General features: G+C 47.7%; 1 protein-coding gene across 1 annotated transcript; it reads left to right on the top strand.

Moving 5' to 3' along the window:
- The first annotated feature begins 40057 nt into the window (after window positions 1–40057).
- ABCC3 (ATP binding cassette subfamily C member 3) lies at window positions 40058–120740 on the top strand. Its single transcript, XM_073660273.1, has 31 exons — window positions 40058–40363; window positions 82792–82968; window positions 83044–83169; window positions 89543–89680; window positions 89769–89891; window positions 89964–90025; window positions 90766–90894; window positions 91233–91451; window positions 91548–91725; window positions 97585–97746; window positions 97866–97958; window positions 105934–106137; window positions 106224–106370; window positions 106588–106675; window positions 106788–106854; window positions 106958–107084; window positions 107221–107397; window positions 107475–107642; window positions 109366–109549; window positions 114210–114315; window positions 114390–114540; window positions 114619–114826; window positions 114905–115215; window positions 117480–117679; window positions 118298–118424; window positions 118501–118602; window positions 118764–118910; window positions 118987–119145; window positions 119710–119876; window positions 120038–120232; window positions 120405–120740. The coding sequence occupies exons 1-31, from the start codon at window positions 40316–40318 to the stop codon at window positions 120514–120516; spliced, it is 4602 nt and encodes a 1533-aa protein (XP_073516374.1). The 5' UTR covers window positions 40058–40315; the 3' UTR covers window positions 120517–120740.
- Window positions 120741–136045: the final 15305 nt, after the last annotated feature.

Consider the following 136045-nt stretch of genomic DNA (forward strand, 5'->3'; position numbering starts at 1 on the left):
CAGTACCACTCCTCCTGTCCTGTATATATACACTGCACAGTACCACTCCTCCTGTCCTGTATATATACACTGCACAGTACCACTCCTCCTGTATATATACACTGCACAGTACCACTCCTCCTGTCCTGTATATATAGACTGCACAGTACCACTCCTCCTGTCCTGTATATATACACTGCACAGTACCACTCCTCCTGTCCTGTATATATACACTGCACAGTGCCACTCCTCCTGTCCTGTATATATACACTGCACAGTACCACTCCTCCTGTCCTGTATATATACACTGCACAGTACCACTCCTCCTGTCCTGTATATATACACTGCACAGTACCACTCCTCCTGTCCTGTATATATACACTGCACAGTACCACTCCTCCTGTATATATACACTGCACAGTACCACTCCTCCTGTATATATACACTGCACAGTACCACTCCTCCTGTCCTGTATATATAGACTGCACAGTACCACTCCTCCTGTCCTGTATATATACACTGCACAGTACCACTCCTCCTGTCCTGTATATATACACTGCACAGTACCACTCCTCCTGTCCTGTATATATACACTGCACAGTACCACTCCTCCTGTCCTGTATATATACACTGCACAGTACCACTCCTCCTGTCCTGTATATATACACTGCACAATACCACTCCTCCTGTCCTGTATATATACACTGCACAGTACCACTCCACCTGTCCTGTATACACACACTGCACAGTACCACTCCTCCTGTATATATACACTGCACAGTACCACTCCTCCTGTCCTGTATATATACACTGCACAGTACCACTCCTCCTGTCCTGTATATATACACTGCACAGTACCACTCCACCTGTCCTGTATACACACACTGCACAGTACCACTCCTCCTGTATATATACACTGCACAGCACCACTCCTCCTGTCCTGTATATATACACTGCACAGTACCACTCCTCCTGTCCTGTATATATACACTGCACAGTACCACTCCTCCTGTCCTGTATATATACACTGTACAGTACCACTCCTCCTGTATATATACACTGCACAGTACCACTCCTCCTGTATATATACACTGCACAGTACCACTCCTCCTGTATATATACACTGCACAGTACCACTCCTCCTGTCCTGTATATATACACTGCACAGTACCACTCCTCCTGTATATATACACTGCACAGTACCACTCCTCCTGTATATATATACACTGCACAGTACCACTCCTCCTGTATATATATATACACTGCACAGTACCACTCCTCCTGTATATATACACTGCACAGTACCACTCCTCCTGTCCTGTATATATACACTGCACAGTACCACTCCTCCTGTATATATACACTGCACAGTACCACTCCTCCTGTATATATACACTGCACAGTACCACTCCTCCTGTATATATACACTGCACAGTACCACTCCTCCTGTATATATACACTGCACAGTACCACTCCTCCTGTATATATACACTGCACAGTACCACTCCTCCTGTATATATACACTGCACAGTACCACTCCTCCTGTCCTGTATATATACACTGCACAGTACCACTCCTCCTGTATATATACACTGCACAGTACCACTCCTCCTGCATATATACACTGCACAGTACCACTCCTCCGGTATATATACACTGCACAGTACAGCTCCTCCTGTCCTGTATATATACACTGCACAGTACCACTCCTCCTGTCCTGTATATATACACTGCACAGTACCACTCCTCCTGTCCTGTATATATACACTGCACAGTACCACTCCTCCTGTATATATACACTGCACAGTACCACTCCTCCTGTCCTGTATATATACACTGCACAGTACCACTCCTCCTGTATATATACACTGCACAGTACCACTCCTCCTGTCCTGTATATATACACTGCACAGTACCACTCCTCCTGTCCTGTATATATACACTGCACAGTACCACTCCTCCTGTCCTGTATATATACACTGCACAGTACCACTCCTCCTGTCCTGTATATATACACTGCACAGTACCACTCCTCCTGTCCTGTATATATACACTGCACAGTACCACTCCTCCTGTATATATACACTGCACAGTACCACTCCTCCTGTCCTGTATATATACACTGCACAGTACCACTCCTCCTGTCCTGTATATATACACTGCACAGTACCACTCCTCCTGTCCTGTATATATACACTGCACAGTACCACTCCTCCTGTCCTGTATATATACACTGCACAGTACCACTCCACTCCTCCTGTATATATACACTGCACAGTACCACTCCTCCTGTCCTGTATATATACACTGCACAGTACCACTCCTCCTGTCCTGTATATATACACTGCACAGTACCACTCCTCCTGTCCTGTATATATACACTGCACAGTACCACTCCTCCTGTATATATACACTGCACAGTACCACTCCTCCTGTATATATACACTGCACAGTACCACTCCTCCTGTCCTGTATATATACACTGCACAGTACCACTCCTCCTGTCCTGTATATATACACTGCACAGTACCACTCCTCCTGTCCTGTATATATACACTGCACAGTACCACTCCTCCTGTCCTGTATATATACACTGCACAGTACCACTCCTCCTGTATATATACACTGCACAGTACCACTCCTCCTGTATATATACACTGCACAGTACCACTCCTCCTGTCCTGTATATATACACTGCACAGTACCACTCCTCCTGTCCTGTATATATACACTGCACAGTACCACTCCTCCTGTCCTGTATATATACACTGCACAGTACCACTCCTCCTGTATATATACACTGCACAGTACCACTCCTCCTGTATATATACACTGCACAGTACCACTCCTCCTGTATATATACACTGCACAGTACCTCTCCTCCTGTATATATACACTGCACAGTACCACTCCTCCTGTATATATACAGTACATGACAGAACAATAATACATTACAGGACACCGAACATAAGAACAAAACAAGACGACAAATCACAGAAAATAGAAACAAAATAAATCACCGCAGGAATATATATATATATATACAGGAAATAACTATTATAAAACCTATAAAACCCCCGGCCCAGCTTCATTCATACTACTATATACAATCCCACACAACGCTCACACTGTCCTATATACACATAAAACACCGTCCTATATACAAGATTATATACAATAAAACACTAAACCTAATATAACGTATATACAACCGGGAACTAACACTAACCTACTGGTCCCACTGCCTGACCTTAGTCACCCCCTTACCGCACCTCATTCACACCACAGAAAAACAAAAATAACAATATACACAATAGTGACATGAACAATTTTTTTTTTTTTTTTTTGTAATTTTTAATATATATACATAAAACACAGACCTACACTAACTATCCCGCCACCCCTGATCTAGCTCTGGCCACAAAGTTCAGGATTACTCCGAGCTAGGATCAGGCCCCAAAGTTTTTCCCCAGGCGGGGCCTGGACCAGGCCAGATCAGTCCTCTTATCACCGCCGATGAAAACCCCCCCAAATCCCCCACCCAACCTAACTAAAACCCCCTATTATACATTATATACAATATATACAGAACACAACCTACACACTCACCATCCAAGGCTCAAGTTCGATGCCGGCAAACCTTCTATTCAGGAGACAGAAATGCAAAACAAAAATCTAGGGTGGAAAGACATCAGCCCACCACCAGGATATAGGAGTACTACCGGACTAAGGCACCCTGAAGGAAAAGCCCCTCCAGAGACGGGCCGCCCTCCGGGCACCCAGTCTTTCATACTCCAGAGAACGTACCTTCACCAGGTCACCTAGGATGTTCCTACAGACTTCATCTACATGGAGGATTTTACTCTGCGTCGAGGCTAAAACTCGTGCGTTCCACGTGAAATACCTCACCACTGCGCTGACTATGAATAAAGTGTCTCGGTCCCTTCTCCCAAGGTCTCCGAACGCTCCATAGGCCCACCCGGCGTAGGACAGAGTAGCCAGCCGCGGCCAACCAATGGAAGCCCCCACCCTGTTGTACACCTCTGTATTAAAGGGACAATGAAGCAGGAAGTGCTCCATGCTTTCCAGCACGTTAGCACAAGCCTCACGGGGGCAATTCCTGTCCTCGGAGCTCCTGTACTTCAAATTGTCCCTCACATACAGCTTACCATGGAAGCAGCGCCAAGTCAAGTCCCAGTACTTCTCGGGGATCCTGGTAGAATTTAACAAACTCAACCCAACCTCCAGATCCCGACTTGGGCAGTCTTTGAGGGCCAATGGACTCTGAAAATGAGAAAGCAAGACCCTCATATCGAGGAGTTTCCTCGGGAGGGACCTCACCTCCCACATTCCCAGACCCCACCGGCGGATCATTTTCAGAACCGGGGTAACATAAGCCGGGAGATGCCCGTGTGGTGTGCGAAGATCCTTCAATCTTCCCCCTGTCTCCCATTCCTGGAAGAAAGGCTGAAACCATCCCTTGCAGGAGAATACCCACGGAGGAGCCCTCTCTTTCCAGAGGTTTGCCACGTTCACCTTCAAGAAAGTGTTCACTAGGAACACCACGGGGTTCACCATATTCAAACCCCCTAGTCTCCTCGTGCGGTAAGTGACCTCCCGCTTGACTAGGTTCAGTCTGTTCCCCCATAACATCTGGAAGAACAGACTGTAGACCCGTGTCCAGAGAGGCTCTGGCAAGACACAGACGCTGCCCAGGTAGATTAGCAAGGGGAGCAGGAAAGCTTTGCACAGGCCAACCCTTTCCCTCAGGGTCAAAGACCAACCCCTCCATTGGTCCACTCTTTGGGCGACACCTTTGATTCTGCCTTCCCAGTTTTTCGTGGGGTAATCACCCTGGCCGAATTCGATGCCCAGGACTTTGGCATGTTCTTGGGGTTCGGGGAGGGTGTCCGGAAGATCAAACCCGGGATCTCCGCCTCCCAGCCAGAGACTCTCACACTTATCCTGGCTGACCTTGGACCCGGATGCCTCCGAGTAGCGCTCCACTTCTGACATCACCGCTGCTGCCTCCTCTTGCGAAGAAACAAAGACGGTGACATCGTCCGCGTAGGCCACCACCCTCAGGATAGTCTCCGGCGCCGCCCCGCCCATCCGCACCCCCGCCAACGGTCTACAATCGATCCTTCTGAGGAAGGGATCGATCGCAAACGCGTAAAGCAAAGGGCTAAGAGGACAGCCCTGACGGACACCGGATCCTACCCCAAAAGGTCGTCCAATCCACCCATTCACCAGAGGGAAAGTCTCAGCCCCTGCATACAAGGTCTTAAGCCAGTCCACAAACCCTCCAGGCAGACCATACCTCAAAAGAGTGGACCAGAGGTACTCGTGGTTAACCCGATCAAAGGCTTTTGCCTGATCCAGGGTCAGCAAGAACCCCTTCCAGAGGCCCGCCCTGCCTTGCTCCACGGCCTCTCGGACACCTAGAACAGCACTAAAAGTGCTACGGCCAGGAACGCAACAGTGCTGAACCTCCGAAAGGAGCCGGGGTGCAAACTTCACCAGCCTGTTGAAAAGTATCTTAGCCAAAATCTTCCTGTCCACATTGAGAAGTGCTATGGGACGCCAGTTCTCAATGCGTGACGGATCCTTACCCTTTGACAAAATGATCAAAGCTGACCTCCTTAATGATCTCGGCAGAGTGCCCGAGGAGAGACACTCGTTAAACACCTGAGTCAAGAGGGGGACCAAAGAGTCCCTAAAGGTCCTAAAGAACTCGGATGTTAAGCCATCCGGACCTGGCGACTTTTTGGGCCTAAGCCCATCGATCGCCAGTCTCACTTCCTCTTCTTTGATCGCTTCTGCCAAATCGCCCAGCGAGAGGTCAGCCCCTGGCTCAGGAACAGATTCAGCCAGGAAAGCCGACATCCCGTCACGATCAAGCTCCCTCCTTCCCAAGAGGTGCGAGTAGTAGGAACTGACAACCTCCAAGATCCCTGATCTGGACCTTCTCAGGGACCCCGTACTGTCCACCAGCCCCGTCACTATCTTACTATTCACTGACATCTTACAGTTTCTGTAAGGGTCGGGCGAGCAGTACTTCCCGTAGTCCCTCTCGAAAACCAAAGATGCGTGCCTATCGTACTGACACCTCTTCAGCAAGGACTTCACTCTGGAGATCTCCTCGCGGCTACCTCCAGTCGAGACAAGATGCTCGAGTTTCCTCCTCAGGCTCTGATACAGGCGATCCCTGATCAGGCTTCTGAGGTTCGAGAGCTGCCGGAAGAATCTCGCCACCCGATGTCTGAACATCTCCCACCACTCCGACTTAGTGTTACTTAGGCCCAGCAATGGTACCTGGCTCTGAAAGAATTCCTCAAAAGACCGTCTTACAGCTTCTTCCTCAAGGAGTGATGAATTCAGCTTCCAATAGCCTCTTCCCATCCGAGGAGTCTCTGTAACGTTGAGAGAAAACATAATCAAACAGTGATCGGAGAACTCCACCTCCACAACCGACAACGGCGAAGAGACGGCCTCCTCCTTCAAATAAAACCTATCTAGCCTAGACCTGCACTGACTACCTCTAAAAAAGGTGAATCCCGTGTCGCCCGGGTTGTGCCGGATGTGGACATCCACCAGGCGAGCCTCACTCACTATCCTGTTTAACGCGACGCAGTCATAAGCCAGCCGGTCTCCGGAACCTCCTCTATCACAGGATCTCGTGACATTGTTGAAATCCCCTCCGAAGACCACCTGCCGACTCGAAAATAAAAAAGGTTTGATCTTCAGGAAGAGACATTTGCGATCCCACTTAGACTGGGAACCATAGATGTTAATGAGCCGAAGCTCTTGTCCCCCCATGGAGACATCTAGGATCAAGCATCTCCCCATTTCTAATTCGATCACTCGTCTGCATTCAACCGCTGCGGTCTTAAAAAGGACCGCCACCCCGCTATACGGCTCGGCCGCAAGAGACCAGTAGGAGGGCCCATGCCTCCACTCCCGCCTTGCTTTATGCAAGGTTGATATATCGGTCAACCTGGTCTCCTGCAAAAACAAAATGTCGGCGTCAAGTTGGCCGAGAAAATGAAAGGCCGTGTACCTTGCCGCATCTGACTTTATGCTGCAAACATTAATAGTTGCCAGCGTCAACGGGGTGGGTGCCGCCATCATGATTGATTGAATTAGATAGCCTTTTTCTTCCCACCACTGACAGTCCCAACCTCTTCCTCTGATAATGACGGGTTTTTAGTGCGCTTAAGACAAACAGATTCATCCATTCTCTCCTTACATAGATTCTTGCCCTCGTCTGGTGGTCCTGGGTTAGTCATCCCCCCAGAGGGCTTTGTATTTGCCCCCCGAGAGGAAGACCCAGCCATCTCCTGAGCCCCAACCACCTTGTCCGCAACCTCCGGCCCCGGGTCCCCACTTCCCCCCTCCAGAGGGAGGTCCTGGAGAGCCCCGAACCGGTTGGAGAGATCCACCAGAGGGGGGGCGGCTGAACCCTCCAATGGCGCTTGGATCATGGCCAGAGAGTCAGAGGGGTCGCACTCCAAAGAGGCAGCTCGAGACCTGGTCCCCCTCCTACCTCTGGCCGTTTTCCTGTTACCCTTTTTCTTTTTCTGTGACCACTCCCCCTCTCCCTCATCTAGACTGTCACCAGAAGAGGGTTCCTGGGAAGACGTGGCGTCCTCTCGCTCTTCCCTTTCAAGTCTCTTGACTTCCTCGCTCAATTCACTGTCTTTAGGATCCTCAGCTGCAAGTGAAGTACCTGGGTCAGAGTTTAGGGACATTACTCCCTGCCCCCTGTCCCCACGGCGCTTCTCCTGCCGCCTGATGGTGGATGGCGGCAGCTTGCTCCTCACCGGATCCCTGCCTCCCCCGCCCCTACTGGTCCCTTCACCGGCAAGATTAGTCCCGGCTTGCGCCTGTCCCACACTCGCCGCTTTCAGGACCGCATTGGCGAAGGAACGCGGACAGCGACTGAACGGGTGACCGAGGTTACCACACAAGTTACACCTAATCCTGCGACAGGCAGCAGCAAGATGACCGAGGTCCCCACACAGTGCGCATTTCTGGGTGGTACACTGCGCACTGAAGTGTGTGGGGCTACCGCACCTGTGACAGACCTTAGGCTGCCCCCGGTAGAAAATCAAGATCCTATCCCTCCCCAAAAAGGTTGAGGAGGGGATATGGGTAACAGTGTTTCCCGAAACCTTCAATCTCACCATGAAGGTCCAGGCCCCTGACCAGATACCATGGTCATCCAGATTCTTTTCGGGAATATTGGTGACCTCTCCGTATCTACTCACCCAGGTGGTAATGTCCATACAGGAAAGCGACTCGTTACCAGTCAGAACGGTCACTTTCCTGACTGAATCTTGGCGAGTTATTGCCAGGGGAAAGAGACCATGCCATTCGGGGCGACTCCGAGCCAGCTCATGGCGAGACCAGAAAAGCTCAAGGCCCTCCGGTCTCACGAAGCTGACATCGAAGTAGGAGGTCCCGTAGGGATGGATCAAGGCAAAGATGTCATATGCCGCAAAGCCCATCCCCAGCAGGAGCTCAACCACCTTCGACCTATCAGGACAGGCATCCTTGCTTACCCACTGGAGACGGACCACGTTCCTACGGTTACTCCTCTGCCCCGTTGTCGGCAGAGACCAGACAGTCTCTGCCCCTCTATCTTGGAAGGCTGAAAGACCATGTCTCTCTATCCAGAAAGACAGATCAACCTCCCTCCCCTCTACAGTGATGGAGCTCTCCCGTCTCCTCAGGGCGTCCAGGAGCTGCTGTTGCAAGTCACCATCCCCAGGGCCACCAGACGAGGGCGCACTACTACCCCCAGCACTGACAGCTCCTGAATAGCTTTGGGCTGAAGCCCCCGCCAATGCTGGGGGGGCAGCGGGACCAACGCCTACTTCCCCCCCACCAACACCAGTGCTGCTCCCACCATTCACTCCAGTACTATTCACACCATTCGCAGGACCATTACTCCCACCATTCATTACACCACTACCCCCAACATTTGCTACACCACAACTCCCACCATTCCCACAACTCCCAGCATTCATTCCACCACTACCCCCACCATTTGCTGCATCATCATTCACTGTACCACTACTTCCACCATTCCTACTACTCTCACCATCTGCTCCACCATTACTCCCATCATCTGCTCCACCATTACTCCCATCATTCATTGCACCACTACTTCCATTCCCTTTACTTGTAACCCCATTACCTCTGCTGTTCTCTGCACCTTCCACAGTCACCTCCATTCCTTCCTCCCTTGTGTCTGGTGTCTCTGCACTCACACCTGCTGGGCCGGGGGAGGGGAGCACTCCCAGAGACTCCTTTCCCTGCAGCACCACACCCGTTTCCCTTTGGTTGCTGCTGGCTTTCTGCAGGTCGTCTCCTGGAGCGCCCCGCCCCCCTACTGCAGCATTTTGGCCCTTGTTCTGGCCAGACTGTTTTCTCGGCACCTCTGCCCGCCTTGCACCCACAGACTTTGGGGTCTTAGTGTCCTTTTTGGGCGCTGGGGCACACTGCCCCCCTGTCGCAGCAGTGTGCCCAGTGTTCTTTGCAGATGTGTTTTTCACATCCTTCCCTGCCCCCCCGGCCCCGGTGATAACCGGCTTAGCCGCAGAGGGCAGGGTGGGAAACTCCACAGAACTTCCTATGTCCGGCGCTGTGAGTACCTCCACAGCCTCGCCCCCTGCACTGTTCCCCGCACAGATGGCAGCATCGCCGGACGTCCTTCTCCTCTCCCCACCTTGCCTCTGCCTCGAGCCCACTGCAGAGCCCGTGCCTTTAGGTTTGGTGGGATTTAAACAGAAGGTGGCAGGCGCAACATCAGACATTGGTACATACTTATAACTCACCACCTCCTGTGCGGCTCCTCCGGTCTTCCTCTTCCTCCTCTTGGTCTCCTCCACTGGTTTGTCCTCACTGAAGGAAAACCGCGTCAGGTCCACTGGAGACTCCAGCAGTCGGATCTCCCTCAGCCGTCCCCCTTCCTCCTCCTCCCCCGACACTCCAGCCTCTGCTGTCGGAGTCCTCTGCCCTGCAGGGAGACCACTTGAGCTCCGGCTCTGCCCCTCACTGGCTCCAGCAACTGAGACTCCAGTCACCTCTTCATCCTCCTCCTCCTCTTCACTAAGGACGCCGGCTGGCGGTTGTCCTGAGGTGTTTAACCCCTTCATTTCTGAGAACCGCCACTGGTTCTTAAACCTCTCCAGGAAGGGACCTGCGCTTTTCTCAATCCCCTCCCGGAGGAGCACTAACCTGACCACCTCGTCTCTGAGGGCTTTAAACCTCTGGGAGGTCGCGGGTCTTTCCTTGTTGGACGCCCGGGTGTTCAGGACCCGGGCCTCCCTCAGCTCCTCTTTCAGCTGGGTTAGTGCTTTGCCGGCGTCCTCGGACTATCGCAACGTGGCGACCACTCGGGAGGAGAAGGAACTTGTGGACTCGCTGGAGCTCATCTCCCCCCAGGATCTTCCTGGGCTCTTGTTCCTGGGGCCTGGGGTGCCCCGGTCTCCCTCTCTGGGCGGGCGGTGAACAGTCTCGGGGTTGGAGCAGGTAGATGTGCTCTTCCTCACCCTTCCCGATCTCCTCACTCCCTCCTGGGCCGGTTGTTGAGGCTCCTTCTCCCCCACCGGCATAGACCGGGGGATAGGAGGCTGGGAAGCCATGCCGGCCTCCCAGTAAGCCTGCCTCTCCCTGGGGAGAAGAGAGGCAGACGACGACCCTCCTCCTGGAAGTGCTTGAGCTCAGGAGGCAGGTGCTACTCTCAGCGCCACTCCTCCTGTCCTGTGTGTATACACTGCACAGTACCACTCCTCCTGTATATATACACTGCACAGTACCACTCCTCCTGTATATATACACTGCACAGTACCACTCCTCCTGTCCTGTATATATACACTGCATAGTACCACTCCTCCTGTCCTGTATATATACACTGCACAGTACCACTCCTCCTGTCCTGTATATATACACTGCACAGTACCACTCCTCCTGTATATATACACTGCACAGTACCACTCCTCCTGTCCTGTATATGTACACTGCCCAGTACCACTCCTCCTGTCCTGTATATATACACTGCATAGTACCACTCCTCCTGTCCTGTATATGTACACTGCCCAGTACCACTCCTCCTGTCCTGTATATATACACTGCATAGTACCACTCCTCCTGTCCTGTATATATACACTGCACAGTACCACTCCTCCTGTCCTGTGTATATATACACTGCACAGTACCACTCCTCCTGTATATATACACTGCACAGTACCACTCCTCCTGTCCTGTATATATACACTGCACAGTACCACTCCTCCTGTCCTGTATATATACACTGCACAGCACCACTCCTCCTGTATATATACACTGCACAGTACCACTCCTCCTGTATATATACACTGCACAGTACCACTCCTCCTGTCCTGTATATATACACTGCACAGTACCACTCCTCCTGTCCTGTATATATACACTGCCCAGTACCACTCCTCCTGTCCTGTATATATACACTACATAGTACCACTCCTCCTGTCCTGTATATATACACTGCACAGTACCACTCCTCCTGTCCTGTATATATACACTGCACAGCACCACTCCTCCTGTCCTGTATATATACACTGCACAGTACCACTCCTCCTGTCCTGTATACACACACTGCACAGTACCACTCCTCCGGTATATATACACTGCCCAGTACCACTCCTCCTGTCCTGTATATATACACTGCATAGTACCACTCCTCCTGTCCTGTATATATACACTGCACAGTACCACTCCTCCTGTCCTGTATATATACACTGCACAGTACCGCTCCTCCTGTCCTGTATATATACACTGCACAGTACCACTCCTCCTGTCCTGTATATATACACTGCACAGTACCACTCCTCCTGTCCTGTATATATACACTGCACAGTACCACTCCTCCTGTCCTGTATATATACACTGCACAGTACCACTCCTCCTGTCCTGTATATATACACTGCACAGTACCGCTCCTCCTGTATATATACACTGCACAGTACCACTCCTCCTGTATATATACACTGCACAGTACCACTCCTCCTGTCCTGTATATATACACTGCACAGTACCACTCCTCCTGTATATATACACTGCACAGTACCACTCCTCCTGTATATATACACTGCACAGTACCACTCCTCCTGTCCTGTATATATACACTGCACAGCACCACTCCTCCTGTCCTGTATATATACACTGCACAGTACCACTCCTCCTGTATATATACACTGCACAGTACCACTCCTCCTGTCCTGTTTATATACACTGCACAGTACCACTCCTCCTGTCCTGTATATATACACTGTACAGTACCACTCCTCCTGTCCTGTATATATACACTGCACAGTACCACTCCTCCTGTATATATACACTGCACAGTACCACTCCTCCTGTATATATACACTGCACAGTACCACTCCTCCTGTCCTGTATATATACACTGCACAGTACCACTCCTCCTGTCCTGTATATATACACTGCACAGTACCACTCCTCCTGTCCTGTATATATACACTGCACAGTACCACTCCTCCTGTATATATACACTGCACAGTACCACTCCTCCTGTCCTGTATATATACACTGCACAGTACCACTCCTCCTGTCCTGTATATATACACTGCACAGTACCACTCCTCCTGTCCTGTATATATACACTGCACAGTACCACTCCTCCTGTCCTGTATATATACACTGCACAGTACCACTCCTCCTGTCCTGTATATATACACTGCACAGTACCACTCCTCCTGTCCTGTATATATACACTGCACAGTACCACTCCTCCTGTCCTGTATATATACACTGCACAGTACCACTCCTCCTGTCCTGTATATATACACTGCACAGTACCACTCCTCCTGTCCTGTATATACACTGCACAGTACCACTCCTCCTGTCCTGTATATATACACTGCACAGTACCACTCCTCCTGTCCTGTATATATACACTGCACAGTACCACTCCTCCTGTATATATACACTGCACAGTACCACTCCTCCTGTCCTGTATATATACACTGCACAGTACCACTCCTCCTGTCCTGTATATATACACTGCACAGTACCACTCCTCCTGTCCTGTATATATACACTGTACAGTACCACTCCTCCTGTCCTGTATATATACACTGCACAGTACCACTCCTCCTGTCCTGTATATATACACTGCACAGTACCACTCCTCCTGTCCTGTATATATACACTGCACAGTACCACTCCTCCTGTCCTGTATATATACACTGCACAGTACCACTCCTCCTGTCCTGTATATATACACTGTACAGTACCACTCCTCCTGTCCTGTATATATACACTGCACAGTACCACTCCTCCTGTCCTGTATATATACACTGCACAGTACCACTCCTCCTGTCCTGTATATATACACTGCACAGTACCACTCCTCCTGTCCTGTATATATACACTGCACAGTACCACTCCTCCTGTATATATACACTGCACAGTACCACTCCTCCTGTCCTGTATATATACACTGCATAGTACCACTCCTCCTGTCCTGTATATATACACTGCACAGTAACACTCCTCCTGTCCTGTATATATACACTGCACAGTACCACTCCTCCTGTATATATACACTGCACAGTACCACTCCTCCTGTCCTGTATATGTACACTGCCCAGTACCACTCCTCCTGTCCTGTATATATACACTGCATAGTACCACTCCTCCTGTCCTGTATATATACACTGCACAGTCCACTCCTCCTGTCCTGTATATATACACTGCACAGTACCACTCCTCCTGTCCTGTATATATACACTGCACAGTACCACTCCTCCTGTCCTGTATATATACACTGCACAGTACCACTCCTCCTGTCCTGTATATGTACACTGCCCAGTACCACTCCTCCTGTCCTGTATATATACACTGCATAGTACCACTCCTCCTGTCCTGTATATATACACTGCACAGTACCACTCCTCCTGTCCTGTGTATATATACACTGCACAGTACCACTCCTCCTGTATATATACACTGCACAGTACCACTCCTCCTGTCCTGTATATATACACTGCACAGTACCACTCCTCCTGTCCTGTATATATACACTGCACAGCACCACTCCTCCTGTATATATACACTGCACAGTACCACTCCTCCTGTATATATACACTGCACAGTACCACTCCTCCTGTCCTGTATATATACACTGCACAGTACCACTCCTCCTGTCCTGTATATATACACTGCCCAGTACCACTCCTCCTGTCCTGTATATATACACTACATAGTACCACTCCTCCTGTCCTGTATATATACACTGCACAGTACCACTCCTCCTGTCCTGTATATATACACTGCACAGCACCACTCCTCCTGTCCTGTATATATACACTGCACAGTACCACTCCTCCTGTCCTGTATACACACACTGCACAGTACCACTCCTCCGGTATATATACACTGCCCAGTACCACTCCTCCTGTCCTGTATATATACACTGCATAGTACCACTCCTCCTGTCCTGTATATATACACTGCACAGTACCACTCCTCCTGTCCTGTATATATACACTGCACAGTACCGCTCCTCCTGTCCTGTATATATACACTGCACAGTACCACTCCTCCTGTCCTGTATATATACACTGCACAGTACCACTCCTCCTGTCCTGTATATATACACTGCACAGTACCACTCCTCCTGTCCTGTATAAATGCCACCAAGGTCGACATCTGCAAGGAGTTTGTATGTTCTCCCTGCATTTGGTGGGTTTCCTCCAGCTTCTTCCCACTCTCCAAACTCCTATTGATAGGGAATTTAGACTATGATCCCCAATTATGGTGCTATACAGCCATAATTAATAGTTCATTCTCTTACTCGATTTATGCTTAATGGGATGTAGAAAATATCATTCTGACAATGCAAGTTTCAGTTTTATTTTTGTGCCACTAGCTGAACTTCTCACTGTTACCTTCCTAACCACATGAGGATGTGAAAAGAGCAACCAGAGAACTGGCAAGAAAAGGTCAGGAACAAGTCACCAAAAAATATGGTAGAGGGGAAATCAGTAATATACTATTAGCATTACAGCAGTTATATTCTTGTACATAGGAGCAGTATTATAGTAGTTATATTCTTGTACATAGGAGCAGTATTATAGTAGTTATATTCTTGTACATGGGAGCAGTATTATAATAGTTATATTCTTGTTCATAGGAGCAGTATTATAGTAGTTATATTCTTGTACATAGGGGGCAGTATTATAGTAGTTATATTCTTGTACATAGGGGGCAGTATTATAGTAGTTATATTCTTGTATATAGGAGCAGTATTATAGTAGTTATATTCTTGTACATAAGGGGGCAGTATTATAGTAGTTATATTCTTGTACATAGGGGCAGTATTATAGTAGTTATATTCTTGTACATAGGGGGCAGTATTATAGTAGTTATATTCTTGTACATAGGGGGCAGTATTATAGTAGTTATATTCTTGTACATAGGGGCAGTATTATAGTAGTTATATTCTTGTACATAGGAGCAGTATTATAGTAGTTATATTCTTGTACATAGGAGCAGTATTATAGTAGTTATATTCTTGTACATAAGGGGGCAGTATTATAGTAGTTATATTCTTGTACATAGGGGCAGTATTATAGTAGTTATATTCTTGTACATAGGGGGCAGTATTATAGTAGTTATATTCTTGTACATAGGGGCAGTATTATAGTAGTTATATTCTTGTACATAGGGGCAGTATTATAGTAGTTATATTCTTGTACATAGGAGCAGTATTATAGTAATTATATTCTTGTACATAAGAGCAGTATTATAGTAGTTATATTCTTGTACATAAGGGGGCAGTATTATAGTAGTTATATTCTTGTACATAGGGGGCAGTATTATAGTAGTTATATTCTTGTACATAGGGGGCAGTATTATAGTAGTTATATTCTTGTTCATAGGGAACAGTATTATAGTAGTTATATTCTTGTACATAGGAGCAGTATTATAGTAGTTATATTCTTGTACATAGGGGACAGTATTATAGTAGTTTTATTCTTGTACATAGGGGCAGTATTATAGTAGTTATATTCTTGTACATAGGAGCAGTATTATAGCAGTTATATTCTTGTACATAGGGGGCAGTATTATAGTAGTTATATTCTTGTACATAGGGGGCAGTATTATAGTAGTTATATTCTTGTACATAGGGGCAGTATTATAGTAGTTATATTCTTGTACATAGGAGCAGTATTATAGTAGTTATATTCTTGTACATAGGAGCAGTATTATAGTAGTTATATTCTTGTACATAAGGGGGCAGTATTATAGTAGTTATATTCTTGTACATAGGGGCAGTATTATAGTAGTTATATTCTTGTACATAGGGGGCAGTATTATAGTAGTTATATTCTTGTACATAGGGAACAGTATTATAGTAGTTATATTCTTGTACATAGGAGCAGTATTATAGTAGTTATATTCTTGTACATAGGGGACAGTATTATAGTAGTTTTATTCTTGTACATAGGGGGCAGTATTATAGTAGGTATATTCTTGTACATAGGGGCAGTATTATAGTAGTTATATTCTTGTACATAGGAGCAGTATTATAGTAGTTATATTCTTGTACATAGGGGCAGTATTATAGTAGTTATATTCTTGTACATAGGGGCAGTATTATAGTAGTTATATTCTTGTACATAGGAGCAGTATTATAGTAATTATATTCTTGTACATAAGAGCAGTATTATAGTAGTTATATTCTTGTACATAAGGGGGCAGTATTATAGTAGTTATATTCTTGTACATAGGGGGCAGTATTATAGTAGTTATATTCTTGTACATAGGGGGCAGTATTATAGTTATATTCTTGTTCATAGGGAACAGTATTATAGTAGTTACATTCTTGTACATAGGAGCAGTATTATAGTAGTTATATTCTTGTACATAGGGGACAGTATTATAGTAGTTTTATTCTTGTACATAGGGGGCAGTATTATAGTAGTTATATTCTTGTACATAGGGGGCAGTATTATAGTAGTTATATTCTTGTACATAGTGGGCAGTATTATAGTAGTTATATTCTTGTACATAGGAGCAGTATTATAGTAGTTATATTCTTGTACATAGGGGACAGTATTATAGTACTTTTATTCTTGTACATAGGGGGCAGTATTATAGTGCTTATATTCTTGTACATAGGGGGCAGTATTATAGTAGTTATATTCTTGTACATAGTGGGCAGTATTATAGTAGTTATATTCTTGTTCATAGGGGCAGTATTATAGTAGTTATATTCTTGTACATAGGGGCAGTATTATAGTAGTTATATTCTTGTACATAGTGGGCAGTATTATAGTAGTTATATTCTTGTTCATAGGGGACAGTATTATAGTAGTTATATTCTTGTACATAGGGGCAGTATTATAGTAGTTATATTCTTGTACATAGGGGGCAGTATTATAGTAGTTATATTCTAGTACATAGGGGACAGTATTATAGTAGTTATATTCTCGTACATAGGAGCAGTATTATAGTAGTTATATTCTTGTACATAGGGGCAGTATTATAGTAGTTATATTCTTGTACATAGGAGCAGTATTATAGTAGTTATATTCTTGTACATTGGAGCAGTATTATAGTAGTTATATTCTTGTACATTGGGGCAGTATTATAGTAGTTATATTCTTGTACATAGGGGCAGTATTATAGTAGTTGTATTCTTGTACATAGGGGCAGTATTATAGTAGTTATATTCTTGTACATAGGGGCAGTATTATAGTAGTTATATTCTTGTACATAGGGGGCAGTATTATAGTAGTTATATTCTTGTACATAGGGGCAGTATTATAGTAGTTATATTCTTGTACATAGGGGCAGTATTATAGTAGTTATATTCTTGTACATAGGGGCAGTATTATAGTAGTTATATTCTTGTACATAGGAGCAGTATTATAGTAGTTATATTCTTGTACATAGGGGCAGTATTATAGTAGCTATATTCTTGTACATAGGAGCAGTATTATAGTAGTTATATTCTTGTACATAGGGGGCAGTATTATAGTAGTTATATTCTTGTACATAGGGGCAGTATTATAGTAGTTATATTCTTGTACATAGGGGGCAGTATTATAGTAGTTATATTCTTGTACATAGGGGCAGTATTATAGTAGTTATATTCTTGTACATAGGGGCAGTATTATAGTAGTTATATTCTTGTACATAGGGGCAGTATTATAGTAGTTATATTCTTGTACATAGGGGGCAGTATTATAGTAGTTATATTCTTGTACATAGGGGGCAGTATTATAGTAGTTATATTCTTGTACATAGGGGACAGTATTATAGTAGTTATATTCTTGTACATAGGGGCAGTATTATAGTAGTTATATTCTTGTACATAGGGGGCAGTATTATAGTAGTTATACTCTTGTACATAGGGGCAGTATTATAGTAGTTATATTCTTGTACATAGGGGCAGTATTATAGTAGTTATATTCTTGTACATAGGGGGCAGTATTATAGTAGTTATATTCTTGTACATAGGGGCAGTATTATAGTAGTTATATTCTTGTACATAGGGGCCAGTATTATAGTAGTTATATTCTTGTACATAGGGGACAGTATTATAGTAGTTATATTCTTGTACATAGGGGACAGTATTATAGTAGTTATATTCTTGTACATAGGAGCAGTATTATAGTAGTTATATTCTTGTACATAGGGGCAGTATTATAGTAGCTATATTCTTGTACATAGGAGCAGTATTATAGTAGTTATATTCTTGTACATATGGGGCAGTATTATAGTAGTTATATTCTTGTACATAGGGGCAGTATTATAGTAGTTATATTCTTGTACATAGGGGGCAGTATTATAGTAGTTATATTCTTGTACATAGGGGCAGTATTATAGTAGTTTTATTCTTGTACATAGGGGCAGTATTATAGTAGTTATATTCTTGTACATAGGGGCAGTATTATAGTAGTTATATTCTTGTACATAGGGGCAGTATTATAGTAGTTATATTCTTGTACATAGGGGCAGTATTATAGTAGTTATATTCTTGTACATAGGGGGCAGTATTATAGTAGTTATACTCTTGTACATAGGAGCAGTATTATAGTAGTTATATTCTTGTACATAGGGGCAGTATTATAGTAGATATATTCTTGTACATAGGGGCAGTATTATAGTAGTTATATTCTTGTACATAGGAGCAGTATTATAGTAGTTATATTCCTGTACATAGGAGCAGTATTATAGTAGTTATATTCCTGTACATAGGAGCAGTATTATAGTAGTTATACTCTTGCACATAGGAGCAGTATTATAGTAGTTATATTCCTGTACATAGGGGCAGTATTATAGTAGTTATATTCTTGTACATAGGAGCAGTATTATAGTAGTTATATTCTTGTACATAGTAGCAGTATTATAGTAGTTATATTCTTGTACATAGGGGGCAGTATTATAATAGTTATATTCTTGTATATAAGGGGCAGTATTATAGTGGTTATATTCTTTTACATAAGAGCAGTATTATAGTAGTTATATTCTTGTACATAGGGGGCAGTATTATAGTAGTTATATTCTTGTATATAGGGGGCAGTATTATAGCAGTTATATTCTTTTACATAGGAGCAGTATTATAGTAGTTATATTCTTGTACATAGGGGCAGTATTATAGTAGCTATATTCTTGTACATAGGAGCAGTATTATAGTAGTTATATTCTTGTACATAGGGGGCAGTATTATAGTAGTTATATTCTTGTACATAGGGGACAGTATTATAGTAGTTATATTCTTGTACATAGTTGCAGTATTATAGTAGTTATATTCTTGTACATAGGGGGCAGTATTATAGTAGTTATATTCTTGTACATAGGGGCAGTATTATAGTAGTTATATTCTTGTACATAGGGGGCAGTATTATAGTAGTTATATTCTTGTACATAGGGGCAGTATTATAGTAGTTATATTCTTGTACATAGGGGCCAGTATTATAGTAGTTATATTCTTGTACATAGGGGACAGTATTATAGTAGTTATATTCTTGTACATAGGGGACAGTATTATAGTAGTTATATTCTTGTACATAGGGGCAGTATTATAGTAGTTATACTCTTGTACATAGGGGGCAGTATTATAGTAGTTATATTCTTGTACATAGGGGCAGTATTATAGTAGTTATATTCTTGTATATAAGGGGCAGTATTATAGTGGATATATTCTTGTACATAGGAGCAGTATTATAGTAGTTATATTCTTGTACATAGGGGCAGTATTATAGTAGTTATACTCTTGTACATAGGGGGCAGTATTATAGTAGTTATATTCTTGTACATAGGGGCAGTATTATAGTAGTTATATTCTTGTACATAGGGGCAGTATTATAGTAGTTGTATTCTTGTACATAGGGGCATTATTATAGTAGTTATATTCTTGTACATAGGGGCAGTATTATAGTAGTTATATTCTTGTACATAGGGGGCAGTATTATAGTAGTTATATTCTTGAACATAGGGGGCAGTATTATAGTAGTTATATTCTTGTACATAGGGGCAGTATTATAGTAGTTATATTCTTGTATATAAGGGGCAGTATTATAGTGGTTATATTCTTTTACATAAGAGCAGTATTATAGTAGTTATATTCTTGTACATAGGGGGCAGTATTTATAGTAGTTATATTCTTGTATATAGGGGGCAGTATTATAGTAGTTATATTCTTGTACATAGGAGCAGTATTGTAGTTATATTCTTGTACATAGGGGCAGTATTATAGTAGCTATATTCTTGTACATAGGAGCAGTATTATAGTAGTTATATTCTTGTACATAGGGGCAGTATTATAGTAGTTATACTCTTGTACATAGGGGGCAGTATTATAGTAGTTATATTCTTGTACATAGGGGCAGTATTATAGTAGTTATATTCTTGTACATAGGGGCAGTATTATAGTAGTTGTATTCTTGTACATAGGGGCATTATTATAGTAGTTATATTCTTGTACATAGGGGCAGTATTATAGTAGTTATATTCTTGTACATAGGGGGCAGTATTATAGTAGTTATATTCTTGTACATAGGGGCAGTATTATAGTAGTTATATTCTTGTACATAGGGCTAGTATTATAGTAGTTATATTCTTGTACATAGTGGGCAGTATTATAGTAGTTATATTCTTGTACATAGGGGCAGTATTATAGTAGTTATATTCTTGTACATAGGGAGCAGTGTTATAGTAGTTATATTCTTGTACATAGGGACAGTATTATAGTAGTTATATTCTTGTACATAGGGGGCAGTATTATAGTAGTTATATTCCTGTACATAGGAGCAGTATTATAGTAGTTATATTCTTGTACATAGGTAGCAGTATTATAGTAGTTATATTCTTGTACATAGGGGCAGTATTATAGTAGTTATATTCTTGTACATAGAGGGCAGTATTATAGTAGTTATATTCTTGTACATAGGGGCAGTATTATAGTAGTTGTATTCTTGTACATAGGGGCAGTATTATAGTAGTTATATTCTTGTACATAGGGGGCAGTATTATAGTAGTTATATTCTTGTACATAGGGGCAGTATTATAGTAGTTATATTCTTGTACATAGGGGGCAGTATTATAGTAGTTATATTCTTGTACATAGGGTCAGTATTATAGTAGTTATATTCTTGTACATAGGGGCAGTATTATAGTAGTTATATTCTTGTACATAGGGCTAGTATTATAGTAGTTATATTCTTGTACATAGGGGCAGTATTATAGTAGTTATATTCTTGTACATAGGGGCAGTATTATAGTAGTTATATTCTTGTACATAGGGAGCAGTGTTATAGTAGTTATATTCTTGTACATAGGGACAGTATTATAGTAGTTATATTCTTGTACATAGGGGGCAGTATTATAGTAGTTATACTCTTGTACATAGGAGCAGTATTATAGTAGTTATATTCTTGTACATATGGAGCAGTATTATAGTAGTTATATTCTTGTACATAGGGGACAGTATTATAGTAGTTATATTCTTGTACATAAGGAGCAGTATTATAGTAGTTATATTCTTGTACATAGGGGGCAGTATTATAGTAGTTATATTCTTGTACATAGGGCAGTATTATAGTAGTTATATGCTTGTACATAAGAGCAGTATTATAGTAGTTATATTCCTGTACATAGGAGCAGTATTATAGTAGTTATATTCTTGTACATAGGTAGCAGTATTATAGTAGTTATATTCTTGTACATAGGGGCAGTATTATAGTAGTTATATTCTTGTACATAGAGGGCAGTATTATAGTAGTTATATTCTTGTACATAGGGGCAGTATTATAGTAGTTATATTCTTGTACATAGGTAGCAGTATTATAGTAGTTATATTCTTGTACATAGGGGCAGTATTATAGTAGTTTTATTCTTGTACATAGGTAGCAGTATTATAGTAGTTATATTCCTGTACATAGGAGCAGTATTATAGTAGTTATATTCTTGTACATAGGTAGCAGTATTATAGTAGTTATATTCTTGTACATAGAGGGCAGTATTATAGTAGTTATATTCTTGTACATAGGAGCAGTATTATAGTAGTTATATTCTTGTACATAGGGGGCAGTATTATTGTAGTTATATTCTTGTACATAGGGGCAGTATTATAGTAGTTATATGCTTGTACATAGGAGCAGTATTATAGTAGTTATATTCCTGTACATAGGAGCAGTATTATAGTAGTTATATTCTTGTACATAGGAGCAGTATTCTAGTAGTTATATTCTTGTACATAGGGAGCAGTATTATAGTAGTTATATTCTTGTACATAGGGGGCAGTATTATAGTAGTTATATTCTTGTACATAGGGAGCAGTATTATAGTAGTTATATTTCTGTACATAGGAGCAGTATTATAGTAGTTATATTCTTGTACATAGGTAGCAGTATTATAGTAGTTATATTCCTGTACATAGGAGCAGTATTATAGTAGTTATATTCTTGTACATAGGGGGCAGTATTATAGTAGTTATATTCTTGTACATAGGGAGCAGTATTATAGTAGTTATATTCTTGTACATGGGGGCAGTATTATAGTAGTTATATTCTTGTACATAGAGGGCAGTATTATAGTAGTTATATTCTTGTACATAGGGGCAGTATTGTAGTAGTTATATTCTTGTACATAGGGAGCAGTATTATAGTAGTTATATTCCTGTACATAGGAGCAGTATTATAGTAGTTATATTCTTGTAGATAGGTAGCAGTATTATAGTAGTTATATTCTTGTACATAGGGGCAGTATTATAGTAGTTATATTCTTGTACATAGAGGGCAGTATTATAGTAGTTATATTCTTGTACATAGGGGCAGTAGTATAGTAGTTATATTCTTGTACATAGGGGGCAGTAGTATAGTAGTTATATTCTTGTACATAGGGGGCAGTATTATAGTAGTTATATTCTTGTACATAGGGGGCAGTATTATAGTAGTTATATTCTTGTACATAGGGGCAGTATTATAGTAGTTATATTCTTGCACATAGGGGCAGTATTATAGTACTTATATTCTTGTACATAGGGGCAGTATTATAGTAGTTATATTCTTGTACATAGGGGCAGTATTATAGTAGTTATATTCTTGTACATAGGGGGCAGTATTATAGTAGTTATATTCTTGTACATAGAGGGCAGTATTATAGTAGTTATATTCTTGTACATAGGAGCAGTATTATAGTAGTTATATTCTTGTACATAGCAGGCAGTATTATAGTAGTTATATTCTTGTACATAGAGGGCAGTATTATAGTAGTTATATTCTTGTACATAGGAGGCAGTATTATAGTAGTTATATTCTTGTACATAGGGGGCAGTATTATAGTAGTTATATTCTTGTACATAGGGGGCAGTATTATAGTAGTTATATTCTTGTACATAGGGGCAGTATTATAGTAGTTATATTCTTGTACATAGGGGCAGTAGTATAGTAGTTATATGCTTGTACATAGGGGGCAGTTTTATGGTAGTTATATTGTAGCATAACAGAGTTCTTGTTCCTCAGGATTTGGTGTGAGTCTGTAGACTGTACTGTGGAATTAACACTGTGGAAATACCGCCTTGCGATGTCATGCAGACAGGTAGAAGTACAGTAATACATCGGAGCAGCTCGCTATTCTCCCTCCTTGATCATGTCCGGAGTCCTGCGCTGGATCTGTGTTTCCAGTCTCCTCCATAGCTCAGTGTGCTGCTTTGTCAGTGATATATTCACACTGTCTTCTTTGCCAGAAGTGATGGTTTCCAGAGGTGAGAAGTATAGAAAACCTGCTGTAACTTCACCTCCTTTCCTTGGTTTCTTGCCAAAATAACCACATTTTCTACAAGTCAGAGTAAGCCGGGAAAACGCATTAGAGAGAGATTGTGAACTGAAAGAAGCAAAGAATGTGCAAAGTCAACCCGTTTCCAAGATGAAAGTAAAATACTATTTAAAGGGAGATGTTGACAGAGCCGCCGTGCGAGTGGTAGAGCCGCCGTGCGAGTGGTAGAGCCGCCGTACGAGTGGTAGAGCCGCCGTACGAGTGGTAGAGCCGCCGTGGGAGTGGTAGAGCCGCCGTGCGAGTGGTAGAGCCGCCGTGCGAGTGGTAGAGCCGCCGTGCGAGTGGTAGAGCCGTCTGTGAGACTCGCACTATTGCTCCTCATTGGCTTTCCATTTTGTTGTGTAATGTATCTACCTGCACACAGGACTGGAATTAGTGATTTTATAGGATTCCTGCCCAAGCCTGCCGCCTGACTCAACCGCCCAGCGAAATTATAATCTGCTGCTCTAGTTATGTCCCTGCGGGGGGAGTTATTCCTCTGAAACTCATGTGGATGGAAACAATGGAGGACAAAAAGTGGAAGAGCAGCCCATTGCAATGCAGAATTACCGGTGGGAGTCCGACCACCCATGGAGATCCTCAGACTCCACTATCACGCTGCAATCGCATCTTGGGATGGCCGATGGGATTAGGATGGGTGCTATCCTACCCAACCATGAAATATGGTCTAGTGAAGTGTCTGTGCCCAGCTGGGGGTTTCACACCGGCGACCTTGGATGGCTCAGAAATTCATGTCCTGGAGTGAGACCTTTCTACACAGCATTGTGCAATTTACACATAATGATGACAGCTAAAGACTGAGATGAATGAAACCTAGTTATGAACTAATGCCCTAAGGATAAAGGGTCTGATTCATCAAGGTGTTTTTTTTTTTTTTTTTGCACCAGTATTCGAATTGCAGAACGTTTTGCAAAATTTTTGTGCAACTTTTTAAGAACGTTACTACTGCAGTGCCAGAAGTGAGCGGATCTGGGGCATGGTTAGACCCGACGGGCAAATTCATCAACAGTAATGAGAGAGCCATCCTCGGAACATGAGTGGCGGTGGCTATCTTCGGGGGACAATACGATCGGCAGTCTGAAACTGGACAATCTGGATCACTATATCCACTGATGATAAATTGTCTGAGGCTCCCATACACATTAGACTGTAGCTCGAATTTTCTTTTTTTCATTTCGAAAAGCTTTACTGAACCTCTTTAGTCTAAAGGGGGAATTCAACATGCAAAACTCCTGATTGCTTGTATGATATGTTGCCTACGGCCTAATAGGCCCAACATTTTGGGGCCAGTGGCGCACCGTGATTTCCGTGCAAGTGTAATGTAATCAGTGACTAACGCTTGGGAAATTTGGACCTCCTGTTACCCCCAGCTTCGACACCCTCCTTAATTGGTGATATAATTTTCCGTCATTTCCTGCCAAGCTAAACTTTAGTGTAATTAGTTGAGGAAAAACTTTTGTGCCGCCAATCCAGGAAAGAAAAGTTAAAGTAGTTGCTGACTTGAAGCCAAGGAAGTAATGAGATTATTGTTTGGAGGAAGGAGCGACTTCCTCCTTGACTCCATGTTCTTATGTATATAAATATACCTTTGCCGTCAGTTACGATACAGAATGTGGACCTCTCATTCTCCATAGTATGGACCGTATGTGCTGACTGTGGCATTGCAGGTCCCTTTTTTTCAATACCACATGTGAAAAACCTCCAAGGTCCAAAAAGAAGACCTTTGTAGAACTTTCATGGCCCACGTTGCTTTCTGCATCTTTGTGTGAACTCCGAGCGTAGTTCTTGAAGTTTCTAGATCTAGTTCCACGATACCAATGTGGATGGTGTCTAGTTGTCATCTCAAAGATCAGTGGCAGGTTTTGTTTGAAACTTAAAAAGTGTGCTCCTCGGCATTTTAGATGCCGGATAACATCCTAAGGTTTCGTCTAGAGATTATCAAAAAGTTTCCAGCAGCCATATTGGTTGTCCATAGCTGTCGGTTCAGTCACACAGATGATGATGTCCCACTAGGCCTAGTAATCAGAAGAGATGCTAGGGATGTGGTCAGGTAGAAGGAGGCAGCCACAGACTACTTGACATGGCTTCTGGACCAGGGTTCTGCAAATCATTTTGCTCAACTCTAGTTTTGGCACCTAAGGAGTAGTCAATCAATATGTGTACCAGGCCGTTCCAAGAGAGTAGAAAAGTGTGGCAACCTCCAAGGGATGAGTTGTGCTCAGCTTTTTGCCACAAAGACCAAACTTATGGGATGGAAAAGTAGCTTGGGACTGGAGTGAAGGGTCCAGGCCAGGTATATGGAAAGTTTACGAAGACCCAAGTGATATGTGGATTCCTTCCATGGGAGTGAGAGTGTTGTCCAACTGAAACCATCCAAAGTTTCCCCGTAACTCAGCTAAGTTCCAGCACAGGTGGCTCATCTCAACTTTGCTATCTTTTTATTACATGCCATGAAATTCCCCCTAAGAGGTTGTTTTCCCTAGAGATGATACGGCCATGTGTAGGACGGGAACCACTCTGCTGTGACCACCACGTTTTCTTAGCGAAGGAGCCATCTTTGGTCCCCACGTCACATAGTCACTCATGTTCTAAGTAACTCGAGATTGGACATCTAACCTGTAAATTGACTACCTATTCCTATGGCCAAGCAATGGTCCTACACTTCCGATTGATTTGAGGTCCAATTTTAAGAAACTGTTCATACGTTAGTAGCATGGAGATGTCAATGAGAAAAACGACCCTGAATACACGGCCGAGTAAGATATGGAGCTTTGTCAATCTCGATACAGTTGCTTTACATTTTTACAAGCGATTTCTCATGGGACAAGTTTGGACATTCGGGAATTGGAGGAGGGGGACACCTGAAGTGACTGTTGCCGATCGGTGTTGGAGGAGGGGGACACCTGAAGTGACTGTTGCCGATCGGTGTTGGAGGAGGGGGACACCTGAGGTGACTGCTGCCGATCGGTGAAATTAATGCAAGGGTCAACGCTAATCTTGTACGGCCTTCTATATTTCGTAAGATTCCTACCTTTTAACCGTCGCGATGTGACGTTGCCTTCCTTGTAATATATCGTGACCAGTTTGACCACTTTTGGACATCTTTTCCTTCCATTGCCAAAACCGTGCCAGGGTAATTAAATTCTTCGTTAAACCTCATTGTTCCCCTGCGCTTATGAAATACTTGGGTTACGTGTTTTTTTTCGTCGGGTTGCTTTCATGTTCGGTCATGTTCGTTGACACTTTTATAGTATGGGTTTGGAAGACTTACAAAAAAAAATGCATCGAAAGCCATCGCTTTGTGATTTCAGCAGACGCACCTTCCACCTCGGCACCACGACTTCACTTACGCCAGGGCTAAAGATTCACTGACTCGCTCAACTCTTTCTTTTCCGCCACATTGACTCGAAGCCTTTAGCTATGGCCAATTGTACATTGCCTCGATAAACCTCATTTAGTGGCTCCTTTAAATCTAAGGCAGATGGACATCCCTCCGGAGAGCGTTCCTGCCATGTGTCGAGGGAGGTTCTGGAGCTCGATTACCTGTTTAATATCAGCAGGGAGTGGCGCCTTGTAGCACAATGTTATCCTTACTGTGTACACAGGGACATTCCTCAGCCATTGTGGTTATTAACCTGTATTTCCACAATCTGCTCACCCCCTCCTCCTTCTCTGGTGAAATTCTTCTTCCCACCCGTGCAGCACCCACACCTCGTGCAGCACCCGCACCCCGTGCAGCACCCGCACCCCGTGCAGCACCCACTCCTCGTGCAGCACCCGCACCCCGTGCAGCACCCACTCCTCGTGCAGCACCCACTCCTCGTGCAGCACCCGCACCCCGTGCAGCACCCACTCCTCGTGCAGCACCCGCACCCCGTGCAGCACCCACTCCTCGTGCAGCACCCGCACCCCGTGCAGCACCCTCACCTCGTGCAGCACCCACACCCCGTGCAGCACCCACACCTCGTTGCAGCACCCACACCTCGTTGCAGCACCCACACCCCGTGCAGCACCCACACCCCGTGCAGCACCCACACCTCGTGCAGCGCCCACACCTCGTGCAGCGCCCACACCCCGTGCAGCGCCCACACCCCGTGCAGCACCCACTCCTCGTGCAGCACCCGCACCCCGTGCAGCACCCACTCCTCGTGCAGCACCCACACCCCGTGCAGCACCCGCACCCCGTGCAGCACCCACTCCTCGTGCAGCACCCACACCCCGTGCAGCACCCGCACCCCGTGCAGCACCCACACCCCGTGCAGCACCCTCACCTCGTGCAGCACCCACACCCCGTGCAGCACCCACACCTCGTTGCAGCACCCACACCTCGTTGCAGCACCCACACCCCGTGCAGCACCCACACCCCGTGCAGCGCCCACACCTCGTGCAGCGCCCACACCTCGTGCAGCGCCCACACCCCGTGCAGCGCCCACACCCCGTGCAGCACCCTCACCTCGTGCAGCACCCACACCTCGTGCAGCACCCACACCCCGTGCAGCACCCACACCCCGTGCAGCACCCACACCCCGTGCAGCACCCACACCCCGTGCAGCACCCACACCTTGTGTCACCTTCACTCACGCACTAATCACTTCAATTTATGCATCTTTTATGCATTTGCTGTTGACCAGGACAGCAGGAATTTGGTTAAAAATGGCAGGTGAGGGTTTGATGTTAATATAAGGTGGATTTATGTAACTAAGTGGCAGATTACTATGTAGTGATGTCACCTGCAGTCCTATGTAACACCACAGATAACACAGTGATATCTCTCTGAGTACAGTTAATGTAGTAGATGTCACCTGCAGTCCTATGTAACACCACAGATAACACAGTGCTAACTCCCTGAGTACAGATAATGTAGTAGATGTCACCTGCAGTCCTATGTAACACCACAGATAACACAGTGCTAACTCCCTGAGTACAGATAATGTAGTAGATGTCACCTGCAGTCCTATGTAACACCACAGATAACACAGTGATAACTTTCTGAGTTCAGATAATGGAGTAGATGTCACCTGCAGTCCTATGTAACACCACAGATAACACAGTGATATCTCTCTGAGTACAGATAATGTAGTAGATGTCACCTGCAGTCCTATGTAACACCACAGATAACACAGTGATAACTCTCTGAGTACAGATAATGTAGTAGATGTCACCTGCAGTCCTATGTAACACCACAGATAACACAGTGATAACTCTCTGAGTACAGATAATGTAGTAGATGTCACCTGCAGTCCTATGTAACACCACAGATAACACAGTGATAACTCTCTGAGTACAGATAATGTAGTAGATGTCACCTGCAGTCCTATGTAACACCACAGATAACACAGTGATAACTCTCTGAGTACAGATAATGTAGTAGATGTCACCTGCAGTCCTATGTAACACCACAGATAACACAGTGATAACTCTCTGAGTACAGATAATGTAGTAGATGTCACCTGCAGTCCTATGTAACACCACAGATAACACAGTGATAACTCTCTGAGTACAGATAATGTAGTAGATGTCACCTGCAGTCCTATGTAACACCATAGATAACACAGTGATAACTCTCTGAGTACAGATAATGTAGTAGATGTCACCTGCAGTCCTATGTAACACCACAGATAACACAGTGATAACTCTCTGAGTACAGATAATGTAGTAGATGTCACCTGCAGTCCTATGTAACACCACAGATAACACAGTGATATCTCTCTGAGCACAGATGATGTAGTAGATGTCACCTGCAGTCCTATGTAACAGGTTGGCATTGCCATACTGATCTGATAGCGGGTGTCGTTGACGAGACAGCCCTGTAACTTGCTCGGCTATTGATGACAATGAGATAACTCTGCTTATTTTGTTCCAGTCTGTAAAGCTCAGCTAACACAAGACATTTTCATATGAAACATTTGCTTCCATTTTAAAGTGAAGGTTAATCAGGGGGACTGATCAAGGAAAGTAACAATTCACTGAACACATAGTGGTCACATAGCCGGGTTGTATTAATAGGCCACGTGGTGCTGATGCCTGGAAAGCTCCGGTACTTCAATTCTGATGAGTAATGCTGATACCACGGTTTCATTCATTGAGGAATGTACCCAGCATGGGGCGACTTGTGGAGACACATTGTTATCAGCCACTGTCCTGCTTGTGTACTATGTGTGTAATGGCACACGGGCCGATATTCAGGCTAAAGAAGGTTCACAAGAACGTGTGAACAGACCACAGATGAGCCAGAGAAGCGGCTAATTGCTTATTCTTTGGCCAATTGGAGAGTTTACGCAGGACCTAAAATCACCATTGCTGGCAGTGTATCTTCTCGTAGTAGGATGTGCCCAATAATATGCAAACTGTCGATCATGATCAATTAGTCCCCATAAAGCTTTCATTGGCCCAGGCACAAGGGCCTAAACAAGCACTAATCGACTTGTTATATCATCCCGGCCAAGGTCAAGAAGGTCCCAATAGAGGTAGTTTCCCAATCTTGGATCAAGAAGGTCCGAATAGAGGTAATCTCCCAATCTTGGATCAAGAAGGTCCCAATAGAGGTAAACTCCAAATCTTGGATCAAGAAGGTCCCAATAGAGGTAATCTCCCAATCTTGGATCAATAAGGTCCCAATAAAGGTAATCTCCCAATCTTGGATCAAGAAGGTCCCAATAGAGGTAATATCCCAATCTTGGATCAAGAAGGTCCCAATAGAGGTAATCTCCCAATCATGGATCAAGAAGGTCCCAATAGAGGTAATTTTCCTACCTTCCCACCCAGTGTCAAGAACGTTCAAATTGAAATAATCTCCCCACCCAGGATCAGAATGTCCATGAGTTTAAGGTTAGCTCAACATCAAATCAGTGAAGCCTCAGATATCTACAATTGCTACCTTCATATGGTTGTAGTCCATACAACCTTTTCTGTACAGAGAATGGCCAGCAACATGATAGATATACTGCAGATAGAAATCACAAGGATTATGAACGGGCCACTGGGAAGCCTGAAGAACAAACCAGAAAACAAGCACTAATCAACTTGTTATATCATTGATCGGCACTTATGACGGTCAGAAATCCACCTGTGTAAACCCACCATTAAATACATTTGGCAGTATACTTGGCACATTTATGAATCTTTAAGAGCTTCTCGGAAATCAGGGACAACATAATAATTGGCCAAATAGAGGTAATCTCCCCACTTAGGGTCAAGAAGGTCCAAACAGACGTAATCTCCCCAAGCATGGTCAAGAAGGTCCCAATACAGGTAATGTCCCCAGTCAGGTCCAGAACACCCAAATAGAGGTAATCTTTCCACCCTGGGTTAAGAACATCCAAATACAGGTAATCTCCCTACCCAGGGTCAAGACGGTCCCAATACAGGTAATGTCCCCAGTCAGGTCCAGAAGACCCAAATAGAGGTAATCTTTCCACCCTGGGTCAAGAACATCCAAATAGAGGTAATCTCCCCACCCAGGGTCAAGAAGGTCCCAATACAGGTAATGTTCCCTGTCAGGTCCAGAAGACCCAAATAGAGGTAATCTTTCCACCCTGGGTCAAGAACATCCAAATAGAGGTAATCTCCCCATCCAGGGTCAAGAAGGTCCCAATACAGGTAATCTCCCCATCCAGGGTCAAGAAGGTCCCAATACAGGTAATGTCCCCAGTCAGGTCCAGAACACCCAAATAGAGGTAATCTTTCCACCCTGGGTCAAGAACATCCAAATAGAGGTAATGTCCCCCCCAAGGTCAAAAAGGTCCAAATAGAGATAATCTCCCCACCTAGTGCCACATTCATATCAATGTAGTCCATACATCTTCTTCCATACAGAGATTGACCAGCAACATGTTGGATGTAAACAATCACATTGATCATGAACGGGCCAGGAAGCTTGAAGAACCAACCAGAACACAGGACTTTCTGGAGGGACACCACTCAGATGGTAGCTAAGAGCCAAAAACATTTCGTTCCTTATTAGCCTCCTGCTGATCAGACGATACCGAGTGTTTTTCCCCCCTATGCTTTTCATCACATGCCACTGCTTTACTCAGACACAAGTAAAGTAAATAACTCCCTGAGCTTTCTATTCATGTGCTCAGTTGTGCTTAGCTTGGCCTAAACCCCACTGATCCCTATCAGTCGAATGTGAAAATACTACTTAATGACTGTATTAGTTTTGGAACTGATTCAGCCCAGATCAGATAATATCACGTCATCCATCTGAATATAAACTTTGCACTATAAGATGAAAAAAAACTTCCTTCCTGGATATAATACAGATGTCTGCTTTTCATGTTTAGTCGATACAAGCTAGAAATGTTCAGATGTCACGTGTGACGGAATATTCTTCACATGTAGATCGGTCTGACGTGAGGTGACCAGGTTTGGAAAAAAAAAAATTCATGATACTCTGTTGTGAGATGTTTATACTATATGTGTCTGCGTGTGACCTCCTAGTGGTTATAATGTGAATTGCAGATCATCAAGAGTTTTTCTAGCTTATAACGATAACATATTAATCCTTTTAAAGACTAGGGAATTTTTTGTTTTTGCACTTTTTTTTCCATCCCCTTCTTCCAAGAGTCTTTTTTTTTTTACGTACACCGTAAAATTCATTGTCTCCTATTCAGCTCAGCTTTACAGGAGTACCAAGATGGCAGTCATGGTGGTCTTGAGTAGGTCCCCGGGCTGCAATACTAACCCATTTATCCTCCACGATTGTATCACGGGGGCAAATAGAAGCAGGTGAGCATTTGATTTAAGAAATTAACAGCAGCATCTAAATGGTTGACAGCTGAGCATCTAAATGGTTGACAGCTGAACGTGTAAATGGTTGACAACTCAGCGTCTAAATGGTTGACAGCTCAGCTCCAGCTAGAGCTGATAGACACAGATGCCGACTGTGTAAATAGAGGTTGACGTTTTATCTTGAGACAAATAAAGTCATGGATATATCCGGATGAAGTCAGAGAAATGTTCTAGAGAAGGTTTGCCTGCCGAACATTCATCTGAATTCTTCGCAATTATCTAAAGTTTCTGGGGATTTCGAAGAATGCGGGTATTTTCTGACTGCTCCAAATTATGACATCTGAGAACAAATGTTTGCTGAGTTATTTATAGAGCAAAGTTCAGGAAGAAAGTTTTTTTTTCGTTTTATTGTTTTTTTTTTGTTTACTTTTATTACCGTCATAATAGAAAATGTTAATGGTCTATAAACATCTCAACAAATCAACAGAAATCAATGATGCCGTTGTGGAAAATGCTGTAATACAACCAAGGAGTGCTGTCGGCCCAAGGTGGTGGCCAACGTCACTTTTTAAGCCCTGGCTTTTTTGATAGTTGTCATAGAGAAAAATTAAAATCCATAAGACATCTCTGAAGAGGGGACATATTACCCTCATATTGATCATATGGGATTAATTACTAACACTTCAACCTCCATTGAAGTAGGACTCCACATTGAATCTATGGGACTAATTAAAACAGGGGAAGTAGAGAGAGAAAGAACTGACACTTCCTTCTCAATTGAAGTAGGGACCTCCTGCAGTGACCAGGTAAAACACCAAGGCTGAGATTTGTTTACAAAGAGGAGGGTAAGTACGCTTCCGAACCAAAGAGCTTCCTCTGATTTAAGAATCTTCTGAGACTTTTGGAGCCAGTGGTCAGTGATGAGTATTGGGGTTTTACATCGATCCAATATTTATGGGAGTGAGGGGACGCACATAACACATTGACTCACAGTAAGACCAGAAGAACCCCTTCAACTTAATATCATTCCAATGGATGATGCTATCCATGTCGTGTTTCATTTCTGTAGACAGGTAGAAACATGACAACAATATCGATCGCCTGGGACCTCCAGGGGCAAAAATACCCTGAAAGTTGTGGATCTAAATTCTAAAGGACATCCCACAACCAGTCCCCACATGAGATCCCCAAGGGGAGGTATGAGGGTGTAACCTTTAGCTATTAAAAAGCAGGAATTGGGTTTGGTCATTTGTCAGTTCTAGAAGGTACAGCTTCCTGTGGGTTCTGTCAATTTTCCTAAGTAATACCTCCCTCCGCTAAGCTCTGAGCCATTTCCATGACATCAGGTTTAGTAATTATCTCACGTTATTCCTTTTTATTCTATGCAATTACATGTATTGTATTGTTTTGTTCCCATTTTGTATAATCTTTGTATGTTTTTATAAACACTGCCTATCTTTCTTGATGAAATATATACAGTTTATTAGCTCTCTTTCTCTTGCTCTGTAAACTGCACCGATACATGTAATGGTTGTCCAAGCGACCTTTTTAAACTATTGGTGGTGGCAGCTAGTAGTTCTTTTTTTGTTATTGTGGAGTTGCCAGTGACCGTATCGGGGTATATATATTATATATATATATATATATATATATATATATATATATATATATATATATATATATAATTTTTTTTTTTTTTTTTTTTTTTTTTTTTTTTCAGGCGTTGGAATTGGAGATGTATATACCATACGCTCACTGTGAATTCCTCAATAACCGGCCTAGCAGTGGAAGCAGCCGCGGCCTCGTCCATCACTCGTCAACCAATTGCGTAATTGTCCTGACGATTGAAGGCAGAAAAGTTGTGTCCCCTGACAAACTGGTGGGACCCCCACGTGGCTTTTATACTTGAGAGCTGGTGGCATGGGTGGCATCTCCCCGACCCACCACGGCTGGTATCCTTGATAATAGTCATAATGTTTCAGTGATCGTCTCCATAGACATGGGCGAAGTGGGCAAAGTACTCGTCTCTTGCACTCCAGCTCGTTACATGAATGTGGGGGTCCGGTCTGGGTGTGTGGACTTGTGCTGTACTACCGTTCAGGCCGCGTGTAACCGTTGCCAGGATCAGATGGTTTACAGTTCAAGGAGGGAGACCACCATTTAAAAATAAACTGTTTACTAAATGGGAACTTGTTAGGGAATATATACAGGAGATAGCGGGTGCACAAACTTATGAACGTTTCATTCACAACTCTGTGTTTCAAATCCTTCCTCTTTACTTGCCCTCTGCATTCACTATTTCTCACTACTTCACCACAACCCAACTCGACACTACAGTTCTGTTCAGCAAGAGTTCTTTACTCAACCCGCAGTTCTGTGTCTTCTTTCCCCTCAAGGTGCCAATATGGTCGGTACTTATCTTCTCTAATGCTGCTGCTCTGGAACTCCCACCTGGGGCGCTCTCCTAGTCCCGCGTATTCTAGGCCCGTTACCTCTTGGAGTTGTAAACTCTAGGCCTTACTGCTAGGCATCCTCTTCCAGGATCCGTCCCCGGAAAATCACTATCTCTCAGTCCGGATCTCGCTATCCCTTTCCTCTGGTCTCCACTCACTTAGGGACACCCAGAATGCGGCACAGAATGTCCCTACGTACTATCAAGCAATTCACATTATCAACATCTTTAATGTACATCACAGTTCACATTACATCACATAACATTATATTTTCAAGGTGGAAACATGGTGAATATGTTCATCTCCTTACACCTTCATCAGTCTCGGCAACTCTCCAAGACTGTGTGCCAGGAAATAAAATTGAAAGCCTTTCCGTGGCTGTGTGAAAACTCGTCGTCACTGTAGAGAATTAATGAAGTAAACTAATAACGTTCCGGTTACTTCTTCATCCTCTGATTCCCGCGGGAAGACTGTAATTGAGTTACTTATCGAATTCTCCATCTATATATATATCTACGGCATCTATGCTGGCTGCGATAGACACTTCCAGTAAAGAAGACGAAATGTAGAAATATTGGAAAACCGTTCCAAAAATAAGTTCTCCACTGTCGTTGGATCCAACGTCGCGCCCATGGTATCTCTTTTACCCTTCAAAAACAGTCTACGGAAAACTCGGAAATGTCTTTGTTGACTCAAGTTTAAGATGCCGGGAAGTTCCCATCGTGAAATATTGTATTTAGGGAATATAAATTGAATGGACTTTTATCAGCGAGCTCTTAACAGAAACGCCAACATCAACCCAACTCCCGCTAATCGGTATTCATTATCTGCGCCCGTGAGGAAACGTTACGGGAAGGAACTGGCTTTCATCACTCCGTTTCCCTTCCTGAAATCTTTCAGGGAATTTACAGACTTGTTGCCTTTATTTGAAATAAAAGTAATTGACGCAGCAATGCATAGTAAAAAAAAAAACCACAAAAATAATACAATGTTCCATAGAGGCGCATCAACCTCGGGATAGAATAATTTCAGCGTACGTTTCCTTGGGTTTTGTAACCTGTAGCCAAATTCGACAAACAATGCCACAATCAGTCCAGATCTGCAACGTGCGTGACGGACTGGAAGATCCTGCCAACCACCGATTGGATATCCAGTAGCGCCTCTCTATGGTTACACTGTAGTACTACATATTCCTGTTCCTTGATGAGCAGCGTCTTTGGATATCCGGTGCGGGCAGCTCTATGTTATATTTCTGGCACTATCTGAGGTCATATTCATCTAGTCTGATGCAGGAAACATGCATTTTCCAAGCCAAAATCTGTAAGAAAAGTACTCAAAACATGTTGGTGGTTTAAGCAGAAGCTTTTATACATTTTATAAATCCACTTCACTAAATTATACGTCACTTTTGGGCAGAGTCCACCTGCAAAAATGCTGTGGGCAGCGTCATCATGTTAGCCCCACTGGAGAAGAGTAATCCACGTGTGGACCTGCAGAAGTGCAAACTCCAAATCTGCATCAAAACACTCAGGATCTGCAATTTCTGCTCTGATCAGATGTGATCAAAAGAGAACTGTTTAGACTAAATGCAAAACACTATTTGTGCCAGAAAACTAACACTCCCTGAAAACACCATCCCTAACATCACACATGGTGGTGGCAGCATCATACTGTGGGGGGGCTATTTTCTTCAGCAGAGGCAAAGAAGCTGGTCAAAGGTGATGGTAAGATGGATGGAGCTAAATATAGGGCAATCCTTTAGGAAAACCTGTTAGAGGCTGCAAAAGATGTGACACTGGGGTGTAGGTTCACCTGCCAGCGGGACTACGACCCCCAACATCCTGCCAGAGCTACAATGGAGGGTTTAGATCAGAGAATATTCCTGTGTGTGAACGGCCCAGTCACAGTATGCGACAGTGAAAATCACTGATCACAGACGTCTCCATCCAATCTCACTGAGCGAGAGCGAGAGGGCAAAGAAGAAGCGGCAAAATGTCACCTCCTAGATGTGCAAAGCTGGAGAGACAGACCCCAAAAGACTGCAGAAAAATGTGGGAGAGACAGACCGCAAAAGACTGCAGAGAAATGTAGGAGAGACAGACTCCAAAAGACTGCAGAGAAATGTAGGAGAGACAGACTCCAAAAGACTGCAGAGAAATGTAGGAGAGACAGACTCCAAAAGACTGCAGAGAAATGTAGGAGAGACAGACTCCAAAAGACTGCAGTGAAAGATGGGAGAGACAGACCCCAAAAGACTGCAGTGAAATGTAGGAGAGACAGACTCCAAAAGACTGCAGTGAAAGATGGGAGAGACAGACCCCAAAAGACTGCAGCAGTAACTGCAGCGAAGTATTGACTTAGGGGATGAATACGAATGCACAATGTCACAATTTTCAGATATATACTAAATAGTAAACCTCGTATCATTTCCTGAAAACGTCACAAGTGCTTGTTACTTTGTGTAGTATCACAGAAAATCCCCAAAAAATACATTTATGTTTGTGGGTGAAAAAGTTCATGGGGTATGAAGAGAAGACTTTTTTAAGACATTGTATGTACTGCCAAAATAACCTGGGCTTCTTCTGTGTATAATTATATATGTGCAGCCGGTATAACCTGGGCATCTCCTGTATATAATTATATATGTACAGCCGGTATAACCTGGGCATCTCCTGTATATAATTATATATGTACAGCTGGTTTAACCTGGGCATCTCCTGTATATAATTATATATGTACAGCTGGTATAACCTGGGTATCTCCTGTATATAATTATATATGTACAGCTGGTATAACCTGGACATCTCCTGTATATAATTATATATGTACAGCCGGTATAACCTGGGCATCTCCTGTATATAATTATATATGTACAGCCGGTATAACCTGGGCATCTCCTGTATATAATTATATATGTACAGCTGGTATAACCTGGGCATCTCCTGTATATAATTATATATGTACAGCCGGTATAACCTGGGCATCTCCTGTATATAATTATATATGTACAGCCGGTATAACCTGGGCATCTCCTGTATATAATTATATATGTACAGCTGGTATAACCTGGGCATCTCCTGTATATAATTATACATGTACACCTGGTATAACCTGGGCTTCTTCTGTGTATAATTATATATGTACAGCCGGTATAACCTGGGCTTCTTCTGTGTATAATTATATATGTACAGCCGGTATAACCTGGGCATCTCCTGTATATAATTATATATGTACAGCTGGTATAACCTGGGCATCTCCTGTATATAATTATACATGTACACCTGGTATAACCTGGGCTTCTTCTGTGTATAATTATATATGTGCAGCCGGTATAACCTGGGCTTCTTCTGTGTATAATTATATATGTACAGCCGGTATAACCTGGGCATCTCCTGTATATAATTATATATGTACAGCTGGTATAACCTGGGCATCTCCTGTATATAATTATACATGTACACCTGGTATAACCTGGGCTTCTTCTGTGTATAATTATATATGTACAGCCGGTATAACCTGGGCTTCTTCTGTGTATAATTATATATGTACAGCCGGTATAACCTGGGCATCTCCTGTATATAATTATATATGTACAGCTGGTATAACCTGGGCTTCTTCTGTGTATAATTATATATGTACAGCCGGTATAACCTGGGCTTCTTCTGTGTATAATTATATATGTACAGCCGGTATAACCTGGGCATCTCCTGTATATAATTATATATGTACAGCTGGTATAACCTGGACATCTCCTGTATATAATTATATATGTACAGCCAGTATAACCTGGGCATCTCCTGTGTATAATTATATATGTACAGCCGGTATAACCTGGACATCTCCTGTATATAATTATATATGTACTGTTGGTATAACCTGGGCATCTCCTGTATATAATTATATATGTACTGTCAGTATAACCTGGGCATCTTCTGTGTATAATTATATATGTACTGTTGGTATAACCTGGACATCTCCTGTATATAATTATATATGTACTGTTGGTATAACTGGGCATCTGTGTAATTATACACAGAAGATGCCTAGGTTATGCCATCAGTACATGTATAATTATTAATTATACATGTACTGCTGGTATAACCTGGACATTTTCTATGTATCGATAGCATTAGACTATTAGACGTCCTTCCTCTTCTTACAGTCCTATGAATTGTTCGCCTCTTAGTCACCGGTATGATGATCATTTTTCTGCCGCCGGTATTATACACACCAGTCCTTCATCTTGCCGTCACGTCTCAGACAATCCGCCAGCTGTGTTATAATAAGAAGTGCGGCTTCCAAACACGGATTAATACGTTTATCAATGACGCCATCTGCCGCGTACAGTGTCCGGGACTGACACGGACCATCTGCTCCGCCGCGATGTTACCTCACCATATCCTGACATGTTCTACATTACGTGAGAGGCAGGAATATTTTAGTCCTCGGCTGTGGGGAAATGGTCACATCATGGGAGGGAGGGGCACCATCAAATTCATTGAAGGAGGAGGAGGAAGAAGAGGAGGAGGAGGAGGGCGGTTGTAAAAAACAACCAGGAAATACAGAATCTGCACATCGATCCATGCAAAAGAAAAAGCAGAAGCCAGGAGCCGTCCCTCCGCCTGGAGCTTCTCAGCGCTCGTCACACACAAAACACAAGTCACCCGCCCTGGGAGTACCACCGTCACCCGGAGTGGATGTCACTCTCTGACACCGGCCATCCGCCACGGCACAGTCCGCCGCCGGTGATCCGCTCTTCTATGTAGTAAGCCGCTCTTCTCCTGGAAATCATGGAAGCTTTCTGTGGGACCGACGGGAAACTGGGCTCCAAGTTTTGGGTAAGAACTTTTTTTTTATATATATATATATATCTTTTTTATGTTATTAAATTGTTTTTTGCATTATTTTATTTTGAAGAATTCGATGAAACTTTCCAAGTTTTTTGGGGGCAGTTTATCAGTCTCAGATCCTATTTTAATAAGGTTTCGTGCGGCGTTTGAGCGACGGAAGCGCGAAATCATCCAAAATTCAGGAAAATATATTTTTTTTAAAGATAGTTAAAAAATGATCAACAATACAACAATTTTTTTTAAAATGTAATAATTAGTAGCAATGATATATTGTATGATATTACATTTACACGCTTTCTGCTCTATGGCGCGGACGTCCCGTGGACGTGCTGATGATGTCCAACAGTCCGCCATCACTGGGACTAAACCTCAGATTTACCGCGTGGCCAAAGGAGGTCAATAATCATTGATGGTTTTCTTTCTGCGGTTTGGATTAAAAATCATCAGAGAAATAATCTGTAAAGTGGATGGTGACCGTCAGCAGACGTTATGTGGCGTTTACCATGGAGTCCGCCTCATATCCCACATGGGAGAAAAGTCCCTAAAAGCACTGACAGGTGAAGAGATGGGAACGGGAAAGGTTAAGAAACAAGAACAGTTAATTCTTGACGCGGATGTGATGGAAGCAAGAAAAATGAGCAAAAGTAAAGATGCGAGCGACTCTGGTGAGGACCAAATAGTGATGTCTAGATGACTGGGTCAGAGCATCTCCAGTATGGTGGGTCTTGTAGGGTGTTCCCGGTATACAGCGGGTCTTGGGGGGTGTTCCCGGTATACAGCAGGTCTTGTGCGGTGTTCCCGGTATACGGCGGGTCTTGGGGGATGTTACCGGTATACGGCGGGTCTTGTGGGGTATTCCCAGTATACGTCGGGTCCTGTAGGGTGTTCCTTGTATACGGGGGGTCTTGTGGGATGTTCCTGGTATACGGCGGGTCTTGTTGGGTGTTCCTGATATACGGCGGGTCTTGTGCGGTGTTCCTGGTATACGGCGGGTCTTGTGGGGTGTTCCCAGTATACAGAGGGTCTTGTGGGGTGTTCCCGGTATATAGCGGGTCTTGTAGGGTGTTCCCGGTATACAGCGGGTCTTGGGGGTGTTCCCGGTATACAGCGGGTCTTGTGTGGTGTTCCCTTTATACGGCGGGTCTTGGGGGATGTTACCGGTATACGGCGGGTCTTGTGGGGTGTTCCCAGTATACGTCGGGTCCTGTAGGGTGTTCCTTGTATACGGCGGGTCTTGTGGGATGTTCCCGTTATACAGCGGGTCTTGTGCGGTGTTCCCGGTATACGGCGGGTCTTGGGGGGTGTTCCCGGTATACGGCGGGTCTTGGGGGTTTCCTGGTATACGGCGGGTCTTGTGGGGTGTTCCCGGTATACAGAGGGTCTTGTGGGGTGTTCCCGGTATACGGAGGGTTTTGTGGGGTGTTCCCGGTATACGGCGGGTCTTGTAGGGTGTTCCTTGTATACGGCAGGTCTTGTGGGATGTTCGCTGTATCCGATGGGTCTTGTGGGGTGTTCCCGGTATACAGAGGGTCTTGTGGGGTGTTCTTGGTATACGACATGGTTTGTGGGGTGTTCCTGGTATACGACGGGTCTTGTGGGGTGTTCCTGGTATACGGCAGGTCTTGTGAGGTGTTCTTGGGATACGACGGGTCTTGTGGGGTCTTCCCAGTATACAGCAGGTCTTGTGGGGTGTTCATGGTATACGACGGGTCTTGTGGGTTGTTCCTGGTATACAGCAGGTCTTGTGGGGTGTTCCTGGTATACGGCGGGTCTTGTGGGGTGTTCCTTGTATATGGCAGGTCTTGTGGGGTGTTCCTGGTATACGCATGTCTTGTAGGGTGTTCCTGGTATACAGCAGGTCTTGTGGGGTGTTTGCTGTATACGGCTGGTCTTGTAGGGTGTTCTTGGCATATGGCAGGTCTTGTGGAGTGTTCCTGGTATACGGCGGGTCTTGTGGGGTGTTCCTGGTATATGGTGGGTCTTGTGGGGTGTTCCTGGTATACGGCAGGTCTTGTGGGGTGTTCTTGGTATACGATGGGTTTTGTGGGGTGTTCCTGGTATACGGCAGGTCTTGTGGGGTGTTCCTGGTATACGCATGTCTTGTAGGGTGTTCCTGGTATACGGCGGGTCTTGTGGGGTGTTTTTGATATACGGCGCGTTTTGTGGGGTGTTCTTGGTATACGGCAGGTCTTGTGGGGTGTTCCTGGTATACGGCGGGTCTTGTGGGGTGTTCCCGGTATACGGCAGGTCTTGTGGGGTGTTCCCGGTATACGGCGGGTCTTGTGGGGTGTTCCTTGTATACAGCAGGTCTTGTGGGGTGTTCGCTGTATAAGCCTGGTCTTGTAGGGTGTTCTTGGCATACGGCAGGTCTTGTGGGGTGTTCCTGGTATACGGCAGGTCATGTGGGGTGTTCCTGGTTTACGGTGGGTCTTGTGGGGTGTTTTTGGTATACGGCAGGTCTTGTGGGGTGTTCATGGTATACGCCGGGTTTTGTGGGGTGTTCCTGGTATACGGCGGGTCTTGTGGGGTGTTCTTGGTATACGATGGGTTTTGTGGGGTGTTCCTGGTATACGGCGGGTCTTGTGGGGTGTTCCTGGTATACGGCAGGTCTTGTGGGGTGTTCGCTGTATACGGCTGGTCTTGTGGGATGTTCTTGGCATACGGCAGGTCTTGTGGGGAGTTTTTGGTATACGGCAGGTCTTGTAGGGTGTCCCTCGTATAAAACGGGTCTTGTCAGGTGTTCCTGGTATATGGTGAGTCCTGTGGGGTGTTCTTAGTATTTAAAAGGTCTTGTTGGGTGATTCCCGATATACGGCGGGTCTTGCGATGTCTAGTGGTTTGCACTAGAGACGAGTGAATAATTTGAGGGACCCTGGTCCGGAGGCCATACCGGTATTCATTGGCTACCGGACAGGAGTCCAGTGAACCGCCTCCTGCCTGTATACGGCGGGTCTTGTGGGATGTTCCCGTTATACAGCGGGTCTTGTGCGGTGTTCCTGGTATACGGCGGGTCTTGGGGGGTGTTCCCGGTATACGGCGGGTCTTGGAGGTTTCCTGGTATACGGCGGGTCTTGTGGGGTGTTCCCGGTATACAGAGGGTCTTGTGGGGTGTTCCCGGTATACGGAGGGTCTTGTGGGGTGTTCTCGGTATACGGCGGGTCTTGTAGGGTGTTCCCGGTATGCGGCGGGTCTTGTGGGGTGTTCCCGGTATACGTTGGGTCCTGTAGGGTGTTCCTTGTATACGGCAGGTCTTGTGGGGTGTTCGCTGTATCCGATGGGTCTTGTGGGGTGTTCCCGGTATACAGAGGGTCTTGTGGGGTGTTCTTGGTATACGACATGGTTTGTGGGGTGTTCCTGGTATACGACGGGTCTTGTGGGGTGTTCCTGGTATACGGCAGGTCTTGTGGGGTGTTCTTGGGATACGACGGGTCTTGTGGGGTCTTCCCAGTATACAGCAGGTCTTGTGGGGTGTTCATGGTATACGACGGGTCTTGTGGGTTGTTCCTGGTATACAGCAGGTCTTGTGGGGTGTTCCTGGTATACGGCGGGTCTTGTGGGGTGTTCCTTGTATATGGCAGGTCTTGTGGGGTGTTCCTGGTATACGCATGTCTTGTAGGGTGTTCCTGGTATACAGCAGGTCTTGTGGGGTGTTTGCTGTATACGGCTGGTCTTGTAGGGTGTTCTTGGCATATGGCGGGTCTTGTGGAGTGTTCCTGGTATACGGCGGGTCTTGTGGGGTGTTCCTGGTATATGGTGGGTCTTGTGGGGTGTTCCTGGTATACGACGGGTTTTGTGGGGTGTTCCTGGTATACGGCAGGTCTTGTGGGGTGTTCCTGGTATACGCATGTCTTGTAGGGTGTTTTTGGTATACGGCGCGTTTTGTGGGGTGTTCTTGGTATATGGCAGGTCTTGTGGGGTGTTCCTGGTATACGGCGGGTCTTGTGGGGTGTTCCCGGTATACGGCAGGTCTTGTGGGGTGTTCCCGGTATACGGCGGGTCTTGTGGGGTGTTCCTTGTATACAGCAGGTCTTGTGGGGTGTTCGCTGTATACGCCTGGTCTTGTAGGGTGTTCTTGGCATACGGCAGGTCTTGTGGGGTGTTCCTGGTATACGGCAGGTCTTGTGGGGTGTTCCTGGTTTACGGTGGGTCTTGTGGGGTGTTTTTGGTATACGGCAGGTCTTGTGGGGTATTCATGGTATACGACGGGTTTTGTGGGGTGTTCCTGGTATACGGCGGATCTTGTGGGGTGTTCCTGGTATATGGCGGATCTTGTGGGGTGTTCTTGGTATACGATGGGTTTTGTGGGGTGTTCCTGGTATACGGCGGGTCTTGTGGGGTGTTCCTGGTATACGGCAGGTCTTGTGGGGTGTTCGCTGTATACGGCTGGTCTTGTGGGGTGTTCTTGGCATACGGCTGGTCTTGTGGGGAGTTTTTGGTATACGGCAGGTCTTGTAGGGTGTCCCTCGTATAAAACGGGTCTTGTCAGGTGTTCCTGGTATATGGTGAGTCCTGTGGGGTGTTCTTAGTATTTAAAAGGTCTTGTTGGGTGATTCCCGATATACGGCGGGTCTTGTGATGTCTAGTGGTTTGCACTAGAGACGAGTGAATAATTTGAGGGACCCTGGTCCGGAGGCCATACCGGTATTCATTGGCTACCGGACAGGAGTCCAGTGAACTGCCTCCTGCCTGATGGACTCCCCGGCGCCTCTTCTGATCTTTAGGTCCTACATAACATCATCGTTGTGGCGTGATGCCGCATGATGTTGCACCAGGCAACTAATCAGAAGATGCACGAGAGATGCCGGCAGGTAGGCCGTGGTTCACAAGGCTATCGAAAAGACAACCGGTGAACCACTTGCTGAACATGGATCAATGTAGCCTCAGACAACCCCAAAAACTCCCACAATGAGCCTGTGAGCGTCAGAAATGGACTGTGGAGAAATAGAAGATGGTCTGGTCTGATGAATGAAGTTTTACATGATGTGGACGACGAGGTGGAAGAGATGGGAACAGAAATGCTCGAAGCTAGCGGAGGCCGAGTGATGGAGCGATGCTCGGCAGGGAACTTTGTGTCCTGACATCACGGGACATGTACCACCATACTAAACACTGCACAGGCCACCCTTCATGGCTGCGCCATGTTCAGCAGTATATTGATCGGTCAGGAATGGTCTGAGGAACATGACAGATCACAGTAATGACCCCAGATCTCCACCAGGTGGATCATCTGTGGGATGTGCTGGGATTACAACTCTGATCTGTGGGATCGCACCGAACAACGCTCAGGACATAAAGAGTAATTGTTATTTTAATTTTTGTGTCGGAAATCAATACACATGAAAATAAGAAACGTTGTAATATAGCTTACTAGAGAAATTCACATTTTCTGCTCCTGAACTGATCGTTCATTCTCCAAATTCTGAATTCACTGTCAAAAGTTGTCTTAAGTGATTCAAGACTTTCCCATTACTGAGATCGGAGATGACAGTTGGTGCTTATAAAGTTCTATGGAGAAGTGTAACTGTCACTTCAGGAAAACTTAAAGCAGAATGTCTGTAGCTGCCTCTAGCTCCTCCCCTCTCTGCCTCTAGCTCCTCCCCCACTGTCTGCCTCTAGCTGCTCCCCCTGTCTGTGTCTGCCTATAGCTCCTCCCCTCTGTCTGCCTCTAGCTCCTCCCCTCTGCCTCTAGCTCCTTCCCCACTCTCTGCCTCTAGCTCCTTCCCCACTCTCTGCCTCTAGCTCCTCCCCCACTGTCTGCCTCTAGCTCCTTCCCCACTGTCTGCCTCTAGCTCCTTCCCCACTCTCTGCCTCTAGCTCCTCCCCCACTGTCTGCCTCTAGCTGCTCCCCCTGTCTGTGTCTGCCTCTAGCTGCTCCCCCTGTCTGTCTGCCTCTAGCTCCTCCCCCACTGTCTGCCTCTAGCTCCTCCCCCACTCTCTGCCTCTAGCTCCTCCCCCACTGTCTGCCTCTAGCTCCTCCCCCTGTCTGTGTCTGCCTCTAGCTGCTCCCCCTGTCTGTCTGCCTCTAGCTCCTCCCCCACTGTCTGCCTCTAGCTCCTCCCCCACTGTCTGCCTCTAGCTCCTCCCCTCTGTCTGCCTCTAGCTGCTCCCCCACTGTCTGCCTCTAGCTGCTCCCCCTGTCTGTGTCTGCCTCTAGCTGCTCCTCCCACACTGTCTGCCTCTAGCTGCTCCCCCTGTCTGTGTCTGCCTCTAGCTCCTCCCCCACTCTCTGCCTCTAGCTGCTCCCCCTTGTCTGTGTCTGCCTCTAGCTCCTCCCCCACTGTCTGCCTCTAGCCCCCCCCCCCGTGTCTGCCTCTAGCCCCTCCCCCTGTCTGCGTCTGCCTCTAGCTCCTCCCCTGCATCTGCCTCTAGCTCCTCCCCCTCTGTCTGTGTCTGCCTCTAGCTCCTCCCCCTCTGTCTGTGTCTGCCTCTAGTTCTTTCCCCTCTATCTGCCTCTAACTCTTCCTCCACTGTTTGTGTCTGCCTCTACCTCCTCCCCTGCATCTGCCTCTAGCTCCTCCCCCTCTGTCTGTGTCTGCCTCTAGCTCCTCCCCCTCTGTCTGTGTCTGCCTCTAGTTCTTTCCCCTCTATCTGCCTCTAACTCTTCCTCCACTGTTTGTGTCTGCCTCTACCTCCTCCCCTGCATCTGCCTCTAGCTCCTCCCCCTCTGTCTGTGTCTGCCTCTAGCTCCTCCCCCTGCGTCTGCCTCTAACTCTTCCTCCACTGTTTGTGTCTGCCTCTACCTCCTCCCCTGCATCTGCCTCTAGCTCCTCCCCCTCTGTCTGTGTCTGCCTCTAGCTCCTCCCCCTGCGTCTGCCTCTAACTCTTCCTCCACTGTTTGTGTCTGCCTCTAGCTCCTCCCCCTGTGTCTGCCTCTAGCTCCTCCCCCTCTGTCTGTGTCTGCCTCTAGCTCCTCCCCCTGTGTCTGCCTCTAGCTCCTCCCCCTCTGTCTGTGTCTGCCTCTAGCTCCTCCCCCACTGTCTGCCTCTAACTCTTCCTCCACTGTTTGTGTCTGCCTCTAGCTCCTCCCCCTGTGTCTGACTCTAGCTCCTCCCCCTCTATCTGCTGCCTCTAACTCTTCCTCCACTGTTTGTGTCTGCCTCTAGCTCCTCCCCCTGTGTCTGACTCTAGCTCCTCCCCCTCTGTCTGTGTCTGCCTCTAGCTCCTCCCCCTGTGTCTGACTCTAGCTCCTCCCCCTCTGTCTGTGTCTGCCTCTAGCTCCTCCCCCTCTGTCTGAGTCTGCCTCTAGCTCCTCCCCTGCATCTGCCTCTAGCTCCTCCCCCTCTGTCTGTGTCTGCCTCTAGCTCCTCCCCCTCTGTCTGTGTCTGCCTCTAGTTCTTTCCCCTCTATCTGCCTCTAACTCTTCCTCCACTGTTTGTCTGCCTCTAGCTCCTCCCCTGCATCTGCCTCTAGCTCCTCCCCTGCATCTGCCTCTAGCTCCTCCCCCTGTGTCTGCCTCTAGCTCCTCCCCCTGCGTCTGCCTCTAACTCTTCCTCCACTGTTTGTGTCTGCCTCTACCTCCTCCCCCTGTGTCTGCCTCTAGCTCCTCCCCCTCTGTCTGTGTCTGCCTCTAGCTCCTCCCCCTCTGTCTGTGTCTGCCTCTAGTTCTTTCCCCTCTATCTGCCTCTAACTCTTCCTCTACTGTTTGTGTCTGCCTCTAGCTCCTCCCCCTCTGTCTGCCTCTAGCTCCTCCCCTGCATCTGCCTCTAGCTCCTCCCCTGCATCTGCCTCTAGCTCCTCCCCCTCTGTCTGCCTCTAGCTCCTCCCCCTCTGTCTGTGCCTCTAGTTCCTTCCCCTCTATCTGCCTCTAAATCTTCCTCTGCTGTTTGTGTCTGCCTCTAGCTCCTCCCCCTCTGTCTGCCTTTAGCTCCTCCCCTCTGCCTGCCTCTAGCTCCTCCCCCTGTGTCTGCCTCTATCTCCTTCCCCTCTGTCTGCCTTTAGCTCCTCCCCTCTGTCTACCTCTAGCTCCTCCCCTCTGTCTGCCTCTAGCTCCTCCCCTGCATCTGCCTCTAGCTCCTCCCGTGCATCTGTCTCTAGCTCCTCCCCCTCTGTCTGCCTCTAGCTCCTCCCCCACTGTTTGCCTCTAGCTGCTCCCCCTGTCTGTGTCTGCCTCTAGCTCCTCCCCCTGTGTCTGCTTCTTGCTCCTGCCCCTCTGTCTTCCTTTTGCTCCTCCCCTGTCTGCCTCCAGCTCCTCCTCTTTATGTCTGCCTCTAGCTCCTCCCCTGCATCTGCCTCTAGCTTCTCCCCAGGGCCGGCTCCAGGTTTTTCTGGGCCCCGGGCGAAAGACTCTCAGTGGGCCCTTTTAACACATACACGATTCATGATGCACAGATACGGCGGAGAAATATATATATAGTACACAGGGCCCAGCCTGCCACCTTATCCTTCACATATGCAGACACGCGCACGCACACACGGTACGGAGACATGCGCACGCACATACGGTACGCAGACATGCGCACGCACACACGGTACGCAGACATGCACACGCACACACGGTATGCAGCATATGCACGCATGCACACATGGTACACAGATATGTACACACACAGACATACACAACATTTTTACACAAATTCTTAAAAACATATATAAAACAGACAAATATATATACACAGTCATACACACTGACATTCACATACATGCACACACACAAACCCATTACAAATATTTTTAATATGGGGATTGGGGAAGCCTCACTCACCTGTCCCCGGTCCTGTGTCCTGTCCAGCAGCTCCTCAGGTATGGGGCAGTGCAGGGCCCCCGGCGTGTCACAGACATCATGGCCCTGGACCATCATAGGGGCCCACTTGCGGTCGGGTCCGGGCTGCTCCCCCCCATCTGTGCAGGACTTCCGACGGTGTTTGATTGCCGGCACTTCCCCAGACATAGCCGCGCTGTGCAGCTGTGTCTGCTAGTAATGACGTGGCAGGTGCGACACACAAGCACAATTAAAGGTGCAGTGCCGTCGACCCTGCCATGTCATTACTAGCAGACACAGCTGCACAGCGCGCGGCCATGTCTGGGGGAGTGCCGGCAATCAAGCAGTGCCTTCGTCACTTAACAGGTGCCGGGGAAGCGATCAAGGCCCCGACAGTGAGTGGGCGGTGGGCCCCCCTGATTTTCCAGGGCCCCGGCACTTGCCCAGGTACGCCGGGTGCTGACGCCGGCCCTGCTTCTCCCCCTCTGTGTCTGCCTCCAGCTCCTCCCCCTCTGTCTCTGGCTCCTCCCCATCTGTGTCTGCCTCTAGCTCCTCCCCCTCTGTCTGCCTCTGCCTCTAGCTCCTCCCCCTCTGTATGCCTTTAGCTCCTCCCCCTCTGTCTGTCCCTGCCTCTAGCCCCTCCCCCTGTCTGCATGTCTCCTCCCCTCTATCTGCCTCTAGCTCCTCCCCCTCTGTCTGTCTCTGCCTCTAGCTCCTCCCCACTGTGTCTGCCTCTAGCTCCTCCCCCTCTGTCTGCCTCTAGCTCCTCCCCCTCCGTCTGTCTCTAACCCCTCCCCCTCTGTCTGTCTCTTCCTCTAGCCCCTCCCCCTCTGTCTCTAGCCCCTCCCCCTGTGTGCATGTCTCCTCCTCTATCTGCCTCTAGCTCCTCCCCCTCTGTCTGTCTCTGCCTCTAGCTCCTCCCCGCTGTGTCTGCCTCTAGCTCCTCCCCCTCTGTCTGCCTCTAGCTCCTCCCCCTCTGTCTCTCTGCCTCCAGCTCCTCCCCCTCTGTCTGCCTCTAGCTCCTCCCCCTCTGTCTGCCTCTAGCTCCTCCCCTGTCTGCATGTCTCCTCCCCCTCTATCTGCCTCTAGCCCCTCCCCTTCTCCATAGAATATTATAAGCACCATCTGTCGTCTCCCATCTCAGTAATGTAACAATTTGTCGTCACTGAATACAGATTTTGCCCTGAGCGGAGAGTCCAGGAGGCGATAGAAGCGGCTTCCTCTGATGAGATCTGTTACACAGTATCTTATTTTCACTATTCATTTATGAAATAATAAATTAAAGTGACGGTGACTCTTTAAAGCATTTAATGTTGGGGTATGATGGCGGTGGTTTTATCGCCAGTGGGCTGTGTGTACACACAGAGATCACATGTCGCTGGTGACACTTCATCAGGATCTCGTCAGCGGGGAGGTGGATTTTTTACTGCTGTAGGTTAAAGTGAAGCAATGAATCAGCGCGGTCGGCGTAATCCGGTTACTCATCGTGTGCGAGTCCCTGGTGGTTTATACCGTGACTTTTACTACACGCGATCCTTGACGTCGCTGCAGCAGATCCCTCCGGTCACAACACGTCAGACGTGTGTACAGTGCGGAGCCCCGCTGGCTTCTGTCCATGCGAGGTGCAAACAAGAACAGGGTTGTTCCACACATGTGATATCGGGCTGTGAGCTGCCGATGAAGCTCGGAGATCAGGGCTAAGCAAAATACTGGCCCAGCAACGGCTCGGGTCACCTTGAAGGACACGTCCATAATGCACCAAACGTTCTCCACTGCTCACACCCTGAATCTGATAGGCCGGAAAAGCCGATCTCCTGCCATGAAAAGCGAGATCTAGAATCAGAAAACCGATCTCAAGAACCTTTCTAGCACCTGTACTTTATGGCACCTATATGACTGGACAGAGGTGACAGTACAGAGTAAATGTAAAGCCCCAGGAACGCGTAATACCCTCTTTTCCCAAATCATGGAGCACAAAAAATGTAATAACGTCCAATTAATTCTGGGCGAATGCTTAAAATTCCAAAAATACAGCTACTTTCCCCTTCATCAGACGGCCTATCTGCAGTACCCGGCACCCTCCGTACCAGATGCTATCAGCGCAGCGCAGGGTGAGTCCTGCCCTTATTGCATCATAGTACCGGGGCCTCCATTCCCCGGAGAGGAGCTGTAAAGGTGCAGGCCCCCAGGGAGGGAGGACAGCATGTCAGAGTATGGACACTGTCACAGCTATGGGCACAGTCCTCGCTGGCCGGGGCCTCCATTCCCCAGAGAGGGGCTGTAAAGGTGCAGGCCCCCAATAAGGAAGGACAGCATGTCAGAGTATGGACACTGTCACAGCTATGGGCACAGTCCTCGCTGGCCGGGGCCTCCATTCCCCAGAGAGGGGCTGTAAAGGTGCAGGCCCCCAGGGAGGGAGGACAGCATGTCAGAGTATGGACACTGTCACAGCTATGGGCACAGTCCTCGCTGGCCGGGGCCTCCATTCCCCAGAGAGGGGCTGTAAAGGTGCAGGCCCCCAGGGAGGGAGGACAGCATGTCAGAGTATGGACACTGTCACAGCTATGGGCACAGTCCTCGCTGGCCGGGGCCTCCATTCCCCAGAGAGGGGCTGTAAAGGTGCAGGCCCCCAGGGAGGGAGGACAGTATGTCAGAGTATGGGCACTGTCACAGCTATGGGCACAGTCCTCGCTGGCCGGGGCCTCCATTCCCCGGAGAGGGGCTGTAAAGGTGCAGGCCCCCAGGGAGGGAGGACAGCATGTCAGAGAATGGACACTGTCACAGCTATGGGCACAGTCCTCGCTGGCCAGGGCCTCCATTCCCCAGAGAGGGGCTGTAAAGGTGCAGGCCCCCAGGGAGGGAGGACAGCATGTCAGAGTATGGACACTGTCACAGCTATGGGCACAGTCCTCGCTGGCCAGGGCCTCCATTCCCCAGAGAGGGGCTGTAAAGGTGCAGGCCCCCAGGGAGGGAGGACAGCATGTCAGAGTATGGACACTGTCACAGCTATGGGCACAGTCCTCGCTGGCCGGGGCCTCCATTCCCCAGAGAGGGGCTGTAAAGGTGCAGGCCCCCAGGGAGGGAGGACAGCATGTCAGAGTATGGACACTGTCACAGCTATGGGCACAGTCCTCGCTGGCCGGGGCCTCCATTCCCCAGAGAGGGGCTGTAAAGGTGCAGGCCCCCAGGGAGGGGGGACAGCATGTCAGAGTATGGACACTGTCACAGCTATGGGCACAGTCCTCGCTGGCCGGGGCCTCCATTCCCCAGAGAGGGGCTGTAAAGGTGTAGGCCCCCAGGGAGGGAGGACAGCATGTCAGAGTATGGACACTGTCACAGCTATGGGCACAGTCCTCGCTGGCCGGGGCCTCCATTCCCCAGAGAGGGGCTGTAAAGGTGCAGGCCCCCAGGGAGGGAGGACAGCATGTCAGAGTATGGGCACTGTCACAGCTATGGGCACAGTCGTCGCTGGCCGGGGCCTCCATTCCCCAGAGAGGGGCTGTAAAGGTGCAGGCCCCCAGGGAGGGAGGACAGCATGTCAGAGTATGGACACTGTCACAGCTATGGGCACAGTCCTCGCTGGCCGGGGCCTCCATTCCCCGGAGAGGGGCTGTAAAGGTGCAGGCCCCCAGGGAGGGAGGATAGTATGTCAGAGTATGGACACTGTCACAGCTATGGGCACAGTCCTCGCTGGCCGGGGCCTCCATTCCCCAGAGAGGGGCTGTAAAGGTGCAGGCCCCCAGGGAGGGAGGACAGCATGTCAGAGTATGGACACTGTCACAGCTATGGGCACAGTCCTCGCTGGCCGGGGCCTCCATTCCCCGGAGAGGGGCTGTAAAGGTGCAGGCCCCCAGGGAGGGAGGACAGCATGTCAGAGTATGGACACTGTCACAGCTATGGGCACAGTCCTCGCTGGCCGGGGCCTCCATTCCCCGGAGAGGGGCTGTAAAGGTGCAGGCCCCCAGGGAGGGAGGATAGTATGTCAGAGTATGGACACTGTCACAGCTATGGGCACAGTCCTCGCTGGCTGGGGCCTCCATTTCCCAGAGAGGGGCTGTAAAGGTGCAGGCCCCCAGGGAGGGAGGACAGCATGTCAGAGTATGGACACTGTCACAGCTATGGGCACAGTCCTCGCTGGCCGGGGCCTCCATTCCCCAGAGAGGGGCTGTAAAGGTGCAGGCCCCCAGGGAGGGAGGACAGTATGTCAGAGTATGGACACTGTCACAGCTATGGGCACAGTCCTCGCTGGCCGGGACCTCCATTCCCCAGAGAGGGGCTGTAAAGGTGCAGGCCCCCAGGGAGGGAGGACAGCATGTCAGAGTATGGACACTGTCACAGCTATGGGCACAGTCCTCGCTGGCCGGGGCCTCCATTCCCCGGAGAGGGGCTGTAAAGGTGCAGGCCCCCAGGGAGGGAGGACAGCATGTCAGAGTATGGACACTGTCACAGCTATGGGCACAGTCCTCGCTGGCCGGGGCCTCCATTCCCCAGAGAGGGGCTGTAAAGGTGCAGGCCCCCAGGGAGGGAGGACAGCATGTCAGAGTATGGACACTGTCACAGCTATGGGCACAGTCCTCGCTGGCCGGGGCCTCCATTCCCCGGAGAGGGGCTGTAAAGGTGCAGGCCCCCAGGGAGGGAGGACAGCATGTCAGAGTATGGACACTGTCACAGCTATGGGCACAGTCCTCGCTCCTTACTAGGCACTGCTCTGTGGGGAGATAACATGTTATCAAAATCAGCTGGAAACAGAGGAAAGATGGGTTTTCTGAAAGGGAAAAGTGACCATAGTGTCAAGGGGAGTAAGTAACCATAATCTCAAGGGGAAAATGACCATAGTGTCAAGAAGAAAGTGACCATAGTGTCAAGGGGAAATTAACCATAGTCTCAAGGGGAAAGTGACCATAGTCTCAAGAGGAAAGGACCATAGTCTCAAGGGGAAAGGACCATAGTCTCAAGGAGAAAGTGACCATAGTCTCAAGGAGAAAGTGACCATAGTCTCAAGGGGAAAGGACCATAGTCTCAAGGGGAAAGGACCATAGTCTCAAGTAGAAAGTGAACATAGTCTCAAGGGGAAAGGACCATAGTCTCAAGGGGAAAGGACCATAGTCTCAAGGGGAAAGGACCATAGTCTCAAGGGGAAAGGACCATAGTCTCAAGGAGAAAGTGACGGTAGTCTCAAGTAGAAAGTGACGGTAGTCTCAAGTAGAAAGTGACGGTAGTCTCATGGAGAAAGTGACGGTAGTCTCATGGAGAAAGTGACGGTAGTCTCATGGAGAAAGTGACGGTAGTCTCATGAGGAAAGTTACTATAGTGTCAAGGGGAAAGTAACCATAGTCTCAAGGGGAAAGGACCATAGTCTCAAGCGGAAAGTAACCATAGTCTCAAGGGGAAAGGACCATAGTCTCACAGGGACAGAGTGAACTGAGAGAAATAAATACTGGAGGAGAGTTGTAAGTAATCAATAGACTGAGGGATTCCCAATGTTTTATAATTATTATACCATCGTGATGAGACCCGGGCTCCGGAGAGAGGCGATGGACATGATGAGACCCGGGCTCCGGAGAGAGACGATGGACATGATGAGACCCGGGCTCCGGAGAGAGGCGATGGACATGATGAGACCCGGGCTCCGGAGAGAGGCGATGGACATGATGAGACCCGGGCTCCGGAGAGAGGCGATGGACATGATGAGACCCGGGCTCCGGAGAGAGGCGATGGACATGATGAGACCCGGGCTCCGGAGAGAGGCGATGGACATGATGAGACCCGGGCTCCGGAGAGAGGCGATGGACATGATGAGACCCGGGCTCCGGAGAGAGACGATGGACATGATGAGACCCGGGCTCCGGAGAGAGACGATGGACATGATGAGACCCGGGCTCCGGAGAGAGGCGATGGACATGATGAGACCCGGGCTCCGGAGAGAGACGATGGACATGATGAGACCCGGGCTCCGGAGAGAGACGATGGACATGATGAGACCCGGGCTCCGGAGAGAGACGATGGACATGATGAGACCCGGGCTCCGGAGAGAGGCGATGGACATGATGAGACCCGGGCTCCGGAGAGAGACGATGGACATGATGAGACCCGGGCTCCGGAGAGAGACGATGGACATGATGAGACCCGGGCTCCGGAGAGAGGCGATGGACATGATGAGACCCGGGCTCCGGAGAGAGGCGATGGACATGATGAGACCCGGGCTCCGGAGAGAGACGATGGACATGATGAGACCCGGGCTCCGGAGAGAGGCGATGGACATGATGAGACCCGGGCTCCGGAGAGAGGCGATGGACATGATGAAACCCGGGCTCCGGAGAGAGGCGATGGACATGATGAGACCCGGGCTCCGGAGAGAGACGATGGACATGATGAGACCCGGGCTCCGGAGAGAGACGATGGACATGATGAGACCTGGGCTCCAGAGAGAGGCGCACCATTGATGAGTGTAGTCAGGGTGCAGGGTGTGCTTCACCTTTCCACCAAGGCCACAGTGCAGCTCATCCCCCTGCTGTCCAGTATGAGGTCACATAGTCAGGGACACATGTAACAACGGGGGGCCACTGAGCTGGAGACTAAAGAGAGGAGGGGACGCAGGCACCCATCACCCTGTACAGACAGTGGGGCCATGGTGGACCCTCATGCTCCCCACTGTCATGCGGTCATTCAGTGACCTCAGTGTCTGTCCTCCATGGCGCAGACAGCTGCTGTAAAGCCGTCACGCGCCGTCCTGTACTGGAGCATCGCCGGCTTTGCTTCCCTTTTATTGTTTACAAACTTTAGAATTTTTGCAAGAAAGTTCTGTTCTTCTAAACAGGAAGGAAATATCTGTAAGAGGGAGAGGACAAAGTGTGTCACAGGGCCAGAAGCCATACACATTGGGGTCTGGAACTGATACTCGGGGTCCAGGATACTGACACTCGGGGTCCAGGATACTGACACTCGGGGTCCAGGATACTGACACTCGGGGTCCAGGATACCGACACTCGGGGTCCAGGATACTGACACTGACACTCGGGGTCCAGGATACTGACACTCGGGGTCCAGGATACTGACACTCGGGGTCCAGGATACCGACACTCGGGGTCCAGGATACTGACACTGACAGTCGGGGTACAGGATGCTGACACTCGGGGTCCAGGATACTGACACTCGGGGTCCAGGATACTGACACTGACAGTCGGGGTCCAGGATACTGACACTCGGGGTCCAGGATACTGACACTCGGGGGCCAGGATACTGACACACTGACTCTTGAGGTCCCCCATAGTTATCAGTGCAGCCTGTGGTTCTCTATGGAGGACGGCAGGTAATAACAGGATAGAGAAAACACTCATAAGAATGTGGTACAGAATCACCACCTGCACTGCTAACTATGGGGGCATCACCTCACCCCCATAAATCAGGAGCTATACACACAGGGTCAGTGCTATTGCCTGTTTTCTGGGTAAGACTGCTGCTTTCCTCCTCTCCATACCCCTGGTTTTCTGGGTAAGACGGCTGCTTTCCTCCTCTCCATACCCCTGGTTTTCTGGGTAAGGTGGCTGCTTTCCTCCTCTCCATACCCCTGGTTTTCTGGGTAAGGCGGCTGCTTTCCTCCTCTCCATACCCCTGGTTTTCTGGGTAAGGCAGCTGCTTTCCTCCTCTCCATACCCCTGGTCTTTTGGGTAAGACGGCTGCTTTCCTCCTCTCCATATCCCTGGTTTTCTGGGTAAGACGGCTGCTTTCCTCCTCTCCATACCCCTGGTCTTTTGGGTAAGACGGCTGCTTTCCTCCTCTCCATACCCCTGTTTTTCTGGGTAAGACGGCTGCTTTCCTCCTCTCCATACCCCTGGTTTTCTGGGTAAGACGGCTGCTTTCCTCCTCTCCATATCCCTAGTTTTCTGGGTAAGACGGCTGCTTTCCTCCTCTCCATACCCCTGGTTTTCTGGGTAAAACGGCTGCTTTCCTCCTCTCCATACCCCTGGTTTTCTGGGTAAGACGGCTGCTTTCCTCCTCTCCATACCCCTGGTTTTCTGGGTAAGACGGCTGCTTTCCTCCTCTCCATACCCCTGGTTTTCTGGGTAAGACGGCTGCTTTCCTCCTCTCCATACCCCTGGTTTTCTGGGTAAGGCGGCTGCTTTCCTCCTCTCCATACCCCTGGTTTTCTGGGTAAGACGGCTGCTTTCCTCCTCTCCATACCCCTGGTTTTCTGGGTAAGACGGCTGCTTTCCTCCTCTCCATACCCCTGGTTTTCTGGGTAAGACGGCTGCTTTCCTCCTCTCCATACCCCTGGTTTTCTGGGTAAGACGGCTGCTTTCCTCCTCTCCATACCCCTGGTCTTTTGGGTAAGACGGCTGCTTTCCTCCTCTCCATACCCCTGTTTTTCTGGGTAAGACGGCTGCTTTCCTCCTCTCCATACCTCTGGTTTTCTGGGTAAGGCGGCTGCTTTCCTCCTCTCCGTACCCCTGGTTTTCTGGGTAAGACGGCTGCTTTCCTCCTCTCCATACCCCTGGTTTTCTGGGTAAGGCGGCTGCTTTCCTCCTCTCTATACCCCTGGTTTTCTGGGTAAGACGGCTGCTTTCCTCCTCTCCATACACCCAGTTTTCTGGGTAAGATGGCTGCTTTCCTCCTCTCCATACCCCTGGTTTTCTGGGTAAGGCGGCTGCTTTCATTGCTTTCCTCCTCTCCATACCCCTGGTTTTCTGGGTAAGGCGGCTGCTTTCCTCCTCTCCATACACCCAGTTTTCTGGGTAAGACGGCTGCTTTCCTCCTCTCCATACCCCTGTTTTTCTGGCTAAGACGGCTGCTTTCCTCCTCTCCATACCCCTTGTTTTCTGGGTAAGACGGCTGCTTTCCTCCTCTCCATATCCCTGGTTTTCTGGGTAAGACGGCTGCTTTCCTCCTCTCCATACCCCTGGTTTTCTGGGTAAGACGGCTGCTTTCCTCCTCTCCATACCCCTGGTTTTCTGGGTAAGACGGCTGCTTTCCTCCTCTCCATACCCCTGGTTTTCTGGGTAAGAAGGCTGCTTTCCTCCTCTCCATACCCCTGGTTTTCTGGGTACAGTGGCTGCTTTCCTCCTCTCCATACCCCTGGTTTTCTGGGTAAGACGGCTGCTTTCCTCCTCTTCATACCCCTGGTTTTCTGGGTAAGACGGATGCTTTCCTCCTCTCCATACCCCTGGTTTTCTGGGTAAGACGGCTGCTTTCCTCCTCTCCATACCCCTGGTTTTCTGGGTAAGACGGATGCTTTCCTCCTCTCCATACCCCTGGTTTTCTGGGTAAGACGGCTGCTTTCCTCCTCTCCATACCCCTGGTTTTCTGGGTAAGACGGCTGCTTTCCTCCTCTCCATACCCCTGGTTTTCTGGGTAAGACGGCTGCTTTCCTCCTCTCCATACCCCTGGTTTTCTGGGTAAGAAGGCTGCTTTCCTCCTCTCCATACCCCTGGTTTTTTGGATAAGACGGCTGCTTTCCTCCTCTTCATACCCCTGGTTTTCTGGGTAAGACAGCTGCTTTCCTCCTCTCCATACCCCTGGTTTTCTGGGTAAGGCGGCTGCTTTCATTGCTTTCCTCCTCTCCATACCCCTGGTTTTCTGGGTAAGACGGCTGCTTTCATTGCTTTCCTCCTCTCCATACCCCTGGTTTTCTGGGTAAGACGGCTGCTTTCCTTCTCTCCATACCCCTGGTTTTCTGGGTAAGACGGCTGCTTTCCTCCTCTCCGTACCCCTGGTTTTCTGGGTAAGACAGCTGCTTTCCTCCTCTCCATACCCCTGGTTTTCTGGGTAAGGCGGCTGCTTTCATTGCTTTCCTCCTCTCCATACCCCTGGTTTTCTCGGTAAGGCGGCTGCTTTCATTGCTTTCCTCCTCTCCATACCCCTGGTTTTCTGGGTACAGTGGCTGCTTTCCTCCTCTCCGTACCCCTGGTTTTCTGGGTAAGGCGGCTGCTTTCCTCCTCTCCATACCCCTGGTTTTCTGGGTAAGGCGGCTGCTTTCCTCCTCTCCATACCCCTGGTTTTCTGGGTACAGTGGCTGCTTTCCTCCTCTCTATACCCCTGGTTTTCTGGGTAAGACGGCTGCTTTCCTCCTCTCCATACCCCTGGTTTTCTGGGTAAGGCGGCTGCTTTCCTCCTCTCCATACCCCTGGTTTTCTGGGTAAGACGGCTGCTTTCCTTCTCTCCATACCCCTGGTTTTCTGGGTAAGGCGGCTGCTTTCCTCCTCTCCATACCCCTGGTTTTCTGGGTAAGACGGCTGCTTTCCTCCTCTCCATACCCCTGGTTTTCTGGGTACAGTGGCTGCTTTCCTCCTCTCCATACCCCTGGTTTTCTGGGTAAGACGGCTGCTTTCCTCCTCTCCATACCCCTGGTTTTCTGGGTAAGACGGCTGCTTTCCTCCTCTCCGTACCCCTGGTTTTCTGGGTACAGTGGCTGCTTTCCTCCTCTCCATACCCCTGGTTTTCTCGGTAAGGCGGCTGCTTTCATTGCTTTCCTCCTCTCCATACCCCTGGTTTTCTGGGTACAGTGGCTGCTTTCCTCCTCTCCGTACCCCTGGTTTTCTGGGTAAGACGGCTGCTTTCCTCCTCTCCATACCCCTGGTTTTCTGGGTAAGACGGCTGCTTTCCTCCTCTCCATACACCCAGTTTTCTGGGTAAGACGGCTGCTTTCCTCCTCTCCATACCCCTGGTTTTCTGGGTACAGTGGCTGCTTTCCTCCTCTCCATATCCCTGGTTTTCTGGGTAAGACGGCTGCTTTCCTCCTCTCCATACCCCTGGTTTTCTGGGTAAGACGGCTGCTTTCCTCCTCTCCATACCCCTGGTTTTCTGGGTAAGACGGCTGCTTTCCTCCTCTCCATACCCCTGGTTTTCTGGGTAAGACGGCTGCTTTCCTTCTCTCCATACCCCTGGTTTTCTGGGTAAGACGGCTGCTTTCCTCCTCTCCATACCCCTGGTTTTCTGGGTAAGACGGCTGCTTTCCTCCTCTCCATACCCCTGGTTTTCTGGGTAAGACGGCTGCTTTCCTCCTCTCCATACTCCTGGTTTTCTGGGTAAGACGGCTGCTTTCCTCCTCTCCATACCTCTGGTTTTCTGGGTAAGATGGCTGCTTTCCTCCTCTCCATACCCCTGGTTTTCTGGGTAAGACGGCTGCTTTCCTCCTCTCCATACCTCTGGTTTTCTGAGTAAGATGGCTGCTTTCCTCCTCTCCATACCCCTGGTTTTCTGGGTACACTACAGAGGGTCCAGTGCATCTAAGCTAAAGTCTGATTGGCTGAATTATCATCAATCAGCACCCCAAAGAGAAATGTCTGGATCCCCCTCCCCCATCATTCCTAGTTCCCCTTTAGTGCTGCAGTTGGAGGCGCCTTTAGTTCCCACCGCGGCTCCATCTCTCAGATTAACCAGAAGGAGTTAAACTTCCCAGATCCATCACTAATGACCGTCCAGATGTATCCGATGTATCTGAGCACTTCTGTAAGAGCAGGGTGCGGCCGCAGGAATCCCAGCTACCTACTAAGTAAACACCGGGGCAGTATCACACATGATGGAATTAGATACACAGCTCAGCAGACAGTATCACACAGGATAGGATTAGATACACGGCTCAGCAGACAGTATCACACATGATGGAATTAGATACACAGCTCAGCAGACAGTATCACACAGGATAGGATTAGATACACGGCTCAGCAGACAGTATCACACAGGAGAGGATTAGATACACGGCTCAGCAGACAGTATCACACAGGATAGGATTAGATACACGGCTCAGCAGACAGTATCACACAGGAGAGGATTAGATACACAGCTCAGCAGACAGTATCACACAGGATAGGATTAGATACACGGCTCAGCAGACAGTATCACACAGGAGAGGATTAGATACACAGCTCAGCAGACAGTATCACACAGGATAGGATTAGATACACAGCTCAGCAGACAGTATCACACAGGAGAGGATTAGATACACGGCTCAGCAGACAGTATCACACAGGATAGGATTAGATACACGGCTCAGCAGACAGTATCACACAGGAGAGGATTAGATACACGGCTCAGCAGACAGTATCACACAGGAGAGGATTAGATACACAGCTCAGCAGACAGTATCACACAGGAGAGGATTAGATACACGGCTCAGCAGACAGTATCACACAGGATAGGATTAGATACACGGTTCAGCAGACAGTATCACACAGGAGAGGATTAGATACACGGCTCAGCAGACAGTATCACACAGGAGAGGATTAGATACACGGCTCAGCAGACAGTATCACACAGGATAGGATTAGATACACGGCTCAGCAGACAGTATCGCACAGGATAGGATTAGATACACGGCTCAGCAGACAGTATCGCACAGGAGAGGATTAGATACACGGCTCAGAAGTCGGTATCACACAGGATAGGATTAGATACACGGCTCAGCAGTCGGTATCACATAGGAGAGGATTAGATACAAGGCTCAGCAGACAGTATCACACAGGATAGGATTAGATACACGGCTCAGCAGACAGTATCACACAGGATAGGATTAGATACACGGCTCAGCAGACAGTATCACACAGGATAGGATTAGATACACGGCTCAGCAGTCAGTATCACACAGGAGAGGATTAGATACACGGCTCTGCAGGCAGTATCACACAGGAGAGGATTAGATACACGGCTCAGCAGACAGTATCACACAGGAGAGGATTAGATACACGGCTCAGCAGTTGGTATCACACAGGATAGGATTAGATACACGGCTCAGCAGTTGGTATCACACAGGATAGGATTAGATACACGGCTCAGCAGACAGTATCACACAGGAGAGGATTAGATACACGGCTCAGCAGACAGTATCACACAGGATAGGATTAGATACACGGCTCAGCAGACAGTATCACACAGGAGAGGATTAGATACACGGCTCAGCAGACAGTATCACACAGGAGAGGATTAGATACACAGATCAGCAGACAGTATCACACAGGAGAGGATTAGATACACGGCTCAGCAGACAGTATCACACAGGAGAGGATTAGATACACGGCTCAGCAGACAGTATCACACAGCAGAGGATTAGACACACGGCTCAGCAGTTGGTATCACACAGGAGAGGATTAGATACATGGCTCAGCAGTCAGTATCACACAGGATAGGATTAGATACACGGCTCAGCAGTCGGTATCACACAGGAGAGGATTAGATACACGGCTCAGCAGTCGGTATCACACAGGATAGGATTAGATACACGGCTCAGCAGTCGGTATCACACAGGATAGGATTAGATACACGGCTCAGCAGTCGGTATCACATGTGCAGTATTTGGCAGTGATGTCTCCGCTCATCTCTCTGTTATATAAACATTTGTGTAATCTGCGGCCAGAGTGGAATATGCAGAGTATACAGCGGGGTATACAGCAGAGTGTACAACAGAGTATAGGGCAGAGTATACAGCGGGGTATACAGCAGAGTATACAGCAGAGTATAGGGCAGAGTATACAGAGGGGTATACAGCAGAGTATACAGCAGAGTATAGGGCAGAGTATACAGAGGGGTATACAGCAGAGTATACAGAGGGGTATACAGCAGAGTATACGGCAGAGTATACAGCGGGGTATACAGCAGAGTATACGGCAGAGTATACAGCGGGGTATACAGCAGAGTATACAGCAGGGTATACAGCAGAGTATACGGAGGGGTATACAGCGGGGGATACAGCAGAGTATACAGCAGAGTATACGGCAGAGTGTACGGCAGAGTATACGGAGGGGTATACAGCAGAGTATACAGCGGGGGATACAGCAGAGTATACGGAGGGGTATACAGCAGAGTATACGGCAGAGTATACGGAGGGGTATACAGCAGAGTATACAGCGGGGGATACAGCAGAGTATACGGAGGGGTATACAGCGGGGGATACAGCAGAGTATACGGCAGAGTATACAGCAGAGTATACGGAGGGGTATACAGCAGAGTATACAGCGGGGGATACAGCAGAGTATACAGCGGGGGATACAGCAGAGTATACGGAGGGGTATACAGCAGAGTATACAGCGGGGTATACAGCAGAGTATACGGCAGAGTGTACGGCGGAGCGTACGGCGGAGTGTAGTACGGCAGAGTGTACGGCAGAGTATACGGCAGAGTGTACGGCAGAGTGTACGGCGGAGTGTACGGCGGAGTGTACGGCGGAGTGTACGGCGGAGTGTACGGCAGAGTGTACGGCAGAGTGTACGGCGGAGTGTACGGCAGAGTGTACGGCGGAGTGTACGGCAGAGTGTACGGCGGAGTGTACGGCGGAGTGTACGGCGGAGTGTACGGCAGAGTGTACGGCAGAGTGTACGGCGGAGTGTACGGCGGAGTGTACGGCGGAGTGTACGGCGGAGTGTACGGCGGAGTATACAGAGGGGTATACAGAGGGGTATACGGCGGGGTATACGGCAGAGTGTACGGCAGAGTGTACAGCAGAGTATACAGAGGGGTATACAGAGGGGTATACAGAGGGGTATACAGAGGGGTATACAGAGGGGTATACAGCAGAGTGTACGGCAGAGTGTACGGCAGAGTGTACGGCAGAGTATACGGCAGAGTATACGGCAGAGTATACAGAGGGGTATACAGAGGGGTATACAGCGGGGTATACAGCAGAGTGTACGGCAGAGTGTACAGCAGAGTATACGGCAGAGTGTACAGCAGAGTACAGCGGGGTATACAGCAGAGTATAAAGCGCGGAGCGGCGTTCGGTGACCGCAGAGCTCCACAGTCACAGATAATAATCACCAACAGGCGGCTGAGACTCCACATCACCAACTCCTCTCCTGACATACTCTGTGCTGCTGTAGATCAGCGCACTCCTCTCCTGACATACTCTGTGCTGCTGTAGATCAGCGCACTCCTCTCCTGACATACTCTGTGCTGCTGTAGATCAGAGCACTCCTCTCCTGACATACTCTGTGCTGCTGTAGATCAGCGCACTCCTCTCCTGACATACTCTGTGCTGCTCTAGATCAGAGCACTCCTCTCCTGAAATACTCTGTGCTGCTGTAGATCAGCGCACTCCTCTTCTGACATACTCTGTGCTGCTCTAGATCAGAGCACTCCTCTCCTGAAATACTCTGTGCTGCTGTAGATCAGCGCACTCCTCTTCTGACATACTCTGTGCTGCTGTAGATCAGCGCACTCCTCTCCTGACATACTCTGTGCTGCTGTAGATCAGCGCACTCCTCTCCTGACATACTCTGTGCTGCTGCAGATCAGCGCACTCCTCTCCTGACATACTCTGTGCTGCTGTAGATCAGCGCCTCCTCTCCTGACATACTCTGTGCTGCTGTAGATCAGCGCACTCCTCTCCTGACATACTCTGTGCTGCTGTAGATCAGCGCACTCCTCTCCTGACATACTCTGTGCTGCTGTAGATCAGCGCACTCCTCTCCTGACATACTCTGTGCTGCTGTAGATCAGCGCACTCCTCTCCTGACATACTCTGTGCTGCTGTAGATCAGCGCACTCTTCTCCTGACATACTCTGTGCTGCTGTAGATCAGCACACTCCTCTCCTGAAATACTCTGCGCTGCTGTAGATCAGCGCACTCCTCTCCTGACATACTCTGCGCTGCTGTAGATCAGCGCACTCCTCTCCTGAAATACTCTGTGCTGCTGTAGATCAGCGCACTCCTCTCCTGACATACTCTGTGCTGCTGTAGATCAGCGCACTCCTTTCCTGACATACTCTGCGCTGCTGTAGATCAGCGCACTCCTCTCCTGACATACTCTGTGCTGCTGTAGATCAGAGCACTCCTCTCCTGACATACTCTGCGCTGCTGTAGATCAGCACACTCCTCTTCTGACATACTCTGTGCTGCTGTAGATCAGAGCATTCCTCTCCTGACATACTCTGTGCTGCTGTAGATCAGCGCACTCCTCTCCTGACATACTCTGTGCTGCTGTAGATCAGCGCACTCCTCTCCTGACATACTCTGTGATGCTGTAGATCAGAGCACTCCTCTCCTGACATACTCTGTGCTGCTGTAGATCAGAGCACTCCTCTCCTGACATACTCTGTGCTGCTGTAGATCAGCGCACTCCTCTCCTGACATACTCTGTGCTGCTGTAGATCAGCGCACTCCTCTCCTGACATACTCTGTGCTGCTGTAGATCAGCGCACTCCTCTCCTGACATACTCTGTGCTGCTGTAGATCAGCGCACTCCTCTCCTGACATACTCTGTGCTGCTGTAGATCAGCGCACTCCTCTCCTGACATACTCTGTGCTGCTGTAGCTCAGAGCACTCCTCTCCTGACATACTCTGTGCTGCTGTAGATCAGCGCACTCCTCTCCTGACATACTCTGTGCTGCTGTAGATCAGCGCACTCCTCTGCTGACATACTCTGTGCTGCTGTAGATCAGCGCACTCCTCTCCTGACATAATCTGTGCTGCTGTAGATCAGCACACTCCTCTCCTGATATACTCTGTGCTGCTATAGATCAGCGCACTCCTCTCCTGACATACTCTGTGCTGCTGTAGATCAGAGCACTCCTCTCCTGACATACTCTGCGCTGCTGTAGATCAGCGCACTCCTCTCCTGACATACTCTGTGCTGCTGTAGCTCAGAGCACTCCTCTCCTGACATACTCTGTGCTGCTATAGATCAGCACACTCCTCTGCTGACATACTCTGTGCTGCTGTAGATCAGCGCACTCCTCTCCTGACATACTCTGTGCTGCTGTAGATCAGCGCACTCCTCTCCTGACATACTCTGCGCTGCTGTAGATCAGCGCACTCCTCTCCTGACATACTCTGCGCTGCTGTAGATCAGCGCACTCCTCTCCTGACATACTCTGCGCAGCTGTAGATCAGCGCACTCCTCTCCTGAAATACTCTGCGCTGCTGTAGATCAGCGCACTCCTCTCCTGACATACTCTGTGCTGCTCTAGATCAGAGCACTCCTCTCCTGAAATACTCTGTGCTGCTGTAGATCAGCACACTCCTCTTCTGACATACTCTGTGCTGCTCTAGATCAGAGCACTCCTCTCCTGAAATACTCTGTGCTGCTGTAGATCAGCACACTCCTCTCCTGACATACTCTGTGCTGCTGTAGATCAGAGCACTCCTCTCCTGACATACTCTGTGCTGCTCTAGATCAGCACACTCCTCTCCTGACATACTCTGTGCTGCTGTAGATCAGCGCACTCCTCTCCTGACATACTCTGTGCTGCTCTAGATCAGAGCACTCCTCTCCTGAAATACTCTGTGCTGCTGTAGATCAGCACACTCCTCTCCTGATATACTCTGTGCTGCTGTAGATCAGAGCACTCCTCTCCTGACATACTCTGTGCTGCTGTAGATCAGCGCACTCCTCTCCTGACATACTCTGTGCTGCTGTAGATCAGCGCACTCCTCTCCTGACATACTCTGCGCTGCTCTAGATCAGAGCACTCCTCTCCTGACATACTCTGTGCTGCTGTAGATCAGCGCACTCCTCTCCTGACATACTCTGTGCTGCTGTAGATCAGCGCACTCCTCTCCTGACATACTCTGTGCTGCTGTAGATCAGCGCCCTCCTCTCCTGACATACTCTGTGCTGCTGTAGATCAGCGCACTCCTCTCCTGACATACTCTGTGCTGCTGTAGATCAGCGCCCTCCTCTCCTGACATACTCTGTGCTGCTGTAGATCAGCGCACTCCTCTCCTGACATACTCTGTGCTGCTGGGGAATCTGCTCATCCCACTATGTAATTCTCAGCCTGTGACCTCCCATAGATCAGCACACTCCTCTCCTGAAATACTCTGTGCTGCTGGGGAATCTGCTCCTCCCACTATGTAATTCTCAGCCTGTGACCTCCCATAGATCAGCAAACTCCTCTCCTGAAATACTCTGTGCTGCTGGGGAATCTGCTCATCCCACTATGTAATTCTCAGCCTGTGACCTCCCATAGATCAGCACACTCCTCTCCTGAAATACTCTGTGCTGCTGGGGAATCTGCTCCTCCCACTATGTAATTCTCAGCCTGTGACCTCCCATAGATCAGCACACTCCTCTCCTGAAATACTCTGTGCTGCTGGGGAATCTGCTCCTCCCACTATGTAATTCTCAGCCTGTGACCTCCCATAGATCAGCACACACCTCTCCTGAAATACTCTGTGCTGCTGGGGAATCTGCTCCTCCCACTATGTAATTCTCAGCCTGTGACCTCCCATAGATCAGCGCACTCCTCTCCTGAAATACTCTGTGCTGCTGGGGAATCTGCTCCTCCCACTATGTAATTCTCAGCCTGTGACCTCCCATAGATCAGCGCACTCCTCTCCTGACATACTCTGTGATGCTGTAGGTCAGCGCACTCCTCTCCTGACATACTCTGTGCTGCTGTAGATCAGCGCACTCCTCTCCTGAAATACTCTGTGCTGCTGTAGATCAGCGCCCTCCTCTCCTGACATACTCTGTGCTGCTGTAGATCAGCGCACTCCTCTCCTGACATACTCTGTGCTGCTGTAGATCAGCGCACTCCTCTCCTGAAATACTCTGTGCTGCTGTAGATCAGCGCCCTCCTCTCCTGACATACTCTGTGCTGCTGTAAATCAGTGCACTCCTCTCCTGACATACTCTGTGCTGCTGTAGATCAGCGCCCTCCTCTCCTGACATACTCTGTGCTGCTGTAGATCAGCGCCCTCCTCTCCTGACATACTCTGTGCTGCTGTAGATCAGCGCCCTCCTCTCCTGACATACTCTGTGCTGCTGTAGATCAGCGCCCTCCTCTCCTGACATACTCTGTGCTGCTGTAGATCAGCGCACTCCTCTCCTGACATACTCTGTGATGCTGTAGATCAGCGCCCTCCTCTCCTGACATACTCTGTGCTGCTGTAGATCAGCGCACTCCTCTCCTGACATACTCTGTGCTGCTGTAGATCAGCGCCCTCCTCTCCTGACATACTCTGTGCTGCTGTAGATCAGCGCCCTCCTCTCCTGACATACTCTGTGCTGCTGTAGATCAGCGCCCTCCTCTCCTGACATACTCTGTGATGCTGTAGATCAGCGCCCTCCTCTCCTGACATACTCTGTGCTGCTGTAGATCAGCGCACTCCTCTCCTGACATACTCTGTGCTGCTGTAGATCAGCGCCCTCCTCTCCTGACATACTCTGTGCTGCTGTAGATCAGCGCCCTCCTCTCCTGACATACTCTGTGCTGCTGTAGATCAGCGCCCTCCTCTCCTGACATACTCTGTGCTGCTGTAGATCAGCGCCCTCCTCTCCTGACATACTCTGTGCTGCTGTAAATCAGTGCACTCCTCTCCTGACATACTCTGTGCTGCTGTAGATCAGCGCACTCCTCTCCTGACATACTCTGTGCTGCTGTAGATCAGCGCACTCCTCTCCTGACATACTCTGTGCTGCTGTAGATCAGCGAACTCCTCTCCTGACATACTCTGTGCTGCTGTAGATCAGCGCACTCCTCTCCTGACATACTCTGTGCTGCTGTAGACCAGCGCACTCCTCTCCTGACATACTCTGTGCTGCTGTAGATCAGCGCACTCCTCTCCTGACATACTCTGTGCTGCTGTAGATCAGCGCCCTCCTCTCCTGACATACTCTGTGCTGCTGTAGATCAGCGCACTCCTCTCCTGACATACTCTGTGCTGCTGTAGATCAGCGCACTCCTCTCCTGACATACTCTGTGCTGCTCTCCTGAAATACTCTGTGCTGCCGAGGCTAACCTTAGTTATACCCTCAGTAAAATGCTGCATTTATTATAAATTTGCATTATTTTTTTACCATTATTTATTATTTTCTTATGTTTTTGTGCAGTGTAAATGTCTGTCCCCGGAAACCATAGACAAGCTGCTGTTGACGGATCTGGGATTCTCATTTCCTGTCTGTTCACTGTGTTTGGTAGATAATGGCGTCCTGTGGTAATGACACCTGCCGTGTCTATACGTCCTCTCTTCTGGGTGACTCGGGTCACCCCCCGCCATCACTCCCGGCGGCCATGTTACATAACAGGAGACTTGTGGGTGACAGGAGACTTGTAGGAGCTGCTGCTGAGAGGGGGTGTCCTGCAGAGCTGCACTCAGCCTCAGAGCTGAAATCCGCAGAGAAGGTGGAGCAACAGAACTTATCTACAGGGAGGTTTACTGCAGGAGGGGCTTATCTGTAGGAGGGGCTTATCTGTAGGTGGGGCTTATCTGTAGGAGGGGCTTATCTGTAGGAGGGGCTTATCTGTAGGAGGGGCTTATCTGTAGGAGGGGCTTATCTGTAGGTGGGGCTTATCTGTAGGTGGGGCTTATCTGTTGGAGGGGCTTATCTGTAGGTGGGGCTTATCTGTAGGTGGGGCTTATCTGTAGGAGGGGCTTATCTGTAGGAGGGGCTTATCTGTAGGAGGGGCTTATCTGTAGGAGGGGCTTATCTGTAGGAGGGGCTTATCTGTAGGAGGGGCTTATCTGTTGGAGGGGCTTATCTGTAGGAGGGGCTTATCTGTAGAACAGGCTTATCTGTAGGAGGGGCTTATCTGTAGGAGGGGCTTATCTGTAGGAGGGGCATATCTACAAGAGGGGCTCATCTGTAGCAGGAGCTTATCTGTAGGTGGGGCTTATCTGTAGGTGGGGCTTATCTGTAGGAGGGGCTTATCTGTAGGAGGGGCTTATCTACAGGAGGGGCTTATCTGCAGGAGGGGCTTATCTGCAGGAGGGGCTTATCTGTAGGAGGGGCTTATCTGTAGGAGGGGCTTATCTGTAGATGGGGCTTATCTGTAGATGGGGCTTATGTAATGGAGGGGCTTATGTAATGGAGGGGCTTATGTAATGGAGGGGCTTATCTGCGGTTGGGGCTTATCTGCAGGTGGGGCTTATCTGCAGGTGGGGCTTATCTGTAGATGGGGCTTATCTGCAGGAGGGCCTTATCTGTAGGAGGGGCTTATCTGAAGGGGTGAGCTTATCTGCAGGAGGGGCTTATCTGAAGGGGTGAGCTTATCTGCAGGAGGGGCTTATCTGCAGGAGGGGCTTATCTGTAGGAGGGGCATATCTGTAGGAGGGGCTTATCTGTAGGAGGGACTTATCTCTAGGCCGGGATTACCTGTAGGATGGATTTATCTGTAGAACAGGCTTATCTACAGGGAGGCTTATCTGTAGGAGGGGCTTATCTGTAGGAGGGTCTTATCTGTAGGAGGGGCATATCTGTAGGAGGGGCTTATCTCTAGGCAGGGATTACCTGTAGGATGGATTTATCTGTAGAACAGGCTTATCTACAGGGAGGCTCATCTGTAGGGTGGGCTTAGCTACAGGAGGAACTAATCTACAGGAGAGGCTTATCATGATCAGGGCTTATTCTCAGGGGCACTTATCAGAGGTTGTATCATCAGGGGGGCTTCCACAGGAAGAGTTTATCTGGAGGAGGAGTTTATCTAGAGGAGGAGCTTCTCTATTAGCAGGAGAGGATCATATCTAGAGGAGCTTCTGTATTAGGAGGAGCCTCTGTATTAGGAGGAGCTTATCTAGAGGAGCTTCTGTATTAGGAGGAGCTTCTGTATTAGGAGGAGCCTCTGTATTAGGAGGAGCTTATCTAGAGGAGGAGCTTCTGTATTAGGAGGAGCTTCTGTACTAGGAGCTTATCTAGAGGAGGAGCTTATCTAGAGGAGGAGCTTATCTAGAGGAGGAGCTTATCTAGAGGAGGAGCTTATCTAGAGGAGGAGCTTATCTAGAGGAGGAGCTTATCTAGAGGAGGAGCTTCTGTATTAAGAGGAGCTTCTGTATTAGGAGGAGCTTCTGCATTAGGAGGAGCCTCTGTATTAGGAGGAGCTTATCTAGAGGAGGAGCCTCTGTATTAGGAGGAGCCTCTGTATTAGGAGGAGCCTCTGTATTAGGAGGAGCCTCTACATTAGGAGGAGCCTCTGTATTAGGAGGAGCCTCTGTATTAGGAGGAGCTTATCTAGAGGAGGAGCTTATGTATTAGGAGGAGCCTCTGTATTAGGAGGAGCCTCTGTATTAGGAGGAGCTTCTGCATTAGGAGGAGCCTCTGTATGAAGAGGAGCTTCTGTATTAGGAGGAGCCTCTGTATTAGGAGGAGCTTCTGTATTAGGAGGAGCTTCTGCATTAGGAGGAGCTTCTGCATGAGGAGGAGCCTCTGTATGAGGAGGAGCCTCTGTATGAGGAGGAGCCTCTGTATGAAGAGGAGCTTCTGTATTAGGAGGAGCTTCTGTATTAGGAGGAGCTTCTCTATTAGGAGCTTCTGTATTAGGAGGAGCTTCTGTATTAGGAGGAGCCTATCTAGAGGAGGAGCTTCTGTATTAGGAGGAGCCTATCTAGAGGAAGAGCTTCTGTATTAGGAGAAGCTTCTCTATTAGGAGGAGTTTATCTAAAGGAGAAGCTTATTTAGAGGAGGAGCTTCTGTACTAGGAGGAGCTTCTGTACTAGGAGGAGCTTCTCTATTAGGAGGAGCTTCTGTACTAGGAGGAGCTTCTCTATTAGGAGGAGCTTCTGTACTAGGAGGAGCTTATCTATTAGGAGGAGCTTCTGTACTAGGAGGAGCTTATCTATTAGGAGGAGCTTTTCTCTTAGGAGCTTCCTATTTCTAGGAAGAGCTTATTTAGAAGAGGAGCTTTTTTTAATTAAGATGAGCTTCTGTATAAGGAGCGGCTTCTCTATTAGGAGGAGCTTCTGTATTAGGAGGAGCATATCTAGAGGAGGAGCTTATCTAGAGGAGAAGGAAGAGCTTCTGTATTAGGAGGAGCTTCTGTATTAGGAGGAGCCTCTGTATTAGGAGGAGCTTATCTAGAGGAGGAGCTTCTGTATTAGGAGGAGCTTCTGTATTAGGAGCTTATCTAGAGGAGGGGCTTCTGTATTAGGAGCAGCTTCTCTATTAGGAGGAGCTTATCTAGAGGAGGAGCTTCTGTATTAGGAGGAGCTTCTGTATTAGGAGGAGCTTCTGTATTAGGAGGAGCTTCTGTATTAGGAGGAGCTTCTGTATTAGGAGGAGCTTCTGTATTAGGAGGAGCTTATCTAGAGGAGGAGCCTCTGTATTAGGAGGAGCTTCTGCATTAGGAGCCTCTGTATTAGGAGGAGCCTCTGTATTAGGAGGAGCCTATCTAGAGGAGGAGATTATCTAGAGGAGGAGCTTCTGTTTTAGGAGGAGCTTCTGTTTTAGGAGGAGCTTCTGTATTAGGAGGAGCCTCTGTATGAGGAGGAGCTTCTGTATTAGGAGGAGCTTCTCTATTAGGAGCTTCTGTATTAGGAGCTTATCTAGAGGAGGAGCTTCTGTATTAGGAGGAGCCTATCTAGAGGAGGAGCTTCTGTATAGGAGGAGCTTATATATTAGGAGAAGCTTCTCTATTAGGAGGAGTTTATCTAAAGGAGAAGCTTATTTAGAGGAGGAGCTTCTGTACTAGGAGGAGCTTCTCTATTAGGAGGAGCTTCTGTACTAGGAGGAGCTTATCTATTAGGAGGAGCTTTTCTCTTAGGAGCTTCCTATTTCTAGGAAGAGCTTATTTAGAAGAGGAGCTTTTTTTAATTAAGATGAGCTTCTGTATAAGGAGCGGCTTCTCTATTAGGAGGAGCTTATCTAGAGGAGGAGCTTATCTAGAGGAGGAGCTTCTGTATAAGGAGCGGCTTCTCTATTAGGAGGAGCTTATCTAGAGGAGAAGGAGGAGCTTCTGTATTAGGAGGAGCTTCTCCATTAGGAGGTTATCTAGAGGAGGAGCTTATCTAGAGGAGAAGGAGGAGCTTCTGTATTAGGAGGAGCTTCTCTATTAGGAGGTTATCTAGAGGAGAGGCTTCTGTATTAGGATGAGCTTCTCTATTAGGAGGAGCTTATCTAGAGGAGGAGCTTCTGTATTAGGAGGTTATCTAGAGGAGGAGCTTCTGTATTAGGATGAGCTTCTCTATTAGGAGCTTATCTAGAGGAGGAGCTTCTGTATTAGGAGCAGCTTCTCTATTAGGAGGAGCTTATCTAGAGGAGGAGCTTCTGTATTAGGAGGAGCTTCTCTATTAGGAGGAGCTTATCTAGAGGAGGAGCTTCTGTATTAGGAGGAGCTTCTGTATAAGGAGCAGCTTCTCTATTAGGAGGAGTTTATCTAGAGGAGGAGCTTCTGTATTAGGAGGAGCTTCTGTATTAGGAGGAGCTTATCTAGAGGAGGAGCTTATCTAGAGGAGGAGCTTCTGTATTAGGAGGAGCTTCTGTATTAGGAGGAGCTTATCTAGAGGAGGAGCTTATCTAGAGGAGGAGCTTCTGTATTAGGAGGAGCTTATCTGCTAGAGACATAGTTGCTTCTTGTCTTATTATAAGAAAGGTTGAGCGGTAAAGATTCAGGGTCCAGGATGATCACACATAGAGCCAGAGCCGATTACATAACATACAGCATTTTTCATTCATATTTGTGCCTTGCGGAGCCCAAAATACAGCACTGCGCAACAATTTGACGCATTTTAGGCAGGGGTGCACAGTATTTTCAGTCCAAGGGGCACATTGCCATACTGAACCAATCCCAAGGACCGTTATTTTTTTTTAAAGGGGTAGTTGCATGAATACATCACCAAATTTTTAGGTCACCAGTCTTGTTGAGCTTCGATGCTCCGTTTAGCCGTTACAAAAAATGGTAATTATATTAGGCAAGGAAAGAAATGGTTGTCGTAAAAGCCCCCTGGTGCCACCCTCTTCTTAATGCCTTCATCACCCGGGCATGGTGAGCTCAGGTTTTGTGGGGCCACAACAGAGCTGTAAGGGGACATCACTGAGCAGAGGAGATAGAGATCATGACCTGTTATGGCTCACCTTGTCAGGTGGATCTTCTAAGTCTTAGGTCTGGCTGAGCAGCACAGACCAGAGATGTCGATACAGTGGAATTGGATAAGCCGGACAACATATGGGACAGCCAAGCTGGATCAGTCTGTTGACACCTGGATTTAATGGCGGCACGTGGATCAGTGAGGAATAGTGGAGCTCAATGTAGAAACAGGAGTAGAACCGTGTAGGCAGATGGGCACCTTGAAGTAGCAGAACCGAGCACTAGCATTAGACTAACAAAATGACCGTGAAGCCGCCTCAGCCAGCCCTAAAAAGTCTGAGAAGATGACATCAGAGGTGACATCATGATAATCTTATGTCACCTCTTAATCTTAAGAGCAGCAGGCAAAGCAGCACCTGGCGCTGGAGGATGGGTAACGTAACCCTAGAATTGACTTGTGTCTATGGAGAGTCTCACGTGTGTCTACTCCACCACCTGAGCTAAGACCACCTCAACCACGATGGTTGCCCCTATAGAACGTCTGGCCTCCAGCCTGGTGATCGAGCTGTTGACCCCCTTTTCGTACAATGGGCTCCAGCACGGACAGGAGGCCACGTATTCTATGATGTTTGTAGGACCCATCCATGAAGAATGATGTCTAGAAGACAAGATGGCCCACTCTGAGCAATGGTCCACAGTCTTGGAACAGCGCCTCTCTGTGGTAATGGAGGTCATTACACCTCAGAAATAAGATTAATATTCTCCACTACAGACTGGGCTTTGTCTGTGATCTGGCAGCTGGAGAAGCTTTTTAGGACCTATTGTACGTGCAGATGATTTTACACCCACCTCCTCTATTCACAGACGCCAGCGTTTTGTACCTGCTGTTGACATTCAGTCCTCCGTGGGTGGAAAATAAGCAGGTTAATGGGATTAGAACCGCTCTATAGAGTGCTGTGGTGAAGAACGGAGCTGGGGTAATGACACCGTGTCATGACCTCGTCAGAGGCTTCTTAAAATAACACTCGACTTTACAGATTGCGTGAGGGACTTGCATCTCAAGACCAGCAAGGATCCAGGCCATAACTGGTCAAACATTCTGATTGAACCTTCGAAAAACATGACCACTGATTATGTGGTGCCAAGACGAACCGGACGCCCTACATTTGACGTAGGTGACCCATTGTAGAATCTCATACTGCGATCTGTAACACGGGCTGTAGACGTTACAGTAGATTCGTTGGCGTCTCCTTCCATGGCTGGTGCCACTACAGATCCTTCAAGGAGCACTGAGTAGACGAAGATCTGTACCGTGAGGCTCAACCAAGTGGAGAACTCCTCAAGACTAGAAAAACTGCAGCCAAAACATCTCACAGCTGGCGGCGGGCCACCAAAAACATGTCTACAGAGCGAGACCGATACAGTCTACTGACCAGCGGTGGTTGGTTATATCTGAAGGGGTCCTAAATAGTAATTCTATCTTTCTATCTGTTATTCATCTCTCACATATCTTAAGGGATGTTTGGATTGTATTTGTGCGGTTACTATATTTGTTTTGGTATCTGTCACATTACATCTTCTTCGTGTGCTGCCCGTTTTTAGCGCGCAGCATCAACGCTGTAATATTTCTGATGATTGTGCCTGGAAAGTTCACAATCTTTTCGCTGATCTGAAGAACAGGATAATCCAATCTGACTGAAGTGATACCCATGGTCGATATCTTTGACTCATGTACAGTTGGTCCCATGTTATGTGGGTATATGGCCCCCCCCCCCACTGTTGACCCTCAGCTGAAGACCTCTGACTAGCACCCAGTGATCAGACCGTAATGCAAAAACATCCGAGCAGAAAGTGTAGACATGATACCTGGTAGCAATTTCTCTCCTGATTAGTTACGTTATCGCCCGTTTTTGAACAAATTTTGTACAATTTTCTTACTACTTTTTGGGTTCAGGATCCCTCCAGAGATATTGCAGAGATGGGTTGTTTGGAATTTTAATGCAGTGACTCCAGATGAGCAACTGCCCCATGAAATTTAGTTGCAAAGTGTGTTAGGAAAATCCGAGTTTTCTCCAAAATGTTGTTTCTTGAAGGTGGCTGTCAAGTGACGATGGAGCGATCGTCTTTCAGGAGCTCCGTAAAATCAAGTCACAAGTATTCAGTAGCTGTGGGCAGAATGATCGTTCGTCAACAGCTTCCACCCACCCGTCTATCAATGTAAGCGATAGCAGAAGATGACCACATCTGGCCTATTTTGGAGGTCCCACAGAGATCTTGTCATGGTCAGAGGGTCTTTCTGATCGTATGCGCCTCTTGGATACTTCAGTGCCTAACTTGTGGTACTTTTAGCATAGAAGGGTTCTAGACTTTGGACATTCCCTACTTGTTAGAAGAGCAAATAAGCTGGTTACAACTTGTTCCTCCATCGAGACCACCAGTGATCAGCATTTAACAAGACCGAAATATAATTGCCTACTCCAAATCAAGGGTTATCTATGTAAAGACGAACAGGTCCACCAAAAACAGACACCATCCTCTCCAAGAGATGAGAATCCTGGACATAGGACCTATCAACTTGTAAGTCCTTAATAGGTTATATGAATAGGTTTTCCCCTTCAAGAACAGGCAAGTGTCCCATCAACTCATTAAAACCCACTGTTGTAAATTTGGAAACGATGTAGGTATGAGTGTCCGCGAGGTCATTGAACTCTATATGTATCGTACGTCTACATCGCGTGTGACGACTGATTTATGTTATTTGCACAGTAAACACTCTACATGACTGCAGGTCTCCGTCTTCATACGAACCAGATCACATTGGAGGGGAAAACATGTTTATCACTTTTCCAGGTGCAGATCCAGAGAGTAGGGAGTGAGTTTTGGATAATGCTCCCCGAAAGAAGAGAACTGTCTCTTTACTGCCCCCCAAGAATGGCTGCCCTTTAAGTCAATGTCCAAAGTATGGAGTTTCGAAACGTGACTCAGGTTTGAAGACCATCAACTGTGGACAAGCACAGTCTCTGAATTTATGCTCCTCGTCAATATTGAGTGATGTTCTGGTTGGTTCTCCTTGTCAGAGTCTTTAGTACAATGTTCCCTATGAAAAAGTAGGTCTTCTTCCAGCAGAAGAAGACCTACTGTAAATAATGGAGGGATGGGAGTGCTCTACTCACCAGGAGCAGTGGGAAGTCTGCATCCTTCCAGCTCAGTCGTTGGTGGAGCTCGGCAGATAATGGTCACTTGTACATCACTGATCATATCCAACTAATTCACCCACATACAAAATGATCCAAGGATTTACAGGAAATGATCGTGTTGCTTATTGGATATTATCATACACAGGTCTGTTTCATTCACTACATCAGCTGCAGTTGCTCCAGAAGTAGGGTGAAGGTGGAGGTGATCACCTGGCATTGAGTAGGGTGAAGGTGGAGGTGATCACCTGGCATTGAGTAGGGTGAAGGTGGAGGTGATCACCTGGCATTGAGTAGGGTGAAGGTGGAGGTGATCACCTGGCATTGAGTAGGGTGAAGGTGGAGGTGATCACCTGGCATTGAGTAGGGTGCAGGTGGAGGTGATCACCTGGCATTGAGTAGGGTGAAGGTGGAGGTGATCACCTGGCATTGAGTAGGGTGAAGGTGGAGGTGATCACCTGGCATTGAGTAGGGTGAAGGTGGAGGTGATCACCTGGCATTGATCCCTCAGTTTACACCACTGTTTACTTCACATCCATATTGTATAATGTCTCTTTGTCTCCTCTGCTGCGGTTATCAGATGGGTGATAGCACTGTGTACACATCACTACAGGAAGTCGTTAGGAGCAGATAGAGATGGGGCCTATTTACCCAGATTAGGGCCACCTGGATGACGACTTCTAGACTCACTTCTGTTCCATCACGATGATATAATCTAAGTATGGAAGTCAATGGTTCCTCAATGTCTTCTGGTTGGGAGAAGAACAAATGGTTTCCAATTCGGTCTCTTGACTCATCCAGGGAGAGGACGGTGTCTCATATATCTACTGTTCCCATTCATGGTCTTTCTCCATAAATGATAACTTGTCCTCTATGACTTTATTGTATGGTGTCTCAGAAAGAGGAAAGGGTCATCGCGTTGTGGTTAGAAGGTCACAGTCGCATCATTCCTCACGTGTTTTCCTCTCTGATGTTTAGAAAAGTTTCGCTCATGCCTCGAAACAATCGACGGAACTCTCGAGACTGCAACGTTGGTCGTTTCACGAGATTCGTGACTATACAATTGGCCTAATAGCACTGAACCCTTAAACCATGCCCTATGCCATACATGCAACAGCACCTTCTAGTCTCTGCCATGAATGGTCACAATCTTGCTACTTTCTGTCTGTACCGATCCGTCACAGCTCCAGCACCAGGTTCTAGTTCTTCCTTCTCCATGGGCAGTTCCCACTGTGCTAGCTTGTGACAGGTCACTGTAATAACCCACCATGCACCTCTGATGTCATCATCAAAAGCCTTTTAGGCCAGCTCTGGCGGCTGCACATTACCTGAGTATTCAGGTAGTAGTGCACGCTGTTACTTCATGCTTTCCAGGAGTCAAGCCACACTCCGACTTGGCTCTGCTACAGCCAGGTGATTATCTACTCAACTGTTCCTGAGTGCTATCAAACATCCAGTTCATCCTACCAACTCTGCTCTGCTGCTCCTGGTGATGTCTGCACTCTCAACTCTGCTGTGTCAAAATACTTGCTAGCTTACTCGTATCTACAATTCCAAGGTCCTGTCCACACTCTCAACTTTGCAGCATTAAGATACCTTCTATTCTAAGGTGCTGTCTGTTCTCTCAACTCTGCTGCAATAAGGTGCCTGATTGCCTACTCATCTCTGCTGTTCCTGTGTGCTCTGTGCACTCTTGCAAGGTCCCCAATTGCCTACTCATCTCAGCTTTTCCGGTGTGCTTTTTGTGCTCTTGCAAGGTGCCCAACTGCCTACTCATCTTTGCTGTTCCTGTGTGCACTTTGCACTTTTGCAAGGTGCCAAATTGCCTACTTATTTCCACTGTTCCTGTGTGCTCTTTGCGCTCTTGCAAGGTGAACGATTGCCTACTCATCTCTGCTGTTCCTGTGTGCTCTGTGCACTCTTGCAAGGTCCCCAATTGCCTACTCATCTCAGCTTTTCCAGTGTGCTCTTTGTGCTCTTGCAAGGTGCTTGATTGCCTACTCATTTCCACTGTTCCTGTGTTATCTTTGCACTGTTGCACGGTGCCTGATTGCCTACTCATCTCTGCTGTTTCTGTGTTCTCTTTGCGCTCTTGCAAGGTGCCTGATTGCCTACTAATTTCCACTGTTCCTGTGTGCTCTTGCAAGGTGCCTGATTGCTTACTCATCTCTGCTGTTCCTGTGTGCACTTTGCACTTTTGCAAGGTGCCCAATTGCCTACTAATTTCCATTATTCCTGTGTGCTCTTTGCACTCTTGCAAGTTGCCTGATTGCCTACTCATCTCTGCTGTTCCTGTGTGCTCTTGCAAGGTGCCTGATTGCCTATTCATCTCTACTGTTCCTGTGTGCTCTTTGTACTGTTGCAAGGTGCCCAATTGCCTACTAATTTCCACTATTCCTGTGTGCTCTTTGCACTCTTGCAAGTTGCCTGATTGCCTACTCATCTCTGCTGTTCCTGTGTGCTCTTGCAAGTTGCCTGATTGCCTACTCATCTCTGCTGTTCCTGTGTGCTCTTGCAAGTTGCCTGATTGCCTACTCATCTCTGCTGTTCCTGTGTGCTCTTGCAAGGTGCCTGATTGCCTACTCATCTCTACTGTTCCTGTGTGCTCTTTGTACTGTTGCACGGTGCCTGATTGCCTACTCATCTCTGCTGTTCCTGTGTGCTCTTGCAAGGTGCCTGATTGCCTACTCATCTTCTGCTGTTCCTGTGTGCTCTTGCAAGGTGCCTGATTGCCTACTCATCTCTACTGTTCCTGCGTGCTCTTTGTACTGTTGCACGGTGCCTGATTGCCTACTCATCTCTACTGTTCCTGTGTGCTGTTTGCACTTTTGCAAGGTGCCTGATTGCCTACTCAACTCTGCTGTTCCTCTGTGCTATTCAGATTCCTTCAAGGTGCTATCTGCACATTTGGCTCTGCTGTATCCAGTACCACCAGCTCCACTGATTCACCTGCCGCCCCTGAGCCAATACCAGCAGGTACCCCTCAGTAAGTTACTTATCTCTCTTGAGAACAAAAGGCCAAAACTTTCTCCAAAGTCTTCCATGGAAGAAAAGTTGGGACATCCCTATAAACATGAAATGGTCAGACATTAATCACATGTACAGCCATCTACACAGCACGGTCACGGATAAAGGATTCTTTCCAGTAAGAGTTGAATATATATGAAATAAGGTGTTTGTTTTTATTCAACTCACTTTTTGGTAAAGATTTAGTGGGATTCTATGGAACCGCAGAAGTAAAATGTAACATCTGCATATCGTGTCATGGATTCTTTACAGTAAGAGGAGAGTTAAAATTAACAAAATAAATTCTTAATGCTCCCAACAATATGATATCAAGATATGCGCTTACACCGTAAAGCATCATGGGGGTTTGACTATTAAAGTTAGGTTTGTGAAGGATTCTTTACAGTAAGAGAAGTGCCTATGCATTTGGATAGAGGAGAAGTATTTAAAGTTATATATCCGATTAAATTAATTTGTAGCAATGAAAGGGGTGAGATGTGTTTAACACCTCCAGTATGTGTGAAGGATTCTCTACAGTAACAGCAGTAACAATATATAGTATAGGACATTTTCTGAAGAGAGTAGTTTTCCAGATGCATCACCCTCTGGGAGTTCGGACTATTACATTACCTTCATCAGTCACTATTATTACATTTTGGGCTTCCTGCCACACGTCTATGAGCTCATTCAGATATTTTATAACATGAACCTCACAAGGACAAGGCGTCTCGCCAGTTCGGCCTCGCGCCAGGATATTGTTCGGTGGTAAGCGGGCGACTTATGGGACACAGAAAGGCGATGAACGGACGGAGAGGAAAATGTAACGAAAATCCAATACCTCCAAAAACCTCACATTTACTTTCGAGGTCCTTATCCTAAAGAACCAATAACACAGCGCCCCCCTCTGGAGAAATCGTGTATTACAGCTCTAGAAAGCGGAGCTTGTAACAAGCCGTGATTTGCATGGTGAGACTGTAACGACACTTCTCCATTGTCCTCAGATCTTGTTTGTTCCTCTTTTCTTTTTTTCTTTTGCATATTATTTTAAATATTAAAAAACTAGGATGAGAACAATAAAGGTAAAGCCGACGCTCCGTATGGGGCGCACGCTCCGCGGCGGACTAGGGAAATGTTCACACAAAGTTTTGTTTTGCAAAGTCCATATTAATTTCACTTCCCCATAAATGGCCTCTCTCCCCCCCTGCTTAGATATAGGCACTTTCAGGAGGCAAGGGTTCACTTTTTTTTCTACCTAATTGCAAAAAAAAAAGTAGGTTCCATTAATAAACTTTCACCGTTTGCTGATTGCAGAATGAGCTAACTGAGACTCCATCAGGGAGCTGTCACTCTTTTATCTGTTTTTTTTTTTAATCTTCTCTATAACCACATCAAAATTCAACTTGACTTTGATGTGGTTTGTGATTCGAAATCAGACACATAAAGCTCACTGATAGATTCTCCGTTAACTCATACTGCTGCAAACAATGTGCAAAGGAATAAAACCAAACCGTGCAACATTTTTCATCAAACCCAATTGCAAAAAAATTATTTGCAGCCGAAACTACATGCCGTTTGATTTTTACCAGGTCTTTTGTATTACTGTTAATTGCTGGCTGCAGAATGAGTTAACTGAGAACCAGTTGGGGAGTTTTAACGCTTCAAAATTGAACCCCCAGGCATCTTTCCTGCTCCGCACCTCCTGGCTGGGAAACTTCTGCTCACAAGTCTTAGAAATTGTAAAAAAAAAAAAAAAAAGCTTTTAGAGTTTCCCTGAAGAGTCCGTGGCGGCCCGGTAGAGAGGAACGGCGCCCAGGTCTGCTTTATATTATGGAACAATCCAGGCATTCATCAGCCCTTGGCTCAGCCGCTTCATTGACTTTAATGAGGGCGGTCGCTGGTAACGTGAGAAAACCAGGACGCGGTATCGTCCAGAGACACCGGAGCGACCTGACGTCTACCTGATCCCAAAGATGACATTATTATTAGCGGGAAGATATATATAATAGCGGGAAGATATAATATAATGAACTTATTCCTCATTTTTCTAGTTTTACATAAGAAAACCTTGTGTTACTAAACGGAAACTATCAGCAAGCAGGCTAGCTGCTGCTGATGAATCTCATTTTCTCATATTTAGAGGTAACGTGAGAAAACCAGGACGCGGTATCGTCCAGAGACACCGGAGCGACCTGACGTCTACCTGATCCCATACATGACATTATTATTAGCGAGAAGATATCATATATAATAGCGGGAAGATATAATATAATGAACGTATTCCTCATTTTTCTAGTTTTACATAAGAAAACATTGTGTTACTAAACGGAAACTATCAGCAAGCAGGCTAGCTGTTGCTGATGAATCTCATTTTCTCATATTTAGAGGTTTTTTTTTGCTATGTGAAAACTATCAACAAGCAGGCTGCTACTCAAGATGATTCTCATTTTCTAACTTTTACTAAGTTGCTGTTGCTTTTGGGAAACTATTAAAATAAGCTTCTGTTACTGTATGGAAACTATCAACAAGCATGGTGGTGCTGATGATGGACCATATATTCTCACTTTTAATTACAGTTTACTAGAATAAGCTTCTGTTATCTGGAAACTATCAGCAAGCAGGCTGGCCTTTGATGACAGATCTTATCTTAAGTTTTGCTAGAATAAGTTTATGTGGAAACTATCAACAAGCTGGCTGCAGATGATGATGGATCTTATTTTGTTACTTATTTGTTTTACTAAAACTATCAGCAATGAGGCCGTCTGCTGTCGAGGGATCATGTATGTTGACCGGTGGTGGTAAGGTGGTCTCGAGGGTCACGGACCCCACTACAAAAGCTGTTGTATTTTTTCAGGACTCCAACCTGACGTTGTACACGGAGCAGCCGGACCTGACGCCATGCTTCCAGAACACGGTGGTCGCCTGGATCCCCGTCATCTACCTCTGGGTGGCGCTACCATTCTATGTTATTTATTTAAAGTTTAACCGCAGGGGATACATCGTGCTGTCCGCGCTGAGCAAAGCCAAGACGGTAAGAGGGCGTGAGCCGCAGACGTGTCGGGCATGGTTTGTACTGTCGGGTAACACATTGCTTTCTGCTCTGCAGCTTTTCGGGGTGCTGCTGTGGTGCGTCTGCTGGGCGGACCTCTTCTACTCTTTCCATACTCTAATCCAGAATGAGCCCCCTCCCCCGGTGTACTTTGTGACCCCGCTGCTCGTCGGAATAACTATGGTTTGTATCTAGTTTATTATGCTATGGGGATCAGTATAGACAGAGAACGTCTCCGGAGTGATCGGTATAGACGGGGAACATCTCCCGGAGTGATCGGTATAGACGGGGAAAGTCTACCGGAATGATCGGTATAGACGGGGAAAGTCTCCCGGAGTGATCGGTATAGACAGGGAACGTGTCCCGGAGTGATCGGTATAGACAGAGAACGTCTCCCGGAGTGATCGGTATAGACGAGGAACGTCTCCCGCAGTGATCGGTATAGACGGGGAACGTCTCCCGGAGTGATCGGTATAGACGGGGAACGTCTCCCGCAGTGATCGGTATAGACGGGGAACGTCTCCCGGAGTGATCGGTATAGACAGCGAACGTCTCCCGGAGTGATCGGTATAGACGGGGAACGTCTTCCGGAGTGATCGGTATAGACGGGGAACGTCTCCCGCAGTGATCGGTATAGACGGGGAACGTCTCCCGGAGTGATCAGTATAGACGGGGAACGTCTCCCGCAGTGATCGGTATAGACGAGGAACGTCTCCCGCAGTGATCGGTATAGACGGGGAACGTCTCCCGGAGTGATCGGTATAGACGGGGAACGTCTCCCGCAGTGATCGGTATAGACGGGGAACGTCTCCCGCAGTGATCGGTATAGACGGGGAACGTCTCCCGCAGTGATCGGTATAGACGGGGAACGTCTCTCGGAGTGATCGGTATAGACAGCGAACGTCTCCCGGAGTGATCGGTATAGACGGGGAACGTCTCCCGGAGTGATCGGTATAGACGGGGAACGTCTCCCGCAGTGATCGGTATAGACGGGGAACGTCTCCCGGAGTGATCGGTATAGACGGGGAACGTCTCCCGCAGTGATCGGTATAGACGAGGAACGTCTCCCGCAGTGATCGGTATAGACGGGGAAAGTCTCCCTCAGTGATCAGTATAGACAGAGAACGTCTCCCGGAGTGATCGGTATAGACGGGGAACGTCTCCCGGAGTGATCGGTATAGACGGGGAACGTCTCCCGCAGTGATCGGTATAGACGGGGAACGTCTCCCGCAGTGATCGGTATAGACGGGGAACGTCTCCCTCAGTGATCAGTATAGACAGAGAACGTCTCCCGGAGTGATCGGTATAGACGGGGAACGTCTCCCGGAGTGATCGGTATAGACAGAGAACGTCTCCCGCAGTGATCGGTATAGACGGGGAACGTCTCCCGGAGTGATCGGTATAGACAGCGAACGTCTCTCGCAGTGATCGGTATAGACGGGGAACGTCTCCCGCAGTGATCGGTATAGACGGGGAACATCTCCCGCAGTGATCGGTATAGACGAGGAACGTCTCCCGCAGTGATCGGTATAGACGGGGAACGTCTCCCGCAGTGATCGGTATAGACGGGGAACATCATCCTTAGTAATCGGTATAGACGGGGAAAGTCTCCCGGAGTGATCGGTATAGACAGTGAAAGTCTCCCGGAGTGATCGGTATAGACGGGGAAAGTCTCTCGGAGTGATCGGTATAGACAGTGAAAGTCTCCCGGAGTGATCGGTATAGACGGGGAAAGTCTGCCGGAGTGATCGGTATAGACGGGGAAAGTCTCTCGGAGTGATCGGTATAGACGGGGAAAGTCTCTCGGAGTGATCTGTATAGACGGGGAACGTCTCCCGCAGTGATCGGTATAGACGGGGAACGTCTCCCTCAGTGATTGGTATAGACGGGGAAAGTCTCCCGGAGTGATCGGTATAGACGGGGAACGTCTCCCGGAGTGATCGGTATAGACGGGGAACGTCTTCCGGAGTGATCTGTATAGACGGGGAACGTCTCCCGCAGTGATCGGTATAGACGGGGAACATCATCCGTAGTAATTGGTATAGACGGGGAAAGTCTCCCGGAGTGATCGGTATAGACAGTGAAAGTCTCCCGGAGTGATCGGTATAGACAGGGAAAGTCTCCCGGAGTGATCGGTATAGACAGGGAAAGTCTCCCGGAGTGATCGGTATAGACGGGGAAAGTCTCCCGGAGTGATCGGTATAGACAGTGAAAGTCTCCCGGAGTGATCGGTATAGACGGGGAAAGTCTCCCGGAGTGATCGGTATAGACGGGGAAAGTCTCCCGGAGTGATCGGTATAGATGGGGAACGTCTCCCGGAGTGATCGGTATAGATGGGGAACGTCTCCCGGAGTGATCTGTATAGACAGAGAGGAAAGTCTCCTGGAGTGATCGGTATAGACAGGGAAAGTCTCCCGGAGTGATCGGTATAAACGGGGAAAGTCTACCTGAGTGATCGGTATAGACAGTGAAAGTCTACCGGAGTGATCGGTATAGACGGGGAACGTCTCCCGGAGTGGTCGGTATAGACAGGGAAAGTCTCCCGGAGTGATCGGTATAGACGGGGAACGTCTCCCTCAGTGATCGGTATAGACGGAGAACATCTCCCTCAGTGATCGGTATAGACGGAGAACGTCTCCCTCAGTGATCGGTATAGACGGAGAACGTCTCCCTCAGTGATCGGTATAGACGGAGAACGTCTCCCGCAGTGATCGGTATAGACGGGGAACATCATCCGTAGTAATCGGTATAGACGGGGAAAGTCTAGCGGAGTGATCGGTATAGACAGGGAAAGTCTCCCGCAGTGATCGGTATAGACGGGGAACGTCTCCCGGAGTGATCGGTATAGACGGGGAAAGTCTCCCGGAGTGATCGATATAGACGGGGAACGTCTCCCGCAGTGATCGGTATAGACGGAGAACGTCTCCCGGAGTGATCGGTATAGACGGAGAACGTCTCCCGGAGTGATCGGTATAGACGGGGAAAGTCTCCCGGAGTGATCGGTATAGACGGGGAAAGTCTCCCGGAGTGATCGGTATAGACGGGGAACGTCTCCCGCAGTGATCGGTATAGACGGGGAAAGTGTCCCGGAGTGATCGGTATAGATGGGGAGCATCTCCCGGAGTGATCTGTATAGACAGAGAGGAAAGTCTCCCGCAGTGATCGGTACAGACGGGGAAAGTCTCCTGGAGTGATCGGTATAGACAGGGAAAGTCTCCCGGAGTGATCGGTATAAACGGGGAAAGTCTACCTGAGTGATCGGTATAGACATTGAAAGTCTACCGGAGTGATCGGTATAGACGGGGAACGTCTCCCGGAGTGGTCGGTATAGACAGGGAAAGTCTCCCGCAGTGATCGGTATAGACGGGGAAAGTCTCCCGGAGTGATCGGTATAGACGGGGAACGTCTCCCTCAGTGATCGGTATAGACGGAGAACGTCTCCCGGAGTGATCGGTATAGACGGAGAACGTCTCCCGGAGTGATCGGTATAGACGGGGAACGTCTCCTGGAGTGATCGGTATAGACGGGGAACGTCTCCCGGAGTGATCGGTATAGACGGGAAACGTCTCCCGGAGTGATCGGTATAGACTGGGAACGTCTCCCGCAGTGATCGGTATAGACGGGGAAAGTCTCCCGGAGTGATCGATATAGACGGGGAACGTCTTCCGGAGTGATCTGTATAGATGGGGAATGTCTCCCACAGTGATCGGTATAGACGGGGAACGTCTCTCGCAGTGATCGGTATAGACGGGGAACGTCTCCCGCAGTGATCGGTATAGACGGGGAACGTCTCCCGCAGTGATCGGTATAGACGGGGAACGTCTCCCGCAGTGATCGGTATAGACGGGGAACGTCTCCCGCAGTGATCGTTATAGACGGGGAACGTCTCCCGCAGTGATCGGTATAGACGGGGAACGTCTCCCGCAGTGATCGGTATAGACGGGGAACGTCTCCCGCAGTGATCGGTATAGACGGGGAACGTCTCCCGCAGTGATCGGTATAGACGGGGAACATCATCCGTAGTAATCGGTATAGACGGGGAAAGTCTAGCGGAGTGATCGGTATAGACAGGGAAAGTCTCCCGCAGTGATCGGTATAGACGGGGAACGTCTCCCGGAGTGATCGGTATAGACGGGGAAAGTCTCCCGGAGTGATCGGTATAGACGGGGAAAGTCTCCCGGAGTGATCGGTATAGACAGGGAAAGTCTCCCGGAGTGATCGGTATAGACGGGGAAAGTCTCCCGGAGTGATCGGTATAGACGGGGAAAGTCTCCCGGAGTGATCGGTATAGACGGGGAAAGTCTCCCGGAGTGATCGGTATAGACGGGGAAAGTCTCCCGGAGTGATCGGTATAGACGGGAAACGTCTCCCGCAGTGATCGGTATAGACGGGGAAAGTGTCCCGGAGTGATCGGTATAGATGGGGAGCATCTCCCGGAGTGATCTGTATAGACAGAGAGGAAAGACTCCCGGAGTGATCGGTATAGACAGGGAAAGTCTACCTGAGTGATCGGTATAGATGGGGAACGTCTCCCGCAGTGATTGGTATAGACAGAGGGAAAAGTCTACCTGAGTGATCGGTATAGACAGTGAAAGTCTACCAGAGTGATCGGTATAGACGGGGAAAGTCTCCCGGAGTGATCGGTATAGATGGGGAACGTCTCCCGCAGTGATTGGTATAGACAGAGGGAAAAGTCTCCCGGAGTGATCGGTATAGACGGGGAACGTCTCCCGCAGTGATCGGTATAGACGGGGAAAGTGTCCCGGAGTGATCGGTATAGATGGGGAGCATCTCCCGGAGTGATCTGTATAGACAGAGAGGAAAGTCTCCCGCAGTGATCGGTATAGACGGGGAAAGTCTCCTGGAGTGATCGGTATAGACAGGGAAAGTCTCCCGGAGTGATCGGTATAAACGGGGAAAGTCTACCTGAGTGATCGGTATAGACATTGAAAGTCTACCGGAGTGATCGGTATAGACGGGGAACGTCTCCCGGAGTGGTCGGTATAGACAGGGAAAGTCTCCCGCAGTGATCGGTATAGACGGGGAAAGTCTCCCGGAGTGATCGGTATAGACGGGAAACGTCTCCCGGAGTGATCGGTATAGACTGGGAACGTCTCCCGCAGTGATCGGTATAGACGGGGAAAGTCTCCCGGAGTGATCGATATAGACGGGGAACGTCTTCCGGAGTGATCTGTATAGACGGGGAACGTCTTCCGGAGTGATCTGTATAGATGGGGAACGTCTCCCGCAGTGATCGGTATAGACGGGGAACGTCTCTCGCAGTGATCGGTATAGACGGGGAACGTCTCCCGCAGTGATCGGTATAGACGGGGAACGTCTCCCGCAGTGATCGGTATAGACGGGCAACGTCTCCCGCAGTGATCGGTATAGACGGGGAACGTCTCCCGCAGTGATCGTTATAGACGGGGAACGTCTCCCGCAGTGATCGGTATAGACGGGGAACATCATCCGTAGTAATCGGTATAGACGGGGAAAGTCTAGCGGAGTGATCGGTATAGACAGGGAAAGTCTCCCGCAGTGATCGGTATAGACGGGGAACGTCTCCCGGAGTGATCGGTATAGACGGAGAACGTCTCCCGGAGTGATCGGTATAGACGGGGAAAGTCTCCCGGAGTGATCGGTATAGACAGGGAAAGTCTCCCGCAGTGATCGGTATAGACGGGGAAAGTCTCCCGGAGTGATCGGTATAGACGGGGAAAGTCTCCCGGAGTGATCGGTATAGACGGGGAAAGTCTCCCGGAGTGATCGGTATAGACGGGGAAAGTCTCCCGGAGTGATCGGTATAGACGGGGAAAGTCTCCCGGAGTGATCGGTATAGACGGGAAACGTCTCCCGCAGTGATCGGTATAGACGGGGAAAGTGTCCCGGAGTGATCGGTATAGATGGGGAGCATCTCCCGGAGTGATCTGTATAGACAGAGAGGAAAGACTCCCGGAGTGATCGGTATAGACAGGGAAAGTCTACCTGAGTGATCGGTATAGATGGGGAACGTCTCCCGCAGTGATTGGTATAGACAGAGGGAAAAGTCTACCTGAGTGATCGGTATAGACAGTGAAAGTCTACCAGAGTGATCGGTATAGACGGGGAAAGTCTCCCGGAGTGATCGGTATAGATGGGGAACGTCTCCCGCAGTGATTGGTATAGACAGAGGGAAAAGTCTCCCGGAGTGATCGGTATAGACAGAGGGAAAAGTCTCCAGGGCTAATCAGTATAGATGGGGAAAGTTTCCCATAGTGATCGGTATAGACGGGGAAAGTCTACTGGAGTGATTGGTATAGACAGGGGAAAGTCTCTTGGAGTGATCGGTGTAGACAGGAGGAAAGTCTACCGGAGTGATCGGTATAGACAGGAGGAAAGTCTCTTGGAGTGATTGGTATAGACAGGGGAAAGTTTCCCGGATCACCATCTGCATCAATGTTCACACTTATTTCTGACTGTTCATGCCAGGCAAGGTGTAGATATTGATGTTGGTGGTGGAGTAGACATAGACATATGATTGTTGGGAGGCCTCTTTTGACGTTCTTCATTTTTTCAGATCACGGCAACTATACTAATCCAATACGAGAGGCTGCGGGGCGTCCAGTCTTCGGGGGTGCTGATAATATTCTGGTTCCTAGCTACACTGTCCACCATTATCCCGTTCCGCTCCAAAGTCTTGTCTTCAGTCAATGAGGTAATGAGAAGATGGCGTTGTGGTCATCCCGAGAGCATCACCATGAATGACCCCAGCACCGATATTTGTCTCTACTTCTTGTGTTTAGGGCGTGACGGATCGATTCCGCTTCACCACATTCTTTATTTATTTCTCTCTGCTTGTGGTGGAGCTTATTCTTTCCTGTTTCAAGGAGGCGCCACCGTTCTTCTCTCCCGTCAGATCGGACTGTGTGAGTAAATCTATATAATCTACTGATTTACAATCTTCCCTATAATGAATGACATGAAAATCTCCTCCGCAGAATCCCTGCCCAGAGTCGGACGCTGGATTTCTATCAAGATTAACATTTTGGTGGTTCACCAAGTAAGTGTTACCCTCAACAAGTAAGTGTTGCCCTCATGTGGGCAGAAGACCCAGAGCAGTCATCTCTGGCCAAAGGCTATTTCCTTTTGAGGGCTTCCTAGCAATCTCAATGGATACCCACCAAAACTCTTGAGTCCTTACCCTGCCCTTCATTGAGTGATTGAAACACCTTCCTTGTTCACCAATCAGTGTTTCAAACCTTCTCCCACCCATCAGTGACTGATTGACAGCCCTGAGATTTTCCTTTGCTCATCAATGAGTTACTGAGACCTTCCCTGTCCATCGGTGAGACATTTCTGTGCCTATCAATAAGTGATGAATAGTCTTTAGACCTTCAACTGCCCAACAGTGAGTGACTGACAGCTTAGAGACCTTCCTCAAATTATCAATCAGTGATTGACAACTCAGAGACCTTCCCATGCCCATCAGTTAGTGATTGACAGACTTTCCTTGTTCATCACGGAGCCTTTGAGACCTTCTCATGATCATTAGTAAGTGATTGAAAACCTCGAGATCTTCCTCAGCTCTTTAATGACTAATTGACAACCTTTAAACTTGTCTCTTAACAAGCCCTTGAGATCTTCCAATGCCCATCATTGAGTCCTACTAATGAAGACAGTCTTGTGTTCGTGATCAGTAGACCATCTCCCACCCAAGTTCTATAGCCTCTTATTATTAACCTCTAAAGGCCATGATTTTATGTAAATTTCAGATTGACTTGACATTTTTTGCCCTCTTAGGATGGCCATTCTGGGCTACAAAAGACCTCTGGAAGACAAGGACCTTTGGTCTTTGAATGAAGATGATACCTCGAAAATAGTTGTTTCCAAACTGATTAAAGAATGGGAAAAGGAGAAGAACAAGCTAAGGTACATGACCACACTGTGGTTGGTCAACCTCCATGAACAACCAAGGCTTCGCTAACGTTCTCGCAAATATCTAAGCTCCCAACGTAAAAGCTAAGATATCAAACTTTATAGTGTGTTTAAAAAACCTCCTTTTCGAGCCACATATATTTATTCAATTATTATGGTAGCATCATCATGAAAGCAAATTTCTTAAGTGTCACATATGAGGACACCACTCATCTAGTGCTGGGAATAGCTTGCGCTGAGTTGTGTCCTTTGACTGTCGTCCATGCGTCCTTCCTCTTAATCAACACAGAAGGCAAAATTACAAAATCTCCCGTTGTTCTTCCATGTTGTAGGGCAAGTGAAGTGACATTCACCAAGACTCAGGAGATAGAGCTGAACCATGTGGATGAGAAACCCACCGAGTCCGATGTTCTGATCGAGAACAGCAAAAAGAAGAAAGAGCCGTCCTTCATCAAAGTTCTGCTGAAGACATTTGGACCTTACTTTTTAATTGGTTCCGTTTTCAAGCTGTTTCAGGACCTCTTTTCTTTTGTGAACCCCCAGTTGCTAAGGTGCGTAACTCAAACGACATCTATGGAGCCAATTTGATCAATTTGATAATAATTATGAAGACATGATCACTAATGTTAACACCCTGTCTGTTCCAGCATTCTCATCATGTTCATCAAGGATGAGCGAGCTCCAGCTTGGTGGGGATACAGTATTGCGGTCTTGATGTTCCTCTCCTCTATAACCCAAACGTTGATACTCCACCAACATTTCCACTACTGCTTCGTCACGGGAATGCGGCTAAGAAGCGCCATCACTGGTATCATATACAGGAAGGTGAGAAACGGATAGATCATATGATGGGTCTATGGGTTCTGCACCCATCCATAACATCACCCGTATAGTCTACTATCCGTTGTTAGTAGCTGTCACCTTTAGAGTGTACCATCCATGATTAATAGATTCCACCTGGAGACTCTACTATCCATGATTAGTAGATATTGACTTGTAAATATCACCTGTAGAGTTTACCATCCAAGATTAGTAGATATCACCCATGAAGTCTCCCAGGTATGATTGGTAGATGTCACCTGTAGAGTCTACCGTCCATTATTAGTAAATGTCATCTGGAGAGTTTACCATCCATGATTAGTAGATATTCATCTGGAGAGTCTACCATCCATGATTAGTAGATCATAGAATCATAGAATGGTAGAGTTGGAAGGGACCTCCTGGGTCATCTGGTCCAACCCCCTGCTCAAAGCAGGATTCACTAGATCATCTCAGACAGATGTCTGTCCAGCCTCTGTTTGAAGACATCCATTGAAGGGGAACTCACCACCTCTCGTGGCAGCCTGTTCCACTCATTAATCACCCTAACTGTCAAAAAGTTTTTTCTAATATCTAATCTGTGTCTCCTCCCATTTAGCTTCATCCCATTGCTTCTAGTCTTTCCTTGTGCAAATGAGAATAAAGATGATCCTTCTACAATGTGACAGCCCTTGACATATTTGTAGACAGCTATTAAGTCTCCTCTCAGTCTTCTTTTTTGCAAGCTAAACATTCCCAAATCCTGCAACCGTTCCTCATAGGACATGGTTTGCAGACCAGTCACCATTCTGGTCGCTCTTCTCTGAACTTGCTCCAGTTTGTCTATGTCTTTTTTAAAATGTGGTGCCCAAAACTGTACACAGTATTCCAGATGAGGTCTGACCAAAGAGGAGTAAAGACCGATAATGACTTCACGTGATCTAGACTGTATGCTTCTGTTAATACATCCCAGAATTGTATTTGCCTTTTTTGCTGCTGCATCACACTGTTGACTCATGTTCAGTCTATGATCTATTAGTATACCTAAGTCTTTTTCACATGTACTGTTGCTTAGCTCTATTCCTCCCATTCTGTATATGCTTTTTTCATTTTTATTGCCCAGATGTAGGACTTTGCATTTTTCCCTGTTAAAAACCATTCTGTTGGTTGCTGCCCACTGCTCCAGTTTATTTAGGTCTTTTTGAATCCTCTCTCTCTCTTCTCTAGTATTAGCTATCCCTCCTAGCTTTGTGTCATCAGCAAATTTAATCAGTTTACCCTCAATTCCTTCATCTAAATCATTGATAAAGATGTTGAACAATACAGGTCCCAGGACGGAGCCCTGTGGTACCCCACTTGAGACATTCATCCAGCTGGATGTGAAGCCATTTACAACCACCCTTTGAGTCCGATCACTAAGCCAGTTATGAATCCACCTAACAGTTGCCTGGTCCATTGCATACTTGGTCATTTTTTCAATAAGGATGGTGTGAGATACTTTGTCAAATGCTTTGCTGAAGTCAAGATATACTATATCTACAGCATTTCCCTGATCCACCCAGTCAGTGATTCTGTCATAGAAGGAAATTAAGTTAGTCTGACATGACTTGTTAGTTACAAACCCATGCTGACTCTGGTTAATCACTTCATTCTTATCCATGTACTTACATACATGTTGTTTAATAATTTTTTCAAAGATCTTTCCTGGTATAGAAGTCAGACTCACCGGCCTATAGTTCCCTGGGTCCACCTTCTTCCCCTTTTTGAAGATAGGAACAACATTTGCTCTTCTCCAGTCTTCTGGGACTTCTCCTGTTCTCCAAGAATTTTCAAAGATTATGGAGAGTGGTTCTAAAATTTCTTCTACGATCTCCTTCAGTACTCTGGGGTGTAATTCATCTGGACCTGGAGACTTGAACTCATTTATGTTAGCTAAATATTCCCTCACAATCTTTCTGTTTACAGATAACTTGGATTCCTCTATTCCTTTAAAAGGACAGTGAAGATCAGTTGATGTTACATTTTCTTTCTGAGAGAAAACAGATGCAAAATAGGAATTAAAAAGTTCGGCCTTCTCAACATCCTCTCTTACCATTTCTCCATTTTCATCCTGTAAAAATCCTATAGCATCTTTGACTTTTCTTTTACTTTTGACATACCCCCAAAATCCTTTTTCATTGCTTTTGACATCTCTTGCAAGCCTTAATTCATTGTCAGCTTTAGCTAACCTGATACGTGCCCTACAGGATCTGCAGACTGCATTATAATCTTCTTTAGATATGCCTCCCTCTTTCCATTTAATAAACATTTCTTTCTTTCTTTTTAGCATGTGTTTAAGTTCTGTGTTCATCCATCCTGGTTTCCTTAAATGCTTCCCATTCTTCCTACTTTTCGGGATTGTTAACGATTGTGCTTTGAGAATCTCATTTTTAAAAATTTCCCATCCTTCCTGGACATTTTTGTCCTCAAGGACATCCAGCCATTGGATCCCTCCTATTCTCTTTCTGAGTCTCTTAAAATCTGCCTTTCTAAAATCTAACCTTGAAGTTTGAGTCTTCACATGTCTTCCTCCTCTAGTTATCCAAAATTCTATAATAGCATGATCGCTGCCTCCGAGGGTCCCAGCCACCTTTACCTCCTCAACCATTTCCTCCCTGTTTATAAGGATTAGATCCAAAGTAGCAGATCCCCTTGTTTTCTCCCCTACCTTTGGAAGATAAAGTTGTCAGCAAGAGAGGATAAGAATTTGCTTGACCTGTTAGTTTTACTTGAGAGAGATTCCCAACAAATGTCTGGATGGTTGAAATCTCCCATGACCACTACGTCATATTTTTTGGAGAACTTGGTCATTTGATACATAAAGAGTTCATCCATATCTTCAGCTTGCCCAGGTGGCCTGTAGTAAATGCCTACAATGGTGTCCTTTCCGTTGTTCTCTCCTTGTATTCTTACCCAGACAGTTCCCACAGAACTCCCAGTCTCTGAAGCTTCAATCTCTGTGCAGATATTCGCTTTTCTAACATACAATGCAACACCTCCTCCTCGTTTATCAAGTCTGTTTCTTGCAAATAAGTTGTATCCTTTTAGCCTTTTATTCCAATCATGTGTATCGTCCCACCAAGTTTCAGTGATTCCAATGACATCATATTCCTTTTCCTGCGTTAGTAGTTCCAATTCTCCTTGTTTGTTGCCCATGCTTTGTGCATTTGTATAAAAACATTTTAGTTTGTGATTGGTTTCTCTTCCTCCCATATTTTTATTATTTAGATTTTTTGTCTTTGTTCTTCCTTTCCACTTCCAGTAGCAGAGATCTCAATAGTATTTGTCAGCTGTATGGCTTTTTCTGGCCTTTTGCTTCCTTTCCCACATTGTTCTAGTTTAAAGCTCTTCTGATGAGTGTAGCAAGGCGACTTCCAAATACATGTTTTCCAGTCTTCGTAAGGTGCACCCCATCTCTAGCAAGTAGTCCATCGTATAGGTAATTCATTCCGTGATCCAGAAATCCAAATCCTTGTTGACGGCACCATCGACGTAGCCAGTTGTTCACCTGTAGAATCTTATTCCACCTCATTGTTCCATGGCCATCCACTGGGAGGATGGATGAGAAGACCACCTGCGCTCCCAATTCTTTCACTTTCTTGCCTAAGTCTTCAAAGTCACTGCAGATGGTTTCCAGGTCCTTTCTTGCGGTGTCATTTGTCCCCACATGTATTAGCAGGAATGGGTAGTGATCTGTAGGTCTGAAGAGTCTTGATGTCCTGTCAGACACATCTTTAATTTTTGCTCCTGGAAGACAGCACATTTCTCTTGAGGTTATGTCTGGTCTGCAGATAGCGGCCTCTGTTCCTCTTAGCAGGGAATCCCCCATGACCACCACTCTCCGTTTTTTCTTCACTACATTCTTCTTTCTCCATCCAGGAGGATTCTGAGGGCTTACAAGGTTATTCATTGCTGGCAAAGTCTTATTTTGCTGTATTTCTTCATGGTTCTCCTGCGTGAGAGCCTGGTACTGGTTCCTGAGCAGTATGGGTGCTGACTGCCTCTCGATCCTCCTGCTTCTGGGGGTCACAGGCTTCCATTCCTCTGTTTCGTCAGGTGCAGTTCGAATTTCTTCTCTTTCTGAATCATGAAGAGATAATTCTGCTCTGTCTAAGAACTCTTCACCTTCCTTAATGATTTTCAACGTAGTTAACCTCTCTTCTAGATTTCGCAACTTTTCCTCCAACAGGGACACAAGCTGCATTTCTGGCATGTGAAGTTTGGCTTTTCCACCGGCAAGTCTGTGAACATGTAGCAGGATATGCAGCTCACCAAATGGCTCCTGGACTCTTCCATGTTCTTATTGTTAATGTTCTGAAAACAGTGAAAAAAGCTTAAAAAAAAAGCTTCAAAATGCCGATGTCCTCTTTTCAGGACTCCTCCCCTGGTTTACCGATGTCCTCTTTTCAGCTCCAACAGCCAAAATCCAGTGTTCTTTGAGCTCGCGGAGACTCTTCACTTACCCCAAAATGCAGTGGGAATATGCAAATTATCTCCTCAGGACTCCTCCCCTGGTTTTTTCATCTGGAGAGTCTACCATCCATGATTAGTAGATATTCATCTGGAGAGTCTACCATCCATGATTAGTAAATATCACCTGGAGAGTCTACCATCCATGATTAGTAAATATCACCTGGAGAATGTATCATCCATAATTAGTAGAGTCTACCATCCTTGATGAGAAGATATCATCCATAGAATCTACCATCAATGATTAGTGGATATCACCTGAAGGGTCTACTATCCATGATATCACCAATAGAGTCTACCATCCATGATTTATAGACATCATCTGGAGGTTCTTCCACCAATTGTTAGTACCACCCATGATAGTACATATCACCCGAAAAGTCTTACACCCTTGATTAGCAGATATCACCCGTAGAGTCTACCATCCATGATTTATAGATATCATCTGGAGATTCTACAACCTAAAGTTAGTAGACACAACTCACAGAAAGTACCATCCATGATTTATAGATATCATCTGGAGAGGCCACCACCCAAAGTTAGTAGAGATAATCTACAGAAAGTGCCATCCATGATTAGTTGATATCACCCATAGAGTCTTCCATCCATGATTTATAGTATCATCTGGAGAGCCTACCATCCAAATTTAATAGACATAACCCACAGGGAGTAGCATCCATGATTAGCAGATATCACTTGTAGAGTCTTCCATCCTTGATTAGCACATGTCACCCATAGAGTTTACTTTCCAAGATATTACCCATAGAGCCTACCTTCCATGATCTCACCTGTAGAGCCTATCTTCCATGATCTCACCTGTAGAGCCTATCTTCCATGATCTCACCTTTAGAGCCTATCTTCCATGATCTCACCTGTAGAGCCTATCTTCCATGATCTCACCTGTAGAGCCTATCTTCCATGATCTCACCTGTAGAGCCTATCTTCCATGATCTCACCTGTAGAGCCTATCTTCCATGATCTCACCCGTAGAGTTTACCATCCATGATTAGTAGATGTCCAGAAGTCAGATCCCACCACTTTGATTGGATGAATCTTCTGGTATCAAACACCCCTGAATGTCTCCCTGGGGATAAGTAGGAGCGGAGGTGTCTGACCGCCCCGTTTCCCATCTCCACAAGAGGAGTCCAGTCCATTAAATCATAAAAGTTCCATATTTTTTGGATATAGATATTCGACACCGTACCATGGTCACCCCTCTGCTTGCCTTCAGTGAATGGGAACATTGATTGACATTGTGTGCAGATTGATGAGACGTCGTCTCCTTCGGTTTCGCCGTGTGCTTCTTCAGGAGTCTACCTGATTTGATGGTTAGTAGTCTACGAGCCACCATTGAGTTTCCATCTTCTGTCTCCCCAGTCTCTGGTGATCACTAATGCAGCAAAGCGTTCCTCTACGGTAGGAGAAGTGGTGAACCTGATGTCAGTGGACGCTCAGCGTTTCCAGGACCTGACCACCTTCCTGAACATGCTGTGGTCGGCTCCTCTGCAGATCTGCCTGGCGCTCTACTTTCTCTGGCAGGTAATGGTCACCTTGTAAGAAGCAAGAGGGGAAACTGTGCTGCCCCCTGGTGGAGAGAGCTGGTAACGCCTCCACTCCTCCTATGTGACTGGTCAGATCTGAGTCCCTTCCTCTTTCAGACCCTGGGACCCTCGGTGTTGGCCGGAGTTGCCGTCATGGTCCTTCTCATCCCAATTAATGCCTTTATTGCCATGAAAACCAGGGCCTTTCAGGTAAGCCACGATTATGGGGGCTTGTGTTCTATATGTTCCCCCAAAATTAGCTACTTATGGGTGTGGTATAAGTGGTGGACCCCCTGCTGGAGATGCTGGTGCTGCTCTGCCCCCTGCTGGAGATGCTGGTGCTACTCTGCCCCCTGCTGGAGATGCTGGTGCTGCACTGCCCCCTGCTGGAGATGCTGGTGCTGCACTGCACTCTGCTGGTGCTACTCTGCCCCCTGCTGGAGATGCTGGTGCTGCTCTGCCCCCTGCTGGAGATGCTGGTGCTGCACTGCCCCCTGCTGGAGATGCTGGTGCTGCACTGCCCCCTGCTGGAGATGCTGGTGCTGCACTGCCCCCTGCTGGAGATGCTGGTGCTACTCTGCCCCCTGCTGGAGATGCCGATGCTGCACTGCCCCCCCTGCTGGAGACGCTGGTGCTGCACTGCCCCCTGCTGGAGATGCTGGTGCTGCTCTGCCCCCTGCTGGAGATGCTGGTGCTACTCTGCCCCCCTGCTGGTGCTGCTCTGCCCCCTGCTGGAGATGCTGGTGCTGCTCTGCCCCCTGCTGGAGATGCTGGTGCTGCTCTGCCCCCTGCTGGTGCTCCTCTGCCCCCTGCTGGAGATGCTGGTGCTGCACTGCCCCCTGCTGGAGATGCTGGTGCTGCTCTGCCCCCCTGCTGGTGCTACTCTGCCCCCCTGCTGGTGCTACTCTGCCCCCCTGCTGGTGCTGCTCTGCCCCCTGCTGGAGATGCTGGTGCTGCTCTGCCCCCTGCTGGTGCTGCTCTGCCCCCTGCTGGAGATGCTGGTGCTGCTCTGCCCCCTGCTGGTGCTCCTCTGCCCTCTGCTGGAGATGCTGGTGCTACTCTGCCCCTTGCTGGAGATGCTGGTGCTGCACTACCCCCTGCTGGAGATTCTGGTGCTACTCTGCCCCATGCTGGAGATGCCGGTGCTGCACTGCCCCCTGCTGGAGATCTCTGGTGCTGCACTGCCCCCCCTGCTGGAGATGCTGGTGCTGCACTGCCCCCTGCTGGAGATGCTGGTGCTACTCTGCCCCCTGCTGGAGATGCTGGTGCTACTCTGCCCCCCTGCTGGTGCTGCTCTGCCCCCTGCTGGAGATGCTGGTGCTGCTCTGCCCCCTGCTGGTGCTGCTCTGCCCCCTGCTGGAGATGCTGGTGCTGCACTGCCCCCCTGCTGGAGATCTCTAGTGCTGCACTGCCCCCTGCTGGAGATGCTGGTGCTGCTCTGCCCCCTGCTGGAGATGCTGGTGCTGCTTTGCCCCCTGCTGGAGATGCTGGTGCTGCTCTGCCCCCTGCTGGAGATGCTGGTGCTGCTCTGCCCCCTGCTGGAGATGCTGGTGCTGCACTGCCCCCTGCTGGAGATGCTGGTGCTGCTCTGCCCTCTGCTGGAGATGCTGGTGCTGCTCTGCCCTCTGCTGGAGATGCTGGTGCTGCACTGCCCCCTGCTGGAGATGCTGGTGCTGCACTGCCCCCAGCTGGAGATGCTGGTGCTGCTCTGCCCCCTGCTGGAGATGCTGGTGCTGCTCTGCCCCCTGCTGGAGATGCTGGTGCTGCTCTGCCCCCTGCTGGAGATGCTGGTGCTGCTCTGCCCCCTGCTGGAGATCTTGGGTGCTGCACTGTCCCCTGCTGGAGATGCTGGTGCTGCTCTGCCCCCTGCTGAAGATCTTTGGTTCTGCTCTATCCCTTGCTGGAAATCTTGGGTGCTGCACTGACCCCTCCTGGAGATCACTAGTGCTGCTCTGCCCCCTGCTGGAGATCTTGGGTGCTGCACTGACCCCTCCTGGAGATCACTAGTGCTGCTCTGCCCCCTGCTGGAGATCTCTGGTGCTGCATTGCCCCCTGCTGGAGATCACTAGTGCTGCTCTGCCCCTTGCTGGCGATCCCTGGTGCTGCACTGACCCCTCCTGGAGATCACTAGTGCTGCTCTGCCCCCTGCTGGAGATCACTAGTGCTGCTCTGCCCCCTGCTGGCGATCCCTGGTGCTGCACTGACCCCTCCTGGAGATCACTAGTGCTGCATTGCCCCCTGCTGGAGATAGCTGCTGCTGCATTGCCCCCTGCTGGAGATAGCTGGTGCTGCATTGCCCCCTGCTGGAGATCACTAGTGCTGCTCTGCCCCCTGCTGGAGATCACTAGTGCTGCTCTGCCCCCTGCTGGCGATCCCTGGTGCTGCACTGACCCCTCCTGGAGATCACTAGTGCTGCATTGCCCCCTGCTGGAGATCTTGGGTGCTGCACTGACCCCTCCTGGAGATCACTAGTGCTGCTCTGCTCCCTGCTGGAGATCTTGGGTGCTGCACTGACCCCTCCTGGAGATCACTAGTGCTGCTCTGCTCCCTGCTGGAGATCTCTGGTGCTGCACTGACCCCTCCTGGAGATCACTAGTGCTGCTTTGCTCCCTGCTGGAGATCTCTGGTGCTGCACTGACCCCTCCTGGAGATCACTAGTGCTGCTCTGCTCCCTGCTGGAGATCTTGGGTGCTGCACTGACCCCTCCTGGAGATCACTAGTGCTGCTCTGCCCCCTGCTGGAGATCTCTGGTGCTGCATTGCCCCCTTGTGTAGATCACTGGTGCTGCACTGCCCCCTGCTGGCGATCCCTGGTGCTGCACTGCCCTCTGCTGGAGATCCTTGGTGCTGCACTGCCCCCTTGTGTAGATCTCTGGTGCTGCTCTGTCCCCTGCTGGAGATCACTGATGCTGCTCTGCCCCCTGCTGGTGATCACTGGTGCTGCACTGCCCCCCGCTGGTGATCACTAGTGCTGCTCTGCCCCCTGCTGGCGATCTCTGGTGCTGAACTGCCCCCTTGTGTAGATCTCTGGTGCTGCTCTGCCCCCTGCTGGCGATCTCTGGTGCTGCACTGCCCTCTGCTGGAGATCCTTGGTGCTGCACTGCCCCCTTGTGTAGATCTCTGGTGCTGCTCTGTCCCCTGCTGGAGATCACTGATGCTGCTCTGCCCCCTGCTGGTGATCACTGGTGCTGCACTGCCCCCCGCTGGTGATCACTAGTGCTGCTCTGCCCCCTGCTGGCGATCTCTGGTGCTGAACTGCCCCCTTGTGTAGATCTCTGGTGCTGCTCTGCCCCCTGCTGGAGATCCCTGGTGCTGCTCTGCCCCCTTGTGGAGATCCCTGGTGCAGCTCTCACCCCTGCTGGTGTACCCTGGTGCTGCACTGCCCTCTGCTGGCGATCCCTGGTGCTGCACTGCCCTCTGCTGGAGATCTCTGGTGCTGCTCTGCTCCCTGCTGGAGATGCTGGTGCTTCACAGCCCCCTGCTGGAGATGCTGGTGCTGCTCTGCCCCCTGCTGGAGATGCTGGTGCTGCTCTGCCCCCTGCTGGAGATGCTGGTGCTTCACAGCCCCCTGCTGGAGACCTCTGGTGCTGCTCTGCCCCTTGCTGGAGATGCTGGTGCTGCACTGCCCCCCTGCTGGAGATCTCTGGTGCTGCACTGCCCCCTGCTGGAGATGCTGGTGCTTCACAGCCCCCTGCTGGAGACCTCTGGTGCTGCACTGCCCCCTCTGCTGGAGATGCTGGTGCTGCTCTGCCCCCTGCTGGAGATGCTGGTGCTGCTCTGCCCCCTGCTGGAGATGCTGGTGCTTCACAGCCCCCTGCTGGAGATGCTGGTGCTGCTCTGCCCCCTGCTGGAGATGCTGGTGCTGCACTGCCCCCTGCTGGAGATGCTGGTGCTGCACTGTCCCCTGCTGGAGATGCTGGTGCTGCACTGCCCTCTGCTGGAGATGCTGGTGCTGCTCTGCCCTCTCCTGGAGATGCTGGTGCTGCTCTGCCCTCTCCTGGAGATGCTGGTGCTGCTCTGCCCCCTGCTGGAGATGCTTGTGCTGCACTGTCTCCTGCTGGCGATCCCTGGTGCTGCATTGCCCTCTGCTGGAGATCTCTAGTGCTGCACTGCCCCCTGCTGGAGATGCTTGTGCTGCACTGTCTCCTGCTGGAGATGCTGGTGCTGCACTGCCCCCTGCTGGAGATGCTGGTGCTGCACTGCCCCCTGCTGGAGATGCTTGTGCTGCACTGTCTCCTGCTGGCGATCCCTGGTGCTGCACTGCCCTCTGCTGGAGATCTCTAGTGCTGCACTGCCCCCTGCTGGAGATGCTGGTGCTGCTCTGCCCTCTGCTGGAGATCTCTAGTGCTGCACTGCCCCCTGCTGGAGATGCTGGTGCTGCTCTGCCCCCTGCTGGAGATGCTGGTGCTGCTCTGCCCCCTGCTGGAGATGCTGGTGCTGCTCTGCCCCCAGCTGGAGATGCTGGTGCTGCTCTGCCCCCTGCTGGAGATGCTGGTGCTGCTCTGCCCCCTGCTGGAGATGCTGGTGCTGCTCTGCCCCCTGCTGGAGATGCTGGTGCTGCTCTGCCCCCAGCTGGAGATGCTGGTGCTGCTCTGCCCTCTGCTGGAGATGCTGGTGCTACTCTGCCCCCTTGTGGAGATCCCTGGTGCTCCTCTGCCCTCTGCTGGAGATGCTGGTGCTGCTCTGCCCCCTGCTGGAGATGCTGGTGCTGCTCTGCCCCCTGCTGGAGATGCTGGTGCTGCTCTGCCCCCTGCTGGAGATGCTGGTGCTGCTCTGCCCCCTGCTGGAGATGCTGGTGCTGCTCTGCCCTCTGCTGGTGCTACTCTGCCCCCTGCTGGAGATCACTGGTGCTGCACTGCCCCCTGCTGGAGATGCTGGTGCTGCTCTGCCCTCTGCTGGAGATGCTGGTGCTGCTCTGCCCCCTTGTGGAGATCCCTGGTGCTGCTCTGCCCTCTGCTGGAGATGCTGGTGCTGCTCTGCCCCCTGCTGGAGATGCTGGTGCTGCTCTGCCCCCAGCTGGAGATGCTGGTGCTGCTCTGCCCCCTGCTGGAGATGCTGGTGCTGCTCTGCCCCCTGCTGGAGATGCTGGTGCTGCTCTGCCCCCTGCTGGAGATGCTGGTGCTGCTCTGCCCCCTGCTGGAGATGCTGGTGCTGCACTGTCCTCTGCTGGAGATGCTGGTGCTGCTCTGCCCCCTGCTGGAGATGCTGGTGCTGCACTGTCCTCTGCTGGAGATGCTGGTGCTGCACTGTCCTCTGCTGGAGATGCTGGTGCTGCTCTGCCCCCTGCTGGAGATGCTGGTGCTGCACTGTCCTCTGCTGGAGATGCTGGTGCTGCTCTGCCCTCTGCTGGAGATGCTGGTGCTGCTCTGCCCCCAGCTGGAGATGCTGGTGCTGCTCTGCCCCCTGCTGGAGATGCTGGTGCTGCTCTGCCCCCTGCTGGAGATGCTGGTGCTGCACTGCCCCCTGCTGGAGATGCTGGTGCTGCTCTGCCCCCTGCTGGAGATGCTGGTGCTGCTCTGCCCCCAGCTGGAGATGCTGGTGCTGCTCTGCCCCCTGCTGGAGACGCTGGTGCTGCTCTGCCCCCTTGTGGAGATCCCAGGTGCTGCTCTGCCCCCTTGTGGAGATCCCTGGTGCTGCACTGCCCTCTGCTGGCGATCCCTGGTGCTGCTCTGCCCCCTGCTGGAGATCTCTGGTGCTGCTCTGCCCCTTGCTAGCGATCCCTGGTGCTGCACTGCCCCCTTGTGGAGATCCCTGGTGCAGCTCTGACCCCTGCCAGCGTACTCTGGTGCTGCACTGTCCTCTGCTGGAGATCTCTGGTGCTGCTCTGCCCCTTGCTAGCGATCCCTGGTGCTGCACTGCCCTCTGCTGGAGATCCTTGGTGCTGCTCTGCCCCCTTGTGGAGATCCTTGGTGCTGCTCTGCCCCCTTGTGGAGATCCTTGGTGCTGCTCTGCCCCCTTGTGGAGATCCTTGGTGCTGCTCTGCCCCTTGCTAGCGATCCCTGGTGCTGCTCTGCCCCCTGCTGGCGATCCCTGGTGCTGCACTGCCCTCTGCTGGAGATCTCTGGTGCTGCACTGTCCTCTGCTGTAGATCTCTGCTGCTGCACTGCCCTCTGCTGGAGATCACTGGTGCTGCTCTGCCCCTTGCTAGCGATCCCTGGTGCTGCACTGCCCCCTTGTGGAGATCACTGGTGCTGCTCTGCCCCCTGCTGGCGATCCCTGGTGCTGCACTGCCCTCTGCTGGAGATCTCTGGTGCTGCAGTGCCCCCTGCTGGAGATCTCTGGTGCTGCACTGTCCTCTGCTGGAGATCTCTGGTGCTGCACTGCCCTCTGCTGGAGATCACTGGTGCTCCTCTGCCCCTTGCTAGCGATCCCTGGTGCTGCTCTGCCCCCTGCTGGCGATCCCTGGTGCTGCACTGCCCTCTGCTGGAGATCTCTGGTGCTGCACTGTCCTCTGCTGTAGATCTCTGCTGCTGCACTGCCCTCTGCTGGAGATCACTGGTGCTGCTCTGCCCCTTGCTAGCGATCCCTGGTGCTGCACTGCCCCCTTGTGGAGATCACTGGTGCTGCTCTGCCCCCTGCTGGCGATCCCTGGTGCTGCACTGCCCTCTGCTGGAGATGCTGGTGCTGCACTGCCCTCTGCTGGAGATCTCTGGTGCTGCAGTGCCCCCTGCTGGAGATCTCTGGTGCTGCACTGTCCTCTGCTGGAGATCTCTGGTGCTGCACTGCCCTCTGCTGGAGATCACTGGTGCTGCTCTGCCCCTTGCTAGCGATCCCTGGTGCTGCACTGCCCTCTGCTGGAGATGCTGGTGCTGCACTGCCCTCTGCTGGAGATCTCTGGTGCTGCAGTGCCCCCTGCTGGAGATCTCTGGTGCTGCACTGTCCTCTGCTGGAGATCTCTGGTGCTGCACTGCCCTCTGCTGGAGATCTCTGGTGCTGCACTGCCCTCTGCTGGAGATCACTGGTGCTGCTCTGCCCCTTGCTAGCGATCCCTGGTGCTGCTCTGCCCCCTGCTGGCGATCCCTGGTGCTGCACTGCCCTCTGCTGGAGATCTCTGGTGCTGCACTGTCCTCTGCTGTAGATCTCTGCTGCTGCACTGCCCTCTGCTGGAGATCACTGGTGCTGCTCTGCCCCTTGCTAGCGATCCCTGGTGCTGCACTGCACCCTTGTGGAGATCACTGGTGCTGCTCTGCCCCCTGCTGGCGATCCCTGGTGCTGCACTGCCCTCTGCTGGAGATGCTGGTGCTGCACTGCCCTCTGCTGGAGATCTCTGGTGCTGCAGTGCCCCCTGCTGGAGATCTCTGGTGCTGCACTGTCCTCTGCTGGAGATCTCTGGTGCTGCACTGCCCTCTGCTGGAGATCACTGGTGCTGCTCTGCCCCTTGCTAGCGATCCCTGGTGCTGCACTGCCCTCTGCTGGAGATCCTTGGTGCTGCTCTGCCCCTTGCTAGCGATCCCTGGTGCTGCTCTGCCCCCTGCTGGCGATCCCTGGTGCTGCACTGCCCTCTGCTGGAGATCTCTGGTGCTGCACTGTCCTCTGCTGTAGATCTCTGCTGCTGCACTGCCCTCTGCTAGAGATCACTGGTGCTGCTCTGCCCCTTGCTAGCGATCCCTGGTGCTGCACTGCCCCCTTATGGAGATCTCTGGTGCTGCTCTGCCCCCTGCTGGCGATCCCTGGTGCTGCACTGCCCTCTGCTGGAGATCTCTGGTGCTGCAGTGCCCCCTGCTGGAGATCTCTGGTGCTGCAGTGCCCCCTGCTGGAGATCTCTGGTGCTGCACTGTCCTCTGCTGGAGATCTCTGGTGCTGCACTGCCCTCTGCTGGAGATCCCTGGTGCTGCTCTGCCCCTTGCTAGCGATCCCTGGTGCTGCACTGCCCTCTGCTGGAGATCCTTGGTACTGCTCTGCCCCCTGCTGGCGATCCCTGGTGCTGCACTGCCCTCTGCTGGAGATCTCTGGTGCTGCTCTGCCCCTTGCTAGCGATCCCTGGTGCTGCACTGCCCCCTTGTGGAGATCTCTGGTGCTGCTCTGCCCCCTGCTGGCGATCCCTGGTGCTGCACTGCCCTCTGCTGGAGATCACTGGTGCTGCTCTGCCCCTTGCTAGCGATCCCTGGTGCAGCTCTACCCCCTGCTGGCGTACCCTGGTGCTGCACTGCGCTGACCCTATGTTCCTCCCCCGCTGTCGGTTCCAGGTGGAGCAGATGCAGTACAAGGACTCCCGGATTAAGCTGATGAACGAGATCCTGAACGGGATGAAGGTGCTGAAGCTTTACGCCTGGGAGCCGTCCTTCTCCCAGAAGGTCCTGGAGATCCGCAGCAAGGAGCTGAGCGTCCTGAGGAAGGCCGCCTACCTCGGGGCTCTGTCCACCTTCGCCTGGACCAGCGCGCCGTTCCTGGTAAGACCATGGAGGGACTACAGCTGCCAGCACGCCTGCTGAGCGTGGTAGTAGTGATGACACCGGCCTCCTCCTCTCTCCTCCAGGTGGCGCTGACGACATTCGCCGTCTACGTCTCCGTGGATGAGAAGAACATTCTGGACGCAGAGAAGGCCTTCGTCTCCCTCTCCCTCTTCAACATCCTAAGATTTCCGCTCAACATGCTGCCCCAAGTCATCAGCAACCTCGCACAGGTACCGAACGTCCGCTAATCCGGCATCCAGAATGTCTGATAATCCAGAACGAGATCAGGAGCAATTATACCAAGTCTGATAATCCGGCACCTATCAGGTCCATTACTACTGGTAACGTCTGATAATCCGGCACCTATCAGGTCCATTACTACTGGTAACGTCTGATAATCCGGCACCTATCAGGTCCATTACTACTGGTAACATCTCTCCCCCCCAGGCCAGCGTCTCCATTAAGCGGATACAGAACTTTTTGGCCAATGATGAGCTGGACCCGAGTGCGGTCACCAAGGAGAAGTCCTTGACCGGTGAGAACCCGACAGCTCAGAGTCTGGGATATACAGGGACATCTGATAGTCCAGAAAGTCTGATAATCCAGCACCCATTTCTTACTTTCCTCCCTGATTTTCCGCTTCCCAGGCGTCGCCATCGCCGTACAGAATGGGACGTTCAGTTGGGCGCGATCCAGTGATCCGGTACTGAACAAGTAAGAGACGCAGCGCCACCCGGTGGCCGATCCCTGAGCCTCCGCCCGGACCCTCCACCTACTCCTCGGACCCTCTATGACCCTCAGTCTCTTCTTCCCGCAGCATCGATCTGCTGGTCCCGTCCGGGTCGCTGGTCGCCATCGTCGGTCACGTCGGCTGTGGAAAGTCGTCCCTGGTGTCGGCTCTGCTGGGAGAGATGGAGAAGATGGAGGGAGAGGTGGCCGTGCGGGTGAGTATCAGTCAGTGATTGTGCACCGCTCACACAGCTGATGGGGCGTTACACTGTGTCAGTGCAGGTGATGTGTGCCGGGCTAGGTCTGGGGGGATGCACACAGGTGTCAGTGGTGCGCTCCTGTCCCCCCCAGGGCTCTCTCGCCTACGTCCCCCAGCAGGCCTGGATACAGAACTCCACCCTGAAGGGCAACATCCTGTTTGGTCGAGCCGAAAATGAGAAGAACTACAAGAAGGTTCTGGAAGCCTGCGCCCTCCTGACCGACCTGGAAGTGCTGCCGGGGGGCGACCAGACCGAGATCGGGGAGAAGGTGATATATAAAGCACTGCTCTCCTGAAATACTCTGTGCTGCTCTGAGCTGCAGCTGATCCCCGCCTCCCCCTGCAGGGTATCAATCTATCCGGAGGGCAGAAGCAGAGGGTGAGTCTCGCCCGCGCCGTCTACAGTAACTCCGATGTCTTCCTGCTGGACGACCCTCTCTCCGCCGTGGACGCTCACGTGGCCAAACACATCTTCGACAATGTGATCGGTCCTGACGGCTTACTGCGTGGAAAAGTGAGTGACGGCTCAGGAGCGGGAGGCCCAGCAGTGTATCTTAACTCTCTTAATGGCTTTCCAATCCTTTTGGTGCAGTTTTTCCCCATATCCGCAGTTGATGAAGGGACTTGATTTCCTTATTAGCAGCTTTAATCCTCTTCAGTTTTTCATGGACATGTAGTTGTTGCATCTCATCCCATGACTGCGGTAGTGTTTTGACAAAGTAGGTTAGACGCTTAGCTGGTATACTCTTGTTTGATCTCCTGACTTCAGGTTCACCTGATTTTTCTGTTGCTTCTTCAGAGGTTGAAGAACCTAACCAAACTTCTACAACCTTTTCCTTTCCTTCCACTTCACCATTTTGTTTAGTGTTGTATGGTACAGTGGTCTGATACACAATTCCATTTTTCCTTAAAGACAACTGTGTATCTTGAATAATCATCGATAAATGTGAGAAAATATATCTTCTTTCCAGGAGTTTGAGTTCTGATTGGACCACAAGCATCTCTGTGTATTATGTCCAGAAGCTGTTCTGATTTTGTAGTACTATTCTTAGGAATGTGTTTTCTTGACATTTTCCCTTTAAGACAGCTGGTACATTTCATCGTCTGATTACACAGATTGACTGTAATACCATCAGCAAGGTGTTTTTAACTAACTTTCTAATTGCTTCTGGGTCTCTATGTGCAAGACACCTGTGCCATACACGGATACAATTCCTGTGCTGCTCGTGTTCAGCAGTGTATACACTTTCCTTGCATTTTAGCTGGTACATCTCATCTTTGATTTTTCCTTCTACTAGTGTGTAACCTTCTTTTGAGGTGATGCAGCTGTCATCTTTAAATGTAGCTTAATTTCCTTTTGAGCTTCTTCAAGATAACAGATTGTTTTCGAGACTAGGGACATAGAGCACGTCCTTTACTGGGATCTTTCTGCTTTGTGTTGAGGAGACTTGACAATTAATGTAACCATCTTCTATTCCCTCTGAATTCATGTACTGACCATTAGCCAAGATCACTTTCTCTGACTTACTTTGGTCAAGGTTAGAGAAGAATCTTCTGTCATTACTCATATGACTAGTTGCCCCAGAGTCTATACACCATGCATGCTTTGATGTACTTGCATTATCAGTAATCGCAGCTTCAGTACTTGATGTGCAGTTACAAGTGTGTAATAGCTTTCCGGCAGATGGTTTAGTAGTAATGCAGCAACATGGAAATCCTTTAGATCTTCCCCAATGTTATCCTGCATATCTTGGCCCTTATTTAGATTAGATTGATACAATTCTCTCATTAAATAGAGCTTATGGCTGAGATTTATCCTTTCATGCACTTTCTGCTGCTGATCCCACATTTCTTTTGCAGTTTGACATTTAAATACATGCACAACTGATCATCATTTATACTGATGATGTCTTCTGGAACTAGGTCCGGTCTAGACTCCTTTTGTGTATTTCCATTCTGCATCTTTACCTTGAATTTCCGGGATTGGTAGTTTTGGTTAGTCAGATTTGGCAGCCATCTTTGCTTCTTCTTCTTCTGTTGTTTTATCTGGGTCTGTGGGTTCTAGGTCCATAATCTGTTGGTAGCAGATTAATCTCTGTACTGTCCAGCTTTTCCACTGTGAATATATCTAATCCTCTCCTGTGTGATACTGTCTGCTCATGCTCAGCTGTGTATCTAATCCTATCCTGTGTGATACTGTCTGCCGAGCTGTATCTCATCCTCTCCACTCGTTTCAGACGCGGCTTCTGGTCACGCACGGGATCAGTTTTCTCCCACAAGTGGATCACATCGTTGTGATCGTGGACGGTAAAGTCTCTGAGACTGGATCCTACCAGCAACTGATGAGCCAGAACGGCGCCTTCGCTGAATTCCTACGGAACTACACCTTCGATGACAATGTGGAGGAGGAAGAGCTGACGAGTAGGTGGCATCCTGACTCCCCACAACCCTGCACCTGACCACCCAACCCTGCACCTGACAACCCTACACCTGACAACCCAACCCTGCACCTGACAACCCTACACCTGACAACCCAACCCTGCACCTGACCACCCAACCCTGCACCTGACCACCCAACCCTGCACCTGACCACCCAACCCTGCACCTGACCACCCAACCATGCACCTGACCACCCAACCCTGCACCTGACCACCCAACCCTGCACCTGACAACCCAACCCTGCACCTGACAACCCAACCCTGCACCTGACAACCCAACCCTGCATCTGACAACCCTGCACCTGACAACCCAACCCTGCACCTGACAACCCTGCACCTGACAACCCTGCACCTGACAACCCTGCACCTGACAACCCTGCATCTGACAACCCTGCACCTGACAACCCAACCCTGCACCTGACAACCCAACCCTGCATCTGACAACCCTGCACCTGACAACCCAACCCTGCACCTGACAACCCAACCCTGCACCTGACAACCCTACCCTGCACCTGACAACCCTACCCTGCACCTGACAACCCAACCCTGCACCTGACAACCCTACCCTGCACCTGACAACCCAACCCTGCACCTGACAACCCAACCCTGCACCTGACAACCCAACCCTGCACCTGACAACCCAACCCTGCACCTGACAACCCAACCCTGCACCTGACAACCCAACCCTGCACCTGACAACCCAACCCTGCACCTGACAACCCAACCCTGCACCTGACAACCCTGCACCTGACCATCCAACCCTGCACCTGACCATCCAACCCTGCACCTGACCATCCAACCCTGCACCTGACCATCCAACCCTGCACCTGACCATCCAACCCTGCACCTGACCATCCAACCCTGCACCTGACCATCCAACCCTGCACCTGACCATCCAACCCTGCACCTGACAACCCTACACCTGACAACCCTGCACCTGACCACCCAACCCTGCACCTGACCACCCAACCCTGCACCTGACCACCCAACCCTGCACCTGACCACCCAACCCTGCACCTGACAACCCTACCCTGCACCTGACAACCCAACCCTGCACCTGACAACCCAACCCTGCACCTGACAACCCTGCACCTGACCATCCAACCCTGCACCTGACAACCCAACCCTGCACCTGACAACCCTACACCTGACAACCCTGCACCTGACCACCCAACCCTGCACCTGACCACCCAACCCTGCACCTGACCACCCAACCCTGCACCTGACCACCCTACCCTGCACCTGACCACCCTACCCTGCACCTGACCACCCTACCCTGCACCTGACAACCCTACCCTGCACCTGACAACCCAACCCTGCACCTGACAACCCAACCCTGCACCTGACAACCCTGCACCTGACCATCCAACCCTGCACCTGACAACCCAACCCTGCACCTGACAACCCTACACCTGACCACCCAACCCTGCACCTGACCACCCAACCCTGCACCTGACCACCCAACCCTGCACCTGACAACCCAACCCTGCACCTGACAACCCAACCCTGCACCTGATAACCCTGCACCTGACCACCCAACCCTGCACCTGACCACCCAACCCTGCACCTGACCACCCAACCCTGCACCTGACCACCCAACCCTGCACCTGACAACCCTACCCTGCACCTGACAACCCAACCCTGCACCTGACAACCCAACCCTGCACCTGACAACCCAACCCTGCACCTGACAACCCTGCACCTGACAACCCTGCACCTGACCACCCAACCCTGCACCTGACCACCCAACCCTGCACCTGACCACCCTACCCTGCACCTGACCACCCTACCCTGCACCTGACCACCCTACCCTGCACCTGACAACCCTACCCTGCACCTGACAACCCTACCCTGCACCTGACAACCCTACCCTGCACCTGACAACCCAACCCTGCACCTGACAACCCAACCCTGCACCTGACAACCCTACACCTGACAACCCTGCACCTGACCACCCAACCCTGCACCTGACCACCCAACCCTGCACCTGACCACCCTACCCTGCACCTGACCACCCAACCCTGCACCTGACAACCCTGCACCTGACAACCCTGCACCTGACAACCCTGCACCTGACAACCCTACCCTGCACCTGACAACCCTGCACCTGACAACCCTGCACCTGACAACCCTGCACCTGACAACCCTACCCTGCACCTGACCACCCAACCCTGCACCTGACCACCCAACCCTGCACCTGACAACCCAACCCTGCACCTGACAACCCTGCACCTGACAACCCAACCCTGCACCTGACAACCCTGCACCTGACAACCCTGCACCTGACAACCCTGCATCTGACAACCCTGCATCTGACAACCCTGCACCTGACAACCCAACCCTGCACCTGACAACCCAACCCTGCATCTGACAACCCTGCACCTGACAACCCAACCCTGCACCTGACAACCCTGCACCTGACAACCCTGCACCTGACAACCCTGCACCTGACAACCCTGCACCTGACAACCCAACCCTGCACCTGACAACCCAACCCTGCATCTGACAACCCAACCCTGCATCTGACAACCCTGCACCTGACAACCCTACCCTGCACCTGACAACCCAACCCTGCATCTGACCACCCAACCCTGCATCTGACAACCCAACCCTGCACCTGACAACCCAACCCTGCATCTGACAACCCTGCACCTGACAACCCAACCCTGCACCTGACAACCCTGCATCTGACAACCCTGCATCTGACAACCCTGCATCTGACAACCCTGCACCTGACAACCCAACCCTGCACCTGACAACCCAACCCTGCATCTGACAACCCTGCACCTGACAACCCAACCCTGCACCTGACAACCCTGCACCTGACAACCCTGCACCTGACAACCCTGCACCTGACAACCCTGCATCTGACAACCCTGCACCTGACAACCCAACCCTGCACCTGACAACCCAACCCTGCATCTGACAACCCTGCACCTGACAACCCAACCCTGCACCTGACAACCCTACCCTGCACCTGACAACCCAACCCTGCATCTGACCACCCAACCCTGCATCTGACCACCCAACCCTGCACCTGACAACCCAACCCTGCATCTGACAACCCTGCATCTGACAACCCAACCCTGCACCTGACAACCCTGCACCTGACAACCCAACCCTGCACCTGACAACCCTGCACCTGACAACCCTGCACCTGACAACCCTGCACCTGACAACCCTGCACCTGACAACCCTACCCTGCACCTGACAACCCTGCACCTGACAACCCTGCACCTGACAACCCTGCACCTGACAACCCTACCCTGCACCTGACCACCCAACCCTGCACCTGACCACCCAACCCTGCACCTGACAACCCAACCCTGCACCTGACAACCCTGCACCTGACAACCCAACCCTGCACCTGACAACCCTGCACCTGACAACCCTGCACCTGACAACCCAACCCTGCACCTGACAACCCTGCACCTGACAACCCTGCACCTGACAACCCTGCATCTGACAACCCTGCATCTGACAACCCTGCACCTGACAACCCAACCCTGCACCTGACAACCCAACCCTGCATCTGACAACCCTGCACCTGACAACCCAACCCTGCACCTGACAACCCTGCACCTGACAACCCTGCACCTGACAACCCTGCACCTGACAACCCTGCATCTGACAACCCTGCACCTGACAACCCAACCCTGCACCTGACAACCCAACCCTGCATCTGACAACCCAACCCTGCATCTGACAACCCTGCACCTGACAACCCTACCCTGCACCTGACAACCCAACCCTGCATCTGACCACCCAACCCTGCATCTGACAACCCAACCCTGCACCTGACAACCCAACCCTGCATCTGACAACCCTGCACCTGACAACCCAACCCTGCACCTGACAACCCTGCACCTGACAACCCTGCATCTGACAACCCTGCATCTGACAACCCTGCACCTGACAACCCAACCCTGCACCTGACAACCCAACCCTGCATCTGACAACCCTGCACCTGACAACCCAACCCTGCACCTGACAACCCTGCACCTGACAACCCTGCACCTGACAACCCTGCACCTGACAACCCTGCATCTGACAACCCTGCACCTGACAACCCAACCCTGCACCTGACAACCCAACCCTGCATCTGACAACCCTGCACCTGACAACCCAACCCTGCACCTGACAACCCTACCCTGCACCTGACAACCCAACCCTGCATCTGACCACCCAACCCTGCATCTGACCACCCAACCCTGCACCTGACAACCCAACCCTGCATCTGACAACCCTGCATCTGACAACCCAACCCTGCACCTGACAACCCAACCCTGCACCTGACAACCCAACCCTGAACCTGACAACCCAACCCTGCACCTGACCACCCAACCCTGCACCTGACCACCCAACCCTGCACCTGACCACCCAACCCTGCACCTGACCACCCAACCCTGCACCTGACCACCCAACCCTGCACCTGACCACCCAACCCTGCACCTGACAACCCTGCACCTGACAACCCAACCCTGCACCAAACAAATCTACATTTGACAACTCTACACTAGACAATCTCACAACATTGGATCAAACAACCCCTACAACAATGCGACTTTACATCTGACAACTCTATATCTGACAACCTGGCACTCCTTCCACCTCTCCCATCCTCACCGTCTCCTTGTCTCCAGTCCAGGACGAGGAGGAATTCCTTCTGGCGGAGGAGACACTCAGTAATCACACGGATCTAGTGGATAACGAGCCCATCGCTAACGAGGCCCGGAAGAAGTTCATCAGGTGGAGTGACGGCACCGGGGGGCGCTGCGCCCGCTACGACTCTGCTGTGACCCGTGTATCTCTTCCCTCTGCAGGCAGATCAGCGTCCTCTCCTCGGACACCGAGTCGTCGCACGTCATGTCGACACGCAGAAGACTCTGCGAAAGGAAATTGTCCGAAACGGCGACATCCAAGAAACCGCAGATGGAGAAACTAATCCAGACGGAGACTGCGGAGACCGGGAGGGTGCGTGCAGTGGTCCTGCGTGCTGAAAACGAGCCGCGGTTATCTTATACGTAACACATTGTGCCTTCTGACCTCCAGGTTAAAATGACGGTGTTCTGGCAGTACATCAAGGCGGTCGGACTCGCGGTCTCGTTCTTCATCTGCTTCCTGTACTGCTGTCAAAACGCGTCGGCCATCGGCGCCAACGTGTGGCTGAGCGACTGGACCAACGAGGTCGTCATCAACGGCACGCAGCAGAACACGGAGTGGAGGGTCGGGGTGTACGCCGCGCTGGGACTGCTACAAGGTGAGGAGCTCACGGGTGAGGTCGTGGATGAGGGCGCCACCGTACGTCCAGATGTCTCACGTGTTCCTCTTCTATCAGGGGTCCTGGTCATGGCGTCCTCCTTCACCCTGGCCTTGGCTGGCATCAGCGCTGCCCGGAAGCTGCATGAGGCACTGCTGGATAATAAGATGCGCACCCCGCAGTCCTTCTACGACACCACGCCCATCGGACGCATCATCAATCGCTTTTCTAAGGACATTTACGTCATCGATGAGGTCATCCCCCCGACCATCCTCATGTTCCTCGCCACGTTCTTCACCTCATTCTCCACCATGATTGTCATAGTGTCCAGCACGCCTCTCTTCGCGGTGGTTATTATACCGCTGGCGTTCAGCTACTTTTTTGTACAGGTGAGTGCCAAGGCTATCAAGAAAGCATTTCTATGGGGGTTGCAAACTCAACTTTCACCACCAGATGGAGACACATCTCATTATGTATCTCTGTATACAGGGAGCTCCCCCTAGTGGTAACTGCAGACAGAATCTTATCATGTATCTCTGTATACAGGGGGCTCCCCCTAGTGGTGGCTGCAGACAGGATCTTATCATGTATCTCTGTATACAGGGAGCTCCCCCTAGTGGTGGCTGCAGACAGGATCTTATCATGTATCTCTGTATACAGGGAGCTCCCCCTAGTGGTGACTGCAGACAGGATCTTATCATGTATCTCTGTATACAGGGAGCTCCCCCTAGTCGTGGCTGCAGACAGGATCTTATCATGTATCTCTGTATACAGGGAGCTCCCCCTAGTGGTGGCTGCAGACAGAATCTTATCATATATCTCTGTATACAGGGGGCTCCCCCTAGTGGTGGCTGCAGACAGGATATTATCATGTATCTCTGTATACGGGGAGCTCCCTCTAGTGGTGGCTACAGACAGGATCTTATCATGCATCTCTGTATACGGGGAGCTCCCTCTAGTGGTGGCTACAGACAGAATCTTATCATGTATCTCTGTATACAGGGAGCTCCCCCTAGTGGTGACTGCAGACAGAATCTTATCATATATCTCTGTATACAGGGAGCTCCCCCTAGTGGTGACTGCAGACAGAATCTTATCATGTATCTCTGTATACAGGCAGCTCCCCCTAGTGGTGGCTGCAGACAGAATCTTATCATATATCTCTGTATACAGGGAGCTCCCCCTAGTGGTGGCTGCAGACAGAATCTTATTATGTATCTCTGTATACAGGGAGCTCCCCCTAGTGGTGGCTGCAGACAGAATCCTATCATGTATCTCTCTATACAGGGAGATCCCCCTAGTGGTGGCTGCAGAGAGGATCTTATCATATATCTCTGTATACAGGGAGCTCCCCCTAGTGGTGGCTGCAGACAGGATCTTATCATGTATCTCTGTATACAGGGAGCTCCCCCTAGTGGTGGCTGCAGACAGAATCTTATCATGTATCTCTGTATACAGGGAGCTCCCCCTAGTGGTGACTGCAGACAGGATCTTATCATGTATCTCTGTATACAGGGAGCTCCCCCTAGTGGGGGCTGCAGACAGGATCTTATCATGTATCTCTGTATACAGGGAGCTCCCCCTAGTGGGGGCTGCAGACAGAATCTTATCATGTATCTCTGTATACAGGGAGCTCCCCCTAGTGGGGGCTGCAGACAGAATCTTATCATGTATCTCTGTATACAGGGAGCTCCCCCTAGTGGTGGCTGCAGACAGGATCTTATCATGTATCTCTGTATACAGGGAGCTCCCCCTAGTGGTGGCTGTAGACAGGATCTTATCATGTATCTCTGTATACAGGGAGCTGCCCCTAGTGGGGGCTGCAGACAGGATCTTATCATGTATCTCTGTATACAGGGGGCTCCCCCTAGTGGTGGCTGCAGACAGGATCTTATCATGTATCTCTGTATACAGGGAGCTCCCCCTAGTGGTGGCTGCAGACAGGATCTTATCATGTATCTCTGTATACAGGGAGCTGCCCCTAGTGGGGGCTGCAGACAGGATCTTATCATGTATCTCTGTATACAGGGAGCTCCCCCTAGTGGTGGCTGCAGACAGAATCTTATCATGTATCTCTGTATACAGGGAGCTCCCCCTAGTGGTGGCCGCAGACAGAATCTTATCATGTATCTCTGTATACAGGGAGCTCCCCCTAGTGGTGGCTGCAGACAGAATCTTATCATGTATCTCTGTATACAGGGGGCTCCCCCTAGTGGTGACTCCAGACAGGATCTTATCATGTATCTCTGTATACAGGGGGCTCCCCTAGTGGTGGCTGCAGACAGAATCTTATCATGTATCTCTGTATACAGGGATCCCCCTAGTGGTGGCTGCAGACAGAATCTCATCATGTATCTCTGTATACAGGGAGCTCCCCCTAGTGGTGGCTGCAGACAGGATCTTATCATGTATCTCTGTATACAGGGAGCTCCCCCTAGTGGTGGCTGCAGACAGAATCTTATCATGTATCTCTGTATACAGGGAGCTCCCCCTAGTGGTGGCTGCAGACAGAATCTTATCATGTATCTCTGTATACAGGGAGCTCCCCCTAGTGGTGGCCGCAGACAGAATCTTATCATGTATCTCTGTATACAGGGATCCCCCCGGCCCCTACAGGATTGAGAGGTTTTATATGAGCATTGTGTCTCCGCAGAGATTCTACGTGGCCACGTCCCGTCAGCTGAAGCGCCTAGAGTCGGTCAGCCGGTCTCCCATCTACTCCCATTTCTCAGAAACCATCACCGGTGCCAGCATCATCCGGGCATACGGGCGCCAAAGCAGCTTCGTCCTACTCAGTGACAACAAAGTGGATGAAAATCAGAAAAGCTACTACCCGGGCATCGCGTCCAACAGGTGCGGAGCGCCGCGTGCATGATCAGGGTGGTCATTATGTATCGGGGTGGTGCTTCCTGCTTTTATTTCTTGCTGCCATCTGGCCCTAGACACCCCCCATATCAGTGCCCTCCTGCCTATGTCCGCTGGCACTGCAGGCTGCCCAGGTTGGGTGGTGTCAGAGATGCAGCGCTGTCCGGATGGACTGCTCTGGGGGTCACAGGAGAGGGTCACTGCCCTTTTAGCATGCCCTGTGCGTTCTGCTCGCGGTGCGCGGCCGTGACGCTGACTTTTTTGGGTACTTTGTGCCGTTCTGCCCCTTTGCTGATGTTGCACTTTTCTCTCTTTCCTTTCCTCCGTCTCTTCAGCCTTTTCTCGCTCTCTCGCTGTCTGCATGACCGGAGCCGCCACATCCGCTCCCCTCTCTCTGCGCCGCTCGCTCAGACTCTGTCCTCGCGCTCAAAATCTGCTTCATTGTATTTCCAGGTAAAACATGGTGCAATTGTATTCACCCCCTCCTCTCCCCCCATGTGTGAGAAAGGTTTGTGCCCCCATCTGGCAGCCATTGCCGGATGACATGACGTGAAGGAAAAAGTTCTGGAAAGTTGTAAGTTCTCTCGGGGGTCTTTATTGTTCCAGGTGGCTCGGAATCCGGGTGGAGTTTGTCGGAAATTGTGTCGTCCTTTTCGCTGCCCTCTTCGCCGTGATTGGTAGAGAGAATCTGAGTCCTGGGCTCGTGGGTCTCTCGGTATCTTACGCCTTGCAGGTGGGTCCCGTCTTCATATGGACCATGGATGGTGGTAGAACTTCTCGAGATCGTCTCCATTTTTTTATTGTTAAAGGTGACCATGTCATTAAACTGGATGGTGAGAATGACTTCCGACCTGGAGACGAACATCGTGGCCGTGGAGCGCGTCAAGGAATATTCCGAGACTGAAACGGAGGTGAGTTCTTCACTTGGAGCAGTAGATGATATGTGTTCAAGATGGACGGTCTCCTTATCCCTAGAAGTGCGTGACATGTGGGCTCTAAGAAGCCGAAGCACGGTGCTAGGGAGATGATCGAGCTGAGGATATCGTATTCGGCTCATACCTTCTATCTGCAGGCTCCATGGAGCATAGAAGAGAAGAAACCTTCGGAGGACTGGCCAAGCAAAGGTGAAGTCGAGTTCTCAAACTACTCAGTTCGCTACCGGCCCGGATTGGATTTGGTGCTGAAGAACTTGAGCCTTGGGGTTAAAGGAGGAGAAAAAGTAAATCTAAGATTATTACATGACGGGTCGGAGTAGAAAGCAAGGTTTTTATATAACTTGTTTAAATCATCTACAGGTCGGGATCGTTGGCAGGACGGGAGCGGGGAAATCTTCCATGACACTTTGTCTCTTCCGGATCTTGGAAGCAGCGGAAGGACTCATCAAAATCGATGGTGTGAACATCTCTGAGATTGGGCTGCACAACCTCCGGTCTATGCTGACCATCATCCCTCAGGTAGGCTCATAGCTCATGACATAGCTGGGACTGTACAGGCCTTAGAGCTTGGGCCACATGGACCTTCAATCTGTGACCTCATGGACCTCTGAACTGGAGCCACATAGGCCTCAGAGCTGGAGCCTCAAGGACCTTCAAGTGGTTACAACATGGACCTCCAAGCTTGAGCTACACGGACCTCGGAGGTGAAGCAACGCGGACCTTTGGAGCTGAAGTCACACAGAACTCGGAGCTGAAACCGCATGGGCCTCGGAGCTGAAGCCGCATGGGCCTCGGAGCTGAAGCCGCATGGGCCTCGGAGCTGAAGCCGCATGGGCCTCGGAGCTGAAGCCGCATGGGCCTCGGAGCTGAAGCCGCATGGGCCTCGGAGCTGAAGCCGCATGGGCCTCGGAGCTGAAGCCGCATGGGCCTCGGAGCTGAAGCCGCATGGGCCTCGGAGCTGAAGCCGCATGGGCCTCGGAGCTGAAGCCCCGCGGACCTTTGAGCTGGGACCACATGCACTTCCAAGTAGTATTTCAATGTTTCTTGGTATGGTAACACCCTCTTGTGTTTGTGTTTTCGCAGGACCCAGTTCTCTTCTCGGGGACCCTTAGAATGAACCTCGACCCCTTTGATAAATACTCTGATGATGAGCTCTGGAAAGCGCTGGAGTTATCGAACTTAAAAAAGTTTGTTTCGAGCCAGACTGAGAAGTTGGACTACGAATGTTCAGAAGGCGGTGAGAATCTCAGGTAGGAATGTCTTCTGCTGCGTCTGACTTCCTCCAATCTACGAAACACCAAAAAAAAGTGCAGCTCATCCCTGCCCACCTTGTCTAACTCAGAGTGGTTGTGGCCTACTTAGCCCATGTGGCACCGGTGGCCACCTCTGCTCACCTTCTGCTTGTCCCCAGTGTCGGTCAGAGGCAGCTTGTGTGTTTGGCCCGCGCTCTCCTCCGCAAAACTCGCATCCTGATCCTGGATGAAGCCACCGCTGCCATTGACCTGGAAACCGACGACCTCATACAAATGACCATCAGGACGCAGTTTGAGGACTGCACGGTCCTGACCATCGCTCACCGGCTCAACACTATCATGGATTACACTAGGTAGGTGTGGGGGGTGCTCGGCAACCATAGTCCTGTGCTGGGGGGGCACTGACTGATACTGGGGTCACATTAGGACCCCGGAGTGTCACACCTGGAACACTGTCCCCCCACCCACCTCCGCCGCACAGACGCTCGGTCATTACTTCTGATTCTGTAACCATTTCTCTTTCAGGGTTCTGGTTCTAGACAAAGGGAAAATTGCCGAATTCGACACTCCGACCAATCTCATCGCAGCCAGAGGGATATTTTACGGGATGGCCAGAGACGCCGGACTCGCCGCCTAGCAGGTTCCACAATGAACGGAAAGTCCATCGCTCGGACTGTAATCACCGGACTGTAATCACCGGACTGTAATCACCGGACTGTAATCACCGGACGGATATTTTCTCTAACGGAGCAGAAACTTTTCTTACCACAAATATTTCTACCAGAAGAAAAATTATTTAATGTTGTAAAAAAACACTGAAAACCAAAAAATACAATAAAGGCTCTTTTTTTTTTTTTTTTACTAATGTCGTCTGTAGAATTTATACCGGCTGTACATATATAATTATATACAGGAGATGCCCAGGTTATACCAGCTGTACATATATAATTATATACAGGAGATGTCCAGGTTATACCAGCTGTACATATATAATTATATACAGGAGATGTCCAGGTTATACCAGCTGTACATATATAATTATATACAGAGGATACCCAGGTTATACCAGCTGTGCGTATATAATTATATACAGGAGATGCTCAGGTTATACCAGCTGTACATATATAATTATATACAGGAGATGCCCAGGTTATACCAGCTGTACATATATAATTATATACAGGAGATGTCCAGGTTATACCAGCTGTACATATATAATTATATACAGAGGATACCCAGGTTATACCGGCTGTACATATATAATTATATACAGGAGATGCCCAGGTTATACCAGCTGTACATATATAATTATATACAGGAGATGCCCAGGTTATACCAGCTGTACATATATAATTATATACAGGAGATGCCCAGGTTATACCAGCTGTACATATATAATTATACACAGGAGATGTCCAGGTTATACCAGCTGTACATATATAATTATATACAGGAGATGTCCAGGTTATACCAGCTGTACATATATAATTATATACAGGAGATGTCCAGGTTATACCAGCTGTACATATATAATTATATACAGGAGATGCCCAGGTTATACCAGCTGTACATATATAATTATATACAGGAGATGTCCAGGTTATACCAGCTGTACATATATAATTATATACAGGAGATGTCCAGGTTATACCAGCTGTACATATATAATTATATACAGGAGATGTCCAGGTTATACCAGCTGTACATATATAATTATATACAGGAGATGTCCAGGTTATACCAGCTGTACATATATAATTATATACAGGAGATGCCCAGGTTATACCAGCTGTACATATATAATTATATACAGGAGATGTCCAGGTTATACCAGCTGTACATATATAATTATATACAGGAGATGTCCAGGTTATACCAGCTGTACATATATAATTATATACAGGAGATGCCCAGGTTATACCAGCTGTACATATATAATTATATACAGGAGATGCCCAGGTTATACCAGCTGTACATATATAATTATATACAGGAGATGCCCAGGTTATACCGGCTGTACATATATAATTATATACAGAGGATGTCCAGGTTATACCGGCTGTACATATATAATTATATACAGGAGATGCCCAGGTTATACCAGCTGTACATATATAATTATATACAGGAGATGCCCAGGTTATACCGGCTGTACATATATAATTATATACAGGAGATACCCAGGTTATACCAGCTGTACATATATAATTATATACAGGAGATGCCCAGGTTATACCAGCTGTACATATATAATTATATACAGGAGATGCCCAGGTTATACCGGCTGTACATATATAATTATATACAGGAGATGCCCAGGTTATACCGGCTGTACATATATAATTATATACAGGAGATACCCAGGTTATACCAGCTGTACATATATAATTATATACAGGAGATGCCCAGGTTATACCAGCTGTACATATATAATTATATACAGGAGATGCCCAGGTTATACCGGCTGTACATATATAATTATATACAGGAGATGCCCAGGTTATACCAGCTGTACATATATAATTATATACAGGAGATGCCCAGGTTATACCAGCTGTACATATATAATTATATACAGGAGATACCCAGGTTATACTAGCTGTACATATATAATTATATACAGGAGATGTCCAGATTATACCAGCTGTACATATATAATTATATACAGGAGATACCCAGGTTATACCAGCTGTACATATATAATTATATACAGGATATATCCAGGTTATACCAGCTGTACATGTATAATTATATACAGGAGATATCCAGGTTATACCAGCTGTACATATATAACTATATACAGGAGATGCCCAGGTTATACCAGCTGTACATATATAATTATATACAGGAGATGTCCAGGTTATACCAGCTGTACATATATAATTATATACAGGAGATGCCCAGATTATACCAGCTGTACATATATAATTATATACAGGAGATACCCAGGTTATACCGGCTGTACATATATAATTATATACAGGAGATGCCCAGATTATACCAGCTGTACATATATAATTATATACAGGAGATACCCAGGTTATACCGGCTGTACATATATAATTATATACAGGAGATGCCCAGATTATACCAGCTGTACATATATAATTATATACAGGAGATACCCAGGTTATACCGGCTGTACATATATAATTATATACAGGAGATGCCCAGGTTATACCAGCTGTACATATATAATTATACACAGGAGATGTCCAGGTTATACCAGCTGTACATATATAATTATATACAGGAGATGTCCAGGTTATACCAGCTGTACATATATAATTATATACAGGAGATGTCCAGGTTATACCAGCTGTACATATATAATTATATACAGGAGATGCCCAGGTTATACCAGCTGTACATATATAATTATATACAGGAGATGCCCAGGTTATACCAGCTGTACATATATAATTATATACAGGAGATGTCCAGGTTATACCAGCTGTACATATATAATTATATACAGGAGATGTCCAGGTTATACCAGCTGTACATATATAATTATATACAGGAGATGTCCAGGTTATACCAGCTGTACATATATAATTATATACAGGAGATGCCCAGGTTATACCAGCTGTACATATATAATTATATACAGGAGATGTCCAGGTTATACCAGCTGTACATATATAATTATATACAGGAGATGTCCAGGTTATACCAGCTGTACATATATAATTATATACAGGAGATGCCCAGGTTATACCAGCTGTACATATATAATTATATACAGGAGATGCCCAGGTTATACCAGCTGTACATATATAATTATATACAGGAGATGCCCAGGTTATACCGGCTGTACATATATAATTATATACAGAGGATGTCCAGGTTATACCGGCTGTACATATATAATTATATACAGGAGATGCCCAGGTTATACCAGCTGTACATATATAATTATATACAGGAGATGCCCAGGTTATACCGGCTGTACATATATAATTATATACAGGAGATACCCAGGTTATACCAGCTGTACATATATAATTATATACAGGAGATGCCCAGGTTATACCAGCTGTACATATATAATTATATACAGGAGATGCCCAGGTTATACCGGCTGTACATATATAATTATATACAGGAGATGCCCAGGTTATACCGGCTGTACATATATAATTATATACAGGAGATACCCAGGTTATACCAGCTGTACATATATAATTATATACAGGAGATGCCCAGGTTATACCGGCTGTACATATATAATTATATACAGGAGATGCCCAGGTTATACCGGCTGTACATATATAATTATATACAGGAGATGCCCAGGTTATACCAGCTGTACATATATAATTATATACAGGAGATGCCCAGGTTATACCAGCTGTACATATATAATTATATACAGGAGATACCCAGGTTATACTAGCTGTACATATATAATTATATACAGGAGATGTCCAGATTATACCAGCTGTACATATATAATTATATACAGGAGATACCCAGGTTATACCAGCTGTACATATATAATTATATACAGGATATATCCAGGTTATACCAGCTGTACATGTATAATTATATACAGGAGATATCCAGGTTATACCAGCTGTACATATATAACTATATACAGGAGATGCCCAGGTTATACCAGCTGTACATATATAATTATATACAGGAGATGTCCAGGTTATACCAGCTGTACATATATAATTATATACAGGAGATGCCCAGATTATACCAGCTGTACATATATAATTATATACAGGAGATACCCAGGTTATACCGGCTGTACATATATAATTATATACAGGAGATGCCCAGATTATACCAGCTGTACATATATAATTATATACAGGAGATACCCAGGTTATACCGGCTGTACATATATAAATATATACAGGAGATGCCCAGATTATACCAGCTGTACATATATAATTATATACAGGAGATACCCAGGTTATACCGGCTGTACATATATAATTATATACAGGAGATACCCAGGTTATACCGGCTGTACATATATAATTATATACAGGAGATACCCAGGTTATACCGGCTGTACATATATAATTATATACAGGAGATGCCCAGATTATACCAGCTGTACATATATAATTATATACAGGAGATACCCAGGTTATACCGGCTGTACATATATAATTATATACAGGAGATGCCCAGATTATACCAACTGTACATATATAATTATATACAGGAGATACCCAGGTTATACCGGCTGTACATATATAATTATATACAGGAGATGCCCAGGTTATACCAGCTGTACGTATATAATTATATACAGGAGATGTCCAGATTATACCAGCTGTACATATATAATTATATACAGGAGATACCCAGGTTATACTAGCTGTACATATATAATTATATACAGGAGATGTCCAGATTATACCAGCTGTACATATATAATTATATACAGGAGATACCCAGGTTATACCAGCTGTACATATATAATTATATACAGGATATATCCAGGTTATACCAGCTGTACATGTATAATTATATACAGGAGATATCCAGGTTATACCAGCTGTACATATATAACTATATACAGGAGATGCCCAGGTTATACCAGCTGTACATATATAATTATATACAGGAGATGTCCAGGTTATACCAGCTGTACATATATAATTATATACAGGAGATACCCAGGTTATACCGGCTGTACATATATAATTATATACAGGAGATGCCCAGGTTATACCAGCTGTACGTATATAATTATATACAGGAGATGTCCAGATTATACCAGCTGTACATATATAATTATATACAGGAGATACCCAGGTTATACCAGCTGTACATATATAATTATATACAGGAGATACCCAGGTTATACCGGCTGTACATATATAATTATATACAGGAGATGCCCAGATTATACCAGCTGTACATATATAATTATATACAGGAGATACCCAGGTTATACCGGCTGTACATATATAATTATATACAGGAGATGCCCAGATTATACCAGCTGTACATATATAATTATATACAGGAGATACCCAGGTTATACCGGCTGTACATATATAATTATATACAGGAGATACCCAGGTTATACCGGCTGTACATATATAATTATATACAGGAGATACCCAGGTTATACCGGCTGTACATATATAATTATATACAGGAGATGCCCAGATTATACCAGCTGTACATATATAATTATATACAGGAGATACCCAGGTTATACCGGCTGTACATATATAATTATATACAGGAGATGCCCAGATTATACCAGCTGTACATATATAATTATATACAGGAGATACCCAGGTTATACCGGCTGTACATATATAATTATATACAGGAGATGCCCAGGTTATACCAGCTGTACGTATATAATTATATACAGGAGATGTCCAGATTATACCAGCTGTACATATATAATTATATACAGGAGATACCCAGGTTATACTAGCTGTACATATATAATTATATACAGGAGATGTCCAGATTATACCAGCTGTACATATATAATTATATACAGGAGATACCCAGGTTATACCAGCTGTACATATATAATTATATACAGGATATATCCAGGTTATACCAGCTGTACATGTATAATTATATACAGGAGATATCCAGGTTATACCAGCTGTACATATATAACTATATACAGGAGATGCCCAGGTTATACCAGCTGTACATATATAATTATATACAGGAGATGTCCAGGTTATACCAGCTGTACATATATAATTATATACAGGAGATGCCCAGATTATACCAGCTGTACATATATAATTATATACAGGAGATACCCAGGTTATACCGGCTGTACATATATAATTATATACAGGAGATGCCCAGATTATACCAGCTGTACATATATAATTATATACAGGAGATACCCAGGTTATACCGGCTGTACATATATAATTATATACAGGAGATGCCCAGATTATACCAGCTGTACATATATAATTATATACAGGAGATACCCAGGTTATACCGGCTGTACATATATAATTATATACAGGAGATACCCAGGTTATACCGGCTGTACATATATAATTATATACAGGAGATACCCAGGTTATACCGGCTGTACATATATAATTATATACAGGAGATGCCCAGATTATACCAGCTGTACATATATAATTATATACAGGAGATACCCAGGTTATACCGGCTGTACATATATAATTATATACAGGAGATGCCCAGATTATACCAGCTGTACATATATAATTATATACAGGAGATACCCAGGTTATACCGGCTGTACATATATAATTATATACAGGAGATGCCCAGGTTATACCAGCTGTACGTATATAATTATATACAGGAGATGTCCAGATTATACCAGCTGTACATATATAATTATATACAGGAGATGTCCAGATTATACCAGCTGTACATATATAATTATATACAGGAGATACCCAGGTTATACTAGCTGTACATATATAATTATATACAGGAGATACCCAGGTTATACTAGCTGTACATATATAATTATATACAGGAGATGTCCAGATTATACCAGCTGTACATATATAATTATATACAGGAGATACCCAGGTTATACCAGCTGTACATATATAATTATATACAGGATATATCCAGGTTATACCAGCTGTACATGTATAATTATATACAGGAGATATCCAGGTTATACCAGCTGTACATATATAACTATATACAGGAGATGCCCAGGTTATACCAGCTGTACATATATAATTATATACAGGAGATGTCCAGGTTATACCAGCTGTACATATATAATTATATACAGGAGATACCCAGGTTATACCGGCTGTACATATATAATTATATACAGGAGATGCCCAGGTTATACCAGCTGTACGTATATAATTATATACAGGAGATGTCCAGATTATACCAGCTGTACATATATAATTATATACAGGAGATACCCAGGTTATACTAGCTGTACATATATAATTATATACAGGAGATGTCCAGATTATACCAGCTGTACATATATAATTATATACAGGAGATACCCAGGTTATACCAGCTGTACATATATAATTATATACAGGATATATCCAGGTTATACCAGCTGTACATGTATAATTATATACAGGAGATATCCAGGTTATACCAGCTGTACATATATAACTATATACAGGAGATGCCCAGGTTATACCAGCTGTACATATATAATTATATACAGGAGATGTCCAGGTTATACCAGCTGTACATATATAATTATATACAGGAGATGCCCAGATTATACCAGCTGTACATATATAATTATATACAGGAGATACCCAGGTTATACCGGCTGTACATATATAATTATATACAGGAGATGCCCAGATTATACCAGCTGTACATATATAATTATATACAGGAGATACCCAGGTTATACCGGCTGTACATATATAATTATATACAGAAGATGCCCAGATTATACCAGCTGTACATATATAATTATATACAGGAGATACCCAGGTTATACCGGCTGTACATATATAATTATATACAGGAGATACCCAGGTTATACCGGCTGTACATATATAATTATATACAGGAGATACCCAGGTTATACCGGCTGTACATATATAATTATATACAGGAGATGCCCAGATTATACCAGCTGTACATATATAATTATATACAGGAGATACCCAGGTTATACCGGCTGTACATATATAATTATATACAGGAGATGCCCAGATTATACCAGCTGTACATATATAATTATATACAGGAGATACCCAGGTTATACCGGCTGTACATATATAATTATATACAGGAGATGCCCAGGTTATACCAGCTGTACGTATATAATTATATACAGGAGATGTCCAGATTATACCAGCTGTACATATATAATTATATACAGGAGATACCCAGGTTATACTAGCTGTACATATATAATTATATACAGGAGATGTCCAGATTATACCAGCTGTACATATATAATTATATACAGGAGATACCCAGGTTATACCAGCTGTACATATATAATTATATACAGGATATATCCAGGTTATACCAGCTGTACATGTATAATTATATACAGGAGATATCCAGGTTATACCAGCTGTACATATATAACTATATACAGGAGATGCCCAGGTTATACCAGCTGTACATATATAATTATATACAGGAGATGTCCAGGTTATACCAGCTGTACATATATAATTATATACAGGAGATGCCCAGATTATACCAGCTGTACATATATAATTATATACAGGAGATACCCAGGTTATACCGGCTGTACATATATAATTATATACAGGAGATGCCCAGATTATACCAGCTGTACATATATAATTATATACAGGAGATACCCAGGTTATACCGGCTGTACATATATAATTATATACAGGAGATGCCCAGATTATACCAGCTGTACATATATAATTATATACAGGAGATACCCAGGTTATACCGGCTGTACATATATAATTATATACAGGAGATACCCAGGTTATACCGGCTGTACATATATAATTATATACAGGAGATACCCATGTTATACCGGCTGTACATATATAATTATATACAGGAGATGCCCAGATTATACCAGCTGTACATATATAATTATATACAGGAGATACCCAGGTTATACCGGCTGTACATATATAATTATATACAGGAGATGCCCAGAATATACCAGCTGTACATATATAATTATATACAGGAGATACCCAGGTTATACCGGCTGTACATATATAATTATATACAGGAGATACCCAGGTTATACCGGCTGTACATATATAATTATATACAGGAGATACCCAGGTTATACCGGCTGTACATATATAATTATATACAGGAGATGCCCAGGTTACACCAGCTGTACATATATAATTATATACAGGAGATACCCAGGTTATACCGGCTGTACATATATAATTATATACAGGAGATACCCAGGTTATACCGGCTGTACATATATAATTATATACAGGAGATGCCCAGGTTACACCAGCTGTACATATATAATTATATACAGGAGATACCCAGGTTATACCAGCTGTACATATATAATTATATACAGGAGATATCCAGGTTATACCAGCTGTACATATATAATTATATACAGGAGATGCCCAGGTTATACCGGCTGTACATATATAATTATATACAGGAGATACCCAGGTTATACCGGCTGTACATATATAATTATATACAGGAGATGCCCAGGTTATACCGGCTGTACATATATAATTATATACAGGAGATACCCAGGTTATACCGGCTGTACATATATAATTATATACAGGAGATGCCCAGGTTACACCAGCTGTACATATATAATTATATACAGGAGATACCCAGGTTATACCGGCTGTACATATATAATTATATACAGGAGATACCCAGGTTATACCGGCTGTACATATATAATTATATATTGGAGATACCCGGGTTATACCAGCTGTACATATATCATTATATACAGGAGATGTCCAGGTTATACCAGCTGTACATATATAATTATATACAGGAGATGCCCAGGTTATACCGGCTGTACATATATAATTATATACAGGAGATGCCCAGGTTATACCGGCTGTACATATATAATTATATACAGGAGATGCCCAGGTTATACCGGCTGTACATATATAATTATATGCAGGAGATGTCCAGGTTATACCGGCTGTACATATATAATTATATACAGGAGATGTCCAGGTTATACCGGCTGTACATATATAATTATATACAGGAGATGTCCAGGTTATACCGGCTGTACATATATAATTATATACAGGAGATACCCAGGTTATACCGGCTGTACATATATAATTATATACAGGAGATGCCCAGGTTATACCAGCTGTACATATATAATTATATACAGGAGATACCCAGGTTATACCGGCTGTACATATATAATTATATACAGGAGATACCCAGGTTATACCGGCTGTACATATATAATTATATACAGGAGATACCCAGGTTATACCGGCTGTACATATATAATTATATACAGGAGATACCCAGGTTATAGCAGCTGTACATATATAATTATATACAGGAGATACCCAGGTTATACCGGCTGTACATATATAATTATATACAGGAGATGCCCAGGTTATACCAGCTGTACATATATAATTATATACAGGAGATACCCAGGTTATACCGGCTGTACATATATAATTATATACAGGAGATACCCAGGTTATACCGGCTGTACATATATAATTATATACAGGAGATACCCAGGTTATACCGGCTGTACATATATAATTATATACAGGAGATACCCAGGTTATACCGGCTGTACATATATAATTATATACAGGAGATACCCAGGTTATACCAGCTGTACATATATAATTATATACAGGAGATATCCAGGTTATATCAGCTGTACATATATAATTATATACAGGAGATGCCCAGGTTATACCGGCTGTACATATATAATTATATACAGGAGATACCCAGGTTATACCGGCTGTACATATATAATTATATACAGGAGATGCCCAGGTTATACCGGCTGTACATATATAATTATATACAGGAGATGCCCAGGTTATACCGGCTGTACATATATAATTATATACAGGAGATACCCAGGTTATACCGGCTGTACATATATAATTATATACAGGAGATGCCCAGGTTACACCAGCTGTACATATATAATTATATACAGGAGATACCCAGGTTATACCGGCTGTACATATATAATTATATACAGGAGATACCCAGGTTATACCGGCTGTACATATATAATTATATATTGGAGATACCCGGGTTATACCAGCTGTACATATATAATTATATACAGGAGATGTCCAGGTTATACCAGCTGTACATATATAATTATATACAGGAGATGCCCAGGTTATACCGGCTGTACATATATAATTATATACAGGAGATGCCCAGGTTATACCGGCTGTACATATATAATTATATACAGGAGATACCCAGGTTATACCGGCTGTACATATATAATTATATACAGGAGATGCCCAGGTTATACCAGCTGTACATATATAATTATATACAGGAGATACCCAGGTTATACCGGCTGTACATATATAATTATATACAGGAGATACCCAGGTTATACCGGCTGTACATATATAATTATATACAGGAGATACCCAGGTTATACCGGCTGTACATATATAATTATATACAGGAGATGCCCAGGTTACACCAGCTGTACATATATAATTATATACAGGAGATACCCAGGTTATACCAGCTGTACATATATAATTATATACAGGAGATATCCAGGTTATACCAGCTGTACATATATAATTATATACAGGAGATGCCCAGGTTATACCGGCTGTACATATATAATTATATACAGGAGATACCCAGGTTATACCGGCTGTACATATATAATTATATACAGGAGATGCCCAGGTTATACCGGCTGTACATATATAATTATATACAGGAGATACCCAGGTTATACCGGCTGTACATATATAATTATATACAGGAGATGCCCAGGTTACACCAGCTGTACATATATAATTATATACAGGAGATACCCAGGTTATACCGGCTGTACATATATAATTATATACAGGAGATACCCAGGTTATACCGGCTGTACATATATAATTATATATTGGAGATACCCGGGTTATACCAGCTGTACATATATAATTATATACAGGAGATGTCCAGGTTATACCAGCTGTACATATATAATTATATACAGGAGATGCCCAGGTTATACCGGCTGTACATATATAATTATATACAGGAGATGCCCAGGTTATACCGGCTGTACATATATAATTATATACAGGAGATGCCCAGGTTATACCGGCTGCACATATATAATTATATACAGGAGATGTCCAGGTTATACCGGCTGTACATATATAATTATATACAGGAGATGTCCAGGTTATACCGGCTGTACATATATAATTATATACAGGAGATGTCCAGGTTATACCGGCTGTACATATATAATTATATACAGGAGATGTCCAGGTTATACCGGCTGTACATATATAATTATATACAGGAGATGCCCAGGTTATACCAGCTGTACATATATAATTATATACAGGAGATACCCAGGTTATACCGGCTGTACATATATAATTATATACAGGAGATACCCAGGTTACACCGGCTGTACATATATAATTATATACAGGAGATACCCAGGTTATACCGGCTGTACATATATAATTATATACAGGAGATACACAGGTTATACCAGCTGTACATATATAATTATATACAGGAGATACCCAGGTTATACCGGCTGTACATATATAATTATATACAGGAGATACCCGGGTTATACCGGCTGTACATATATAATTATATATTGGAGATACCCGGGTTATACCAGCTGTACATATATCATTATATACAGGAGATGTCCAGGTTATACCAGCTGTACATATATAATTATATACAGGAGATGCCCAGGTTATACCGGCTGTACATGTATAATTATATACAGGAGATGCCCAGGTTATACCAGCTGTACATATATAATTATATACAGGAGATGCCCAGGTTATACCAGCTGTACATATATAATTATATACAGGAGATGTCCAGGTTATACCGGCTGTACATATATAATTATATACAGGAGATGTCCAGGTTATACCAGCTGTACATATATAATTATATACAGAAGATGCCCAGGTTATACCAGCTGTACATATATAATTATATACAGGAGATGTCCAGGTTATACCAGCTGTACATATATAATTATATACAGGAGATGCCCAGGTTATACCGGCTGTACATATATAATTATATACAGGAGATGCCCAGGTTATACCAGCTGTACATATATAATTATATACAGGAGATGCCCAGGTTATACCAGCTGTACATATATAATTATATACAGGAGATGTCCAGGTTATACCGGCTGTACATATATAATTATATACAGGAGATGTCCAGGTTATACCAGCTGTACATATATAATTATATACAGGAGATACCCAGGTTATACCGGCTGTACATATATAATTATATACAGGAGATACCCAGGTTATACCGGCTGTACATATATAATTATATACAGGAGATACCCAGGTTATACCGGCTGTACATATATAATTATATACAGGAGATGCCCAGGTTATACCAGCTGTACATATATAATTATATACAGGAGATGCCCAGGTTATACCAGCTGTACATATATAATTATATACAGGAGATGTCCAGGTTATACCGGCTGTACATATATAATTATATACAGGAGATGCCCAGGTTATACCAGCTGTACATATATAATTATATACAGGAGATGTCCAGGTTATACCAGCTGTACATATATAATTATATACAGGAGATACCCAGGTTATACCAGCTGTACATATATAATTATATACAGGAGATGTCCAGGTTATACCAGCTGTACATATATAATTATATACAGGAGATGTCCAGGTTATACCAGCTGTACATATATAATTATATACAGGAGATGTCCAGGTTATACCGGCTGTACATATATAATTATATACAGGAGATGTCCAGGTTATACCAGCTGTACATATATAATTATATACAGAAGATGCCCAGGTTATACCAGCTGTACATATATAATTATATACAGGAGATGTCCAGGTTATACCAGCTGTACATATATAATTATATACAGGAGATGCCCAGGTTATACCGGTTGTACATATATAATTATATACAGGAGATGCCCAGGTTATACCGGCTGTACATATATAATTATATACAGGAGATGCCCAGGTTATACCAGCTGTACATATATAATTATATACAGGAGATGCCCAGGTTATACCGGCTGTACATATATAATTATATACAGGAGATGTCCAGGTTATACCGGCTGTACATATATAATTATATACAGGAGATGCCCAGGTTATACCAGCTGTACATATATAATTATATACAGGAGATGCCCAGGTTATACCAGCTGTACATATATAATTATATACAGGAGATGTCCAGGTTATACCGGCTGTACATATATAATTATATACAGGAGATGCCCAGGTTATACCAGCTGTACATATATAATTATATACAGGAGATGCCCAGGTTATACCAGCTGTACATATATAATTATATACAGGAGATGCCCAGGTTACGCCAGCTGTACATATATAATTATATACAGGAGATGCCCAGGTTATACCAGCTGTACATATATAATTATATACAGGAGATATCCAGGTTATACCAGCTGTACATATATAATTATATACAGATGATACCCAGGTTATACCGGCTGTACATATATAATTATATACAGGAGATGTCCAGGTTATACCGGCTGTACATATATAATTATATACAGGAGATGTCCAGGTTATACCAGCTGTACATATATAATTATATACAGGAGATGCCCAGGTTATACCAGCTGTACATATATAATTATATACAGGAGATGTCCAGGTTATACCAGCTGTACATATATAATTATATACAGGAGATGCCCAGGTTATACCGGCTGTACATATATAATTATATACAGGAGATGTCCAGGTTATACCAGCTGTACATATATAATTATATACAGGAGATGTCCAGGTTATACCAGCTGTACATATATAATTATATACAGAAGATGCCCAGGTTATACCAGCTGTACATATATAATTATATACAGGAGATGTCCAGGTTATACCAGCTGTACATATATAATTATATACAGGAGATGCCCAGGTTATACCGGCTGTACATATATAATTATATACAGGAGATGCCCAGGTTATACCGGCTGTACATATATAATTATATACAGGAGATGCCCAGGTTATACCAGCTGTACATATATAATTATATACAGGAGATGCCCAGGTTATACCGGCTGTACATATATAATTATATACAGGAGATGTCCAGGTTATACCGGCTGTACATATATAATTATATACAGGAGATGCCCAGGTTATACCAGCTGTACATATATAATTATATACAGGAGATGCCCAGGTTATACCAGCTGTACATATATAATTATATACAGGAGATGTCCAGGTTATACCGGCTGTACATATATAATTATATACAGGAGATGCCCAGGTTATACCAGCTGTACATATATAATTATATACAGGAGATGCCCAGGTTATACCAGCTGTACATATATAATTATATACAGGAGATGCCCAGGTTACGCCAGCTGTACATATATAATTATATACAGGAGATGCCCAGGTTACACCAGCTGTACATATATAATTATATAC

This window comes from Phyllobates terribilis, unplaced genomic scaffold (assembly GCF_046119375.1).
Source record: "Phyllobates terribilis strain yellow unplaced genomic scaffold, ASM4611937v1 Scaffold_25__1_contigs__length_18738178, whole genome shotgun sequence".
Lineage (NCBI taxonomy): Eukaryota > Metazoa > Chordata > Amphibia > Anura > Dendrobatidae > Phyllobates > Phyllobates terribilis.

What these genes read in the sequence shown, in the direction of transcription:
- ABCC3 (XM_073660273.1), top strand. Translation starts at nt 40,316, where the DNA reads ATGGAAGCTTTCTGTGGGACCGACGGGAAACTGGGCTCCAAGTTTTGG. An exon ending in AACTGGGCTCCAAGTTTTGG is followed by an intron (nt 40,364 to 82,791) that starts GTAAGAACTTTT and finishes GTATTTTTTCAG; the next exon opens with GACTCCAACCTGACGTTGTA. An exon ending in GCCCGGAAGAAGTTCATCAG is followed by an intron (nt 114,316 to 114,389) that starts GTGGAGTGACGG and finishes TTCCCTCTGCAG; the next exon opens with GCAGATCAGCGTCCTCTCCT.